A 144179-nucleotide genomic window follows, 5' to 3' on the forward strand; every position below is an offset into this window, starting at 1 on the left:
ATCATTCAATGATAGTGTGAAGCAGTTGTGCAACAAGTTGAGAACGTGTGATAGGAGCTCCAGCGACATCAAAGTTGATTGAAAATATCCTTGAATGACTCAATATGTGTGATCATGGAAGTAGAGGTTTTGTATTCTAATCCATGCATCATCTTATAAAGATGAAATACCTAAGCAGTAGACTTAGATATTGAGTGCATCCAAGCCTCTCAATCCTTTTTGTCTAACTTAATAAGGGTGCTTGCCAATCATCAAAGACTTGTACAATGCCATATAGATCATTCCCTTGGAGAATCAATATCATCTTTTATCTAGAAAGCCATGCCCTTGAAATACTTGCATAGAATGTAGACTAGAGGCATTCCCATTCATAACTATAACATTTACCATCAGAGCAAAGCCAAACTTGTATATTGAAGAACTTGTGCAAAGAAATAATATCCTCCTTTTTTAATAGAAACCGATTGAATTTACAAATCATCTTGAAAGTAGGAACCTTCCATGAAAATTTGTGTGACCTCCTTTCTTTGTTAAAGCGCATGGAAGCTTCCGCAATCACGTGAAGTCATGTTTGTTGGCTATAGAGAACACACATCTATGTGGAAACTCATAACTAAAGCTAATCTCTAGCGACTCCTTGGAATTGTATTTGTAGAACACGTGTGTGGAGAGAGAGAGAGAGAGAGAGAGAGAGAGAGAGAGAGAAATAGAAAGGGGGGGGGGGGGGGGGGGGACCGGTTTACAAGAGGGTGGCCAAAGTGGCTTCATGGGAGTGGGATAGAGCTTGCTTGCTTATGTGAAGGCATTTTGAAGAAATAATGCCAATTATTGGCTCTGCAAGGGTCTTAGGGATAGGTTGAATTTTTGGGGGGTTGGTTTAGGAAAACGGCTCTTGTTGTGTAGCTGATCAATTTTGATCGGGTTAGCATTGTGGTTAGGTCAGGTTAGGTTTCGAGTATTTAGGGTAGTGGGGGGTGTTGTGATTAGTAAAGGTTGATGTAGTTAGATGCTTGCTACTCCTACCTTTGCTGCATGCTCCTTGTGTGGTGGTTATATAGGGCAACGCTGGTCTATTGCTTGTGCTGCATGCTGCTGCTTTCGTGCCCTCCTGCCATGGCTTATAGGCATTATGCACGATGATTTCATTGATGGTCATCTTTGGGAGTTCTTCGTCATCTTGGGTAGTCGTCTGTGGGTGTTATGCGTGGCGCTAAGTTTGTGGAAATGAGTTTTGAGGTGTTTGGAGAAGGATGTGCTGTCGCTTATGTTCTCCGCATGTGTTTTTATGAAATAGTATGTCTCGATTGTGTTCTTATTCGGATGGAGATGCAGATTCCCTCGAAGCTAGAAGTGGGCTAAAGTGTTGCCTCGTTGCTACTTAGGGCTAGAAAAAACTGGGGATTTCTACTATGATTCATCGTGCATGTGGTATTGTAGATGCTCGTCCATACTAGCAGCGTCTCCAGAAGAGAGTGGTGACCCGTGTGATTATGCAGATCGAAGACCATGAAGCCTAAGGGCTTGCCCAGTGGGGCGTGGTGCAGTGGGATACTCGGCAGACGGCCCGTGCCAGGGGTCATGTTTGGCTAACGCTGCGCGTAAGGGGATTGTGGTATCAGAACCGAGACATGTAGGGAGGTTGGGACTCGGCAACGGGTCCGACGTAAGGTGCTCACGACTTGAAGACTAAGTCCAGAAGCTGTGGGCTCTTACACTTGGTATCAGAGCGGTGAAGTGCGGTGTTCAAGAGAAGAACGTGATGAGGGTAGTTCCAGAGTGGGTGAACGTCCTCCTAGGCAAGGACATGGGGTACTTGGAACGACTAGTGCAGCGGTATGACACCGAGGGTGAGACAGCCAGGTGTCGCCATGAGTTCATGGTTGTGTTCAAGCTGGTGATGGAGCTGTATGTGAAGAAGGAGTTGGAGGATGATGCAGAGGAGTCCGGGAGGCGCGTTGGTGAAGACAGGTGATGCGAAACCCCGAGACGCTATAGGCGTGGTGAAGACCCGAGGCGCGAGAAGCGCGATCACGGAGTCCAGAGGTGCGAAAGGCGCGGTGACGGAGACAAGAGGCGCGAGAGGTGCGGGAGGCGCGAAAGAAAAGGAGAGCAATGTCGTTGTACCAAAGTCAAATCAGATAAACTCTCAAAACTACCAATGGGAGGTGGTAGTTTTGAGAGAATGTCCAGTAATAGCAGATGCTATGGTGAGGGTTTGTGCTTGGTTTTCGGTCGGTTACCAGTCTATATAAGGATGAGTCTCGAAGCCTGCTTTCTATGCATCGCTTGGAGCTCATTTCTTGGTTTGCGTTGTGGGACTTAAGCTACCAATGAATGCTGCGGATGTCGATAAGGTGCTGTCCATGTCTTGCTTTGTCTTTTTTGGTCCGAAATTGTTGCTGTGTGTGTAGAAATCCCCAATAGTTCATAAATCGGTTACCAGATTTTACTTTCGTCGATGCTATATTGCAAGGTGATTTTAAATGCGAAATTGTTGATGTTTGTTGCATGGCATACCTCAGCTAAGCAATGACTACCGCGGAGTTTAAATTGTCATTGGTCTTTGTAGTTTCTGTGTGAAGATTAAAAGCTTGAAGCCTCCAATAGCCGTGAATCCTCTATGGCTATGGCGGGTTTTGTAATGAATCCTGGTATTCTTCTCTCAGACTATGGCTGGTTAGTATCTCCTTATGTTCTGCTCCCTTCATTGTGGTTGTCTAGCTTTTCATAGCTTGTTCTAACTGCCATGCATGCAGTAAGCTATAACCATGTGGGGGGGAGTCTCTGGGTGTGTGAGTATGTGAGAGATAGATATATTATCATCTCATGACAAAATCATCGATTTTTGAGCACAACAACACAACGTTAAAGGACACTGCAATTGGGATCCGTCTGAAGAAATAGAAGGTAGATCAGCTTTGCTCAAAGTCTGCACTCAATTGCTTTCTATGCCGCCCTTTTCAACCTCTCAACTTTTGTACGAGCATCAACATCACCATTTTGAAGAGTTATATCTATTACCGCCTTCTTTTTTATTCTGCTTGCTGCTTCTTTCACTGGATCTGCTCTTTTGCTCTGAACCTCGAGTTTTTTAAGCCTTCTTTTACAGTTCAACATCCTTCAATTTTGAAGCAATGCGGAAGAATTAGGGTAGCAGATCGTAAAATCAAGGAAGAACATCTCAACCGCCAACTTGCCTTCCTCACGAGCTGCTTCGATCTGCTTCCTTTTCGTCGTTTCTTCCGTAGTGCATCCTCTGAAATCAGCTGCATTTTTTGCTATAGACTCACCCCCACTGACTTGACTTGCCTTTATATTTTTTCTTGCATTTGAAATTCCTGCTGACTTCTCGATCGAGATGCTAGGCTCAACTTCTTAAACATTGACCTTTCTCAAACAGTGTCAGGATCTAGATATCTTCGGTTTTGATTCATCTATCGCTGTTTTTTCCATTGTGTTCGATGCTCTCTGATTTTCTAATCCTCCTAGCCAGTGCAGCACCATTTCAGTAGCAGACATTGTATCCATTGCAATAATCATGTGGAACGACTGGTTTTTTAGACAAGAGATTAGCATATCCTTTCAAAATATCTATACTCAGTTTTGTGCTGTCCCTACACTTCAAAGTACTGTGGGCAATTAGTTAGTTGGATACCACCTTTGATCTCTCTGTTGTGAAGCTTCAGTATTCACCTAGTAGATGTCAACAAGTATAATGTGATGTTTCTTAGCTGTCCGTGTAAGATAAAATTCAGGTCAGGTGTGGGATCTAAGGTATCTGGTGATATTGTCCATATGTGTTTATAGTTTAAGCTCAAAAATCCCAAATGTACTATTGAATGCCCATTTTGAGCTTCCTATGTCAAGTTTCTATATTCATTGTTAGTAAATGTCTAGTTCCATGTGATGATTCTCAGGTGTTTGTAAACGTGGGAATCGGGTTACATGCTTGCCTTCGGCCCTCCTACACAAGGTCCAACGGCTCCAATTTCTCAAGCTCCACCATCCACAAACTACCTGAGAGGAGTGCTAGTAGAGGGAAACCCACGGCCAAGACTCTACAACTCTCTCAATCCCTCTCTTTGTCCAAGGATGTCCTTCTTTGTGTATCCAAAGGACTCTATACCAAGTCGCCAACTCACTATTGTCTGTTGGAGTTGTTGCTATCTATCTACATTGAAGTGGTGAAGTTCAACATGTCCAACCATTGTAAAGAAGGTGGCAGTTGTAAGAGTGCCTTCTTTTTCTTGAACTTCAGTGGAGGAGTAGCTTCTCCTAAGAGTTGTGCAGTAGCTGCTATTTACATTTCATTTTCTTGATTATATTGCAACACTTTGTGTTATGCATCAGCTGTACATTATGTAATCTAAAACTTTCAATCTGTTAATATATATTTTTTGATCTTTACAATTATGTTGGAGTACCTATGATCTTAATTCCAAATCTGCAATTAAGTTAATGTAGAATTTCAAAATTTTTGTAATATTCAGTGAATTATTTGTTTAATAGCATTAATTGTTCAACTATTTATATAAGAGACTGATACTGGAATGAGATGGATCATATGACTATTTAAAGTAGGATATTTTTTTAATGATAATAAGAGATTGATTAATAAGTTAATCGTAATGAATTTTTTCATTTTATTAATGAAGAGTGTACTTGCAAGCAAATGCAAGCGTTCTACAATAGAGCGAAAAGACTGCTGCACTTGCAACGTCACATTTTCTTCCTCCCAAAAAGCAGGTTCTAGTGCTTTCAGAGTTTGATCTAGATCATTGAAATCTAAAAGCTTAGATGTCAGGTGCTGATTTCGGACAAAGATCGTATAGGTATTTGGTTACAATTTTGTTTGTGGAGATTGTTTTTCCAACTTCTATATCCCTGAAACTTTTGTAGCCTAGTTGTATGTCAAAACCTCTCCTAACTTCATTTCAGCTTGAGTAAAAAGTCCATAACTTGAGTATGGACTACAACTTTTGCTTTTTGGACATGTTCACCCAACTGTATGTCAAAACCTCTTAACTTCATTTCAGCTTGAGTAAAAAGTCCATAACTTGGGTATAGACTAAATACATTTTTGAATTTCTATACTATTTGATAGATTGCATTTTTTCAGGTCTAGTGCTTTTAGAGTTTGATCTATATCAGTGAAATCTAAAAGCTTAAATGTGAGGTGCTGATTTTGGACAATGATCGTATATGTATTTGGTAAAAGCTTAGATGTGAGGCACTAATTTTGGATAGCGCTCGATCGTATAGGTATTTGGTTACAATTCTGTTGTAGAGATTGTTTTTCCAACTTCCGCATCCTTGAAACTTTTGCAGCCCGCCTGTATGTCAAAACCTATCCTAACTTCATTTCAGCTTGAGTAAAAAGTCCATAACTTGGGTATAGACTAGTGCCTTTTCTTTCTGGACATGTCTACCCAGCTGTATGTCAAAACTTCTTAATTTCATTAGAGCTTGAGTAATCAGGGGTATAGACTCAATATATTTTGAATCACTATCTGGCTACTGAAAGCACTGCAACCTAATCATTGTTGAGGAGTGTTTAATCTCATTTCATGAACGTCCTGCCTCTGAGTCTGCATTTGTTCCTGCTTTCATATCACACCTTTGTGGAAGAAATGTTGATTTCCCATTGTGGCACTGTAATGACTTACAGGTGCCATAGCCAATGTTACACTATCTGGATACCGAAAGCACTGTAGCCTAATCATTGCTAAGGATTGTTTAATCTCATTTCATGAACTCCTGCATATTAAATAATCTTGGTTGAGCTGTAGAACAATATGAAGCCTATGTATTTCAATTAGCTTTTTTTGGCTTTTTTGGTAGCGTTGGCAACGAACATCCACTGGTGTACATGTTTGTACCCTCTTTTTTTACCTGAAGCAGTTGCTCGGCATAACAGATATAATTTACCATCAAGCTTTTTATTGGCAATCTATTTGCGGCAATAGGTCATAACTCGAATGTTTTGTATTTCAGATTCATCAATCATTGGTTCCTATGTTGCGCATGCATCCACACCTACTTTCATTCATGGAAATGTTGAATTGATTGCACATAGTTGCTCCGTACTTGTCCTACATGGTAAATCATGCCTAGCAGTCATGAAATTCATATTATAAATGAAATATGCATATAATGGCTTCTTCACTTACATTGTGTTAGATATTTAATGAGTGACTCGATGGTATTTTTTTTGTACTATCATGCAGTTATGTTTCTTCAATCTTTATGATGAGAAACCACTCAAGTGATTGTACATCACTAAGAACTTAGGAGTTGAATGCAAAGCATTAGAAGCAAATTATAGTTTGTAGCAGTTGCTTCTGACAATGTCTCCAGAAATGTCACCTTCCAATGGATCTTGTAACTTGAAATCCATTGAATCTAAAAAGAAGAAACTCAAGAAGAAGGTTGTGAAGTGTAAGAAAACAAAAAACAAGACTACGATGAAGCCTTGGTACTATGAAACCGTATGGGAATTAGGTTTTTCAAAGTTTATGAGTACACATATGCACTTGTACAGTTAACACTTTCAAGCAAATAGATTTGATTAAGTGTTATATTTTGTACATAATGTTTTACACATCACTAAAACTAATGGAGAGAAGATGAACTTTGTTATGACTAGGTGTTAATACAATAAGCTTAGAATCTCTTGCTTAATATTCAATATTTTTACTTTTATTATGATGTGTGGCAAGGATCTTTAAATGTAAAAGCTAAAATATTATTACATTTTCAGCTGTTATCTTTAAGAAGTGATGTTGTGAGAAGTATCTTGAAATCTAAATTACAAAATTGCATCGTAAAGTAGGAGTTCTATGATGAATGCTTCATAAGCCAAATTTAAAATAAGTGGTAGACTGTAAAATATTTAGAAGGATGCTTTTTTTTTAACAGAGACGCGTAACTCCTACATGTGAAGTGAAGATGCTACTCTCTACGATGCTGATGCAGAATCATCAAGTTGTGCTATGGTAACCATTGAAAAATCTTCTGCAAAGCGCTACTTCCCGAATGTCAATGAGAGAGATGACAAAAGGATCAAATTAGAGGCCCCAAAGAATGAGAGATCTCCAGATATCTTATCCATAGAATCATTGGACCAAGCAAGTACTGAGACTAAGTACTCTCCAATTGATAGGCCCCTATCAATTCATGAAATTGAATTATCCATAAGAAATGGAATAATTGAAGGGAGAGTTCTTAACAAGTATGGTACATGGCCCTTACAAAATGTTGGCTACCCGAGAAGCTTAAAGCTAGATCTAACTGATAGAGAGGGGAGTGGCTACATCACTCTCGCAATACGTGAGGTGTACTATGTGTTTTCATTGTTTTTTATTAGTAAAATACCTCAACACATTAAAACAAATTAAAATCACAGCCATGTAGAATTATTGCACATATTGTTACACTCAACAATGTAATTGCAGCATTATACTAGGATGATGACACGGAAAAAAAAGATCATGCATATGTTTTCCGAATAAAATTTGCTTATACTATTTTATTGGTGAATTAATTACTTCACTTTAATTACTTAATACTGAAACAAAAGAACTTTTTTCGTATGCTTGTATCAAATTGACAAATATGTTATTAATAATTTGATTCATATACATTATCGTAGAATTTAGGATTTAAGAACAGCAAATGTGTTTCATAACAAAACACATGCAGACGAAAATAACCACATATAAAAACACTTGCAACATGTGCTTATATAATTACATCAATTTCCTCTCCAGTTCTACTACATACCATTATATGCTCTACTGGTGAATTAATTACTGCACTTTGATAACTTAATACTGAAACAAAAAAACGTTTTCCATACGCTCATATCAAATTGACAAAAATGTTATTAATAATATGATTTGTATACATTATTATAGAATTCAAAATTTAAGAACAACAGATGTATTTCATAACAAAACATGTGTAGGCAAAAATAACCACATATAAAGACACTTGCAACATGTACTTATATAATTACATTAATTTCCTGTCTAGTTTTACTGTGTACCATTATATGGTTTTTCGACAGTATTTTGTTTTTACTTGAAGACCAATTCAATACACATTTTAAGTACAAAATACTCACTATGTCACAAATAACATATATATCGATAATAATCTTTAAATTCAATTTCGTTATCACGTTATCTTCAGATAGCATGCTACAATACAATTAATTATTTCACTTTACTGCTTCCAAGTAGTATTCAAAAGACACTGCACACATTCGTGAAGCAATCACAAAACGCATCTCACAACATCTACAATTTACTCCGAATCACCAACATAGTATAATTAAACTTTCCCTAAAGCTCGTGCTATGGAAAGTCAGTACTCACAAATAAGCAACTACAATGCTTCAAAATAAATTCACATTGACAACTCTTTCTAAGAGCTTTATCCACAAAACAATGTGTATTTACATGCATGTCTTATATGTTGCATTTTCATATCACGCTTGCAGCAATGAAAAAGATGGTTTACTCCGAAGGATACAAATTACTACAAACAACTACATTTGCACATGACAAATGGGGACAACAATTCTTCGAATCGTACCTCTTTAAGAAACCTTACTCGCACTAAAGAATACTTTGAAGGATTGCAAGATGATGGTTATTACTACTGTGCTGAAGATATTTTCTTGCAACACATTCTACTCGATAATTTTAGTTTGAAATTTAAAACATATCATGTTCATAACGAAACAAACTACGATACTTTAATATCTATGAAGCTCCCAAAGCAACCAAAACAAATACAACTTGTAATAAAACATCCTAAAATGTTTATCTATATAGGCACGGTACAACTAATCAAAAAGAACAACACTTGTTACCGAAGCCATGGTGCTTAAATTGGAGGACATTGTTAAAAGAGACATCTCCACTTTAACAAATGATATAGTGCATACCTTACGCGAACAATTTGCTTCAACAACAATACGTGTCAATGTAAAATCTTGGACATTAAAAAAAAAATCCATGATACAATTCAAGTATTGACATAAGAGCCCAAAACCTAAAACAATGACCACATTGAGAAAATTGAGGATCGTCCTTGTACTCCAGAAATAACACCAACAAAAAAAAAACTCTGAGTACAAAAACATCTTTAACAAAAAAAGAAAAAGAAAATGTGTAGAGTCTAACAAATGATTGTATAACACTAGCAAAGTACTCAGAAACATTCAGAACTCCTACGAAGTACATACATGCATATATCAACATGATTAAAGATACTCCAACATATGCATGTATATCTTGTGAGCGTTTGCTATCAAAAAACAAACAATACACATTAAAGTAGACACACATGCTTGGGTAATGGCCAAAAGATAGTGCAAAACACCATTTTATGCAAAAACAAAACGCATTTGCAAAGAGTGTAAAAAAGCCATACGTGCAAATGCATTGCCAAAATATTTCGCCCCCCTTCAAATTCAATGAAATGCTGCAACATTTGCTGTAACAATTTCAAATGACATCGAAGAGCGATTGGTTGTCCCTAGAATAGTATCTACTCAAATTAGAGAGCTATCACACGGTGGACAGTATGGCGTGCAAGGCAACATTGTTAATGTCGTATCCAACACAAGCAAAGTTTAGCATATCTTTCCATGATTCATTAACGACGATGAGTCATCCATAATTCTTGGAATCAAGAAAAAACTACAATATAAGAGTACATATCTCCTTGAAAAAGTTTGTCCAAATGTTTTGATGTGAGCACTATACACCCTCATTCAAACACGACTTTACAAAGCTAGCAACGTCAAAATAAACAACGAATGGGCTGAACATTTGAAACACATAATACATGATAACCAAACAATGGAGGAAGACAACAGCAACGACGAAGCTGATGATGAAGAAAATGATGATACCTACATAGACATGCTAATTAATAATCTTATTATAGTTGAACAAGTCATAGATTACGAAACAAACATCAGGTACATTGCTCCTTGTAAAGACAATACACCATTGGGTTTGTTCCAAGAAGCACAGTGAAGAACTAAACTTTCCAACACTCTTCTTTGGACATGAAAGACAAATTGGAAATGCAAGGCTGACATACCAAGACATAGCAAAATGGGAATTAACATAGACATCCCTATTTCTCACAAAATATATCAAATCTATTCTTCAAATCAATCAAAGTTTTGATCAACAAGGTCATGCAATCGATTTGGGTTCGCTTGCGTAAAGGGGCTCTACAAAATAAAACAATATATGCAAAGGATGTTATGAATGACACCGATATTAATACTATTCTGAAATACAGAGACTTTAAGAACATGCGGGCTTCTCCAAACTATAAAGAGAAACTTAGAAAAGATGCGTTCGCAATGATGAGACAATTGGGCTGCCCAACCTTTTTTATGACACTATCATGTGTAGAGAGACTATGGGAACCTTTGACAAAATGTCTACAACAAAAATACTCAAATAATAACAAAACACATCTAAAAGACAAAGACTCAATCATTACATTGAGAGAACTGATAAGAAACAATGCGACGATATGTGCAAGATATTATACACACAAACTTCAAAAAATCCTAAATTTAATAATGAAAGAGAAACACTTACTCAGAAATGTACTAGACTACTTTTTCATGACAGAATTCCAAAATAGAGGAAGCTAGCATGAACACAGATTTTTATGGGTGCAACATGGACCTATATATAATATTCATGCGAATGAAAAAATCTCCTACTTCATTGACAAATACATAACATGCGACAAGAACCTGCTACCAGCAAATATTAAAGGCATCTAAACACACAAACACACACTTACTTGCCAAAAAAAAAACAATAACACTTGTAGATTCCACTATCCAAAGCCTCCACTGCATGAAACGATGATACTAGAACCTCTACTACAAAACATGATGCATAGTTGCAAACAAACATACCAAACCATTTCTGCGAATATAGATGTATAGAACCTGACTCACAGATGATGTTTGTTGAATGAGTAGTCAATATTGGAATTGACGTATCAACATATATACTAGCACTACATTCATCAATATAAAAAACAACTCTATTCTTAAAAAGACAACCAAAAGACGTTTTCACGAATGCTTTCAATCATGAAATGAGTTTCTTATGGCAATCAAACATGGATATATAATACATTATCGATCCATACTTGGCTACAACATACTATACTTCGTACATGATAAAAATGGATAACACAATAACAATAAGCCTTCGACAAACAATGAAAACGTGCACAGAAAACAAAACCAACACACACGACAACACACACGGCAGATTATGAGGAATGGGCAATACGAGGGCAATACATTCTTGCATGCACAGCAAATGAGTGCACAATTAGCATCTTTCATTACTCTATCTTTACCATCATATAGAACAACAAGAGACTTTTACTTCATAAACACAAATAAGGAACAAAGTAGAACTCTCATTCTTAAAAGAAAACAACAATTGCAACAACTCCCCATTGAATCAATAGAAATTACATGTCAAACTATTATAGATAAATATAAAAAAAGAGAAAATATGTTCAAACAACATTTGCCTCGCAACATTTGTTTTGCAGAATACAACCAAAAAGACAACACAATCAAAAAAAGAAAAAAAGCAAGAATCATAAGATTCGTAAAGTTCAACAAAGCAAAAGATCTGGATAATTATTACCGTGCACAATTATTATTATACTATCCTTTCAAGAATGACGAAGAACATGAATTATTAATACATGGATCTTGGGACAAGCTTACAATTATCGATATCAAACAATTATACAAAACAAGGCTTTGTATATAAAAGACGATGAAGATGATCAAGCAACAAATACAAGCAACATTTTATTAATCGACAAAGACAATAGTACAACAATAAAAAATGAGCCCAGACAAGAGAACAACTTTCCCAAATACGACATTGTATTAGACATGAAAGCAAAACAACAAATAACATTAAACAACATATTCATCATTCCTATCAAAAAACAAATACTCATGTAGAATGACGAATACTTTAAAATGATTCAATCATTGAATTTTGAGCAAAGACAACTGTTTGATGATGTTATGATACAAAAATGAATAAAACCAAATGAAAAAATACACTGATTTTTAACAGATGGGGCTGGAATAGGGAAAAAATATCTTCTGATACTCAGAGTACAAGGTTTGTTGTGATTTTACAACCACACAATCCAAAACATAGATTACGAATTGCTACATGTCTTGATGTTAGGTTACACAGGAAAAGCTACATACAACATAAACAGGCTCACTATTCACTCTGCATTGCATTTACCATTACAAACAAAGAACCTAGCAAGCTTGGCCAGAGAAAAACTAGACACACTCATCTGCCTCTATGATTAAGTACAACTTATTATGTTCGATGAGATCTCATTAGCTGGTAGGCAAACTTTAGATTTTGCAGACCTTCGCATGTGTACATTCAAAAGAAATCACACGAAATACTTTGGTGGCATCGATGTTATTTTCTGTGCAGATTTGTAACAAGCCAAACCGGTATGAGATATTTGGGTATTCAAACCAAAAAAAGAGTCATTGGAAACATTAGCGAACACCTACTGGCTAACAAAACCACAATGTTACGAGCTCAAACAACCAATGCAACAAAACAACAACGAATTCATAGAAGCACTCAACAGTTTTAGAACATGTGCATAAAATACAGAACAGATTAACTACATCAATGTGCGCTTCTTCCGTCCACTACCGCAAGACCCCACTTTCCCCCATCTTTACTACACAAATTGGACATGAACAACCATAACAAAAAAGTATTCATGCAACAAAAGGAAAATAATATAACATCAAAGAAATTGATACATTCAATAACAATATCCACATTTCATGTAAACTTTAGAAAACCCTAAAGCAACAGACGGCCTAAGAACAATTATACAAATCAAAGAAGGAAAGTTGGTTGAATTATGCTCGAGAAACATAAATCAACAAGATGGACTAGTTAACCATCCGGACGGCCTTTATGTCCACACACCAAAATGACGACATCGTATGGATTCTATTTCAAAACCCACAAATAGGGAAAGAAACATGACAAAGCAATTTCCATGCGTACACAACTACTAATCGCAAATGGACACCAATATTAAGAGTTACAAAAGAAATACAAATTGGTCCATCTAAAAAAACAATCCTCACTCAATGACAGTTCCCAATCCAACCAGCTGTAGCGAGAACAATTCACAGAGCACAAGGGCTAACAATGGAAAGGGTCGACTTCTCTCCAACAGGCATTCGAGCACATGGTCTAACATACACAGCCCTATCATGTATCAAAAAAATAAAAAACCGCTACTTGCTACAACCGCTACAACAATAACACTTCCTTGTAGATAAAGATGTCCACGAAGAAATGCAGAGACTAGCCACTCAATCAAGATGGGAAAACCTCAACAATAGAATGCACGACCATAAAGAATCAATTATTCTCATCCAATCTTTAAACACAAGATCCTTTAAAAAACATAAGGAAGACATTATCACTACTCAGACACTTATGAATTCAGATATTATTTGCTTACAAGAAACCAAGACTGAACAATGTGAAACACATCTCCCTTCAACTTTTGAATGCATAAACAACCGCTCGACTTGCACATTGATACAAAATAACATCACCATTCAACAAACAAACATGATTGCACAATTAGGAATTGAAATTACAACTATACAAATCAAAACAAACAACAACCAATACACGATTGCAAATATATATAGATCACCATCCAATAAATACAAATTATTCGTCCAATTATTGCATGACACAGTATTAACCATCGACAAAGCAAACAACGTGATACTACTAGGAGATTTCAACATTGATATGTTACAAAAAACAAAACAATCACACACATTAAAAGAAATTATGGCTACCTTCAAATATGACCTACAGTGCCATCACATCATAACAATATATGGAACACAATTGGATCACATTTAGAGCAACATATCGAAGACATCCACTCAATGTGGAACAGAATACGCATGTTGGAGAGATCATTCTGTAACATACATACGTGCATAACAAAACAACGAACTTCACGTACTACTATACATTACTCAATTTTTAGGGACAGCGGGAAAAAAAACATTCACTTCTCACATAAAACTCAAAATAACCCAAAAAAAGAAAGAAAACTAAAACAAAAATATTAAAACAAGCACTTTCACGTCATCCTACACATTAAACTCCAAAACTAGGTTGCCGTAGCAAGCCTTTCCGTCATGGAGCACACTACTAGTAACTCCAAATTGAACTTGAATCCTAACATTTTAAAGGAAAAACACGAATTAGTAAAGATGTGATGAGACATGATGTAGGGTCCATTAGGACCCAATCCTCCTTGCAAATGTCAGGGGTGGTGATTTATTATTGACGTGGCCATATTGTTTGTGCAACTTGGGACTTTAAGCCCAACAAATACATGAATAAGGCAATTCTCACAAGAGCTCATAGCTGATCCTCATTGCAATCTTGTCACATGGAGTATAATCATATGAATAAAGATGTTGATATCTTTCGATCTTGCATCTAGCTGCTTGGATTTCTTTGCTCCCTCGCATCCAAAATATGCATCAAAAGAGAGGAATGTTGTAAGAATTCAAATTGAAACAAAGCAATTTTAAATGGACTAGTAATTCAAAATATTTGTATGATAATATATAATATGTAATTATTATAACCACACAGCAGGGAGGCGGCACACTTCCTTCCCCAAAGAGTTATAATCTGAGGGAACGAGCCCTTCCCCATGCGCCAAGAATATAAACGCCGAGATTAAGTCCCGCGAATGGATAATATACTAGCATATTACTTGAGTGTTAATAGTTGTAATCGTAGTCAAACGTGGTAAGTCCATTGCAAGTTCCCTTTCTCCCATCTCTTTGTTGAGCTTTGAGCTCCAGTTCCCTCCACTAGCCCATCAATGAAACTTGCAAGCTTTGAATCAGTTTGCAGTGTCTGGATTGATGGAACACTGAATATCTGTGTCCATCCAATGAAGGAATTAAAAGGCATAAAGTTCTTCCAAAAGCAAAGGATAATCTAGAAAAAAAGCAAATAAAATTTGTGTCGGCTTCTTTTCGAACATAATGGGATTTCAGAGCAGTGTACACCTTTTGTCCTTGAGGATCTTGCTCAGCCCATGATTTCGGATTCATTACCTTATAAGTATTGACTCTTAAGCACCACTCTTCCCTTTTCTAGCTTCTTCTCTTCATCACTCGTTGCTCCCTTCCCCGTCGAGGCATTTTGCTGCACCGTGGCTTTGTAAGCCTCTAGGACATCGCGTAGTGGTTAGCAGATTGTCAAGACTCTAAATAATCGTATGCAATATCAAGATTAGAATGGGCCCTCTACAACACCTCTGTAGCTGCCAATTTGTTCGACTCTCCTCCCTATCACAATTGCATCTAAGTGGAGTCTTGCCACCACAAGCTTAGCTTCAGGATCATCTAAGATGCACCCCTGCCACCACAAGCTCGGCTCTCCAAGTTTCCACCCTCATAGCTGCTTGCAGCTTCTCCTGCCTTCTTGCAATATTCACGTTCTTCATTTTGGATTTGGAACTCCTTGCTTAACGCATGTAGCTCATATTTGAGCCTAGCGTTCTCCTTTTCCATGATACCCAAGCTAACCTGAAGCACATTGTTTTCAGCCTCCACTCGGGTTTTAATGCTGTCAAGTTTAGTGATACTCTTGGCCTACTCCTAAAGATACTTAGACATTGCCCTGCTCTCTGCCAAGGCCTTGCACAGCTAATTATTTATATCCGTCAGCTTTGCCTCTAAGTCCGTGCGGTTCTTCTCCCATTCTCTCATTTTCTTCACAATGATATCATGAATCTTCTACTCTTGCTCTTCTCAAACATGTCGAAGCTCTTTCATGCACTCTTTCAAGGCTCCATCTAGGTGCGACACCCTGTCTTCAGTGGCGAGTTTATGCTGTAGTGCAAATTCTAGTTTATCCTTCATGCCAGCCGCTTTTGCTTCCGCTTCTCTACCAAGGTTGGCGATAGATTGATAGCAACAAGTTGAAATCCAAGAAATTTGAGTAGGAGAAAGTTGAGTAGAAATTCGAGTGCAGAGAAGGTAACGTATATAAACTTGATCGACAGCAGCAAGGCTCGATTGAGTCCTACTGATGCATATCACTCAAGAATAAGGTCGATGCCCAACTTGTGCATTGTAGCAAACTTATATACAGATTTTTGCTTGTGGCGCTCGAGCTGGTGGTCATTGACTCCTGTGCATGTTGTCCCGTCGGAGCCACCTCAAAAGAAAGGTTCTCTTCGTTGCATCTTCAGCATCGATGGCCGTCTCTGCCTTGTTGCATGATGATCATCGTGTATCTAAGGTAGCTCTTACGTTCTCTTCTTCCATGCATTGCCTTGCAGCCACTTCTTGCCAACAACAAATGATCACTCACCACCTATTTTGGAGTGTAAGCGGGGTGCACTTGCAAAAACATGCTTTTGTAAGGATATCTATCATCTGTTTATAATCATTGGATCATGCGGCATTTCCAAACCTTGCACTCCTCGGCACATTGGGGCACGTAAAAGCACCTCGACCAGTTTTTCTCATTGTCTTTCTCAACGTTTGAGAATTGGGAGCCCTCCCCCATTCAGCACGATGCCCGCAATTGCATCCTCTCCACAACCTCTCACATCAAATTTTGTCACCTCCAGGATGTTTCTATTTTTTAAGAGGTGATGAGCACTATCCCGTCAAAATTTAACGTCTACTAGTTCTACCCAATTCTCTTGTTAGCATGTACGCCATCATTTAAATCCAAGATTCTTGCGTCAATGGCATCTTGGTATGTGTGCCAGATTGGATTGCACGATTGATTTGCATTGCGCATTGGTTACACTTTTGCACACATGTTTTGTTGTCGTGTGAAAATGAACAATCATCCGGTCTCTCTTTTCAACGCGCTCCTCCATCCGAAGAATCTCCTAGTGTGCTAATAAGTTTCCCCGCCAAAAAGACAACCTAGCTTGCCAACCACGGGGGCAAAAAGCCATCCTGCACGGAAGCATGTTTAAGAAAAATTTTTACTTTAGAAAGGGGATCCCTTTGGTTAAGCTTTTAGTGATGTGGATCTGCAATTGTAGCAATTAATCCCCCAACCATCGATTTATAGAAAAGAAGCACTGATGCTTTCAACAAAAAGCTAAAGGCTACACTCAAGAATGTATATTTGGAGATGAGGAACCAAATTTGGAGGAAAATTACAAAGCGTTGGATCTTAACCCATAGCTTTTCAAATCAACATCTAGAATTGTGACACGGCTTCACAAGGGATCAAAAAAGGAAAACTTCCCTCTAGGCTACTTGTCGTTAAAAAAAAACAAAAATAGAAACACCTTCATTTGAGATATCTTTTAAAAAAAATCTTTTCTTAAAACTAAATTATTAAAAACCAAAAAAACATCCAAGCAGGGCCATAGTGGTTCCCTCACCTTGTTTTCCCTCTTTTTCCCAATGCCCCTTAGAGAAGAGAAGCAAAAGAACAAGCACAAGGGCTGAAAAGCGTACGTGGAAAATCAAGGCATGAGGGCTTTCTTTTATAAAAACCCCCTTAGCCACCCAAATGCTTGAGTGACTCGTGCATTTTACATTCCTTGAAGCACGCATTCTCTACCGTCTCCTTCTCTTTGTCTATCGGCTCCCCAACGAGCTTATCATCTCATCTCCATCATCTCGCTTCTCTACCTCACCTTCGAGGATGTCGCCCGCTCGCTCTCTCACTGTTTTTAACAAGGGTCGTCTCTTTCGCAAGGCTGCCAAAGAATACTGCGCTTACAAGCGTTTGAAGCGATCGTTTCAGAGCCAGGGTTCAAATCTTGGCATGGCAAAGTTTGTGCATGCCACTGTTGGTTATGGTTACTACATGTACCACACTATTGATTACAGAGTCACCCTTCAATTACGATTTCTGCTAGGAGATGGAAACACTCGTTGATCCACCTTGGAATTCTGTTTTTTTCCATTAGGATGACATGATTGGAAGTGTCAAGGCCAAACTTCAAAGAACTCTTACACAAGCCAAAAGAGATGTAATCAACAATGCATGATTAAAATGCTTGAAAGTTGATTTCATCACATTTGAACTTCAATGAAATGACAAAGGAGTTCCCTCTTGTTTCACACATATAGGTTGACTCTAAAAGCAGATGCCTTCGTATGTTTCACACAGTTTGTATATCTCACGTGGCAAGGTTACTTCATGGATACCAAAGTGCATCATTTGAACATTTGAAGCACTTGTTTTAAAAACTTTTGATTGAGAATGAATGATACTTGATTGTCTAACCATTTAAACTTTTCTTGGGATACATTTCTCCTAAGCAACAATGCACTTGTAGAGTGGTTGACAAAGCATGAAGGGCACTCGAGAGGTGCATTGGGTAGACAAACCTACATACAACTTGCATTTAAGGGGTTACCAATTTAAAATATCTTATGATTTTTGTGAAAAGAAAAGCCCCTTCTATATGTATATTTTCTTCCCTAAAGGAATCGGTCATCTTTACGGAATGCTTCTCATCCCAAGGCAAAGTTCAGATCTTTCTCCCATAGGCTTTGGAAGATCCTCTCCAAATTTTCTAATGAGTTGCGATGAGAAGGTTGATCTCACAAAATGAGATAATGCCCGAGAGTAACTTCTCCCATCGTCCACCGTGAACGCTTTCTTCTTTGCTTCAAACCTTCTCCTCTTCCTCACCTTGCCTTACAGCCTTGCTAATTTCATCTACACTACTACTCTCAATTCCATTTCACGCTTCCTTCTTGCCATTAGTGGGGGATCCTTCGCATAGGTAGTGGATTACTAGATTACAAACCACCGATTCAAGCCAGATGTGCGATTGCAAGTGTGCCCAATTGCTAACACCATGGGTTAGACCATGAGGTATAGAGAAATGGGGCAATAAACTCATTAAGGGCAAGCATGGAACCATATGATTGGAAACCTGAACTCGTCGGTGGCAAGAAAGGTACCTATATATAAGATCCGATCCATTTATGAAAATCCCTTCAGGATAGGTACACTTGGCTAATCATTGTTCTCAACATAGAACAGCAAGTGGTGATAATACTAAACAGAAACTGATAAGATTATACCAATGTAATTCCACCAATACCTACACGTTAAACTCCAAAACTTGGTTGTCGCAGGAAGCCTTTCCGTCATTGAGCACACTACTAGTAACTCCAAATTGAACTTGAATACTAACATTTTAAAGGAAAAACACAAATTAGTAAAGATGTGGTGACACATGATGCAAGGTCCATTAGGACCCAATCCTCCTTGCAAATGTTAGGGGTGGTGATTTATTATTGACGTGGCTATATTGTTTGTGCAACTTGGGACTTTAAGCCCAACAAATACATGAATAAGGCAATTCTCACAAGAGCTCATAGCTGATCCTCATTGCAATCTTGTCACATGGAGTATAATCATATGAATAAAGATGTTGATATCTTTCGATCTTGCATCTAGCTGCTTGGATTTCTTTGCTCCCTCGCATCCAAAATATGCATCAAAAGAGAGGAATGTTGTAAGAATTCAAATTGAAACAAAGCAATTTTAAATGGACTAGTAATTCAAAATATTTGTATGATAATATATAATATGTAATTATTATAACCACATAGCAGGGAGGCGGCACGCTTCCTTCCCAAAAGACTTATAATATGAGGGAACGGGCCCTTCCCCGTGTGCCAAGAATATAAAGCAGGAATAAGTCTCGCGAATGGATAAGATACTAGCATATTACTTGAGTGTTAATAGTTGTAATCGTAGTCAAATGTGGTAAGTCCATTGCAAGTTCCCTTCCTCCTGTCTCTTTGTTGAGCTTTGAGCTCCAGTTCCGTCCACCAGCCCATCAATGAAACTTGCAAGCTTTGAATCAGTTTGTAGTGTCTGGATTGATGGAACACTGAATATCTGTGTCCATCCAATGAAGGACTTAAAAGGCATAAAGTTCTTCCAAAAGCAAAGGATAATCTAGAAAAAAAGCAAGTAAAATTCGTGTTAGATTCTTTTCGAACATAATGGGATTTTAGAGGGATGTACACCTTTTGTCCTCGAGTAGCTTGCTCATCCCACGATTTTGGATTCATTACCTTATAAGTCTTGACTCTTAAGCACCACTCTTCCCTTTCCTAGCTTCTTCTCTTCATCACTCGTTGGTCCCTTCCCGCTGAGGCATTCTGTTGCACCGTGGCTTTGTAAGCCTCCAAGAAGGCATCGCCGCGCGGTGGTTGGTAGATCGTCAAGACTCTAAATAACCATATGCAATATCAAGATTAGAATAAGCCCTCTACAACACCTCTATGGCTGCCGATTTGTTTGACTCTCCTCCCTATCACAATTGCATCTAAGTGGAGTCTTGCCACCACAAGCTTAGCTTCAGGATCTACTGAGATGCACCCCTGCCACCACAAGCTCGGCTCTCCAAGTTTCCACCCTCACAGTTGCTTGCAGCTTCTCCTGCCTTCTTGCAATATTCATGTTCTTCATTTTGGATTTGGAACTCCTTGCTTAATGCAAGTAGCCTCCAAGTAGCTCATATTGAAGCCTAGCATTCTCCTTTTCCATGATACCCAAGCTAACCTAAAGCACATTGTTTTCAGCCTCCACTCGGGTTTTAATGCTGTCGAGTTCAGTGATACTCTTGGCCTACTCCTAAAGAGACTTAGACATTGCCTTGCTCTCTGCCAAGGCCTCGCAGAGCTGATTATTTATATCCATCAGCTTTGCCTCTAAGTCCGTGCAGTTCTTCTTCCATTCTCACATTTTCTTCACAATGATATCATGAATCTTCTACTCTTGCTCTTCTCAAACATGTTGAAGCTGTTTCATGCACTCTTTCAAGGCTCCATCTAGGTGCAACACCTTGTCTTCAGTGGCGAGTTTATGCTGCAGTGCGACATCTAGTTTATCCTTCATACCAGCCGCTTTCGCTTCTGCTTCTCTACCAAGGTTGGCGATAGATTGATAGTAGCAAGTTGAAATCCAAGAAATTTGAGTAGGAGAAAGTTGAGTAGAAATTCGAGTGCAAAGAAGGTAACGTATATAAACTTGATCGATAGCAGCAAGGCTCGATTGAGTCCTACTGATGCATATCACTCAAGAATAAGGCCGATGCCTAACTTGTGCATTGTAGCAAACTTATATACAAAATTTTACTTGTGGCGCTCGAGTTGGTTACTGACTCCTGTGCATGTTGTCCCATCGGAGCTAGCTCAAAAGAAAGGTTCTCTTTGTCGCATCTTCACCATCCATGGCTGTCTCTACCTTGTTGGATGATGATCATCGTGTATCTAAGGTAGCTCTTACGTTCTTGTCTTCCACGCATTGCCTTGTAGCCACTTCTCGCCAACAACAAATGCACTCACTGCCTATTTTGGAGTGTAAGGGGGGTGCACTTGCAAAAACACCCTTTTGTAAGGATATCTATCATCTGCTTATAATCATGGATCATGCGACATTTCCAAACCTTGCACTCCTCGGCACATTGGGGCACCTAAAAGCACCTCGACCAATTTTTCTCATCCTTTTTCTTAGCCTTTGAGAATTGGGGGCCCTCCCCCATTCAGCACGATGCCCACAACTGCATCGTCTCCACAACCTCTCACATCAAATTTTGTCACCTCCAGGATGTTTCTATTTTTTAAGAGGTGATGAGCACTATCCCATCAGAATCTAACGTCTACTAGTTCTACCCAATTCTCTTGTTAGCATGTATGCCATCATTTAAATCCAAGATTCTTGCATCAATGGCAGCTTGGTATGCGTGCCAGATTGGATTGCACGACTGATTTGCATTGTGCATTGGTTACAGTTTTGCACACATGTTTTCTTGTTGTGTGAAAATGAACAATCATCTGGTCTCTCTTTCTGACGCACTCCTCCATTCGAAGAATCTGCAATTCCCAGTGTGCTAGTAAGTTTCCCCACCAAAAAGACAAGCTAGCTTGCCAACCACGGGGGTGGAAAGCCATCGTGCATGGAAGCATGTTTAAGAAAAAATTTCACTTTAGAAAGGGGATCCCTTTGATTGAGCTTTTAGTGATGTGGATCTACAATTGTAGCAATTAATCCCCCAACCATCGATTTATAGAAAAGAAGCACCGATGCTTTTAACAAAAAGCTAAAAGCTACACTCAAGAATGTATATTTGGAGATGAGGAACCAAATTTGGAGGAAAATTACAAAGCGTTGGATCTTAACCCATAGCTTTTCAAATCAACCTCTAGAATTGTGACACTTGGCTTCACAAGGGATCAAAAAAGGAAAACTTCCCTCTAGGCTACCTGTCGTTTTAAAAAAACAAAAATAGAAACACCTTCATTTGAGATATCCAAAAATTTTTTTTTTCTTAAAACTAAATTATTAAAACCCAAAAGAACATCCAAGCAGGGCCATAGTGGTTCCCCCACCTTGTTTTCCCTCTTTTTCCCAAAGCCCCTTAGAGAAGAGAAGCAAAAGCACAAGCACAAGGCTTGAAAAGCATACGTGGAAAATCAAGGCATGAGGGATTTCTTTTATAAAAACCCCCTCAGCCACCCAAATGCAAAACCCCACCTAATTGACTCATGCATTTTGCATTCCTTGAAGCACGCATTCTCTACCGTCTCCTTCTCTTCATCTATCGGCTCCCCAGCGAGCTTATCATCTCATCTCCATCATCTCGCTTCTCTACCTCGCCTTCAAGGATGTCGCCCATGTAAGAAAACAATACGTCTATGCTCAATAGATAACAGGATCTTGTATGCAAGAGAGAAAAGTAGATAGTATGGAGAATCAAAATTTTGATTACTATAAAACTGATACAATAGATGGCACTGCCTCCTAGCTGTGCGCTCCTATGAGAGAAGCTTCGATGGTGTGTTGGAAATAGTAGAGGATGGAGGTTGGATGCTAAGGAATCAAGGTTGCTGTAGCCAGTGATGAAATGGGCTTCACTGGCTTGCTCTTATATAGCCACCACTAGTAGTCGGTTAGACCCAATTGGGTGACCACCCCAGTCCGCCAAAATGGTCGATTGGGGGTTGGTCCCAAAATAGGCCACCGACTACACGATAGAACCGTGGCGCAAAATAGGGCAACTATCCTATCTCCGTTCGGCCCAGAGCCATCCGGGATCATTTGAGGCTCCAAACGGGCCCCGCAACTCGAGACTGGGCTGCCTCGGGAAACGCTCCGTCTGCCCTCAGTGCGGTTAGTCATGGGATGCCTTCTTGCACTTGCATGTAGCCTAGTTGGCGGTGTACCAACTCTATCTGAAGCCGTCTAGCCATTAGGCCACACATGGCCCCCATCTAGTGTCCAAACCAGGACCAACCCGATAACTGAGCTACTCAAATGCCTTCTCCTCATATGGGGGGCTTACAAGTAGAGTTAGCTGGTTCCCGCATAGTTACACGAGAGTGGAGCATTGATATCTAACACCCCCCCTCAATGTCCAACTTACTTTTTTGGCCCAATGCCAAGTCGATGAAGATGCCTCTCCAGCAAGTCTCTTCCAAGAGCCTTCGTGAAGATGTCCGCAGCATTCTCTGTAGTCGGACAGTACACCAAGTCGACCTCTCCATCCATGATGAGCTCGCGTACAAATTGATATTGAATCTCAATGTGTTTTGTGTGAGCATGGAACACAGGGTTCCATGTTTTGTGCAAGCGTGGAACACAAGGTTCTTTGCAATCACCATGCAACTCTGATTGTCACATGATAACTGCATAGGCTTGTTCCGCACTGCACCCATGTCCCCTAAAATCCTCCTCAACCACACTGCCTTACAAGAACCAAAACATACTAATTTGTACTCAGCCTCAGTAGAAGAAAGAGCAATTGTAGGTTGCTTCTTGCTGACCCATGACATAGCTCCAGATCCAAGTGAGAAATAGTAACCTATCACTGATCTCCTGCTGTCCACATCTCCTGCCCAATCCGAGTCACAGAATCCGGTCAAGATGTTGCCCTTGGTATAGGTGATGCCATAATCAAGTGTGCCTTTGATGTATTTCAGCACCCATATCCCTACCCTCCAATGGTTCTCTCGGGGCTTATTGGAAAACCTACTTAGTACACTAGTCACAAAGCTGATGTCCAGTCGCGTATTGCACAAGTAAATCAAACTGCCCACAAGCCTTCTGTACTTCGCTTCATCCACCAATGGTGATGAATCCTTGTTTGAGAGCTTCACTTCAACCTCCATAAGGGTGCCAACTATCTTGCACTTAGCCATGCCAAATGCCTTCAGTATCTCTCTAGCATACTTCAACTGTGAGATGAAGATCTGTTTTGGCTCTTGCCAAACTTCAATCCCCAAACAGAAATGCATCAGTTCAAGGTCTGTCATTTCAAACTTTCTTCCTAGCAAATGCTTTGTCTCTGAGATCTTCTCTTCATGGTTCCCTGTTATGACAAGGTCGTCCACATAAAGGACCACAATCATACACCTGCCTCCTTCTCTGAAGATATACATATTTGCATCAGATGGGCTCCTCCTGAACCCGTTTTGCAGAAAGTAGGCATCAATCCACTGGTACCATGCTCGTGGTGCCTGTTTATGCCCATAAAGTGCCTTCTTCAGTTTACAGACTTTACCTTCTAAACTGGGGATCACAAAACCTGGTGGTTGTTCCACGTATACCTCCTCCTTGAGATCTCCATTCAAAAAGGCGGATTTTACATCCATCTGAAACACGGGCCTACTTCCCTGGGCTGCTAAACCCAAAATACTACGAATTGTGGTTAGTCGAGCCGTGGGAGCACAAGTATCCTAATAATCAAAACCATGTACCTATGCGAATCCTTTTGCCATGAGCCGAGCCTTGTACTTATCCAACGTGTCGTCGGACTTATACTTGGTCTTTCACACCCACTTGGTTTCGATGACCTTGCGTTTTGGTGGTCGATCCACAAGATCCCAAGTGTTGTTCTTATACTCTGACTGCATAGCCTCCATCCACCTATCATCACCCTGTGCCTCTTCAAGGCACTTGGGTTCATCAGCACGGATCACCTTTGTCATCAAAGCATAGTTGACCAAGTGTTCCTACGCCCTTCTTTGCTCCTCTAATCTCTTAGACCGGCGGTGTTCGGATGGTTCCTCCTCAATGGCTGGAGGTTCTCTACCATCCAAAAGTTGCTTTACCCACTTCGGGAATGGCCATTGCCGTTGTGGTTTTGCAGGCTCTTCTTCCTTTTCTTTATCTTGAATCCTCCCAAGCACCATTGGGGGAGTTCGGTCTGCTGTTGGTGGTTGTATTGGATGGATATCCTGGTCCTGGTTGTCTGGGAAGGAAGCATCCTCCTCCAATTGATGCGGTTGTTCTGAGAAGACCACATCGTGACTTACTATTACCTTCTTGGTAACAGGGTTATAGAGACGATAACCCTTTGCCTCTTCATTGTAGCCCAAGAAAATACACTTCCAGTTCTTCGGTTCCCATTTGGTCCTGTTAGCATCAGGGACATGCACAAAACAGTCACATCCAAAAACTTTGAAATGTGCAGCTGAAGGTTTCTTACCAGAAAAGGCTTGTAGTGGAGTCATCCCCCGTTCACAGCCTTTGTGTAGCTATGATTCAGAATGTAAACTGCCGTGTTACATGCTTCAGCCCAGAAAGTCTTTGGCAAATCTTTCCCTTTCATCATACTCTTGGCCATTTCACAGATGACGTGCATCTTGTGTTTTGCTACTCCATTTAGGTGTGATGTATGTGGTGGGGGTTTCTACCTCTTGATCCCGTGACTTTTGCAGTAACTTTCGAATTCACTTGATGTGAACTCTCCACCTCTATCTAATCTCAACTTCGTCACCTTCCTCCCCAATTCTTTCTCGACCATTACATGCCATTCTTTGAATTACGAAAAGCCTCATCTTTAGTCTTCAGGAAGTATATCCATATCCTTCTATTGTAGTCATCGATCAACGTCATGAAGTAGTAGGAACCACACAAAGCTTCCGTCTCCATCTTTCCGTAGAGGTCCGTGTGAACGAGCTCTAGAGGAGCCTTTGCCCTGCTAGCCTCTTTAGGAAAGGGCTACCGATGTTGCTTGCCCATCATGCAAGCTTCACATACATCAGGTAGATCTGTAATTTCTGGTAGGTCTACAATCATTCCACTTTTATGCATCTCCTTCAAAGAACTAAGGTTTAGATGACCAAACCTCTCATGCCACAGCTTACTGTTCTCTTCACATCCACTCGAGCACTGAAAGCTGAGAGTTCGTAGATGTTGTTGCACCATGTACCTTTACCAACGACCTTCCCTTGAAGATCCAAAATCGGTGCACCATTCTTATCGAAGTGAACTTTGAGGTCCCGATCTGTGATCGCAGAAACGGACAGCAAGTTCCTCTTGATATCTGGCACATAAAGAACATCGGACAATTGTTTTACAACTCCATCTGACTTGAGAGCAATCATACCTTTTCCTTTTGCTAAACATTTTGCATCATTGCCGACTGCTACCAAGATGTCATTCCCTACCGCCGGCTGTAGAGAGGTATACCAATCCTTCCGACTGGTGATGTGGCGCGATGCACCACTGTCAATAATCCAAGGTTCACCCATAGGTACATGAACTGCCTCCGTGCCAATCTCCTCAATTGCTACAAATAGCTCTACTGATACTGCCTGTGCACTGTTGCTGGACTCTTTCTTTACTCCGTTCTTCTCATCTGCAATCTTCTTTCAGCACTCATTCTGCTTGTGCCCTGCCTTGTTACAATAGAAGCACTTGATATTCTTCTTTCTCCTTTTATCATGAGAAGAAGATGGGTTGCCAGAGTCCTTACCCTTACCTTTCTTTGATCCAGCATAGAAAGCCGAATCTTCTCCAGTCCTCATCTTTTGATGCATCTCCTCCTCCAGAAGCATTGTGTTGAAATCCTCAAAGTTGAGGAAATTTCTGTTCTGCGTATTTAGCACCGTAACAAGACCATCGTACTTTGGTGGGAGAATCCGTATGCACCTTCGTGCTAGATTCTTGTTGGTGATGGTGATGCCAATCGCAGTCATCTAATCGCGCAGATTCTTCACCTTGGTAATGAACTTCTCTGCCGGTTCAGACTCAGGACAGTTTCTCATTTGTGAGTTGAGTCTCCAAATTCTGAATCCGCATCTGATTCGTGGTCTCGTACTAATTTTTCAAGACTGTCCATGCCTCCTTCGCTGTGGTGACATGTTGAATTAACGCCATGACAGAGTCATGTACAACGCATCTGCATTTCTTCTTGTCCACGCGAGAATCTCATCTGCAGTTGGTACTATCTATTGTCCTGCATTGGCTGGATCCGGTCTCGCAACCGGCTTCACGTCCACCCTAGTAGCAGTGTCCCAAAGCTCATATGCGCTTAGGATGGTCCTTATCTTGAACTTCAAGAGTGGATAGTTAGTGCCGTCCAACTTTCCGCTTTCGCCGAATGGTGGGATTCGCAGTCTTGCAGGTTGGGCCATCTCTCACAATCTGCTTGCAAACATAAACACACTACCAAATCTTCTTGCAAGAGCCCAAGCTCTGATACCATGTAAGAAAACAATACAACGTCTGTGCTCAACAGATAATAGGAGAATAAAAAATTTGATTACTGTAAAACTGATACAATAGATGGTGTTGCCTCCCAACCGTGCGCTCCTGTGAGAGAAGCTTCGATGGCATGCTGGAAAAAGTAGAGGACGGAGGCTAGATGTTAAGGAATCAGGGTTGCTGTAGCGAGTGATGAAATGGGCTTCACGGGCTTCCTCTTATATAGCCGCCACTAGTAGTCGGTTAGACCCAAATGGGTGACCGACCCAGTCTGCCCAAAACGGTCGACTGGGGGTCGAAACAGGCCACTGACCAAAACAGTCGACTGGGGGTCGGCGGTCCCAAAACAGGCCACCGACCACACGATAGAACCGTGGCGCAAAATAGGGCAACTAACCTATGGTTATCGTTCGGCCCAGAGCCATCCGGGATCATATGAGGCTCCAAACAGGCCCCGCAACCCGAGAGTGGGCTACCCCGAGAAATGCTCCATCTACCCTCAGTGCGGTCAGTCATGGGATGCCTTCCTGCACTTGCATGTAGCCTAGTTGGCGATGTGCCAACTCTATCTAAAGCCGTCCAGCCATCAGGCCACACATGGCCCCCATCTGGTGTCCAAACCAGGACCTACTGGATAACCGAGCTACTCAAATGCCTTCTCCTCATATGGGGGGCTTACAAGTAGAGTTAGCTAGTTCTCGCGTAGTTACACAAGAGTGGAGCATTGATATCTAACAGCCCGCTCGCTCTCTCACTGTTTTTAACAAGGGCCGTCTTTTTCGCAAGGCTACCAAAGAATACTGTGCTTACAAGCGTTTGAAGCGATTGTTTAGAGCCATGGTTCAAAGCTTGGTGTGGCAAAGTTTATGCGTCCCACTGTTGGTTCTGTTTACTACATGTACCGCACTATTGATTATAGAGTCACCCTTCAATTATGATTTCTGCTAGGAGATGGAAACACTCATTGATCCACCTTGGAATTCTAGTTTTTCCATTAGGATGACATGATTCGAAGTGTCAAGGCCAAACTTCAAAGAATCTTACACAGGCCAAAAGAGATGTGATCAACAATGCATGATTAAAATGTTTGAAAGTTGATTTCATCACATTTGAACTTCAATGAAATGACAAAGGAGTTGTCTCTTGTTTCACACGTATAGGTTGACTCTAAAAGCAGATGCCTTCATATGTTTCACACATAGTTTGTATATCTCACGTGGCAAGGTTACTTCATGGACACCAAAGTGCATCATCTAAAGACTTTTGCTTGAGAATTAATGTTTTGCTACTTGATTGTCTAACCATTTAAACTTTTCTTGGGATACATTTCTCCTAAACAACAATGCACTTGTAGAGTGGTTGACAAAGCATGAAGGGCACTCGAGAGGTGCATTGGGTAGACAAACCTACATACAACTTGCATTTAAGGGGTTACTAATTTAAAATATCTTATGATTTTTGTGAAAAGAAAAGCCCCTTTTGTATGTATATTTTCTTCCCTAAAGGAATCGATCATCTTTACGGAATGCTTCTCATCCCAAGGCAAAGTTCAGATCTCTCTCCCATAGGCTTCGGAAGATCCTCTCCAAATTTTCTAATGAGTTGTGATGAGAAGGTTGATCTCACAAAATGAGATAATGCCCGAGAGTAACTTCTCCCATCGTCCACCGTGCACGCTTTCTGCTTTGCTTCAAACCTTCTCCTCTTCCTTAGCTTGCCTTACAACCTTGCTAATTTCATCTGCACTACTACTCTCAATTTCATTTCGTGCTTCCTTCTTGCCATCAGTGGGGGATCCTTCGCACAGCTAGTGGATAACTAGATTACAAACCACCGATTCAAGCCAGATGTGTGATCGCAAGTGTGCCCAATTGCTAACACCATGGGTTAGAAATGGGGCAATAAACTCATCAAGGGCAAGCATGAAACCATATGATTGGAAACCTGAACTCATTGGTGGCAAGAAAGGTACCTATATATAAGATCCGATCCACTTATGGAAATCCCTTCAGGATAGGTACACCTAGCTAATCATTGATCTCAACAGAAAATAGCAAGTGGTGACAATACTCAACAGAACTGATAAGATTATACCAGCGTAATTCTACCAATACTTACTTTATGGTTAATTATACTGAACAAAACTAATAAGATTGTACCAACATACTTCTACCAATACTGAACAAAACTGATGAGATTGTACCAATGTAATTCTTCCAATACAACATACAATTGACAGAGTGCAATGAATATTTGATAGAGTAAATAGTTTAAGTTGATAGGTGAAAGGAGCGACATTTGACATGCAAAAGCATTAGTTTGATAGCATCTATTTATATACTTGATGTTGGAAATAGTTGGTTAAAAGATAGAAATCCTAATAAATAGCACGATTAATTGATCTATTGCAAGCTTTGGCCTCACATATGGTGAAAACTAGTAATGGGCTTCTCAAAAGTAATGACATGTAGATCAGGGACTCGAAATGTACCTTCTCCTAACATATCAATGATCTAAAATGGACCATCATATTTGATCTTCATCTTACTTGGTTGAATCTCCAATTTATAATTGTACATCATCATATAATCACCTTCTTTTAATATTTTGAATTTGATGTTCTTATTTATGCATGCTTGTTGGCATCTCTAAATAATATCAAACATCAAAGAACTCTGAATTTTGTCTTGCTCCATTTGTAGAAGTTTTTAAAAGTCTAGCATTCAATGTCTTTTTGAGTGGATAATTTATTTTGTACAACCACTTGGAGACTTGGAACAATAGTGCAAAATGAAGTTTGTACTTCCAATCTATTATCTTCTCTACTACTATCTACTTCACAAGTTTGAGTGATATTTAATTTCAGCTTTTTTGACTATCCAATTGTAAGTAGAAGAAAATAGGTTATTGACACCTTATGTACAATAATATAGAAAGTGGTTGTTTTAGAAATCACTTTACTCAAAAAGTGTACTCCTTGATTGGAAACTAATTCATTTCGACACCTAAGCCTAGTTATAATGTTTTTGATAAAGAAATTTTGCAACATTGCTAGCTTTGTTGTCTCGAAGTGCCATGGCTTCAACCCACTTGGTGCAATAATCTATAGCAACCAAAATATACCAAATTTTTACATATTTTTTTGGTGGTTTTATTGGTCCAACAAAATCTAGCCCCAATTTCGAAATGGTTCTAATGGAAGTACTAGTGATGAGGCATTCTTTTTTTTGAATTGATTGGCATATTTTTCACACTATGAACCCACCTTAGCTAAATTGGAAGAATATTTAAGTAATTTTGACCACCATAAACTTGCTTCCATGATATTTGTTCTAGTTACAGCTTTTGAAAAATTACCTACAAAAGTACCCTAATGGGATTCTAAACTATGAACACACCTTAGCCAAATTGGAAGAATATTTAAGTAATTTTGGCCACCATAAACTTGCTTCCATGATATTTGTTCTAGTTACAGCTTTTGAAAAATTACCTACAAAAGTACCCTAATGGGATTCTAACAAAACTACAAATCTACTAAATGTTGGAACACTGAAAGGAAAGAGTAGAGTGGACACAAACTCAGAATACTTGCTTATGGAATGAAGAAGAGTGAGGTCCTTAAGTAGGCACCTCATACAAGCTCACTGACATCACTGATGACCTCAGAGCTCCACAATCATCTCCTAAATCTGCTCCTAGATTCTCTCAATCATCCTATGTGGCTCTCCACCACCTAACTGTGCTTGTGGGCACCTAACTGTGCCTCTAGCACTCACACATAGAAACATAAGGTGTGCCTGAGGCATACACCTTGAGATATCCCAACAAACCCCCCCTCAAGGAAATGCCTCAGGCTATGTCAAGGATACATCTAGTCTCATAGTTTCTCATGCCATCTCATGGTGGTCAAGGATAAATCTATGGCTAGGTTCTCATGCTAGCAAGGGTTCCCTTGGGTGTAAGGTAAACAAAAAGGGATACAGAAGGACCTTCCAATGGTTATCTCCCCTGCATGTACATGCACACAATACCTGCAGGAGGTACCATGGAACAAAACATACACATGGCCTACATCATAAGGTGACCAGAGGTGTTTACAAAACACACAAAACACAATAGATTATTTTCATTCATTTTGGAGGACTATCTAGGCTGAGTACCTTGACATAAAAAGAGAGATCTGGAGCATACATAGAGATGTGTTTAAAATGCATAATCTTCAAAGGATGCCTCATCTTGTGGAGGCTCATTAACTATAAGTGCATTTCTGTCTTTGCTTTGTCTCTGCAAAACTTCTCATTATGGTTGTTCTTGCCACAGTGCTTGCATGGATTAATTTTGATGCAGTCCTTTGAAAGGTGATTTGTCTTTTCACAGTGATTGCAAGGGGTATACTTGCCCTTCTGGAATTTTACAGCATAAACAGTGTCATTGCCTGTCCTAGTGTCATTGCCTTTCCTGAGCTCCATATGCCTTTCTTCTTCTTGGAGAGTAGAGATAATACCTTCAAGATTAGGATTAGGAAGATTTTTCAAAGTGGTAACTATGTGATCAAGGGGGATCAAATGGCTCTGATACCATGTTGGAACACTAAAAGGAAAGAGTAGAGTGGACACAAACTCAGAATACTTGCTTATGGAAGTTGAGAAAAATGTTTTTTGTGAACACTCCCACACACTTGGTGCACCGTGCGCGGGGGCGGGCCATGTGTAACCGTCCGAGTTTCTCTCGAATGGTGCAACCTCCCCCCACGAAGTTTTGAAATCCTAGTGGAATTCTAATACAAAAATTTGATGTTTCCTTATCCTTCAGAAATCCATTGGGGAAGCTACTTTTCCGTGCTCTCTACTTTCTGCCCATCTTCACTCTCTGAGCTTCAGAGCCTTGGTTGAGTTCGTCCCGAGATGATGATCAATATTTGTACAGGAGGAGCCAGAGATACCTCCCATACTCCTGATGCAATCGCAACGAAACCATGCAGCCATACCGTCGCTCAGACGCATGGCTTGGAGTTTTTTCGTACCGCACACTGGTTGGCAGCTCATCTTCTCAGGGCTTCCGCCAATGACAATGGAGCTGTTGTCGAGGAATGTTCGCCTTCAGGTACTGCTATACTCTTTTGTAATTTTGTAAACTTGACCCATCCCTTATTTTTACGGATTGGATAACCCACTTGCTTTCTTTGGGGTCAGGCTTCGCAGATAGGTCCGGGACCGAACGCTTATGGAAAGAGTACTTCACGGATCCTTCCCAGTGGTGCGACAACAGAGAGGGCAAAGTAAGCGCGCGACGAGTCTGAACTGAATAATTTGCACAGGTAAATCTGTAGATTAGCTAGTCTGACGAGTCTCTTGTAAATTTTAACAACAGAAAAACCCAACATCTCCAGATTTCAAGCATAAGATTACCAAGGAGTCGCTATGGATAGACGGCTGTTACAATCCAGGTTGGGTTAAAGACATGCTTGAGGAAAAGCCTTATCAGGCCCAAGACTTTGGCTCGATGGAGGAGTGTGGCAAGGATGGCGTAAAGGTCAATGCACCTAAAGTACGAGAACTGCACGAGAAGAGTGACTGGGAAACGCTCAGCTTAGAGGAGGCACTCACGTCTATGGAACGGATGCCCCAGCCGCCGTCAGTTCAGAACCTTACATGTATCTTGCTGAAGTGCAGCACAAAGAAAAATCTAGCGTATACCAACCGCTTGTACGCCTATCTGTGCAAAAATGGGCTGGAAGATCAAAGTTTGCTTGGGAACTACCTTGTCCCAATGTTGGTGCAAGTTGGAAGCATGAGCGACGCCCAGCAGGTTTTTAACAAGTTGGTTGATCGGAATGAGTATTCTTGGAAATCTCTCATAAAAGGTTATACTGAGTCTGGGGATCCCAAGCATGCCCTCAACCTCTACCAGAAAATGCAAGAGGATATCGTATACCCTAGCAAGTATACATTTGTTGCTGTATTGAAGGCTTGTGCTAAGCTAAAAGACGGAGAAACAGGCCGAGAAATACATGCCCATATAGCCAGAAAGGGGCTAGAAAAAGATCTTGTTGTTGGCAACACCTTGGTGCATATGTATGCCAAATGTGGCTTGCTTGCAGAAGCACGGGAAGCATTTGACAAGCTGCCACTTCGAGACCAGGTCTCGTGGAATGTGCTGATCTCAGGATACGCCCAGCATGGGCTTGGTGAGGAAGCCCTCAATTGTCTCGAACAGATGCATGTGGAGGGTCTCTCGTCAAATGCAGTCACATTCCTTTGCAGCTTGAAAGCTTGTGGCAGTATACAAGCCAGGGACAAGGGCCGAGAAATGCACTCCGAGATAGTCAGAAAGGGGCTGGAAAGAGATCTTGCTGTTGGCAGCACCTTGCTTGATATGTATGCGAAATGTGGCTCCCTTGTGGAGGCACAGGAAGTGTTTGACAAGCTGCCAGTTTGGAATGAGGTCTCGTGGACTGCATTGATTGCAGGATATACCCAACATGGGCTTGGTTTGGAAGCACTCAACTGTCTCAAACGGATGCAATTGGAGGGTCTCTCTCCAAACGCTGTCACAATTGTTTGCAGCTTGAAAGCTTGTGGCAGCATAGGAGCGATAGGCAAGGGCCAAGAAATACACACTGAGATAGCCAGAAAGGGGCTGGAGAAAGATCTTGTTGTCTGCAGCACCCTAGTGGATATGTATGCCAAATGTGGCTCGCTTGCAAAAGCACAGGAAATATTTGACACGCTGCCTGTTCGAAACGTAGTGTCATGGACTGCACTTATGGCAGGATATGCCCAGCATGGGCTCAGTGAGGAAGCGCTCAACTGTCTTGAACAGATGCAAGTGGAGGGTCTCTGTCCAAATTCTGTCACATTTGTTTGCAGCTTGAAAGCATGTGGAAGCATTGGAGCTATAAACAAAGGTCGAGAAATACACACCGAGATAGCCAGAAAGGGGCTGGAAAGAGATCTTGTTGTTGGCAATGCCTTGGTGGATATGTATGCCAAATGTGGCTCTCTTGTAGAAGCATGGGACGTGTTTGATAAGCTGCCAGTTCGAAGAGAGGTCTCGTGGACTGCACTGATCGCAGGGTATGCTGAGCAGGGGCTTGGTGAGGAAGCTTTAAACTGTGTCGAACTGATGCAAATGGAGGGTCTCTCTCTAGATACTGTCACATTTATTTGCATCTTGAAGGCTTGTGGCAGCATAGGAGCAATAGGCAAGGGCAGAGAAATACACACAGAGATAGCCAGAAAGGGGCTTGAACGAGATTTTGTTGTTGGCAGAACGTTGGTGGATATGTATGCCAAATGTGGTTTACTTGCGGAAGCATGGGAAGGGTTTGACAAGCTGCCAGTTTGCGATGAGGTCTCCTGGACTGTACTGATTGCAGGATATGCTGAGCATGGGCTTGGTGAGGAAGCACTCAACTGTCTTGAACAGATGCAACTGGAGGGTTTCAGTCCAGATGCTGTCACATTTGTTTGCAGCTTGAAAGCTTGTGGCAGCATAGGAGCGATCGACAAGGGCCGAGAAATACACTCTGAGATAGCCAGAAAGGGGGTGGAAAAAGATCTTGTTGTTGGCAACACCCTTGTGGACTTTTATGCCAAATGTGGTTTGCTTGGGGAAGCACGGGAAACACTTGACAAGCTGCCTCTTCAAGATGAGGTCTCGTGGAATGCACTGATCGTAGGGTATGCAGAGCTTGGCCTTGGTGAGGAAGTGATAAACTGTGTCGAGCAGATGCAACTGGAGGGGCTCCTTCCAGATGCTGTCACATTTGTTTGCATCTTGAAAGCTTGTGGCAGCCTAGCAGCGATAGATAAGGGCCGAGAAATGCATGATGAGATAGCCAGAAAGGGGCTGGAAAGAGATCTTGTTGTTGGCAACACCTTGGTGGACATGTATGCCAAATGTGGCTCGCTTGGAGAAGCAGGGGAAGCATTTGACAAGGTGCCAGTTCGAAATGAGGTCACGTGGACTGCACTGATTGCAGGATATGCTGAGCATGGACTTGGTGAAGAAGCGCTCAAGTGTCTTGAACAGATGCAACTGGAGGGTCTCTCCCCAAATGCTATCACATTTGTTTACAGCCTGAAAGCTTGTGGCAGCATAGGCGCGATAGACAAGGGCCGAGAAATGCACACTGAGATAGCCAGAAAGGGGCTGGAAAGAGATCTTGTTGTTGGCAACACTTTGGTAGATATGTATGCCAAATGTGGATCACTAGCAGAACAACTGGAAGCATTTGACATGCTGCCAGCTCGAGACGTGGTCTCGTGGAATGCACTGATTGCAGGATATGCCCAGCGTGGTCTTGGTGAAGAAGTGCTCAACTATTTTGAACAGATGCAACTGGAGGGTCTCTCTCCAGATGCTGTCACATTTGTTTGCAGCTTGAAAGCTTGTGGCAGCGTAGGAACAATAGACAAGGGCCGAGAAATGCACGCTGAGATAGTCAGAAAGGGACTGGAAAGAGATCTTGTTGTTGGCAACACCTTGGTGGATATGTATGCCAAATGTGGCCCACTTGTAGAAGCATGGGGAGCATTCGACAAACTGCCAGTTCGAGATGAGTTCTCGTGGAATGCATTGATCGCAGGATATGCCCAGCATGGAGAAAGTGAAATGGTTTTTTATATGGTTGACAGAATGAGAGAGGAAAGGATAAAGCCAAATGGGGTCACATTTTCTATTGTTCTTAGTGTATGCAGTCATGTGGGTCTAGTGGATAAGGGCCAAAATTACTTTGAGGCCATGAGCAGAGACTATGGCATCGCTCCAACTATTCAGCACCACATTGGCATGGTTGATCTCTTGGGCCGTGCAGGCCAATTAGAGGAGGCTATAGCGATGGTGAAAAGGATGCCTTTCCGTCCTGCTCTTGTGGCGTGGCATGCAGTGTTGGGTGCTTGTCAAAAGTGGGGCAAAGTGGAGCTTGCAAGATTGGCCTTTAAACATGCAGTACAATTGGATGAAAAGGATGCTGCGTCATATGTCTTGATGTCCAACGTTTCTGTAGATGCTTATTTGCAAGATGATTGAGGCAATGAATGCGAAAAAACAAGGATTAAATGAGCCAAATACAAAGTGGTTGGATTGCCGGTAGAGGGATTATGCATTCATTTTTGGTAGGGGTTACAAGTCACTACCAAAGAAAAATTATATATGCAAAGATAGAAGATCTTTGCCTCAAAATAAGGGAAGAGGAATATGGCCCAGATTTGTATGGGGTGTCGCAAGACATTCATTATTGCAAAGCAATGGAGAGAGAGGGAGATGAGCAAACTACACCACGAGTTCCTGTACAACATGTACACTATGCTCTACTATCCTCCATTTAGTGGAGTGCGCCCAAATTGGGTGTATACAAGGATAAGGGAATAAGGTCCCATATATTCCATATGCACACTGAGGGTGCAATTTTTCAACACCCCTCTTAAATTGCACTTACAGATGAGGATGGAGTGCAAAATAAAAATTGCTAGGAAAACTAAAAAATTCCTGTAACTGACGAAAATTGTACAAGCATGTAAAATGTAAGTTCCAAATCATCATTCAGCTGTGCGAACAAAACTAAAAAAAGGTGAAAGGGAAGATGGAACTAAAGTCTTGAATCCAATCAATAACTTTCTTTTTTCTACTGAAAAGAACCCTTTATTACATGAGAATGTGTTGGCCCTGAACCTATAGGATGTGGCAGTTGGGTTGATGGAGAAGGCATGTCTCCTCGGCCATGTAACCATGTCCAAATCGAATTTTCGCTCATCCTTTGTGTGCTGGCCACAATTTGGAGGGCTCTCAAGTAAATCTTATGCTCTGCCGGATAGTCCCAAAGACAATGCGGGATCGTCTTCAGCACTCTATTTGCACAAGGAAGGCATATACCATCTATTCGCATCTGCTCCACCATGGGCCAATTGGCAGGCCTCCGTGTACCACCATCCAAAGGAAATATGATACTTTTGGGGCTTGAGGTTGGTCCACACGCATGACCAAAACCAATAAATCACCTCCAAGGGAATCTACTGCTCTAACCAATGGGAGGGGGACCAGGCTGATGCCTCCAGTTGCAATTGTTGCCCAATCTGAGTTAAGATAAAAGCGCATCCTCTACTCTATCAGAGTGCCAAAACCACTCCCTCGGATAAATTTCTTTGAGAGGCCGACCGTCCCATAATCAAAGGCACCATCTCGACCCCTCTGATCCAGCTGAAATCGAAACGGGGTCATGTCAACATTGCACATTGTGGAAGCATAAAAGAGAGAGAGAGAGAGAGCCAAAAACCTTCGTTTATAGCATTGAAAATAGTGCCAACCAGAGGGGTCTATGAGGATGAAATGGAACAATCCACATGTGGTAAGGAGGTCCTATTTATAGTGTGAGGGTAGGAGTTGTAGACAATCAACCTAGTCGGTGGTGGGTTTGCTCGACTTGAACCAGGTTAGGTTGGCTTACATGAACTTGGTCAACATAATGCAGGCTTGGTTAGCTTCAACCAGTTGGCACAAGAACAACTTGAACAGTTTCAAAATCAGCCCTCTTACCCTTGGCTAAATGCCCTGGTAAACGGTCCCCCCAGACTAACTGAGTAAACTACTACTTTCCAAGGTGAGCATACCCACATAGAAGCCCTCACTACCCACATATAAGATGCTATGGTTCAGTCCTTGCCCAATTGGGCTACCACTTTGGCCCTCTACCACTCTAGCAAGTCCAAAATCCCATTTGCTTCCAGGCATCTTGCAGTCTCTGGCTAGAAGGACCTTTGCCCTACTTTGTGGAATCTACACCAATAGGAACCAAGAGACTGTTGCAAAAACTAAATTTGGAGAGGTACCCCTGTCCTCGATAATTATCCGTACCAATGGTGGGGGACCAAGGCTTTCGTAGTCTGTCCCACCATGCCTTGGGGATCGTGGCATCAACCTCCGTCTTCCGATTGCCTGTCCCTCTCAAATGAGAAAGTGCAAGGTGGTAGCGGTGTCTAATATCAGATACTAAAAATAGATGCTCTTAAATCAACGAAAAATTAACTACCCGGCCTACCACAACCCTCTGCAACTCTTGGCCAAGTATCATTTGCAATGGCTATTGATGTACATTATCGTGGAGCCCATGCCGTTCCAACTCATTATGGTCCACAACTCATGGGGAGGTGATTTCTTTGTTCTTTCACTCTACATTGCTTGGTGTTTTTTTCCAAACTATGTTTAAAACAAAACAACAAATTATTTCCCTATTTGCCTTTTCTATACACATGCCGAATTGCATTCCAATTAGCCATGTCCTCATCTGCCATGAAGCCACGAAACTGAACATCCACCACAATATTTCTTTGCATCGCCAGGTTAATGTTTCCTATAATTTAATTGGGCCATTGTGTCCTCAACTTTCATCTTACAAAGGACTATTGTTTGTAGACTTTGAATACTATAATCCAATAAGATATATTAACCTCCTTACCAAATCAGCACTCAATGCTAGTCCAACATTTGACATCTTAAATATTCAACACCTTTCATTGACAATATCCAATTCCCTAGGAAGTAGTAACAAAGCATAGAAGTGTTCATACTTGTGTTTAGCTTTTAATTTTAGGATGGAATCAATTGAGTCCTCTGTAGGCTTTAACTCTACTATGAACACCTCCATCCATCTCCTTAGTCTACACAAATAGAAGTCCACTAGTCCTACTTAAAATGACATTTAAAAGAATAGCAGGGATGGACTTTAAAAAAAAAACTGACCCACTTACCTCCTTTGATTTGTCAAGAACTCTAAATGTGATAGCAATGCAACAATGGTCCCATTCTCCATAATCTTTGTGGCATTCTCCCTTCTAGAAATTATACTATTCATTATAATTTCCCTAGCAACCTCTATCTCAACTTTTTTCATCCTGCTCCAAGGATCTTTTCAACATAATCCTCTACCAATTTCCTCATGACATTAAGATGTTCTCCATATCCATTCCTTTCCAACATCATGATTGTGCCTTCCCAAATGAGCCACAAGCCTTGAATACCTTATATCTTAAGGTATAATATAATAAAAATTTGATTCACATTTAGATTTATGAAGCGGCCTCTAATTGCAATGAAAGCAATGAAATCCACCACGTCTTGTTTTAACCCTAGTCTCAAGCAGGGAATATTCAATTTTACTTTCCAATGAGTTGTATTTTGTATTTGCATCAAGATGAAAATCCACAATCTATATTGTCGCAAAGAAAGGAGCCCCCACAAACTAACAATCTGACATTGCCATTAATACCATGAATGTCCATCTTTGCTCTGTGCCATTCCATTCATATATCCAAACCTTGCAACCATATGTGGCAACTCAAAAATACCATCACCATCTAACACAGATGGAAGGTCTTGCGCTGGCACTATGTTTCCTATCTGCTCCACAAACTTTTATAACTTGTTGTTTATGTTCAATCCTTTCATCAAGGTCTCCAAATGTAGCACTAGATTAACTAAACTATTGAGTTTGTTATTTTTTTGGTGAATGAAAAGTGGGGCACACAAATTGCTCAACATTGTCCTTAATATTTAGGTGGTCATCGTTCAAGTAAAAAACCTTTTTGTAAACCACACAACCACCTTACATTTTGGATCAAGATCGACAAAAATCCCACCTACTTGCACATTGTAGCTTGGAACAATGCTACGAGCAGCATTCATACCACTAATTTTCAAAGAAAATGCTAAACTTATACACTCTATAATACCTTGGTATGTTTCTCATCTATGACCCCGATGAACAAGTCCTTATTGCCAAAAAAAATCCATAAATGCTCCATAATGTCAAAGTTTGGCTCTTTGCTAGTGACAAGATTGAGGGGACTGTGATAAGAGAGGACGCATGCAATTGCATGTCGAAAATAACCCTAATCTAAGCTCATAGAAATGACCTAGATTTAGAAAAAGAAACTAAGAGTCCTCTTTCTCAATTCTTTCCCTTCTTGCCTATAGAGTGAAGAGGGTATGGGCCACACGTTGCCTTGTCCCCTCCAAGCAGGTGACCATTGCACATATCGTAGCGCTATCCAATCACCTGTGCCACATCAAGAGGTGGATAGAGCCATGGGGAGGCCTTTACCTCAGGTAGGAGTGGTGAGTGGCAAAGCAATGAGTCAGTTTTTTTAAAGGTAAAGGCTGACTCATGGCCTCTACTATCCATCAAAGCTGATGGGGAAAGGAGGGCAAATTTTTGAGAAATTACTATGTTGTGATGTGCGAGTTTGGAAGTTTTTGACACATCAAACCTATGAAATTTTTTAACTATGATGTGAGGGGCCACTCTAGAAGTTTTAAAGAGTATAGTGATGTTGAGGCACCCACAATTTCTTGAATACAGAGGGGGTTGATCCAATGGTAAGGATCAATCCTCTAAACCTGCTGAATTGGAGGCATTGGGGGTCAAGAGATGAACTAGAGAATTGACAGAGCAATAAATTTGTTTAAAAAGGGTGGGTTCAGAACAAGCGGTAGCCATAGCTTCCAAGCTACGAGAGCAAGATAAATGGCTATCAAGTCTGTTGTTCACATAGGGCGGAGGCAATCCTATGTATCACATATTGATTAGATGGCCGATTGGTCTACAATGTGTGGGATGGTAGTCACAATACTTCATGGTTTTAAAAGTGTGGACATCCATCTCTTGTCTGACCTCTACATGATGCCCAAGGTTTTTTTGCCTAAGCTGTCTACAATGTGTAAAGTCCATGCTATTCATTTAGGATGACAACCCTTTACATATCATATTTGGAGGATGGTTGTTGCCTAGTTTGAACCCAGTTTATGAGAAGGTAGGTGGTGTAAAGGTCATCGTGTTCCATTTTTCTCTAGCCTCTTTCGAGAAGTAGACCATTCCCTTCACCTCCTAGGTGCTATTCCTCACCATTCCTTAGAGAAGTAGACCATTCCCTCCTAGGTGCTATGCCTCATCATTCCTGCTTCAAATTTCCCCTCTCCCTCCACTCTTTAGATGCTTTCTTTGAGAATCTCACTTCTTGAGCTCTCTTTCCCTTTGGACTTCCCCTCTCAGCGGGTATTCCCAACCAAGGAAGAGGATGCCCAATTGATAGTAGCCGAGGAAGAAGAGGCTACAGTTGCAGTGTCTTTAAGTACATTAATAATCTTCCTTTTATACTTTTTCTTAGGCTTACCCTCCATAACTTCCCATCTCCATAGATTTGACACTAAAGTATATACATTGAATCCTTTTCCAAGTTCTAAGTGTGGATTCTATTTTACAAATGATTCCTTGGGAAACAATTAGAGCTGCTCCCCATGTATTGGAGAACCTTGGGACAACACAATTGGAAATTTTAAGTCAACCAAAATCGCGAAATGGTGACAAATGTACCTACTAATCCCCAATGAAGGTCCCATGATAGGGCGGCTTAATTACACTGGCTACTTGCAATGCAAACTGGTTGTTGTAAGGGGTCATAGGAGGATGTGGCAGGCAAGGTTCACCATGAAAGGCAAGGTGCATCGACTTTATGCATTAATGCATGCCAGGGGGTGCCTCTGAGTGCCCCTTGGACACTGGCTATTCATTTGTGGTCCAACAGCTCCATAAAAATCATGTTCGGTTGGCACTGAGTGGGTCAATGCATGGGGAATCCTTAATGAGCCAAAATATTTAGACAAATATTGAAGACCGGTCCATGGGTGGATTCTATTTTGATTGCTAAAATGATTGTGCCAAGAAATTTGGTTGTCATTGCTAAATTCTAACTACTATCTAAGAGAACCTCCCCGTGCCAACCAATGGTACTGGACTAGGCACATTGGTAGGGGAAATTCCCATGCCCATGAAGAAAAAATGCATAGCTAGCATTTTGGCCTAGTAGTTGACTACTGGCCTAGCATATAGGATTTTGAGAATTCCATCCTAGCAGTCAGGTGCTAGACTAGTTGAACCGGCACAATGGTGTTAGAGCTCCATTTTGTGGCTAATTTGGAGTGTGGTTTTCATAAATATTCAATGCTCTATCTCTCTTGTGAGCCTAGTGGCAGAGTTGATGCAACTGTGAGCTTGCAGTGTGTAAAGCACAGACTTCTCTAACAATCTACAAGCCTTGATGCCAAATGGACTTTCTTACAACTAAAGTGCAAGCTCAAGTAGCTTCTCAACACACGCTTCTATGCATGGTTTGTCTACCTGCATGACGAAGTCTCCTTCCACAACCTTCAACAACTCCTTGAGCTTCCAAGTAGCTCTTGTCTCCACCTTTCCCCATCAACTAGCCAATGAGCCTCTATAGGAGCATCATGGTTGCAACAGCGCCTGCATGCCCACTCTGCAACATCAACAAGGCCCATGCGGCTCACGTGCCCTCATGCACAAGTAACCTCTAGCATGACTTCGAGCCTCTAAATGAGCAAACTAAAGTGCAAAGCATATGTAGCTCCTCTCTATCAACCAACAATGCCCTACGACTGCTCATGCAACCAGATGCCATCAACGCATGCAGCTCCATCTCCATGACCTTGCAATTTACCATGATGGACAAAGGCCAACAAACTTTACCCTATGCCCATACAAGCTTCACACACGGCAGACCAACCGACCCTCCATGAGCCCACAACGGCTCCCCAAGCGATACTCAATGAGCAGCGGTCCCCACGGGCTCCTACTACGACCTTGTCCTCTCCACGACACTCTAGAATTTTATGTCTTCCAACGAGCCCACAAGCAGCTTTCAGCTTCAATGACCTCTCACGGAAACAACTCTAGTGACTCGAGCACACACTAGGACTTCTACACGGTACCACATGAGCGACCACGTCGATGGCTCGTGATGGAAATCTGACACCTTACAGCATCTTCAAGATTCCATCAACATCTTACCTTGGCTCACTGATTGCCATGTGGCACTTTCAAAATAGCCGCTTCTTCACTCACGTGGGTTCTCTCAAGCTGATAAGGTTTTCCAAACCTTAGGTTTGAAAGTGGGCACGTGGTAGGTAAACTCTAACTATGGCTAAGTCTAATTAACTAGGGTCTAGTCAAAGCTGGATAAAATGACTAGCACATGGCAAGTAACCTTATCTTGACACATCAGCAGACACATGTCATCTACCATGTCATCATAGGCACAATCAAAGCCAACACACAGTGCCATGTCAGTTGCCTAGTCAACTTCCTGCCATGTCATCATGATATGTGACAGAGTGCCAGCCAAGCATTGTTACCTCTTCATAGGAACACAGTGCACATAGTGCCACCCCACCACTGGGACCACGTCACCATTTTGCCCTCTCTAGTGATCAAATCCTTCCGGGGGCCGTATCTTTTGATCCAGAGGGAATTTCGCAGAGCTGTAAAAAGCAAAAATGATTGCCAGCCTGTGCTCTACATGTTGAGAACCTTAGATTTGCCATTAGAGATTTCCAAATGCTAACATCATTGATTTCTCATCATCAAAACTACCTCCTTATCCACTGTAGCGTACCCAGCACTTAAAATGAATTAAGATAAAATTCTTTTGCTGCATTTTGCGATTTGATGTGTAGTCTAGCTGTAGACTAGCACCACCACAGAGGAGATCCAACTCCACCAAGCCAAGTCAGCCATTGCCACATTACCCGATTAGTTCCCAGTGGCGTTAGTCCCATTGGATCTATCATCGGTATACATATACACACATGAACACCAATTTAGTTCTCTTGGCGTTTGGCACTTCATCATTTAGTGTGACACTTGGCAGAGTGATCTTCCTCCTCGAATTCAGGATTCTTGTACCTTTGCCTGCACATATACCACCCATGTACAGTCACATTTGTTGACTATTTTTGGCATTGGTATTTTCACACATACATCAACCTTGTACAACCTCTTGGCTACTCTCGACACATGGTTGTCATCACTTTACTACAGGCTTGATCCTTGGCACATACTCAATTCCCACATGACTTGGTTTTGACCGTTTAGCGTAAGTCCCCAGTGGTAGCTCTTTTACAATGTTCTCATAAGTAGACACTCTCGTCGGTACACGGGTAAGCCTTTTGCACAGAGCACCAGACCGCCGCCTCCATCATGGAGCTATTCACATCATGCAGTTGATGATATACTAGTCATGACTCCGAACAAGATCCATGAGTGGAAAGAGAAACCTCTTCGACCATTTATTGCCACATGGTATGTACCAATCTATGATGCAGACTCAAGCCTCATTGGCCTTAACAGATCAGATGCAGATGCAGATGCTTCAAATATTAGGATGGATCAACCTACAGTTTTTTATCATGCACATTCCTCGGTAAGCCCTCAACATGAGGCACACTTCTCGGTGATTCCTCAGCATGAGACACATTCAGTAGTAATCCCTTAGCACGATGCATATTTGATGGTAAGTCCTCAGTACAAGGTAGTCTCATCTACATGAGTGCAGTATGATTCTAGTGATGTCAAGACATCACATTCATGCATGTATCCGACTCCATCTATTGTCACATGCGATTTAGATACTCAGCAGGAGTTCACCAGTAATCATGCAGTTATTCAGCAAGTAAGTCCTCAGTACGAGGCACTCACATCCATCTCCAGCCGCATGCAGAGATTTATGCCCCAACGCATTCCGCTCCTCAGGTGATTCCATTCTAGCATCCATCACTGATGCTTTCACCTTTGATGCATGGCACATCATCTCCTTGGACATAGTTTCCACAAGCAGTACAAATCAATAGATCAGTCTTTAGGACATTCCAGCATCGGCTCACTCATACCTCGCACATTGCTATTAGTTCTTTTGGGTTGTTCACACCCTCGTATGTCAAAACCTGTTAGATCACATCGCCATTGCTACATCAACTAGCCGCACATCTCGATGCCTCTTTCTTAGAGCAGCTACAAAGTCCACGGTGACTCATGACATGTTTAGTACACAGCCCTACACAATGTTATTCACATAGTCATCTTTGATCGACCAGTTTTTTATCCAGGTGGACTTCACTTTTTGCATGCCTATTTTTTGGGTTTCATTCCCAAAGGCCAAGGATGACCCACAACTTAAGAGGGGGAAATCCACATTATGTATAGGATCGTAAGTTGTACTCCTTGTACATGCTTCCGCTACATAGTCATTGTGCTCACATATGCACATACTACTCTGATTTCTTTTCAGTTTTGGATGCTATCATAGGCACCAAACAAAATCTACAAACAGGCCTTGTACATGCACCCTATACTTACCCAGTGCAATTTAAGAGGGGGTGTTAAAGATAGAGTAAATTGCACTATCCACATAGGGCATAGGGGCAAACCCTAGCCCTAGCCCTAGCCCTAACCCTAACCCTAATCATAACCCTAACCCTAACCCACACAATGTTATTCACATAGTCATCTTTGATCGACCAGTTTTTTATCTAGGTGGACTTCACTTTTTGCATGCCTATTTTCTGGGTTTCATTCCCAAAGGCGAAGGATGACCCACAACTTAAGAGGGGGAAATCCACATTATGTACATGATCGTAAGTTGTACATGCTTCCGCTACATAGTCACTGTGCTCACATATGCACATACTACTCTGATTTCTTTTCAGTTTTGGATGCTATCATAGGCACCAAACGCAATCCACAAACAAGCCTTGTACATGCACCCTATACTTACCCAGTGCAATTTAAGAGGGGGTGTTAAAGATAGTGTAAATTGCACTATCCACATAGGGCATAAGGGCAAACCCTAACCCTAACCCTAACCCTAATCATAACCCTAACCCTAACCCTAAGGGGTTCACATGTATATCTTCATGTTCATTGTCAATACACTTAGTGTACAGGTAGCTATATCATGTGCACTCCTCTCTCTTTCCCTCTCTCACTTCCGTTAACAAAGAGTTCATTCATGACATCAAAGGTGCATAATACTATACTAAAAGATATTTTTTTTTCCCCTCACATTCTCTTCCCTACCCACTATATCTCTACTCTTGTTTTGTAGGCCATAGTTGTGTGCAAGTGAATATCTGTAGTGCTCCAAAATAACCCATTTTTAAGGGTACTAGGTGAATATGATGTGGAGGTGATCGGTTTGAAAAAAAAGTCCAAAAAAGAGAAAAAATCCAAAATTTCTAAATATTGTGTTGAGCCCTATTCGGGAGCTTGCTGAAGCAAAATGAAGGTGGAGAAGAGCTCTATGATGAGAGCTAGATGATGAGAGCTAGAGATAGAATGGAAATGCCTCAAGGAGAGGGATTCTGCCTTGACTCAGCAAGAGCTTGTGTGCCTTGATGGAACAAGGGCTTTCATTCTCTCTGACGGAAATCTCTCTTAATGGAAGATGCCTCATGGAAGGAGGGCTTGACACTCATGAAGGGAGTGGAGCAGCATCGGCTCTGATACCATGATAGAGGAAGTGAGAGAGGAGTGCACATGATATAGCTACTTGTACACTAAGTGTATTGACAATGAACATGAAGATACACATGTGAACCCCTTAGGGTTAGGGTTAGGATTCTCCCCTATGCCCTATGTGGATAGTGTAATTTATACTATCTTTAACAATCATTGTCACTTTTCCAATCCTTTTGACCACAAACATGACTACATTCTCAAAATCTTCTTATGAAAGTTATGATGAAAATAAGGGAAAGGTAAAAATTTGAGGGTTATTATTAACGTATAACCAAAAATCACAAAGTACGTAAGCTCAAAGAGACAAGCATGATTTTTAATTAATTTTCCTTCTCATTAATTACTTAATTAATTTTATAATTAACAGTATTTACTAATTAACTTCTTTAGAAAAATATACGAATTGTCAATTAATCGTAAAACTAGTTGTTATATAAATATAATTGCCAATACCTCCTTAATTATTTATTAAATATTTTCTAATTAATTTCTTATTTTTAATTAATTGAAATCCAATTGTTGTTGCTATCAACATAAAGGTGGTGTAAAGATACAACATTTTTCAAAAATGATGCATAAGATATCTTCTCTTATACCGACTTTGTTGCAACCCATTGATCCACAAATGGAAACCTAATTGCCCTTTGATACATACCTAAACCCTCATGTAGAGTGAAATCCTATATTCAAAGAACCAAAGATTAGCAATGAAAAAGGACGTAGAATTTAATTGCTTCTAAAATAATTTACTTGACAAGCAACCATCCCTCAAAAGAGGAAACAAAACAAAATATGCATGACTATGCTTCCAACTTATGTGTGTGTCTCTAATGCATATGACACTTTGCACAAGCATTAATATAAGTGAGATTAAGGGCTGTACAAAGTATCAGATATTATTTGCATGGTTGGACATGCATATTTCTGAGAGTGCTCTCAACGAAAGCAAGAATGGAAGAAGGAGAGAGAGAGAGAGAGAGAGACAGAGAGCCACACAAGTTTTGGTGGGTGCAGAACCACCCTAATCTTCTTTTTCATTCATTTATATGTGTGTTTGAGTATTGTACATAACCGGGGTTAAGGCACAGTGACCTTTAACCCCCACAACCTCCCACTTAAAGGACAATGTGCCTTTAAGGGAGAACAACCAGTGAGCATACTATCCAATGCCCATCAATACATGACAATACTCAAACCGCTGACTAGGTAGACTCTTCGTCAGCATATCTGCAGGGTTATCATCTGTATGAACCTTGACAAGCTCTATGCGCTTGTCCTCAAGTACCTCCCTAATGAAATGGTACCTGACCTCAATGTGTTTGGTCTTTGCATGAAAGACCGGATTCCGTGCTAGCTGAATAGCACTCATGGAATCACTATGCAATGTCGGTACACCTGTATGAATCCCCAAATCTCCCACTAGCCGATCAAGCCATATAGCCTCCTTGCAACCCTCTGTGGCTGCAACATACTCAGCCTCTGTGGTAGACAAAGCAACGCACTTCTGTGCACGAGACATCCACGACACTGCACCACCTGCAAAGGTGAACACATAACCAGAAGTGGATCTCCTACTATCCACATGCCCTGCATAGTCTGAATATGTGTACCCAAGTACATGCATGTCTTCTTTACCAAAGCAGATGCACATCTCCTTGGTACCCTTCATGTACCTCATGATGCACTTAACTGCCTCCCAATGCCTCTTTCCTGGATTAGCCATATATCGGCTAACAACTCCCACTGCAAATGCAATGTCTGGTCTAGTAGCTATCATAGCATACATAAGACTCCCAACTGCTGATGCATAAGGAACCTTGGCCATCATGGCCCTTTCCTCATCTGATTTGGGACTATCTGTATGACTCAGTTTCACATATGGAGGCAATGGAGTACTCACTGCCTTCCCCCCCTCCATATTGAAACGCTGCAATACTTTTGTAACATACTCTTTTTGTGAAAGCCAAAGGAGTTTCCTACTCCGATCACGCATGATGCGCATACCAAGAATATGACCTGCAAATCCCAAATCCTTCATATCAAAGGCCTCATGCAACTTGGCCTTTAATGCATCTAGCTCATAAGTATTCTTGCTAGCCAATAGCATATCATCCACATATAGTGCCAAGATTATCAGGCTATTATCCTTAGCCCTTTCAGTATAGAGGCAGTGATCAATTTCACTCCTTCTAAAACCCTGCGACCGAATGAAAGCGTCAAACTTTTGATACCATTCTCTAGGTGCTTGCTTAAGACCATAGAGACTCTTCTTCAACTTGCAAACTAAATGCTCTTTGCCCTTTTCTTCAAAGCCTTCCGGCTGCACCATGTAAATTTCCTCATGCAAATCCCCATGCAAGAAAGCTGTCTTGACATCCATTTGCATAAGCTCCATATCCTCTACTGCCACTAGTCCAAGCATGCATCTAAGTGTGGTCATCTTCACAACCGGAGAGAATATCTCATCAAAGTCCACACCCTTCTCTTGCTTGAACCCTTTAGCAACCAAACAGGCCTTGTACCTAGGCACATCATCACCTGTGACCTTCATTTTGTAGACCCATTTACATGGCAATGCTTTCTTTCCATGTGGCAAAGAAACCAAGTCCCAAGTCTTATTCTTCATAAGTGAACTCATCTCTGATTGCATAGCATACTCCCACTTGTGTTGATCCTCACGCATCATAGCCTCTCTATAGCAAGAAGGCTCCCCGCAATCAGTAAGCATCACATAGTCTACCCCTGGAACAAACCTATCAGGCGGTCTAGACACTCTAGATGATCTTCTCAAGGGCATTTCAGCTTGCTGTCCCACTTGCATATCAGCCACATTTGGCTCATCATTTCCACCAATAGATGATCCATCATCTACCCTTGATTGTATACCTATGGGAGTACTTGGTGGTACCATTTCTTGCACATTTGGTGCATGGACAGCTTGCTATCTATCAACATATGCAGGTGGATTCACATCCTGGAAAGTGATTCTCCTCATTTCCACATCCCACATGGGTGCCTTATGCATCTTCTTCTCATTGAAGACCACATCATGGCTGCGTATGATCTTCTTTGCTTCTGGATCCCAGAGACGATAGCCCATCTCTCCACTTTCACCATAACCCAGAAAGATGCATTTCCTAGACTTAGGATCTAGCTTCTTTCGAAGCTCCTTTGGCACATGTGCATATGCCTCACACCCAAATATACGCAAATGAGAGTAAGAGGGCTTCTTGCCACTCCATGCCTCTTCAGGAATACCACCATCCAAACTCTTACTAGGTGATCTATTGATCACATGCACTGCAGTCTTCATTGCCTCAGCCCAAAAACCACCAGAAAGACTTGCATTGGAAAGCATGCATTGCAACCTTTCTTGAATGGTACAGTTCATCTTTTCTGCAACTGGATTTCGCTCTGGAGTACGAGGGGATGTAAGCTCCCTCTTAATCCCACGAGTATCACAGAAATGCTGAAAGTCATGAGAGAGATACTCTCCACCATTGTCAGTCCGTAGGCATTTAAGCGTTCTACCTGACTGATTCTCAACCAAGGCCAGCCATTTCTGAAATACCTGGAACACATCACTCTTCCGAGCTATAGCATAAGCCCACACTTTCCTAGTTGCATCATCAATGAATGTCACATAGTATTCAGCCCCGCCTAATGACCGTGTAGGCATGGGACCACATACGTCTGAATGCACCAAATCAAGCATTTCAAACTCTTTCTTTCCCCTTCTTTTATGGGCTGATTTAGTCTGCTTCCCATAGAGACAGTGCTCACAAAATTCAAAATCAGAGAAACTCAAATGTGGTACGTAACCCAAATGGCATAAGAGTTTCATTCCATTCTGGCTCATGTGCCCCAACCTGCAATGCTACAAAGAAGTGCTTGGCTGCTCGGTTATTGCAACAACATGATCAAATACCCCTGATACATGTAAGGGATACAAAGTCCCACACTTGGCACCCCTGGCCAAAAGCATAGAGCCCTTCTGAATTTTCCAACTCTGAAAACCAAAAGTGGTGTGAAAACCAGCATCATCTAGCTGACCCACTGAAATAAGACTCTTGGTCAGCTTAGGCACATGTCTCACATGTTTCAAAACAAATGCAGACCCATTTGCAAAAGAAAACTTTATGTCACCTACTCCCACTATGTCACATGCATAGTCATTTCCAAGATGCACACAACCTGTCTTTCCACTGTCATAAGTGGAGAACCATTCCCTATGGGGAGTAACATGGAATGAAGCACCAGAATCCAAAATCCAATCCTGGGAATATGCATCATCTGAAGTGGTAAGCAACTCTGCAGATAAACTAGACATGAAGAGAACATCATTGTCACTATCACGTGTGACTGCATTGATCTCCTCGATCTTCACTTTTCCTTTGTCCTCCCTTGGACTCTCTTCCTTTTGATTTGCACCCCAATTTGCATTCTTTTTCTTATCCCTTTGCTCTCTTTTTAGCTTGTAGCAATCCTTTTTCATATGGCCCTTCTTGCCACAGTGGTAACACTCAATGTTCCGTGCCCTAGATTTGCTACGTGACTTCCCTCTTTCTTGGGACTTCCCCCTAAACTGTGATCTACCCCTTGGCACATTTAAGGCTGCATCCTGCTTGTTGCCATCCATAGACTTCCGTCTAATCTCCTCGGCCAACAAGCTACCCACAACATCATCAAATTTCAGTACTCCACCAGGTGCAGAGTTACTGACAGCTGTATGGAAGGTATCCCATGAGGATGGCAATGAACATAAGAGAAATATTGCCTTAGTCTCCGCATCAAAATTCATTTTCTGAGCCTGAAGCTGGCTGAAAATAATATTGAATTCATTCAAATGAGAAGCAATGGAGACCCCTTCCTTCATCTGCAGCTCAAACAACCTCTTCATGAGGTAAACTTTATTAAAGGTAGTTTCCTTCTCATAGGTGGCACACAGTTTCTTCCACAAATCTTCTGTAGTCTGCTCATTTACTACTGTGAAATAAACTGACTCTGCAAGATGAAGTCTAATAGTAGACTTTGCTAATGCATCCAACTCATTCCAATCATCCTCAGACATATCCGCAGGCTTAGCTTCAATACCTGCCAAGGGTTTAATCTGCTTCTTTTGAATAAGCACATCTCTTATTTGTTCTTTCCACAAAGAAAAGTTTGTCCCATCAAACTTTTTAATGCTGAAAAACTCCTTTTCAGACATGGAAGAGGATGCCATAATGCAAATAAAGCAAAATCCCAAATGCTAGTACCTGCAAGAGAGAATCACACCAAATACCAAGTGCACCCAAATGTGTATGCCACAATAGAGTGAAATATCACCAAAACTCAAAGCTCAAAGCATCAAAAGATGCATCTGACTCATGTGCATATACTATGCATCCATATGAGCAAATCTGGCCCAAAAGAGAATGCCAATAAGTGCCAAATGACTCAAGCATAAACACTGTCCACTGGCATATGCATCAATTATATCTCATCCAAGAGAGCATAGCACTATCAGTGCATCACCAACAATAGGGTCAAAGCTGTCCCTCAGCATAAAATAGCATCCATGTGTAAAGCGTCCATAAAAAATAGCATCCCACAAGGTAATTTGGGCCTATCAGCGCATCCAACAAGGACCGCAATGCATCCAAATGGCCTATAAATCATCCATTGCAACCCATGCATACCACGAATGAGTGCACACTGCTCAAACTACAACCAGAGTGATCTGCATAAGGTATGCTCAAGAAATCATAGTCCCACGGTAATGAGCGCTACTGAAAATAGAACCTAAGATGCTTCAAAACATGGGCGCCATTGCATAATCGGACTCAGCTAGAAAATCTGCAAATATCTCTCTTCTGCCAGAACTCCAAAATCCTAACCGATGAGTGAGAAATGGGAGTCAATACTTATCCACTGCCATGTGGCATAAATCTAAGGTTTCAAAACCTTAGTATGAAAAATGCATAAGAGAGACGAAATCGAATACACAGAGATTTATAACTCTGAAAATCCTCCACCGAATCACGCAAGAACTGATAGGTAAGGGTTTTTGGGTGTCCGGAACGCAATGGGACAGACGGTTTTGGAAACCGTGGTCTCAATCACTGGGTCCAACACACGGACTGAAAAACGTTTTTGGAAACAGAGCTATTTGTAAACTCCACCGGAGTGCGAATGATGAGCAACATAGAAGTTTTAGGACCTCCTGAGTCTACTGGAACTGACAGATCTGCAAATGGTTGCTCCAAACTTGAGTTCCAACACCCGGGCAAAAAACGCAGGAACTGACACAGAGAGCCAGAAATCCAATGAAATGATCCCGGATTCAAGAATGAAGGTGTTTCCAAGCTCCTGAAGTAATGTGGACACCAAAAGCAAGCAATAGTTGCCTCTACAAGTCAATATGGAGTCTCTGTCATCGAACGGAACAGGGAAAAGCTCAAAAAACGACTTTTTCTTTGAAAACACTTGACAGGCTCTCAAAACCACTTCGTAAAGCCAAAATGACTTTTCCAAAGGTTCCTCCAAGGTCTCTGCACACTCGGATGCAAGTAAAGTCACCCATAAAGCTTCCCACAGAGCTTCTCCTTCCTCCCACAGAGCTGCTGAGCTTCAAGCATTTACGCACGCTCAGCTAGATCACCCGGGCTCTGATACCAGTTGAGAGTGCTCTCAACGGAAGCAAGAATGGAAGAAGGAGAGAGAGAGAGAGAGAGAGACAGAGAGCCACACAAGTTTTGGTGGGTGCAGAACCACCCTAATCTTCTTTTTCATTCATTTATATGTGTGTTTGAGTATTGTACATAACCGGGGTTAAGGCACAGTGACCTTTAACCCCCACATTTTTCTTGGTTTCTTACCATGAATCATACATGAGTGTTAAAAAATATGCATCAGTGTACTTCTAGCCTATGTGTCCATCTGTAATGGGCATAATACTTTACACAAGCCTTAATCTAAGTAAGATTAAGGCTTGTGCAAAGCATCATATCCATTGGATATCATTTTCATGGTTGGGCATGCATATTTTTTTATTTTCTTACTTAAACTTTAAACCCTAATCCCTATATCCTAAATCCTAAAACTTAAACCCTAAACCCTAAACCTAAAATCCTAAATGCTAAACCATAAATCCTAAAAGCTAAACCTTAAACCCTAAAATATAAAATAAGCTACTTTGTTTAAGATGTAAACCTGAAACCCCAATTCAATGGCATAAAATTAGAGAAAAAACAAATTCTACAAGAATTTTTTTGACAAACCCACATTTTTTTGTGTTAACTTTTTAAAAAAACCAAAATGTGAACAATTGTTCTAAAAAACCCCCATTTTGAGGTACAAAATGGAAAAAAAACAAATGTGAGTATGTTTTTTGGGGGAAAAAAGCAAAAATTTGGAAAATCTAGTTGAGAAATCCTAATTTCTTGCTATTAATTTGCAAAAAAAACAAAATGGGACATGGTTTGAAAACTCTCACTTTTGGTAGGTATAGATTTTATTGGAAATTAGAAAGATTTAAAAATTAGAGAGGAGGGGAGGGCAGACGACACGTGGGTATAATAAGGGGAAGAGGGAGGGAGTGAGGGGGGAGTAGGAAGAGGGAGAGGGCAAGCACTAGGGAGCAGGAGAGGGAGAGGGGGGAGAGGGAAGGTGAGGGAGAGGAAGTAGGGAGAGGGTAGGAGTGAGGGGGGAGTATGGAGAGGGTGGGAGTGAGGGGGGAGTATGGACAGGGAGAGGGTGGGAGTGAGGGGGGAGTATGGAGAGGGAGAGGGGAAGTAGGGAGGGGAGAGGGAGAGGGAGAGGGAAGGTAAGGAAGGGGGAAGTATGGAGAGGGTGAGGAAGGGGAAAGTAAGGACGGGGATGGGGTCTCTCTCTCTCTCTCTCTCTCTCTCTCTCTCTCTCTCTCTCTCTCTCTGTGCCCAATTCAAGCCCCCCCCTCCTGCTCCCCCTGCCCTCTCTCTCTCTCTCTCTCTCTCTCTCTCTCTCTCTCTCTCTCTCTCTCTCTCTCTCTCTCTCTCTCTCCCCCCACTTCAAGCCTCCCCCCTTCCCCCTCCCACCCAACATGTGGTACACACCACACTTTTTTCCTTATGATGTGAGTAGAAATAAGTCACATATACTATTCTGTGATCAACAGAAGGGTATATGTACGTCATTGTCTAATCACACATGAAAGTTTTTTATTTAACATGGTAGCTAGTTATGATCCAATAGATATTTTCTTCAGTTGCTAGAAAATACATAGAAGATATTACTTGACATACCAATTGCTTTTCATTATCTATAAAGACAATTTCATAAAGAAACTACTAGAGCAAAAAGCTTGCCATGAGCAAACAACCATGCCTTCCCTCTTGCTTAGCAAAAATGTCATATGTTTTTTATTCTCTTTAAATTTCTCCAATTTAGTTCACTTTAGCAGAACACTTTATCGAAGCATACCATATGTATCACACAATAATAATTTTGTTATCTATAACTAAGCTAGGATTGGCATCTACTCAAGCAAGCTACGAGGATACAAGCCCTCTAAGTAATTATATTTCTTATTTCATACATATCAGATGATATACGTCATCTAATCCTTATCAATGCACACAATTGTGCTTATTTAATCATAACAACCTCTTAGCTCACCTAAATTATCATCGATCCTATCTAGGCTATCATATTTTATTCTCCTTTTCATGATATTTTAATATGATCTATCACTCTTCTTCAAATTCAATTATTCCCTTCCATTGCCCTACCATTATTTCTTGTCTCTATATGAGTACCTCTATGAGAATAAGAAAAATGAAAGTATGGGAAAATAAAAATATGAAAATAACTACGTATGTCCTTTGTCCTTCGAAATCTATGCTTGCTTGGTTGAGCCCCAATCAACTTTCTTTTGCTTCCCATTCAATCATCGTCAGTCTGATAACTTTGTGGTTCAAAAGAGATTCCTTGCAGAACCTCTCTTTCATATTAACCTCATCATATGCAACTTAAGAAAAGCAATTAAGTAAAAAGAAAGAAGAAGGATAAAGCATGTATCTAGAGATGCCTTGGTCGTCTCGTCACAACGCTTGTATGTTTGATTGTGTCCACTAAGCTGACAAGAGAAATTACGATTTTTGTCGAAGCAATAACATGCATATAGTGCATCTATTTGTCATTGTTTCATATGCAGCTCTCAATTCTTGATTTAGTCCTATTGCTTTCTTCCAAATTAAATAGCCATGGTCTTTTGCTTAGGAGAGTGACATCCCTATTGCGATTTTCATACGACTTCCATTCTTGAAATCACATGTTGCTACTATTACTTAAAATATAATTCATTCTTTAAGAATATGAATCTTTTCTATCCTCATGCCCTATGATTAAGTCATCCCTGATTGTGGTTGTTCATCTTCCTATCCAAAGGCTGCTTCTACCCATTCGTTGACAGCGGGTAGTGAAAGAAACAACCATAAATTTTTTACCTCAAGTTGGAATATAGTGATCCAACCACTCAGAAGAACCAAGGCATACCCTGTGAACAAGCCAATGATGGCGATTTTCATTAATTGCAATTGTAGCATTGATTTTTGAAGCGTCTTTGATAACTTTTACATATAAACTCAAAACCTAGCAATCAAGTAGTCAAAACATTTAGAAATAACATTTTGAGAACGATTGTGTCATCAGATTGTAGAAAATCATGTTGCTTGCCTCCCACTGTCAAGCTAGAGCATAGCCAAGCTCTCATACAAATGTTACAAAAATTGAAAATAAAAAATGCTCACAAATTCATGATTTACCAAAACTATAGAAGCCAAGAGCAAGGAAACATGTGGGATAGAGAAGAGAAAGAGAGAGTGACACTGCATGGGATCCAATCTACCCCCCCCACCCAATGGTGGCTCTTGATTTCCATCTAGAGTTTTTATAACTGTAATTCCAAAAAGCAAAGAGCCAATAATAGTACATCCAAAAGCATCCCTTGTCCACAATTAGAGGGATTTCTCAACATGGCTCCATGAGCTCAAAATTTCATAAGTATTAATATGCCCTCATCCACAATTAATAAAGTAAATGAGCCCACGGCTTAGTATTCATTTCTTTACAATATGGCCCATGGCTTTGGCAACCATTCGATAGTTCAATCAATCCAAATCACCTTCACCATCTCCGTTCCTCATTATTTAACTCATCATTTGTACTCAAGCCACCAATTGTGCTAGTTGTTAGAATCAATTGATGAATCATCACACCAACTAATCCCAACACAATTGTACGCTTGATATATACAGACATTAAAATACTCACCTTGCAACAAATTGCATTACACCAGTAACACTAGTGACATTATTATTAACATGAAATCACCCACAATACTAACCATCTAGCCTGGAAAAACTCAGGTAGTTAGGCATCCCCAACTAAACCCCACAAAGCATCCACTAGGACCCCCGCTATGTCTGGTGTGCTCCTATGGAATACTTTGCCATAGTCACACTTAACTAAAATAAAATAATTTCCATAGCACAATAATATTAGAAATATAATTCCATAACAAGCAGCCTTAATTTTTTACATGCACATAAATTAATTCAATCTACTCGTCAAAACTTAGCTTAACCTCATTGATTCGTTCAGAGGCAATAGAAGCACTCAATGCTCCTATGCACATAGCGATTCAGTTGAGCTGTTTGTGATCCAACCTGTTGCTCTAGAAGACTCCCGCGTCTCCTGCAATGCCATAGCCAAACACCTACACCAGAAACAAATCTTCAATGGCGACATGCAGTGCCATAGCCAGCCTTGTACTTATCCAACATGCCGTCGGACTTGTACTTGGTCTTGTACACCCACTTGGTTCCGATTACCTTGTGTTTTTTGGTCGATCCAGAAGGTCCCAAGTGTTGTTCTTCATTATGGAGCCATACCCCGACTGCATAGCCTCCATCCACCTATCATCACCATGTGCCTCTTTAAGACACTTGGGTTCATCAGCACGGATCACTTCTGTCATCAAAGCATAGTTGATCAAGTGTTCCTGTGCCCTTCTTTGCTCCTCTAATCTCTTGGACCGCCGGCGGTGTTCGGATGGTTCCTCCTCAATGGCTGGAGGTTCTCTGCCCTCCAAAAGTTGCTTTATCCACTTCGGGAATGGCCGTTGCCGTTGTGGTTCTGCAGGCTCTTCTTCATCTTCTTTATCTTGAATCCTCCCAAGCATCGTTGGGGGAGTTCGGTCTGCTATTGGTGACGGTACTGGATGGATATCCTAGTCCTCATTGTCTAGGAAGGAAGCATCCTCCTCCAATTGATGCGGCCATTCTGAGAAGACCACGTCGCGACTTACAATTACCTTCTTCGTAACAGGGTTATAGAGACGGTAACCTTTTGCCTCTTCACTGTAGCCCAAGAAAATACAATTCCAGCTCTTCGGTTCCCATTTGTCCTGGTAGCATCAGGGACATGCACAAAACAGTCATATCCAAAAACTCTGAAATGTGCAGCTGAAGATTTCTTACCAAAAAAGGCTTGCAGTGGAGTCATTCCGTTCACAGCCTTTGTGTAGCTACGATTCAAGATGTAAACTGCAGTGTTACATGCTTCAGCCCAGAAAGTCTTTGGCAAATCTTTCCCTTTCATCATACTTTGGCCCATTTCACAGATGATGCGCATCTTGCGTTCTGCTACTCCATTTTGCTGTGATGTATGTGGCGGGGGTTTCTGCCTCTTGATTCCGTGACTTTTGCAGTAACTTTCGAATTCAGTTGATGTGAACTCTCCAACTCTGTCTGATCTCAACTTCTTCACCTTCCTCCCCGTTTCTTTCTCGATCATTACATGCCATTCCTTGAATTACTAAAAGCCTCATCTTTAGTCTTTAGGAAGTATATCCATATCCTTCTACTGTAGTTGTCGATCAGCGTCATGAAGTAGTAGGAACCACCCAAAGCTTCTGTCTCCATCTTTCCGCAGAGGTTCGTGTGAATGAGCTCTAGAGGAGCCTTTGCCCTGCTGGCCTCTTTAGGAAAGGGCTGCCGATGCTGCTTGCCCATCATGCAAGCCTCACATATATCGAGCAGATCTAAAATTTCTGGTAGGTCTGCAATCATTCCACTTTTATGCATCTCCTTCAAAGAACTAAGGTCTAGATGACCAAACCTCTCATGCCACAGCTTAGTGTTCTTCACATCCGCTTGAGCACTGAAAGCTGAGAGTTGGTAAATGTTGTTGCGCCGTGTACCTTTACCAACGACCTTCCCTTGAAGATCCAGAATTTGTGCACCATTTTTATCGAATTGAACTTTGAGGTCCCGATCCGTGATCGCAGAACAAACAACAAGTTCCTCTTGATATCTGGCACATAAAGAACATCGGACAACTGTTTTTACAACTCCATCTGACTTGAGAGCAATCGTACCTTTTTCTTTTGCTGGACATTTTACATCATTGCCGACTACTACCATGATGTCATTCCCTACCGGCTGTAGAGAGGTATACCAATCCTTCCGACTGATCATGTGGCATAATGCACCACTGTCAATGATCCACGGTTCATCCGCAGGTACATGAACTGCCTCCGTGCAAATCTCCTCAATTGCGACAAACAGCTCTACTGGTACTGCCTGCGCGCTATTGTTGGACTCTTTCTTTACTCCATTCTTCTCATCTGCAATCTTCTTTCGACACTCATTCTGCTTGTGCCCTGCCTTGTTGCAATGGAAGCACTTGATCTTCTTCTTTCTCTTTTTATCATCAGAAGAAGATGGGTTACCAGAGTCCTTACCCTTACCTTTCTTTGATTCGGTCCAGAAAGCCGAATCTTCTCCAGTCCTCGTCTTTTGACGCATCTCCTCCTCTAGAAGCATCGCGCTGAAATCCTCAAAGTTGAGGGGTGGATTTCTGTTCTACGTATTTAGCGCCGTAACAAGACCGTCGTACTTTGGTGGGAGAATCCGTATGCACCTTTGTGCTAGATTCTCGCTGGTGATGGTGATGCCAATCGCAGTCATTTGATCGCGCAGATTCTTCACCATGGTGATGAACTTATCTGCCGCTTCAGACTCAGACAACTTCTTGTTCGTGAGTTGAGTCTCCAGATTCTGAATCCGCGTCTGATTCGTGATCTCGTACTGATTTTTGAGACCGTCCATGCCTCCTCCACTGTGGTGACATGTTGAATTAACGCCATGACGGAATCACTAACACTGCAGACAATAGAACACAGCGCATCTGCATTTCTTCTTGTCCACGCGAGAATCTCATTTGCATTTAGTACTATCTGTTATCTTGCATTGGTTGGATCCGGTCTCGCAACCGGCCTCACGTCCACCCCAGTAGCAATGTCCCAAAGCTCGTATGCGCTTAGGATGGTCTTCATCTTGAACTTCCAAAGTGGATAGTTAGAGCCGTCCAACTTTTCGCTTTTGCCGAACGGTGGGATTTGTAGTCTTGCAGGCTGGGCCATCTCTCACAATCTGCTCGCAAACAGAAAACACACTACCAAATCTTCTTACTAGAGTCCAGGCTCTGATACCATGTAAGAAAATAATACAACGTCTATGCTCAACAGATAACAGGATCTCGTTCGCAAGAGAGAAAACAAGATAGTATGGAGAATCAAGAATTTAATTACTGTGTAGAACTGCCTCCCAACCGTGCGCTCCTGTGAAAGAAGCTTCGATGGCGTGTTGGAAACAGTAGAAGATGGAGGCTGGATGCTAAGGAATCAGGGTTGCTGTAGCCAGTGATGAAATGGGCTTCACGGGCTTACTCTTATATAGCCACCAGTCGTAGTCAGTTAGGCTCAATTGGATGACCGCCCAAAACGGTTGACTGGGGATCGGTCCCGAAATAGGCCACTGACCATACGATAGAACCGGTGCACAAAATAGAGCAACTACCCTACGGTCTCTGTTTAGCCCGAAGCCATCCGGGATCATCTGAGGCTCCAAACGGGCCCTACAACTCGAGAGTGGGCTGCCTCGAGAAATGCTCTGTCTACCCTCAGTGCAATCAGTCAAGGGATGCCTTCCTGCACTTGCATGTAGCCTAGTTGGTGGTGTGCCAACTCTATCTGAAGCCGTCCAACCATCAAGCCACACATGGCCCTCATCTGGTGTCCAAACCAGGACCTATCGGATAACCGAGCTACTCAAATGCCTTCTCCTCATATGGGGGGCTTACAAGTAGAGTTAGCTGGTTCCCGCATAGTTACACAAGAATGGAGCATTGATATCTAACATCTTGCACCATGTCTACAACTAGAAACCTCAATTTGGAGGCATCTGCTAAGCTTGACAACTCCAATTATGGCACATGAAAATACTGAAACGTGAATAGCAATTCAAACACATATAATAGCACCTAAATCAAATATGCACAGAAAATCATGAAAAGACAAGAGGCAATCACTAGGTACAATCTCCCCCCTCGAGGTGTGTGGCTCATGATCCCACACCAAGAGTATTTATAATATTTCAATAAGAGCATGAGCCATTGATACAAAGTCATGTATTCATCTCTTGATCATCATTTTCTATACTTTTCTGGTGAGCATCCTTTTACCTTACTTTTCTCTATGTCACTCCTTTTCTCATGTACTCATCCAAAATTGCATATCAAAAGTGAAAGGCTTTTAAGCACTCTCCCTTATCCAAAAATGCAATGGCCCTTGGCCATTTATTACATTACATAGCACTAGCACAAAACCATGGCATTTAGCATTTATTCCCTCGAGCATATTTACTCCCATCCGTCCATGTCATTTCCTATACTCATTGAACCAATCCACCACCATTAGTCAAATACTTAGCGCAATGATATACATCATATGATTAGTCAATCATGCTAAGTAATAGTCTTTACAAACGACAATCCATTAATATGAGTATTTCTAAATAGCATCACCCATGATACTTATTAATGGCACACGTTTAGTTAGGTGTCCCTGACACCTAAGTATTAAATAGAACCCCCGCCATGTGTGGTGTGATCCTATAAATACTTTACGTCATTTCAAACAAGAGCTTTGAGAAATATTTTCTCGTAACATTCCCTCTTGCTTAAGGTGCAACTGACCTCAGTTGTGATTTTATTTATATGAGTTAAGGATATCAGGATGGTCTCACAAGAACCACTTTGCATTCTCTTTTAGATGATTTTTAAACTTCAATAAATAGGAGTTATAAGTCTTTCCTTTGCGTGTTGTTCTTTGCTGATCATCTAGAATATACAATCAGGCTCAAGAACTTCAACTTCATCCACAATTAAAAGTGGCTCTTCATAAATAGGATGCGTTGGTAATTCTCATTTAAAAGATTTCAAGAGATGAATGTGAAAGGTGTTATAAATCTTCCAATGATTGGGCAGGTCCAAATGATAAGTCAAATCATTTACCTTAGCGATAACCTTGAAAGGTCCATAAAACCTTGGTGCTAATTTCACTCTAGGGTATTTATCAACACTCTGATAAGTCAAATCATTTACCTTAGCGATAACCTTGAAAGGTCCATAAAACCTTGGTGCTAATTTCACTCCAGGGTATTTATCAACACTCTTTAAACGCCTCTTTTCAATTCGTAGAAGGACAAAATCTCCTTCCTTATATATCATATGTTGTCTTTTCTTGTTTGGTTGATTAGTATAATTCTCTTGAGCTCTCTTGATGGCTTTAGTCACTTCTCTCATGATCCGATCTTAGTTTCTTGTAAAATCATCAGCAGCTTCTATCTTCTGACTAATCCTTGTGATTGGGATCGGTAATAACTTTCCATAAATTATTTTGAATGAAGCTCTTGCTGTAGCAGAATAGATTGTGTTGTTATAAGAAAATTGTAATAAATGCAAATACTTATCCCAATTCCTACTTTAAGAATCAACATATATTTGCTACATATCCAAGATAGTATTGTTGGTTACCTCCGTTTGTCCATTTGCCTCAGGATGAAAAGCTAAAGTAAAATCCACTTTAGTGCCAAGATTTTCAAATAAAGTCCTCCAAAAGGCACTACAAAACTTAGAATCTCGATCTGATACTATAATCTTTTGTAATCTATGATGCAAAAAAACATACTTCAAATACATGTGTGCCGCTTGTGGTGCAGATAATGTCCTTTTGCAAGGCAAGAAACAAGCTTGCTTGCTTGCTAAAGTGATCCACGATAGTCCAGATCATGTTATTCTGACTAAAAGTCAAAGGAAATCCAGTAACAAAATCCACAGATATTTGTTCCTAAGATTGTGAAGGAATAGGCAAAGGCATTAATAGTCTTTGTGTCTTTCCCTTGAAACTTTTAATCTTCTCACAAATCAAACACTCAGCAACATACTTAGAGATATCTTTCTTCATCAAAGGCCAATGAAATTCTTTAACAATACTTTGATAAGTTACAGTCACACCTCGATGTCCCACATAAGGAGGTTGATGCATTTCCTCCATTACTTGTAATCTAAATGGATTGGTGGCGCAAAGCCTTTTCTCATAAAAGAGATATCCATCATTAAATGAATAGCTAGATATAGGACTCCAATTGTGTTATTCAAGCTTAGTCCATATATCAAAGAAGTCAGAGTTATCGTGATAAGAATTTTTCATTGTCTCGAATGGTTGTATTTCAATTATTGAGATGTTGATTTCTAGTCTTCGACTTAATGCATCTGCAACCGTATTTTCTTTTCCAAGCTGATATTGAATCATTGGTTGAAAACTTTGAATAAAAGAAGCCCATTTGATATGTCTCAGAAATTAATGGTCGCGTCAAGAGATGCTTAATGCTTTCTCTAAGCCCATTAAATAATGCTTTCAAATCCTTAGAATATGTACAACTGCTATCAATTCTTTGTCATAAGTACTATAATTGAACTTTATCGGCTTAAGCTTTCTACTTTCAAATGCTATCGGATGATTGTCTTGCATAAGCACGGCTCCAATCCCAGTTACACTTGCATCAGTTACAACAACAAAGGTCGTGAAAAGTCTGATAACTGAAGTACTGGGGATTTGACTAAAGCTCCTTTTAAAGGTTGAAATGATTTATCATGGCTGGAAGTCCAAATGAACTTTGTAGTTTTCTTTATGAGATAGGTCAGTGGATTTGCTAAGAAAGCAAAGTTCCTAACGAATTTCATGTAGTAACTACATAAGCCTAAAAATAATCTTAGCTCATGTATATCTTTAGGTTTCGGCCATATTTCAATACATTCCACTAACTTAATACTCTTCACCAGACAAATAAGCTGAAAGGGACAAAAGTATGGGTAGCCAAGAAGCTAGCTCGAACACAACTGAGCCAGAAGGCATGCGAGTAGGTTCGAGCAGCCAGACAGGATGGCAAAATGGGCAGTATATCATGAGGGTATCGAGTTTAAATCAATACCAAAAGACCATCAGTCTTAAACTGATATATAGTCATCTTTTATCTTACTTTTTCAAACTACTATGCAGGTGTTCTAGAATAACTCGGAATCGGTTTGGGAGCTGCCTTGGGGACTCCTTAAATGGATGCATTAGCTAGTTTTTTGCTATCCCATAGACCTGTTGGCCTCCAGTTCACATTAATAGACTCTCTCTCTCTCTCTCTCTCTCTCTCTCTCTCTCTAGCAATGTGAAATAGAAGCTTCGTATCTTTAAGATTCGGGTCTCCTATCCCAAATTTCAAATAGAGCCTCCATACACCTAGCACTATAAACAAGAGCTCTCAGTAGCCAAATCTGCAACAGGTAAAGCAAAAGCTGTGTATAGATTCAATCCTCTTACAAAAAACACTAAGATTCAATGATATCAAGCACTCATGTACTCACTTATTGATGTGACCTCTATCTTATCCTACTATCCTCCTCCATCCTATGTTCCTCCACACTCTCCCTCTACTCCCATCTCTCTCTCTCTCTCTCTCTCTCTCCATCCATGAGGTAGTCGCGCACCGCGAGAGGATACTGTGATCACAAAGACAAAAGCAGATTTCTTCCTTGGCAGATCCTTCTCAGAGCTGTATCACGGATTTCTTCCTGCCAGATCACATGGACTCCCACAAGACGAGGCCTCGACATGATCATGACCTAGAGCCAGTGACCCGACAGCTCAGACAGAGGGTTGACGCGCAGATTACACTTAGGGACATCCTCTCTCTATTCAGAGTTGGAGCACCGACAGGGGTTATTGTGTCCCTTGTTAGACGCAGAGCTATGACCAAGAGACGTCACAAAGCCACACACTTGAGCAACCGAGAGAACTCTATCGCCGATTTCATGCCTCCATTGCCTCATCCACCCTGATGTCCTACTGACGATGATGATGATGCTGATGATGATGATGATGAGATTGATATGTAGTCAACCACTGACATGATTGTGTTGTACTTAGTACTATCATTTTGCATTTCTACATTCTGCATTGGTGTGGATGCTCGTTTAGTAGCTTCACCCTCACAGCTTGTTTTTTTGTACCAGGTTTTTCACCTTGATGTCCTGCTGACGATGATGATGATGATGAGATTGATATGTAGTCGACCACTGGCATGACTGTGTTGTACTTAGTAATATCATTTTGCATTTCTACATTCTGCATTGGTGTGGATGCTCGTTTAGTAGCTTCACCCTCACAGCTTGTTTTTTTTGTACCAGGTTTTTCAGTCTAATTGACCCATCGGTCTTCCAAAGACTTTAATAAACTCTCTCTCTCTCTCTCTCTCTCTCTCTCTCTCTCCCCCCTTCCCTTGCCTTGCATCAAAAGAATGTCTAGTGACACCCAATGAAAGTTTAGGACATACCCTTCCGTCCTCATTTCCAAGGAAAGATGTTCTTGCTTTAGGGATGTCTTGTATTCCCTACCAAAAATGAATACACTATCTCCCTGTTGTCAGGCCAACAACTCTGTTCTGGACTTTTCCATGCTTGTTTTGTCACTCTCATTGCCTCGACTTTCTTCTCTTCCTCCTGCATGTGAGCATCTGCATAGATGTTGGACATCAAGGTATAAGATGCACCATCCTTTTCATCCACTTGCACTGCATGTTCAAATGCCAGTCTTCCAAGCTCCACATTACCCCACTTTCGACAAGCACCCAACACTGTATGCCATGCCACAAGATGAGGATGGAAAGGCATCTTCTTTACCATTGCTACTGCCTCCTCTAATTGGCCTGCACGCCCAAAGAGATCAACCATGCCAATATGGTGCTCAATGGTTGGAGTGATGCCATAGTCTCTGCTCATGGACTCAAAGTAATTATGGCCCTTATCCACTAGACCCGTATGACTGCACACAGTAAGAATGACAGAGAATGTGACCCTGTTTGGCTTTATCCCTTCTCTCATTCTCTCATACATATGAAAAGCCATTTCACTTTCTCCATGCTGAGCATATCCTGCTATCAGCACATTCCACAAGGCCACGTCTTGAACTTGCAGCATGTCAAACACTTCCCGTGCTTCCACAAGCAAGCCACATTTGGCATACATATCCACCAAGGTGTTGCCAACAACAAGATCTCTTTCCAGCCCCTTTTTGGCTATCTCAGCATGCATTTCTCTGCCCTTGTCGATTGCTGCCATGCTGCCACAAGCTTTCAAGATGCAAACAAACGTGACAGCATTTGGAGAGAGAGCCTCTAACTGCATCTGCTCAAGACAATTGAGTGCTTCCTCACCTAGCCCATGCTCGGCATATCCTGCAATCAGCGCAGTCCATGAGACCTCATTTCGAACTGTCAGCTTGTCAAATGCTTCCCGTGCTTCTAAAACCGAACCACATTTGGCATACATATCCACCAAGGTGCTGCCAACAACGAGATCACTTTCCAGCCCCTTTCTGGCTATCTCAGCATGCATTTCTTGGCCCTTGTCTATTGCTCCTATGCTGCCGCAAGCTTTCAAGCTGCAAACAAACAATACAGCATCTGGAGAGTGACCCTCCAATTGCATTTGTTCAAGACAGTTGAGAGCTTCCTCACCAAGGCCATGCTTAGCATATCCTGCCACGAGTGCAGTCCATGAGATGACATTTCGAACTGGCATCTTGTCAAATGCTTCCCCTGCTTCTGCAAGCGAGCCACATTTGGCATACATATCCACCAAGGTGCTGCCAACAAGTAGATCTGTTTCCAGCCCCTTTCTGGCTATCTCCACGTGTAATTCTCGGCCCTTGTCCATGGCTATTATGGTGCCACAAGCTTTCAAGCTGCAAACAAATGTGACAGCATCTGGAGAGAGACTCTCCACTTGCATCTGTTCAAGACAGGTAAGAGTTTCCTCACCAAGCCCATGCTCGGCATATCCTGCGATCAGTGCATTCCATGAGACCTCGTCTCGAACTGGCAGCTTGTCAAAGGCTTCCCGCGCCTCTGCAAGGAAGCCACATTTGGCATACATATGCACCAAGGTGTTGCCAGCAACACGATCTTTTTCCAGCCCCTTTCTGGCTATCTCAGCGTGTATTTCTCGGCCTCTTTCTGCATCTTTCAGCCTAGCACAAGCCTTCAGTACGACATCGAAGGTATACTTGCTAGGGTGTACAGAATCCTCTTGCATTTTCTGGTAGAGGTTGAGGGCATGCTTTGAATCCCCAAATTCAATATAGCCCCAGATGAGAGAAGTCCAAGAATACTCATTCCGATCAATCATCTTGGTAAAAACATGTTGAGCCTCGCACATGCTTCCAACTTGCACCAATGTTGGGACGAGGTAGTTCCCAAGAGACCTATGATCTTCCAGCCCATACTTGCACAGATAGGCATACAACCGCTTGGTATACACGAGATTTTTCCTTCTTCTGCACTTATGCAAGATTTGTGTAAGGTTGTGAACTGAAGGGGGCTGGGACGTCTGTTCCATAGACATGAGTGCCTCCTCTAAGCTGAGCGTTTTCCAGCCACTCTTCTCGTGCAGTTCTTGTGCTCTAGATGGCTTGACCTTTACTGCAGCCTTGACAAACTCGTCTGTCCATAGCAACTCCTTGGTAATCTTAGAAGTTGGAAGATCTTCGGTTTGCCTGCCGTGAGATTCACAAGATCGTCAGAGGAGCCAATCTACAGACTTACAAATGCAAATCATTCCGTTCAGACTCCTTGCACGCTTACTTTGCTTTCTCTGCTGTCCCACCACTGGGCGGAATCCGTAAAGAACTCTTTGGATAAGCGCTCGGTCCCTGGCCTACCTGACCACAACGAAAAGTAATTGCCAGAACCCAATGGGTGAAATCTAAGGACAGACATCTTTCTCCGGTTTGCTGACTAAATTGCCCACGAACAAATTGTATAGGCCGTACCTGAACGCAAACATTCCTGGTTGATTGCCTGCCCAGATGAGCTGCCAGCCAGTCGGAGCGTGGATCTACACTCGGGCCATTCATCATCACGACAGAAACTCGAGTATCGTTTACCCAGTGAGAAGGAGTACGGGTGCCAATTCCCTGGAGGAAGGGCCATCAGGTCGGCAGCCTGTTTTGCGACCATCAATATGGGCCGGGCGGACTTTCACGGAACGAAAGTGCCCAGCCTATGGCGAGCGGCCGAGCTGCCCATTACTGTCCATCGATATGGACCGAGGGAGGACTTTCCTGGAACGAAAATGCCCAGCCAATTGCGAGCGGCCGACATTCGCAGGCCATTGACTAGGCATTTTCCTTCCCATTCCTCCACTTGAAAGGCCTCTTGGGATGGTAACTCAAGGTAAAATTGTTCTCTAAAGGAACTAAGACTCTAATTGTGGGCTGCTCAAATTAATTATGGGTTGGTTAGTCATAAGAAGGGGAGATTCGCATTCCTAGTTTGCCATGATCTAACGGCTGCTATCAAATCTTGGCCGACCGGAGACTTTTACAACGATGGGAGCAGGAATTACGATGTGGCATAGCAATCGCATTAAGGTTTTGCTTTGGTGGCGGTGCGAGGGTGTGAGTTGTCAGTCGGGAGTTCTTGGGAAAGTCCTCGGTATAACTCGTTTGTGTGGAATTGATTGCATGTGTAAAGTAGCCAGTCAAAGGGGTGGTGGGAAAATTATGATTATGCATGATCCTCGATCGGATGACCAAGGTTGTGATTCTCGCATCGCCGCGATTGACGGAGCAACTAGCTGGCCGTAAGACACACAGAAAAATACCATATGTGAAAGGCGGACTTCAACAAATTTTCGACATGACTCATCACATAAGGAAAGGCGGATGCCTCGAGCCATTTTACTAGAGGTCAAAGGCGGACTTCAACAGATTTCCAACGTGACGAATTAGATCACAGGCTTCATGGTGTGTGACATTTATCATGGCACTTAATTGGCCCTCGATTATGAGAAGGGCTTCCCACCTGAGCATTTGACGAGGGAGGGGTCGTAAAAGTCCAAGTTGCAAAGAATATTTCTTGATGATGTGATGGATGGAGGTGTTGCTAGTGAGATTGCTTTTTCTCAACTAGTTTTTGCATCTTCCCAACGTATAAGTTTGCTTGCTTTTACACTAATTTACCCAAAAGTGTCTGTAAAGAGAAGTTTGACCAGTTTTTCTGCATCAGCTAGTGAAAATTACACTAAAAGGCGGTGTCTTTCTAGCTCTGATGGTGGGAAGGCATCACGGAATGGTCACTTGCCATTTTTCAACAACTTTCCTTCTTGAAAAGTCCTCCCATGGCATATTCCCCCACAAGGAGGGCCAAAAGGAGGGTGCATTTAGCTTTGTAAATTGAATGTTTTACATTGAGTACATTAGTAGTTTCTCTTTTTATGGCACTGGAAAGTGGAGTAAATTTTGTTCATTCTCTGTACATGGCCTAATCAAGAGCTCAAATTTGATCAGAGCAAAGCGTGGATCTTAAACCAAATAGAGCAAAGTAAAAAAGAGTCCAAATCATTTCTGTGAGCACTAAAGGGTCTTAGCACATGGCAAGGAAATAGGATGGGAATGGGAAAAGGTGGTCCCAAACCAACCCTTCACAGTATGTGATGAACAATTAAAGACATTGTTATCTCCTAGGCCACCAAGGGAAATACAGATGCCAACAGAGGAAATACCGATGCCACTAGAGAAAATACAAATGCCATGAAAGGAAAATCGAGGCCACCTGAGGAAGATATAAAAGAGATTAATCTAGTGCGACCTACCTTAGAAAGTGTTGTTTATGATATAGATCTATGGTAGCTCTAGAATAGACTGATTGTTGAGCCTTTATATAGACTTGAATGGTGTGATGTTGTGTTCTTTAAGAACAAGCTCCCTGATTCCAAGGTACACTACCTAGATGATAGAGGTTATATGGATCCTGCATGCCTCCCTTGGGGAAAATCATGTTGATTCTTCTCTTTATCATCTATCTTTATTTCTCCGAGAGAGAGAGAGAGAGAGAGAGAGAGAGAGAGAGAGAGAGAGAGAGAGAGACAGACAGACAGACAGACAGAGACAGAGACAGAGACAGACATTACAATTATTAAACTTAGATTTCAAAGGGCATCTTGCCTCATTGTTTCCTACAATGATCTCATAGTGATACAATAAATATTTCTTTTGTGCTAATACACTATATTGGTATCTTAATACAACATTAAAGATGTGATAGTATGTAAACTCAGGGCATATTGGAAAGGAGCTAAAGGAATAGGCATCTATTTCTTGTACTACAAACCTTTAAGAACATACGATCGTTGAGCAATTTCATTTTCCCATGCATCGACATAGTCTTCTTCAGCCTCCTCCTTTTGTAAAGTACACTTAATGAGGTAAGAGTTCTCTAGCTTTGCATTGGTTGTAGAATTTGCTTTGATGGTGAGAGATATTGTGTTGTATGAGTGTTTGAAGAGCCAAATGACCTTTGCAAGTGGATAATGTCATGGTAGGTGTTCAACAACACATCATCAGTCCTGTCATTGGTGTGATAACAACAGATAAGGTTTGTTGCGTATAAAGCATATAGTTTGTTGGTTCTTTAACATACTAGAGTCCTTTGAGTTGTGTAGAAGTGAAATTTCTATCTCTTATTGGTTACTGTATTGTTTCTTCAACCTTCACCACTATTATGCACATAGCATGATGATGGATATCTTCCATCCTCATAAGCAGGTTAGATTTTCCTAGATAGCACATCCATGGACATGGCTAGTTAGCATAAAGGATAGATACAAATATTTATTTGTATCTGGCCTTTGTTTTTTATGCTCTTTGTTTCTCGGATACAAATTTAAAAAATTCACTCATTTACTCGCACGTCTCCCATGATAGTCATCTTGTCCCAAGGCATGGGGAAACAAATAAAGTGTGAAATCTTCGATCAAATTCTACAACACCCTGTAGTGATAGGATTAATCAATTAGCTAGAGAGGAGACAAAAGTGCAAGTAACACTGATAGCCAATTTGTGCAACAATTGGCTATTGTTAAGTAGCTTACAAATAAAGAAGACTTGTTCTTAAATATTGTACATTGATCGTGCTAATGAAATCCACTAAAGGCATGCCCATCGGTAAGGTGATAAGGATTCTCAAATTTTTATCGTTCCTTGTACAAGGCAAGATTTTGTGTGGAAGCCCAAATGGATGATGATAATTATTCTCATTGGTAACATGTTGGAAGCATCAATGTAGCAATAGAATAGCTGATGAGATGAAAGAAATTATCTACTGATTTTGGAAATTTGAGTCATATCGTTCCCCTAACAAGAAGGATGTTTGTAGAAAGAGATTGTTTTAAAAAAATCACATTAAGCATTGAGTCCATACGCTTAATGAGCCTCGAGTATATTATGTATGAGCACTAGGTGTTCTCTAACATACAGAGTCACGTGATTGGTGCACTCATTTTACCTACTAAACATAAATCTCGCCTAATGTTATATTCTAAGAGGCCAATCCATTGATCTAGATTGTGCTATTCAAGTATGAGATACTAGAGAGTCGATCTTGGAGGGGGACTCGAGAGAAGGTGCACTACAACATTAGGAACTACTAGAAGAAAGTTGTTAATAAGGATTGTTCAACCTCATAAATTGCAAATTCTACCTTAACCAAAGAAGAAGAAATTAGATATAGCTCTCAGGTGCCTGGCTCAGAGACAAAGTATACCTCTAAGGAGTGTAGTTTAGATGGTAAGGTAGAAGGAGTAGCCTCTAGTCTTGTGTTGGTAAGTGTAGTTTACATGGTACTTGGGGGTTTTCGCTTGCTCCAGACACAATGGTGATGACAAAACCACCAAATTCTGCACCAAAATAGAAGAAAACCATTTGGGTCCTTGGACATAGCATTTATGGCCTAGAATAGATAAGGAAGTCTAAGATTATGTATTGAAGTTCCAAAAATGCTAGGTCAATAAGGCTTAACACATTAAGGTAGGAGCTCTCCTACACCCATTGGAGATTCCATCTGGCAAATGGGAAAGTATCTCCATGGATTTTATTGTTGGTTTACCTAGGACACAGAGGGGGCACGACTCTCTATGGGTAATTGTGGATTGGTTGACGAAGATGGCTCACTTTATTCCAACCAATGAAGAGGATGAAACTCCAAAATTAGCTGGGCTATTTATGGAGCATGCTTATAAATTGTATGGGCTACTAGCTGGTATTGTTAGTGATCAGGATAGTAAATTTAACTACCATTTTTGGAGGGTTGTGTGTATGACGTTGGAAACTTCTTTGAATATGAGCACCACGGATCATCCACCAAGAGATGGTCAAATTGAAAGGGTCAATCACTTCATTGAGGATATGCTTCAATCATATGTAAGTAAACGGCAAACTAATTGGGAATAGTATTAGCCCATATTAGAATTTGCATATAACAGTGCCAAATATTCAGCTACAAGTTTTAGTCCATTCATGATGATGTATGGATTTCAACTTAGAGCCCCAGTTCGGTGGGACTCAAAAAAGAGAAGGTTCAAGCGGCGAAATACTTTCTTAAGGATATGAATCAAATGCTTAAGCTAGCTAAATATAACATTAGAGGGGCTCAAGATAGAGCAAGAAGTTATGCAAACTCCCACCATAGAAGGTTGGAGTTTGAAGAAAATGAGAAGGTCTACCTCAGGGTATCTGAATCTTCAGAATTCCTAGAGATAGGTAAATGTCCAAAGTTGTCTCCAAAGGTATTGTGGACCATTCATAATACTTCAGAGAACTAGAGAACTTGCTTACAAATTAGCCTTGCCAGAGGGATGTAAAGTACATCCATCTTTTCATGTAAGTAGAGTAAAAAGAAAGCTAGGAGATGATGATAATCTCATTGGAAATGAAGTTCTAGTTAAACTCATTGAACCTGCTATTTTCCCACATGAACCAACAAAAATTTTAGATCGACAAGAAAAAATAACACAACGTTCAATATGGCAAGAATATTTGGTTAAGTGGAAAGATAGGCTTGAAGGGAGTTCAAGGGTAAGCAATCTCCATAGGAGGTTTCTCAATTTTGTCTTTGTGGACATAAACCATTTCTTAAGGGGAAGGGAATGTTACATCAGCCATAGTCATGAGAGCTACAATTGGTTATGGTGATGTGGGAAACCAGAGGGCTTGATAATGCTTGGCAAATCATGGGGCTAGAAGGCTGGGGTCTAACGTCACACCTAGGCCTAGGCATTTAGCAGGAGAAGTAAAGGGTAGCACGAGAGAGTTATTAAAGGAAGGGTCCCCTGTGGGACACATGGCACCAAGTAAAAAGGCCAGATGTCAAGCATTGGGCTAAGGGGGGAGTTCTAGAGAGAACTCCAAGGTGAAGGAGAGAGAAAGAGGATCTCTCTGGTACACACAATTACTTCTCAGATGATCTCATGGTTGGGAGGAAAATTCAAGCATAGAACATCTTTGTTGGAGTGTTGCTTAACTCATAGCCATCACAAAGTATTTTCTTCCTCAAGGTGGTGAAGGACCAATATTATAAAACACATCGTGTCTTCAAACTTGAAGCAACATAGATATATGAGCTTCGTTGTGTGTGTGGCAAACCTCAAGTACCTCGATGGATAGCCAACATTTGCCGATGCTACATGACACAAGAGAGGGAGTTCCAAGCTCTATGAGGACATGGCTTGAGCATCAATTTGGGTAACGTTGAACCCCCAAGGCAAAGTGATGGGGATTTAGTAGTCAATGACAAATGGACAAAGGTTGGCAACGAACAACAAGCAAAGGAGCAAAGGGCCGACTCGAGCAAAGTGCAAGGTGAAGGACAAGATGAATCACGAGGTGCTCCCTTTGCACAAATCAACCTCGTTTATGGGCCAAATCCAAGATTGTCATTTTTGCAAAACGACAAGGCATGATGGTAGGGGCCTCACTGTCAAAATAATCAGTGGCCATGCCAAGAGTGTAAGAATAGTTTTGGCACTCAAATAATGGCACCTACCCTTCTGACAGGTAGGTGCAAATGGTTATAAATGTGGGTGGTGGTACCCATCATGCGTAGTTAGAAGTCTTTGCATATAAGGTTGTAGAGGCTAGGGAGTTAGGGTCATCTTGTTGCAAAGAGCAACTTGTGTGCATAGAGTATGGCCCAAGAGCAACTCATGTGCATAGAGTATGACCACAGAGGTGATTTTATATGTCGACTTGTCCATAGGGGCTACGTAATGAAAGACTAATTTCATTCCAATTCGTTGCTTTCCATTTAATTTCTAAGTAAAGCCATCCCCCCTTGCCCCAACATTTTGTTCTCTCAAGGCATACGGCTAGCACTTGTTCACTTGCAAATTGCACCATCACCTAGACATCCAAAAATGGCTATCCACCTTTTATGCATAGAGAAAATGTGAAGGCACAACCCCTGCACAACCACAATTTAGGCATAACAAAAAACATCATGATGTTATAGCTCATCTCGAATCCATAAGGCATGTTGAATCCCTAAAGGAGTGGGAGATAAGTGTGTAAGATGCTACGCTTTCTGCATTTGATGTAGTACCAAAGTGGCGAGTTTTGATAGGGGTTCTTCCTTTTGGATAGTTCCTAGCTCGTCATCACATTGCACCTGCTATGTGTAGACGATGTCTGTCCTTAAGTAAGTCTATGCCTCATCTCGTCTGTAATTCCCCTACCTCAAACGATTTCTTGCTTCTGTTAAAATGACGCCTTCAAGCTCGCTTCCCTAGTGCTTCTTTTGGAAAGCATTTTTTGTTGTTTGGCTTTCATCCAGACAAGCCAGTTTTATCTTCTTTTTTAGTGGTTTTGTTATTGGGCTTTATGGACCCTATGAAAGGACCACAACAATCAGGTCTTTGGTGATCCCACTCTTGCCAAATATCAGTTCTTCCAAGAATCTCTACGGCAATTTATTTATGATTGTCTACATGTGCGGGATTTATATTATCGTCATATAATGATATCTTCTAATCCTTGCAACAGAGGTCCTACCTTTTGGGAGTGATTCTTGTAATATAATCTTCAATGGGATTTCACCCCCCAAAAAAAGCGTGTTTGTGTGTAAATGTGTGCGTGTGTGTGTGTCCCCTATTACTTTGGAAGTCATAATCAAATGTCTTTAACAATCCAAAAGTCTAAAACCCCAGTGGCCAACAATAATGATCATAGTATTATAGTATGATCATCAGAGTTTTAGAATGTAATTTATAAATTCAGAGAAAACTTGACCCATATATATCATGCAAGCAATCAGGCTTGTCTCGATTTCCTTTAGTGAAAATTCAACATCAATTATGAATGGTTCTGTAAAAAAATCAAAAGTTGTATTCCAATCCATGATGTCGACTCCCTTCCTCCGAGATCAAACCCATAGAATACCATTTGTTTCACCGTTTGGAAGCACTTCAGTAGTGGGTTGAAGGTTGCTAGTCCTTTTGTAGTGTGCCTTAATTCAATTCTTGTCCCATAGCCACTCCAAGTCATTCTCACGGGGCACAACTCCCACGCTCTTGAATTTCCTTAAGAATTTAGTAGTGGGTTGAAGGTTGCTAGTGCTTTTGCAATCTGCAGTAATTCAATTCGAGTCCGATAGTCACTCTAAGTCGCTCATGATAGCAACTCCCAAGCTCTTGAATTTTCAATCCTTTCTATTTCCTTAAGAACTAAAGGCTAGAGCTAGCATGTTCTCCTCTAGCCTCATGCTTATTAGGAACTCACCTTTTGTGTATGTGCATTCGTAGCTGTCATCCATCGCTCAACATGACATGTCTTGTATATGCTCAACCAAATAAATGTTACTTATTAAAAATCGGGATTGATACCTATGGCCATGGTAGCTATAACCTAATTAGTTAGAAACAAATCACAATTTATAACTATCAGAACTCTTAAGGATTATGCATCAACCATGTTGCGCATCCTATTCCAGTTTTGGACTATGATGTCATTATTTGCCCCAAAACCTGATCTTAACCTTAATGCCACTACCCTTGCACTAACCTAGAACCCTTACAACTCTTGTACTCTCCTACCCTTCTTTCCTCTCCCTTACCCTCTCCCATGCCTTCTCCATCACCTTACTCAAGCCTTCCTTCTTTCCTTACCCTCTATTTTTTAGATCCGTTCTTTACTTGTTTCCTTAGATCTACTCTTTCCTTCCACTCCTACTCCCACTCAACTTTCAAAATTGTTCTCTCCCATCCCAATCTACCGTTTTGTTAACCCTCTGGGAACAAGGGCCAGAAGTACAATCTAGGACAACAACTATGAGAGCATTGTGTGTGTAGAGTAGTGGCAAAGCTCCGCTTGTAATATCTTGATCCTCAAAGATGGTATGATAAATATGAAAGGATGAGGATCGCCAAAATCCTCTCTAGAAAAGATCCAATCATACTTGCAAAATCCAGATCTAGAGAGAGAAATACTAAATCTAGAGAGAAATATTGAAAGTGCATGTCCCTCCACTTTGTGTAGAGACCCAAAAGATACCTCCACTTTGTGTAGAGACCCAAAAGGTCCCCCCCAAATTGGAGGGACTCCTGTCCAAAAGGTCTCCTACAAAAGAGGTCCCACCACGGAGGTACCTACAGATTATGTAGAGACCAACATGTATAAATATCTCTCAATGGAATGAAGCTCCCACTCTTTGAGGTTCAGTGTTCAAGCTCACTATTGTGTTCATGCGATTGATCTCCATTGTGTCCATGCTCTCTTACACTATCCTATTCTAGCATGCCCTTACCCTTACACTCTCTACCCTTGTACTCCCTCCTCCTCCTCCTTCCTCCCCCCTCCTCCCTCCTCCTCCCACATCCGCCTCATCCCTCCTCCTCCTCCTCCTTCCTCCTCCTTCCTCCCTCCTCCTTCTCCTCCTCCTCCTCCTCCCTCCTCCTCCTCCTCGCGCCTCCTCCTCCCTCCTCCTCCTCCCTCCTCCTCCTCCTCCCTCTCCCTCCCTCCTCCTCCACTCTCCTCCCTCTTCCTCCTCTTTCCTTGTCCCTCCTCCTCAACCCTTACCCCTCAAATCTGCGAAGGAGACTAGCTCTCCACTCCTCAACCTTGGACTCCTACTAAACCCTGCAACCCCTTCTGAACCCTAGAACTCCTAGTTAGCTCTCTCAACCCTGTCCCCCTTCAAACCCTGAAACCCCCTTCTAAACCCGTGAACTCTTGTGGAGACGAGAGCCTCCACCAATCGTTATGATCAAGATCTCTTTCTCATTCACATGCGCATGACATCTGCTTTTTATGCTTTAGCCTACACCTCTCACCGAAACACGGCTACAATTGTGAACACCTATGCTACAATGAGCAACGACATGGCTGTAGGTGACTAACACCCTCCCCTGTGGCAACAAGGGCCAGAAGTACAGTCTAGGACAACAACTATGAGAGCGTGCAGAGTAGCGGCAAACCTCCGCTTGTAATATCTTGATCCTGAAAGATGATATGATAAATTTGAAAGGATGAGGATAGCAAAAATCCTCTCCAAAAAATATCCAATCATACTTGCAAAATTAGGATCTAGAGAGAGAAATACTAAATCTAGAGAGAGAATAACTAAAAGCCTACACTTTCTGAGGTCCCTCCACTTTGTGTAGAGACCCAAAAGATCCCTCCACTTTGTGTAGAGACCCAAAACGTCCCCCCACTTTGTGTAGAGAACCAAAATGTCCCCCCCAAAAGTGGAGGGACTCCTATTCAAAAGGTCTCCTACAAAAGAGGTCCCACCACGGAGGTACCTACGGATTGTGTAGAGACCAACATGTATCAATATCTCTCAATGGAATGAAGCTCCCACTCTTTGGGGTTCACTGTTCAAGCTCACCATTGTGTTCATGCGATTGATCTCCATTGCGTCCATGCTCTCATACACTATCGTGTTCTAGCATGCCCTTACCCTTGCACTCTCTACCCTTGTACTCCCTCCTCCTCCTTCCTCCCTCCTCCTCCTCCCATCTCCTTCTCCTTCCTCCTCCTTCCTCCCTCCTCCTCGTCCTCCTTCCTCCTCCCTCCTCCTCCTCCTCCCTCATCCTTCTCCTCCCTCCTCCTCCTCCCTCCTCCTCCTCCCATCTCCTTCTCCTTCCTCCTCCTTCCTCCCTCCTCCTCCTCCTCCTCCTCCTCCTCCTCCTCCCCCTCCTCCTCCTTCTTCCACCTCTTCCTCCCTCCCCCTCCTCCTCCTCGTCTTCCCTCCCTCCTGAACCCTTACCATTCGAATCCGCGAAGGAGACTAGCTCTCCACTCCTCAACCTTGGACTCCTCTGAAACCCTGCAACCCCCTCTAAACCCTGGAACTCCTAGTTAGCTCTCTCAACCCTATCCCCCTTTCGAGCCCTGAAATCCCCTTTTCAACCCTTGAACTCCCTTGGAGGCGAGAGCCTCCATCAATTGTTATAATCAAGCCCTCTTTCTCATTCACGCATGCATGAGATCTGCTATCCACGCTTAGCCTACACCTCTCACCGAAACACGACCCGAGGACCTATGCTACACTTATGAACACCTATGCTACAATGAGCCACGACACAACTGTAGGTGACCAACACCCTTGGAACCTACACTTGGTAAAAAAGAGACAACACCTTTCAACCCTTAAACTCCTAGTATGGTCTTCTCAACCCTTACCATCTTTAATTCGTAAAGGAGATTATCTCTTGCGGTTCTCGACGCTCTAGCGTTCTCTAAACCCTACAACCCCTTCTAAACCTCTGTGTGTGTGTGTGTGTGTGTGTGTGTGTGTGTGTGTGTGTGTGTATGCGTACATACATACATACATAATACATACACATGTCGCCTTTGAGGTACTCCCAATTATACAACTTGAGTGTGTGAAGTCCTTTTATTTTTAAGTTGAACATAGAAAGTGGAGTTGAATTGCACATTTATTCCAAATCAAGTCATCATATATGTGAGTTTAATTAATTCTATTTTAATGAATAGTCTCTTTTTAATTGAGTTTAATGAATGGTCTCTTTTAAGGACTTACAACCATTCTTTTTTCTTTAAAACAAAGAGGAGGACTTAGGATCATTGTTGAACTTAAACCTTGTGATCCTCCTTGGGCTCTCATATGAGTCAACAAGCATGGAAGAGAGAGAGAGAGAGAGAGAGAGAGAGAGAGAGAGAGAGTAGCCACACAAATGACCATTTTGAATTTGAATCACATCATAGATATACTTTTATTTTGCAAGGACATCAAAATGTTGTAAGATTTTATTAAGATTGAATCCTCATGTGAAGTCGTCATGGTTCGTACACATCATGCTCTTGGTCTAATAGATAGTGATCTTGTATGAGCATGCACACATCTTGAATTAAGTTTCAATGGGGGAGGCCATGAGTATAGGATAGGTTTCACTAACTTTAGTTTGAGCCCTCATATCTTGGGGTTTGAATATGAAGAAAAGCAATTTCAAAATTTTTGAACTATTGTGCTGCAAAAATGCAAAACGTGATTGTTGCATGGACGATAGTACGCATATAATTATGAGTTTATCCACTATGAGATACAAGTGACAATAGTTGAATTAATTTGTGCATTAACGATTGTAAAGAAAGTCGAAACACACGCACAAAGTAGAGATTCATAGAGTCAACCAATTGTGTCGAAATGAACTAGGGATTCTTTAAGGACAATTTATCCTCTGATCTTATTGGGGTTAATCTAAGAAAATGAAACAACGTAAGCAAAACCTTGATGTTGAGTATAATAACAAAGGTTAAAGAAACTAGAATGGGTGAGGTTTATACTACTAGTCACTAATTTCTAATTCATAATGTGTGATAATATTATATTTGTTTTGTTAGAATAGCTAATATAAAGGTCTTATCTTGTACATAGGTTAGTGCTTAGTTTGAGTTAGCATACCTAGGAGACATGGAGTTGACCCTAACCCAAAATGTATATATACTTTGATTTTAATTAGTACATATACACTATAGGTCAATCCCATGTGTATGTTCTATATCTTGTGTTGGTGCTCTATAGTGCCCTCTCTCTCTCTCTCTCTATCTATCTATCCATATATATATATATATATACATATATGTATGTATGTATATCTGCATGTACACATATACGTTGGTTGTTAATGATTTGTCTTAATAGCAAGTTGCCTTTTCAATGTGGGAATGTCCCCCCCCAAAGAATAAAATTTCAAAATTCAATTAGTTGGGGGACTATAAGCTGTGGAGAAAAGAAGAGGAGTGAAAAGAAAGAGGACTGAAACCAAAAGGTATTTCTTTTCACACACAAATTCACCACTTAATCAATTGGAGAAGAAGAACACAATCACACCACAAAAGCGACAGTAGACTGGGTACAATCTCCCCCCCCTAGATGAGTGACTCACGCTTCCTCATCTAGAGTATTTATGATATTTCATAAAAGCACCAAGGAGCCAAAATTATCCCTCTCTTCCAAAATGAGGGATTTGCTTTACATAGCCATCTTAGTACCCAAAAATGAATTATGTCCATTACAAAATATATTGCTCAAACTTGCAATAATAAAGCAAGTACAAAATTGGCCCATGGCCATATATAATGCGCTGTGCGACACCTCGATCGGTACCCTCGCACTAACTCCAATCCTCGCTATGAGTTCCATCACCTGTACTCAAGTCGCCAATTACATTAGTTATTAACAATCGATTGAACGAATCACCAAATCAATCGATCCCAACATAACCGTGCTCAAAGCACAATAATCAAGCACAACACCAATAACACTAGCAACATTAGTATTAACATGGAATCACCCACAATACTGACCATCTAGCATGGCAAAACACAAGCTAGTCAGGCGTCCCCAACTAACCACATAAAGTATCCACTAGGACCCCCGCCGCGTCGGGTGCACTCCTATGGAGTACTTGTTGAGATATCGAGCTCCACTCGCGATTCAATGATTGTGCATATTCAGGATGCAAGTACGCCAAAGGTGGCATGGGATACTTTGGCTAAAATGTACAGCACAAATACGTAGGCCAGGAAAATGCAGCTCAAGCAGGAGCTGCACAATGTGCAGAGAGAAAATATGAGCATCAATGACTACCACATGAAGGTGAAGAAAATTGCTGATGCACTTGCTTCCATTGGGTCGCCAGTGGATGATGACGATTTAGTTTCTGTGACCTTGAATGGTCTAGGAAAGGATTATGCACAGTTTCGGACATCCATTGCCGTCCGTGAAAAATTTCCTGATTTTGAGGAGTTGATTGCTCTTCTAATTTCTGAAGAGCAGAGAAATGGTGGTGCATCTTCTTCAGGAGGAACTTCAAAAGAAACTGTCTTCTACTCAAATGCTGGAAGAGGTAGAGGCAAAGGTAGAGGAGGTCGATTTGGAGGCCGTGGTAGAAATCAGAATATGCAGCAAACTCAAGAAAACCAGTCCTATGCAGGAGGACGTGGTAACGCTAGAGGCAGGGGGAGCCAAAGAGGTCGTGGTGGATGGCAGAGAGGCCAAAATGCAAACAGCAATGTTGAATGCTACTACTGTGGTAAAATGGGGCATATGGCTAAAGACTGCTACAAAAAGCAGAATGACATTATGAATGGAAAATTGCAGCAAGGCAATTATGCATCCTCTAGTAGACAGGGTGATGACAGAAATGAGCATTTGTTTATGGTGCAGCATATGACAAATTCTGTGACAAGTGCATAAGAAAGCAATGATGTGTGGTATGTTGATTCAGGTGCATCAAACCACATGATAGGTCATGCTGAATGGATGCAGGATGCAAGGAAAATGGAAAAACCAGGATTTGTGGAGACTGGTGATGATACTGCACATCCTATTGTGCAGATTGGAAAAATTCCTTTGTCTATGCAGGATGGGAAAAAGAAATACTTGTTTGATGTATTTCATGTCCCGAACATCACCAAGAACCTGGTTTCTGTTGGTCAAATGGTTGAGCAGGGCTTGCAGGTCAGATTCAATCCTCATGGATGCTTTGTTGAGGATATGAAAAATAATGGTCGCTTGATAGCAAAAGGAAAGAAGAAGGCAGGGTGTTTACGTTGGATGCGGACATGCCTGAATTGAGTGCAGCAATGTTTGCACATGGGACCGGTGTAGTTGCAGATATTGATATTTGGCATAAACGCATTGGTCATGTTAATGTACAGCGACTTAAATCAATGCAGGCCCAAAATATTGTTGCAGGATTGCCTAAATTCAAGGTTGCAGAAATGCATAAGGTGTGTGAAGCCTGTCAATTTGGAAAACAGGCAAGGAAACCATTTCCTAAGCATGTTCAAGAGAGTAAAAAGCCATTGGAATTAATCCACTCTGATGTGTGGACTACTAAAGCTGCATCTATTGGAGGCTGTCACTATTTTGCCACATTTATTGATGACTTCAAAAGAAAACTTTGGGTGTATTTTATGAAAAAGAAAAGTGAAGTGTTTGAGCACTTCAAAGCTTTTAAAGCTATGGTTGAAAAAGAAACAGGCCTGCAAATAAAATGCCTAAGGTCAGATGGAGGGGGAGAGTACCTCTCAAATAAGTTTGCAAGGTTCCTGCAGGAGCATGGCATAAAGCAGCAATATTCATGCAGTCATACCCCACAGCAAAATGGAATTGCAGAAAGGAAAAACAGGCATATTGGAGAGGTATCTCGGGCCATGCTAAATGAAAAAGATCTACCAGATTATTATTGGGCTGAAGCAGTTGCTACAGCAGTTTATATAATGAACAGGACTCCCACTGCAGCAATACATGGCATGACGCCAGAGGAGATGTATACTGGTAGGAAACCAGACATTTCTCATTTGAAAATTTTTGGTTGCATTGCCTATGTTCATGTGCTAGATGAGTTGAGGTCCAAGTTGGATCCAAAGGCTGAGAAGTGCATCTTTATTGGTTATTCTCTGCAGCAAAAAGGGTATAGATGCTATAACCCTTCTACACGTAAGTTCACAGTGAGCAGAGATGTTGTTTTTGATGAGATGAGCAGCTGGTATAAACCAGTAAATGTGATGATTGATGTAGATGCACAAAATGGTAATGCTGCACAAAATTCACAGCAGCAATCACAAAATATCAATGGACCTGCAGTGTCCTCTAGCAGTGGTTCACATACTTCACCATGGACAGGCAGATTGAGATCAGGAGAATCTCCTCAAAGCAATGCAGATAGTGGTACGCAGGTATCACGAAAAGGAAAAGAGAAGGTAGATCAACCCATGTTTGATGTGAATGTAGGTCACTCTTATGTGGATGGTGAATCCAGTGGCTCAGAGCAGAGCATTGATGATGAGTTGGGTATTCCCTCTGTTGTTACACCTGGAGTAAGGAAGACCAGGGATGTTTTGAGAGCACCTGGAAGTGAGCCTATTTTGCGCAGGTCTACCAAGGTTAGGTATCCTGTGGATAGGCTGAAATATGATGGATTTACAACCATTCACTATGCCTATATGGTCAAAGTGATACAGGAACCAGAACCCACTTCTTTTGAGCAAGCCCTGGGAAATGAAAAATGGGAGAAAGCCATGGATGAAGAAATGGATGCCTTGGATGCAAATGCTACTTGGGAATTGGTGCCTTTGCCTAAAGAAAAGAATGCAATTGGCTGTAAGTGGGTTTATAAGATCAAGCACAATGCAGATGGTTCTGTGAATAGATACAAGGCAAGATTAGTTGTCAAGGGGTATGCACAGACATATGGCATTGATTATGAAAAAACTTTCAGTCCGGTTGCAAGGATGGCAACCGTAAGAGCAGCCATTGCTATGGCTGCATCAAAGGGATGGTCTTTACATCAGATGGATGTAAAGAATGCCTTCTTGCATGGTGATTTGCAAGAAGAGGTCTTTATGGAGCAGCCAGCAGATTATGTTCATGCTATTCATCCTGAGTTTATTTGCAGGTTGAAGAAAGCCTTGTATGGCTTGAAGCAAGCACCTAGAGCATGGTCTGACAAGATAGGACAGTATCTTGTCACTATTGGCTTTCAGATTTCCAAGGCAGATTTCTCACTCTATGTGAGAAAAACAGAGAAAGGGATTATGCTACTTGTCATTTATGTTGATGATTTGATCATCACAGGTGATAGTGATGAAGATATCCTTCATGTGAAAATGCTATTGAGGCAGAAGTTTGAGATGAAGGATTTGGGAGACCTGCGTTATTTCTTGGGCATTGAGGTGATTAGATCACCAAGTGGGATACAGCTCTTGCAGAGGCAGTATGGACTGGACATGCTGTCCAAATATGGGATGACAGGCTGTAAGCCTATTTCAGTTCCTTTGGAGCAGAATGTGAAGCTGAGCGCAGATGCAGGTGAGCTTCTGGAAGACCCTACTATGTACAGACGCATAGTAGGAAGTTTGATTTACATGACTATTACCAGGCCAGATTTGAGCTATGCTGTTGGGTTGGTAAGTCAGTTTATGCAGGCTCCAAGGAAACCGCATTTGGATGCGGCTAGACGCATACTCAGGTATGTGAAGTCCACATTGCAGTATGGACTATTTTATGAGGCTGGGGTTCAGATACAGTTGCATGGATACACTGATGCTGATTGGGCTGGTAGTATTTCTGATAGACGATCTACCAGTGGATATGTGTTCTCTTTTGGGAGTGCTGCAGTCACTTGGAGCAGCAAGAAACAGCCTACAGTTGCCTTGTCGAGCACAGAGGCTGAGTACAGGGGTGCAGCAATGGCTGCATGTGAGGTAGCTTGGTTGCATAAGCTACTTTATGATATGCATCAGTCTACAGATGGGCCAGTTGTCATTTATTGTGACAATATGAGCAGTATACACTTGGCAAAGAACCCAGTCTTTCATGCTAGAACAAAGCACATTGAGGTGCATTATCACTATGTGTGGGAGAAAGTGTTACTAGGTCTTATTGATCTAGTTTATGTCAGCACAGAGGATCAGGTAGCTGACATATTCACGAAAGCATTCATTAGGAAAAAAGGGAGCTCATTTTGGGGCCCTGTAAGAAATTCACTATTTTCTCTTTTCTCTCTCTACAAAAGCAAGAAAATATGGATACTTGCGTGAGAAATGTCAGTGTGAAAAGGAATAAATATATTCTTTCACATGCTTTACATTCAATGTTCATATAAGAGCAACACTTTTCTGTGCAGAATTTGGTGATTCTAACACCGCAGACGCGTCCGGAACGGCCCAAGACCCCAAGAACGGCATTGGAAATGCTGGAATCGGACATCCGGAGGCCCGGAAACGACCAAAAAAGGGAAATTTCAAAAGGTGCCAGATCGCATTTTGCTGCAAATCCCACTTTTCGGCCTTTTTTGGCCGTTTTCGGGCCTCCGGATGTCCGATTCCAGCGTTTCCAGTGCCGTTCAATTTCAAAAGGTGCCAGATCGCATTTTGTTGCAAATCCCACTTTTCGGCCTTTTTTGGCCGTTTCCGGGCCTCCGGATGTCCGATTCCAGCGTTTCCAGTGCCGTTCTTGGGGTTTTGGGCCGTTCCGGACGCGTCTGCGGTGTCAGAATCATCAAATTCTGCACAGAAAATAAATTTTTTAAAGATTCAAATCAGATCACCTCATTAATGTGACATGCTTCTACGAACATATAGTACTATTTCCTTTTCTTATTTTCATCTTCTTTTGTTGAATTTTCAACGTTACGTTGGCCCACTCCTAATTGGTTGAGAGCCTATTTTCTCTCTCTTCTAAAAGGCCCCAAAATGAGCTCCCTTTTTTCCTAATGGGGCGCAGAGAAGCTGCGCAAGTTCAGAGACCTGCTTGGTGTGCAGGAATTGGGATTGAGCTCGAGGGGGAGTGTTGAGATATCGAGCTCCACTCGCGATATGCCAGGGTGACTGTTGTGTGCATTTATGTCACCGACTTGTTAGCTGGAGATGCGGTTGGTACACCGCCCATGAATAATAGCTAGATGACAGCTATCCTTATCTACTCTAGTTTGTGGCTCAGTTAGTATGCCACCTTAGTTAGTTGAGTTTGGTTTGAGACCCACATATAGGGTTCTTCTATTTTCTTTGTACTAGAGTTCTTTTGGCTTTCACAACTAAGAAGAGGAAAACTGTTTTCAGCCTCCACCTTTGTGTGTATTCCCCCATTTTGTATGTGAGAAAGCCGCAAGTGAGACTCCTTCCCTCTCTCCCACTATCTTCACAGTACTTTGCCATAGTCACACTTGACTAAAATAATAATATCCAAAGCAAGATATATCAAAAATATAATTTTCGTATTAAGGGCAAGTGCAAGATTGAAGTAAGGGGAACATGGAATAAAATGGGAAGGGGAGGAGTGCTAATTAAGGGGAAAAAGGGGCATTAGAGAGGGAGGGGGCATGGGATTGGGGAGGGGGGGGAAGGGTCATTTATATTATTGTATGGTTCCCAATAGGGATATTATAGTGCTTTATAACTTAGTGATAGGATCATGTGTGTGGAGTAGGAAATCAAGGGTTTGATTCTTTTCTTCACCATTTGGGGGAAGAGATGTGTAACCTTTTCCCCACCCCTCAACATGTAATGTGAATTTCAAAACAAAAAATAAAATCTTCTTAGACAACTTAAAGTATTAATCTATGCTTAGAATAAATTAACCCATGCACAAGCATAGGTTAATTAGCCTCCATGGGCCAAAACAAATATGAGGAGCAAAAATGAGCCAATATGGTGAATCACTGATGCTGAAAAAACAAGGTAGTCTTAACAAGAACTATATTCACACCATTATCCATGGTAGGCCTCTATACTAGTTCAAGCAAGTCAATATAGTAAATCTTTGCTGCTCTAAATAGAAGGTAGGTCTAACAAATAGATGGATATTTAGAATTACAAATTCAAAATTCACACCCCTATCTACTACGAAATCAAAATTCATACCACTACCCATTGTAGTGCCTCTATAATAGTTCAAAGAAAGTGAGTATGTCCACACTATTTTCATGTGTGATATCCTCCTCTCAATATTTTTTATGTACTTGAAAGAGGAAGCACATGAATTGTAAGGGCATGTGGTCGCTTCTTCTTTTTTAAAGACTTAAAAACATTTTGGCTCGTTGACCTCAACTCAACTTTGTTTGGATTTCTTTCTAAACAGACCTCACTTATCTTTCCATCATTCTTCTTTTGTAAGGAAAAAATGATCTATATATTATATCATATCAACAAGTTAAAGTACAGATGTGAAAACCCCGAAAATGAGAATCTGGAAAATTGAACCCGGGCCAGGTGAACCCAAATACACTTGTTCAGGGTTCAAACTTCCACTTTCACTTATTCTGGGTTCTAGATTCCGACTTCCCAATTCACTTGTCCCGCGATCTATCCATCACTCTAGCAAGAGCATTTAGAGGGACACTGGCTCTTGTAGATCCGCTAGCATCACTAACAATCCCCCTATGTGACCAATCTTGGATTTCTTTCTAAACAGACCTCACTTATCTTTCCATCATTCTTCTTTTTGTGAGGAAAAAATGATCTATATATTATATCATATCAACAAGTTAAAGTACAGATGTGAAAACCCCAAAAACGAGAATCTAGAAAATTGAACCCGGCCAGATGAACCCAAATACACTTGTTCAGGGTTCAAACTTCCAGCTTCACTTGTTCTGGGTTCTAGATTCCGGCTTCCCAATTCACTTGTCCCGTGATCTTTCCATCACTCTAGCAAGAGCATTTAGAGGGACACTGGCTCTTGTAGATCCGCTAGCATCACCAACAATCCCCCCATGTGACCAATCTTACTCTATGTCAATGGATGTGTCTCCTGACAGCCAATGCAACCTCGGACATACCCTTCCTCACTTTGAGAGAGATCTAACTTCGCTACATATTTTTCGTTTTGGGAATATGTATACATATATATATATATAATAAACCTAAATATAAGTGTGTGTGTGTGATACTGATAGACCAACCCCTCCTATTGTTGTGGAGATAGGGTGTTAATCTAGGAAAGAAATATTTCACTTTGAAATTGGGGAATTTTGCTGGAGCTTGTTTTTCATGTCACAAGTTTGGACACTTAGCTTCTGAGTGCCCCTCTATCCTTCATCCTCCTCCTCCAGTTGCCATTCCCGAGCCATCTAATAAAGGAGGTCAGAAGACATATGTGGAAAACACAGAAGCCAAAGGGGCAAAGCCTTCAGTTCATACAAGGAGTCAAGCCATTTCAGCTCAAAGTAAGGATAAAGAAAAGAGCCCTTTCAGTGGAAAATAATTCATCTTCTTATGAGGGATGGCAGCATGCCAAGAAGACATGCCTCTCAAACAAAGACCTCTACAATCCTGTAATTGGGATGCTTCTGCTCCTTCTCCTAGTCAACCATCTACCTCTTCTGATAGCCCAATCTTAAAGGCACGAGTAAATGCAGTCAAGAAGGGTATTCCACTTTGTGAAGAAAATGATATTGTCAAGGAATTGGATTTCGAGGGTCAACAAGAACCTGAGGCAATGGCAAAGTCTTGATGCCTCCTTTTCTTTCTGAGATTTATTTATTCCTTGTACATATTTTCATGCATGCTTCTCTTAAATGTGTTTCTTACAATATACAGGGCCTCTACAACCCAAATAAATGGAGGCTCCTTTGGCACTATGTAAATACAACTCATCCAGATGTTGTGTTTGCAAGAGCATAATCAACATTCTTTTGCTGGCCAGCATGGGTTTTTTTCAGGATATGATATATTCTATGCAGGCTCTGATCAATTCTCTGGGGTGTGCATTAGCCAGACCTGATTTACAGCCCTATGTAGCATATAATGATCTTTGTGACACATGGATGATTATCCAATGCATGATCAATGGAGAAATTTTTAAATTTGGTTCCTTGTATGCCTCTCAAACTTCAGCTTGTAGAGCTCGAATGTGGGATTCCATAAAACAATATCCTTGGTCCACTAATGCTATACTTTGTGGTGATTTCAATAATTCTCCTCACTGGAAGGACAATACTACTCATAAATCTCATATGCTTCCCTCTTAAATTCAGCAATGGGAAGATTTGATTTCATCACTTCATGCTACAGATTTATGGACAGCAACTCACCCTTCAGTTTTGGGCTTTACATATCATCATAATGCTTTTACAGAGTATTGGGCCAAGCTTGACAGATTGTATCTTATTCATGCTCAGCAATATGATGATTATACATGTCAAATGTGGACTGACTATTCTCAACAATTGTTTGATCACACTTCTCTTTGGCTAAACTTTTCATTTGGTATGCTATGGATGATATGCAACTCTCTCCAATCAGACACTTGCATGTCAATCAATTATATCTTTCTCATGACTTCTTGTACTCCTCAGGTTGAATTGGCTTGGAGCAAATTTATTGATCTTGTCTCTCCTATTGTTTCTTTGCAAAAAGCTTCATTGTTGGAAATGTCTTTTTTAGATATTGAATTGGATGATGCTCTCAAGCATTTGGGTAAACATAATCCCCTGGTTGGGATGGTCTAACAGTTGAAATTTGTGTTGCCTTTTGGGCTGAATTGAAGGGTCCAATCTTGCAGCTCATTAATGTAGCTTGACAGCATCAAGGTCAAGCTTGTGCCCAAAAAACTCTGTGAGACTATGGCTAACTGGAGACCCATCACTTTGACGCCTGTTATATATAAACTTATTGCCAAAATGTTGGTTCACCGGATAAAGGATGTTCTTCATGATGGTCTTCATCCCAGGCAATATGGTTTTGTTCCAAGAAGGCATATACATGATAATATCTCCAATACTCTCACTGCAATGGAATATGTTAAATATTCAGATCAAGATGTTTTGGTCATGCAGGTGGATGTGGCAAAGGCATTTGATACCGTACAGTGGAATTATGTCTCTCAAACCATGTCCAAACTTGGTTTTGGGCCAAAGCTATTCAATGTCATTTATTGGCTTTATTCTGATTCCATTGCTCAATGCTTTATAGGGAATCATTTGTCTGAATCTTGGACTCTGGGACAGTCAGTCCGATAGGGATGCCCTTTCAGAGCTTTGCTCTATGCTATTGCTTCTCATCCTTTGCTTCTTTATATGGATCACCTGGTTGATACTGGACAGCTTGTGGGTTCCTAGTTCACAGCCTTTTATTGCACAGGCTTATGCAGAGGATTCTTTCTTCATGCCAAAGAATTGTCCTCTAGAGCTTCGCTTATTGATGGATACCCTTTCTGATTTTAATTTGGCAACTGGTCTAAATATTAATTTTCAAAAATCAAAACACTTGCCTCTCAAGCTTTGTGACTGGAATGCTCTTCTTTGGCTAGGTCAAATTGTTCCTCTTGAGCACATAGTAAGGCATTTGGGTTATCCAATTGGCTAGAAAATCAGCAATAAGTAGCAAATGTCTTGGGTATTCAACAAAATTCAAGACAAATTAGAATATTGGAAGATCTCCACTTGGCCTTTGCATGTTCGGCTTCGAATTGACCAGTCCATTGTTTTGGCTTATGTCCAGTTTTACTTGCCTTTACTGCATTGGTCATCTCGAGATCTCTCTTCTTTTACGTCTCAAGCCATGGAGATTTTTTGGAAAACTAAGCTCCATAAAAAAGCTTTGAGGTTGCTCAAAATGGACGTGCTTTGCTCTCAAAAGATGCATGGAGGTTTGAATATTCTAAACATCAAATTTTATGTGTTGGCAAGAAAGGTCACTATGCTTGGGACTTTTTTTCAACAAGTGCAGCCATGGTCTATTATGGTGGCAGTTATGTATGGCCAGATGCGCACAAATGCTTATGGACATTGGCTCATTGATCCATGGAAAGTAGTACTTGGCAAGTTTCAAGACAAAAGACCTGGTTGTCCATTTTCTACTGCCTTGATTCAGACTTAGAAGCAGGTGCTCTCTCACATCAAATGATTTGCCCATCCTTCTTCTATAGCTTCATCTCTTCGATTGGAAAGCCTTGACTGAAGTGTTATTTTTTACTCTCCTCTTGTTGTACAACAACCAATCAAGGCTTACAATCTCATGAAGTTGGGCATTCGGTTCATTGATGATGTGGTGGATATTCATGAGCATAATGTCTCTTTTTTTATAGCTTGTCAACAATACAATCTTTGGATGCATCAGACCCATATGGAAAGTTATTGCAGATCTCTTACTCCCTTTTGTTCCGATTCCACCATTGGCAATAAGAGACAGGCTTCAAAATTGGCATCTTCAAAGTACAGGCTTATCCTCTCAACCTTTGCATTTACTGACTTTTATAGATTGATTTTACCTCCTCCATGGATTGCTCATCATGCCAATTCTCTTGGCATCTAAATAAGTCTTTATCTTAGTGAAAAGCAAACTTGAAATTAATATGAAAGCTGAAAATGCCATTAAAACAGAGACTCTTTTTTTGGAGATGCATTGTTGGTATTTTTCCAGTGGGAGTGAAATTGGCTCGAAGAAGGATTGCCTCTCCTCTTTGTCCAAGATGTCATCATGCTCCTAAGAGTATTCAACACTTATTATTATTTTGTTCATATTCAGGAGACCTTCTAGACAGGATCACCTATTTTTTACCTCTTAGATTTCCGAGACACAAGTTCTCAAGGTTTTTCTGGATGTTTGGTAGATTACCAGCTCCTTTGTCCTGGTACTCTCTTTTCTTCCATTGGATCACATACTGGGCATTGTGGACACTCTGGCTTCAACGAAATCATGCATTTGTGAATTCATCTCTTCAGCACCCTTATGAGTTCTTCCGAGCCTCATTGCGGCAATCCTTATATGATGCCTTGCATGAGGAGGATTTGGATGTCTCTTGCATTGAACTTTTCTTTTACTGTTTCTAAAGAATAAAGGCATTGGCTCTTTTTTGGAGCCCTGCCCTGTTGTAAAATGGTTCTTTCATAATATAATGTTCTTAGTTTCATGGAAAAAAAATGTGTGTGTGTGTGTGTGCATCCTACAAATTTTTGTTTTGGGAATATATATACATATATATAAAATAAACCTAAATATAAGTGTGTGTGTGTGTGTGTGTGTACACACACACACACACACACTTATATTTACGCTTATTATATACAATGGGTTCATAGCATGGCATAACAGATTGTCCGTGTGCAATCTCATGGACCACACGTCGGAACAAGGCACATGGGGTGAGGTTCTTCACAGCAGTGTGGAAATTTAAATGTCTTTCCTACTGTCAGTCCCCCAACTCTTTCCTAGCTTCTTCCATGTTTTTTATTCACTCCCATGATCTCGACCTTCTTCTCTTCCTCCTGCATGTGAGCATCTGCATAGATGTTACACATCAAGACATAAGATGCCGCATCCTTTTCATCCACTTGAACTGCATGTTCAAAGGCCAGCCTTCCAAGCTCCACATTACCCCACTTTTGACAAGCACCCAACACTGTATGCCACGCCACAAGATTAGGATGGAAAGGCATCTTTTTCACCATTGCTACTGCCTCATCTAATTGCCCTGCACGGCCAAAGAGATCAACCATGCCAATGTGATGCTCAATAGTTGGAGTGATGCCATAGTCTCTACTCATGGCCTCGAAGTAATTCTTGCCCTCATCCACTAGACCCGTGTGACTGCATACATTGAGAATGACACAGAATGTGACCCCATTTGGTTGTATTCCTTCTCCTCTCATTCTCTCAAGCATATGGAAAACCATTTCACATTCTCCATGCTGGGCATATCCTGCGATCAGTGCAGTCCATGAAACCTCGTTTCGAACTAGCAGCTTGTCAACCACTTCCCATGCTTCTGCAAGCAAGCCACATTTGGCATACATATCCACCAAGGTGTTGCCAACAATAAGCTCTCTCTCCAGCCCTTTTCTGGCTATCTCAGCATGCATTTCATGGCCCTTTTCTATTGCTCCTGTGCTGCCACAAGCTTTGAAGCTGCCAACAAATGTGAAGGCATCTGGAGAGAGACCCTCCAAATGCATCTGTTCGAGGCAGTTGAGTGCTTCATAACCAAGCCCATGCTCGGCATATCCTGTGATCAGTGCATTCCATGAGACCTCATCTCGAACTAGCAACTTGTCAAACACTTCCCGTGCTTCGGCCAGTGAGCCACATTTGGCATACATATCAACCAACGTGTTACCAACACCGAGATCTCTTTCCAACCCCTTTCTGACTATATCGGTGTGCACCTCTCGGCCCTTATCTATCATCCCTGTGCTGCCACAACCTTTCAAGCTGCAAATGAATGTGACAACATCTGGAGAGACGCCCTCCAATTGCATCTGTTTCAGACACATGAGCACTTCCTCACCAAGCCCATGCTCAGCATATCCTGCCATGAGTGTCGTCCACGAGACTACATTTTGAACTGGCAGCACTCCGAATGTTTCCTGTGCTTCTGCAAGCAAGCCACATTTGGCATACATATCCACGAGAGCGCTGCCAACAACAAGATCTCTTTCCAGCCCCTTTCTGGCTATCTCATCATGTATTTCTTGGCCCTTGTCCATGGCTCTTATACTTCCACAAGCTTTCAAGCTGCAAACAAATGTGACTGTATCTGGAGAGAGACCCTTGACTTGCATCTGTTCGAAACAGTTGAGAGCTGCCTCACCAAGCCCATGCTCAGCATATCCTCCAATCAGTGCATTCCACGTGACCACAGCCTGACCTGGCAGCTTGCCAAATGCTTCTCGTGCTTCTGCAAGCAAGCCACATTTGGCATACATACTCACCATGCTGTTGCCAGTAACAAGATCACTTTCCAGCCCCTTTCTGGCTATCTCAGCATGTATTTCCCGGCCCTTGTCCATGGCTCTTATGCTGCCACAAGCTTTCAAGCTGCAAACAAATGTGACAGCATCTGGAGAGAGACCCTCCAGTTGCATGTGTTTGAGACAGTTGAGTGCTTCCTCACCAAGCCCATGCTCAGCATATCCTGCAATCAGTGCATTCCACGAGACCTCATCCCGAACTGACAGCTTGTCAAACGCTTCCCGTGCTTCTGCAAGCGAGCCACATTTGGCATACATATCCACCAAGGTGTTGCCAAGAACAAGATCTCCTTCCAGTCCCTTTCTGGCTATTGCAGCGTGCATTTCTCGGCCTTTGTCTATCCCTCCTATGCTGCCACAAGCTTTCAAGCTGCAAACAAATGTGACAACATTTGGAGAGAGATCCTCTAATTGCATCTGCTCAAGACAGGTGAGCGCTTCCTCACCAAGCCCATGCTCAGCATATCCTGCAATCAGTGCGTTCCACAAGACTGTGTTTCGAACTGGCAGCTTCTCAAACACTTCCCCTGCTTCTGCAAGCAAGCCACATTTGGCATACATATCCAGCAAGGTGCTGCCAACAACAGGATCTCTTTCCAGCCCCTTTCTGGCTAACTCAGCATGCATATCTCGGCCCTTGTCTATCGCTCCAATGCTGCCACAAGCTTTCAAGCTGCAGACAAATGTGACAGCATTTGGAGAGAGACCCTCCAGTTGCATCTGTTCAAGACAGCTGAGTGCTTCCTCACCAAGCCCATGCTCGGCATATCCTCCAATCAGCGTTGTCCACGAGACCTCATCTCGAACTGGCAACTTGTCAAACACTTCCCATGCTTCTGCAAGTGAGCCACATTTGGCATACATGTCCAGCAAGGCGCTGTCAACAAAGACATCTGTTTCCAGTACCTTTCTGGATATCTCTGCGTGCATGTCTCGGCCTTTGTGTATCGCTCCTATGCTGCCACAAGCTTTCAAGCTGCAAACAAAAGTGACAGCGTTTGGAGAGAGACCGACCAGTTGCATCTGTTCAAGACAGTTGAGCGCTTCCTCACCAAGCCCATGCTTGGCATACCCTGCAATCAGTGCAGTCCACGTTACCTCATCTTGAACTGGCAGTTTGTCAAACGCATCCTGTGCTTCTGCAAGCGAACCACATTTGGCATACATATCCACCAAGGTGCTGCCAACAACATGATCTCTTTCCAGCCCCTTCCTGGCTATCTCAGTGTGCATTTCTCGCCCCTTCTCCATGGCACCTATGCTGCCACAAGCTTGCAAGCTGCAAACAAATGTGACCGCATCTGGAGAGAGACCCTCCAGTTGCATCTGTTCGAGACAGTTGAGCGCTTCCTCACCAAGCCCATGCTGGGTGTATCCTGCCACGAGTGCAGTCCAAGAGACTATGTTTCGAACTGGCAGCATGTCAAACGCTTGTCGTGCTTCCACAAGCGAGCCACATTTGGCATACATATCCACCAAGGAGCTGCCAATAACAAGATCTCTTTCTAGCCCCATCCTAACTATTTCCACGTGCATTTCTCGGCCCTTGTCCACAGCTCTTATGCTGCTACAAGCTTTCAAGCTGCAAACAAATGTCACAGCGTTTGGAGACAGACCCTCCACTTGCATCTGTTCAAAACAATCAAGCGCTTCTTCACCAAGCCCATGCTGGGCATAACCTGCGATCAGTGCATTCCATGAGACCCCATTTCGAACTGGCAGCTTGTCAAATGCTTCCCGTGCTTCTGCAAGCGAGCCACATTTGGTATACATACCCACCAAGGTGTTGCCAGCAACTATATCTTTTTCCAGCCCCTTTCTGGCTATCTCAGCGTGTATTTCTCGGCCTCTACATGCATCTTTCAGCCTAGCACAAGCCTTCAGTACGATGAGGAAGGTATACTTGCTAGGGTGTACAGAATCCTCTTGCATTTTGTGGTAGAGGTTGAGGGCATGTTTTGAATCTCCAAATTCAATATAACCCCCAATGAGAGAAGTCCAAGAATACTCATTCCGATCAACTAGCTTGTTAAAAGCCTCTTGAGCATCGCATATGCTTCCAGCTTGCACGAACATTGGGACAATATAGTTCCCAAAAGAGCTATGATCTTCCAACCCATTTTTGCACAGATAGGCATAGAAGCGCTTGGTACAAGCTAGATTTTTCTTTGTCCTGCACTTATGCAAGGTGCATGTAAGGGTCTGAGCTGAAGGCGGCTGGGGCATTCGTTCCATAGACGTGAGTGCCTCCTCTAAGCTGCGAGTATGACTCTCCTCACTCAATTCGTGCACTTTAGATATATTGAGCTTTACTCCAGCCGTGCTACACTCATCTACCAAGGCACGCTCTTGGGCCTGACCAATGGATGCTTTGGAGTTTTTCTCTAGCATGTCGTTAACCCAACCTGGATTATACCAGCCGTCTATCCATAGAGACTCCTTGGCAATCTTATGCTTGCAATATGGGGATGTGTGGTTTTTCTGTTGTTAAGATTGACAAAAGATTCGTGAGACTATTCCCCTTTTAACAGATTTACATATTCAAATCATGCAGTCCAAACGCTTACTTTGCATTCTCGGTTGCCCCACCATGGAGGGGTCTCCGTGAAGTACGCCTTCCACAAGCGATCGGTCCCTGAGTTACCTGCTACCACGAAAGCCAATCGCCAGAAACGGGTGTCGCCATCAAAAATACATTTTCCCAAATCGATAAAAGTAAGGGCAGGAAGGGCGGGTGTGAGGGAGAAAAAGACGGTTGAGAAAGTCAGTACCTAAACGGTATTGCTGTAAAACTGCTGCACTATCCTCGGGAGAAGCCATGGGAGAGTGAGGGCTTGATTGAGCTACCAATCTGTACGAGAGTGGATCGCCGGTACGAAAAAAGTCCTGGCCGTGGCGCTGAGTCCCCATATATATATTCATCATCATAACTGGTGGAACACTCGGAGGCTAGGGGAGGCATGACTCGAAATTCTATTTTGGCTATTGCCCACTCGAGAATTATTGGGCTCGGTTCACACTACGGCTTCTTGTCTACACATGCTTACACATGTAAACTAGAGTGCTTGTCCAGCTGGGCTCTTGATGAATACTTCTCTCTTGTTGAGGTTCACATGAGTCACGTTGTCAGAAATGATGCAGAAGATTGATGTTCAATTGCATGCAACCTTTTTTAGAGATGTTGTTCATGTCGACAGTAAAACGTAGTTTTTCTTTTCGGAGAAAGACAAATTCCTATTCTTTGCATTGTAAGCAAATCTATTGTCATTCCACTTCGAGCGAACGACGAGGAGATGTATTTCAGAAATGTATAAATAATAAATCAAAACGAAATTGAGCCAGAAGCATGCAAGTGTGACAGGAAAAATCCAAACCCAAAGCTGCATTGCATGTACGACAAAAGTTCCAAGACCATTTGCAACTTCATTGGTTCCCTTTTTTCGAAGGCACAAATGTTTATTTTTTGGGTCAAATTATGTTCCTACGCTTTAGGAAATAGTACTTCCGCGCTCTGGCCGGATGGCCCTCGAGCGTGTTGTAACCTAATGGACCTACTGTGTTGTGGCTCCTTATGTAGTACTGCTCTAAAGTTCGTGCTTTGTCTACGGTGTCTGTTGTTTCCAAAACTTTGATTTCGAAATTTTCTTCAAAGGGCTTGTAACGTTGCAAGTCCTCTTTCATTTTCGCCGGTGGTTTTTTATTGTGCTGTTTGATCCTCCGCGGCAGGTCCGTCGTGCTCCCTATGTACTTTCTGTTGTTGGGCTTGCACGTGATGCAGTAGACGACGAGGCTCGCGCGATTCCCTTGCGCGGGCGCTTCAGTGGAGGCTCCTCCTTCATCTCGAGGCTCGCGTCTTTCAATGTCGTACCTGCGTAAACATTGACAATTACGTTAGTCATCGAGGTTTTCGGTCTTTTTTTTTCATTTGACGTCCATGAAAGAATGCATTTATTTACTTGCCCTGGTTTTTCTCTGTTGCCGTGAAAGGATCGTTTCCAATACCGAAACGCTCCTCGTATAAGTCCCTGTCGAAAATATACGTTAGCTTCTCCATTGTCGTCACCGGGTGCGTCGCGTCGTGCGTCCCTCCAAATTGTTCCATGAATTGTTCGAGTATAGCCGTTGCTTGATCGCGCGTCGTGTCCCTCAGCAACTCCAAGGATACGTTGTACCCGTAATGCAGCAGCTCGCATGTATACGCTGTGATCCCTTTCGTCTTCGTGTCTAGTAGCTTCTGCCCCTCCAAACTTTCCATCATCCTATCGGTCTCATCGAACTCAATGTCAAGCTCGACAAGGATCTCTTTGAGGAGTCCTGCAGGAGAAGTGCAATCGATGATGAGTTTTGTTGTTCTTGCAACTCGTTAATTCTTTTTCTCAATTGTTGTGTTTTTTTTAAATTTTCGGAAGCATTACGCACCATTTGCGAATCTCAAGCCTCCCGGCTCTCTTTTAGCTGGCAAACGCCTATTGCAATTGTCAATGAAGTCGCGTAGTTCTGCATACGTGTTGAAGCTGTTGATGTAAGCTCCCGGACGTTCTCCTGCATTGTTTGCTAGCCGGAATTGCTTTGTGGTTAGGAAGAACCTCCTCTTTGCTGGTGGAGGTTTTGTTGCCTTCGCGTTGCTTTTGTATAGCGCAAATAGCTGCTTGCAGGCACGACTTATTACACCGTCTTTTCAAACGAGCTGTCTTTTTAAATCTTCAAGAAAAAAAGATTCTTTCACGCTGGTGGAATTTACCTTGTCTGCGTCCATGTCTTATGCTGCAATGTCCCGAGCTTTATGATTCTCTGCACCTGTTCTTGACAACAGACAAGATATTAAAACCATTTTCCTTGCACGCATGTTTGACGCAACATATTCATGACTTGCCTCTGCCTTTTTCAATCTCTGGTAGTGAATACCTTTATGCGCGTGGTTGTGTTGTCGGCTGTGAGAACTCTCGTGGAATTGGTCTAAATATGTCTGGATGTGGGCAATGTAGTATGCGCAGCCTCGTTCTCTCAGTCACTCTGGACAACATCACGTATGCCAGGCCAGGGGCAAACACTCCTCGGAATATGAGCAGCGCTTTGTTGGATATGGTTGCGCCTTGGGATTTGTGTCCCGTGATAGCGTATGCTAGGGTCAGTGGAAATGTGGACTTGTGGAACCATTTTCCATTTATTGCCTTTCGCTGATGCTTCGAGCGTCGTAATGTGAGCACGGCCGCTGTTGTGTCCACGACGACAGTGATACCGTTGATTTCCCCCCTGCTAGTTGCATTGATGCTCTTGATTTTGCACATTGCTCCATTTGCGGCACCTATTGCGAGGTCGATGTTTTCCGTTATCATTGCCTTCGCCCCCACGCAAATTTTTCCTATCTCGTTGAAGCTTTTGTCCTCCAACCATTCTTTGAGAGCTGGTTCGCTCGCGGCGTTACTGTGTATTTGAACATGCACAATCGTCTCGGGAGTGTTGAATTTCTCCACAAGCTCATCGTTGAAGGTAGCGACATCGACTCTGTGTGTGCAAATGATGGTTGTTTCGGCATCGATGAAGTGGCATGCACCTTCCTTGTCGACAATGCACTGTCCCAAACAGTCGAAAATCTCGTCAGTTGTGGGCATCCTGAGTCTTATGGTATGCAAGAATGCCAAGAACGGCATGTCTCGTGCATGTCGCACCGAGAATTGCATGTGGTACATTTTCGCTGCAGGCCAGTGCGCGGAGGACGTGATGTGGCACGGCTCGCAGAGATCCTCGCGGTGTTTGCAGACTGGCGGTAATTGTGCCAGGTCTCCAAAAATTATCAGCATTTTGTGTCTGAATGGCTCATGCAATGTGCCATTCGTGACATTGACGATTTGTCTTACCACGAGATCGAAAGTCATCCTTGTTAGCATGGACATCTCGTCAATGATGATCGCGTTGGCTTCCTTGATTGCGAGGTGTCGTTCATCCGTCTCATGGATGTTCAGTGTGGGTATTGACTGCTGCGCACAGGGATCTTGAATTGGTAGTGTACAGTGGTTGCAATCCCGCTCAGCCGCGTCGCAGCCGCCCCTGTTGATGCACAGAGTATTGCCGTTTTGTTTTGCGCTACCAGATGCGAAACATAGTATCGTATCAAGAAGCTTTTGCCGCTACCTGGTGTTCCACAGACAACGTGTAGCCCCGAGCTTGTTGAAGCCAAGCTTTCGAAGACTCTTTGTTGTTCTACTGTCAATGCGGCATTGGCGACGGTGCGAAACTCGGCCATTTTTTGCAACATCCTCGCGCGTGTTGGCCCTTCGACGGTTTGCTGGTCGATGTTAGGCGCTTCTCGGATGATCGCAACCTTTTGCAATATCATATTGATCAACTGGTCCGTGTGGTCAGTCGCTAGCAAGTTCCTTTGCGTGTATTCGGTCACATACATCTCGAGGTCCTCGTTGCTCAATATGAGGCCGTGCATTTGGCATTCGACAAAGTAGGATCCAGCTGTGTTGGCAGGTGATATGAGCTCCGTTTCATTCCTGAAGCTGAGTTTTCGCAAGAGCACGTTGTAAAAGTATCCCTCTGGTTGATGTCCAGGGTGGTAGTCAGTGAATCTGACTACTCGCTCACATTTTGCGATCCTGTTGCCGAAGAGGTCAAGACCGACCGTTCCACGTTGCGTTTCCTTGGGCTTTCGTATCACATATTGCCTATGGTACTCGTAGAACGTGCTCTCCTCGATGACGCTCGGTCTCCCGCAGTATATGTCGACCGGGTGCAGGGTGACGTTGTTGTTTCGCGAGACGATGCGTTGTCTTAGAGATGGTGGCGAGGAGTCGACATAGTGAACGGTCTCGCTCCTTGTGATTATTGGTATCTGCATGCAGTTTAGCGTGGCCTCTGTTGGAGAGGTTGGTTTTGATAGGAGGCTCGCGGCGATGAGTTTCAGCTTTACTTCGTCGAGATGTTGCAATCCCAAACGTGAGGCGTCTTCTGAACGGATGTTCAGTTTGCCCATTGGTTCAGATTTCATCGCGTACTTGAGGAGGTAGTGAGAGATTGAAGAGTTTGTCACCCGCTGTATGTTCATGTGCGCACCCCACAACAGTAACACGGAAGGGTGGTAGGGGACGACGTTTCGGTGCGCATGTCCCGGCCGGTAATACAACCAACGTTGCGTCAGAGGGTCGAGGATGGGTTCATATTCTGGCTGTGTTGCGAAAGGGAAGCCGTGCTTGCAACTGTGGTGTGACGGTCCGACATAGCACGCTTTCCTGCATACGTGCGATTGCTTTCTGAGAACTAGTTCTCGCAGCCTTGTGTTTCGAGGATCCAGGGCCTCGTCCCTGGGGACGTAAGCTGCAATCTCATTTGCAATTCGCCGACGATCATCATGGTGGACCCACAATATGACATGGGCGTGTAGGGAGCCCCTGTTTTGTATCTCATAACGAACGACATGGTGTTGTATTCGGCCAAGCAGACCGTCGGATGAAAGCAAATGCTTGCGCATGAACATGTGGAAGCGTGCGTGGAAAAGTGCCACGCATTCAACAGGACAGTCCTTCCAAGTGAATTGCGCATTATAATGCGTTGCGATGCTCTCGATCACATTAATTTCTTGCCACCGTGTATCGGTGACCTCGTCTGCAGTGAATGTCAGAAAGAAATCTGGGAGGCCCCAAGCATCGACCATCGTTATGAGGTCCTTCAGTTGCCGTCGATGCCACGATGGGGACCCCGGCATTGTTGATGGCATGCTGTAGCGAAGCACGTGTCTCATTGCGTCTTCATCGGTCGTGGCAGGGTTGGCTTTCCTATATTGGTCGATGTCTCGTTGCAAGCATGTAGAGTTGCTTGAATTGGCAATCATCACTGCCTGTTTTAACTGGAACATGATCAACAGGTACGGCTTGTAGAGCGTGTAGATAGAGAATAAGGTGCATATTCTCATTTTCACATAGTTGCTGAACTGTATGCAGCCATCATAGTAGCCCCGTCCGAAAGGGAACAGGAATGGGAACACTGCTGACTCCATGGTTATGTCAACGCACGCACTGCCAGCTGCTGCTACTCCGTCGACGTGGAATAAAGCGACCCTCTCTGAAAGCATTTCTGTACCCCGTAGCTGTATGGAGGCAAACTCATGCTTGTCCCTTGCATCAAAGGCGCGACGGTTCGCGGGGTCCACCATGTTTTGCAAAAGCAGGAGCTCAGGCTGAGATTCCGCTATTGACATTAACTCGAAGGGAGCTGTCTCATCGTGTAGTTCCAAGATACCTGCAATGGTTTGAGGACTCAAGATGCACATACCCATCTTGATGTCCGCACGCTCTGCTAAAGAATTGTACTTGCGCAATATTGGATTGTTCTCGATGTTGTATGCGAGCACACCTGACAGCTCGTTCGTCACGATTTCTTGAGCCGAGCTTAGTGGGACGTTTCGCCAAGATATCAGAGGATTGTCTAGAAGTGACCTTCGATCGAGTGTGCCACGAGCAATCGCATTTGCAGTCGTGGTAACTGAAATGGATACATCTATGATGCTTAGCAGTTGCGTGTGGAGGTGGTTTGTTTTAAGCAACTGCCGAGAGTACTGTGGCATCAACCGCACAATGTATCTGCTCCGCTGGGCATCTCGTGTGCAGCTTTGGCATTTCCAGTAAGTCACTTGCATGCCCATATTCTCGCAGGCATCCAAAAGTATCATGTTTCCGAGTGCGGCTGTGTGGCTTGAGATCCCTATGCCTTGCGAAGAAACGATCCTTTGGTTTGCAGACACTAGCGTGGTTATGCCACAGACACCGCAGATTTGAAGGCTAGAGAAAATAGCCGCGCAATTACTAACCCATTGCTTGTATCTATCTGCGATGGTCAACCACGATGACGTAGCTGGCCTCAAGGACATCTTTCTTGATGTTATATCAACTTGAATAGCTCGATCTCTGGCTGCTCTGAGCGTTGACGAATGGTCATGTTCGAAGGAGTTTCCGGTGGTCATTTCTACATCGTGACATGAATCGATGTCTTATGTTCGGGTTTAAACACCTACATGGATTAATAATAAAAACCATCCGAAACTTTGCTACAATTTCACTCACGTGGTTTTGTCTAAACGCAACAGGAAAAACAAAATGGACTGAACCTCTATCTTTAGAATGTGAAAGAATTGATAAAATAAATTGAATCAAGCATGCTACAATTTCACTCACGTGGTTTTGTCTAAACGCAACAGGAAAAACAAAATGGACTGAACCTCTATCTTTAGAAGGTGAAAGAATTGATAAAATAAATTGAATCAAGCAAATACATTTTGTTGTGCGTACCTTTAGGAGAAGACACTCGTTTGGAGGCTGCAAACATCTCGAAAACAGAAGTGTTGCAGACATGATTAGTATGTTGGTCGAACCAAGCAAATGTAATGTTCCCTTGCGGAAACAGAATGTGCGAAGAAGTGTGCGTGCTCAAGATGAGGAGTTAAAAAAAAAAAAACCATACGTAATGTATGGTGGAGAGCCGGCACATGTCTCTCCAAAAATTATATATCATAGGGGAACGTGCCATCCCCCCGTTTCGAATAGTCACCTCCAGTGTTGGAGGTGTAGCGCATTAATGCGGACCAGAGCAGCAGACGGTGCAGAAACATTTCAGAATTGAAATGACCGTACATTGTACTTACGTGGAGTATCCTTTCTGACGTCCACAGCTCGACGACAAGTGGCCTATTTCTTTGCTGGAGTGTTGGAATCTGAAAAACAATCATGATTAGTCAATATGCATTCCTCGTGTTCAGCATGTCTGGATATGTTTGTTAGCATATGTGCAATTGGTCATTCAAATCCTACCACGAAAAACATTCTAGGTGAGCTTTTGCAGATTCCTATCTCGCCTAGAAAGCCAGGCGACTGTCTGGTTGTGGAGTCCCTAACATGCAATCCGTCGTCTTGCAGGTATATACGGGTTGGATACAAAAGGATTGGATTTAACACGATACATGAACGACATTTCATTGCAAGCTTTGACGTGTGGAGGTTTCAAGGAGGCTCCTTGCAAAGAGCTTTCGTACAAACTCCCGTATAGTTTCCACATTTGCTTCATACAATTGCAAGCCTCGCCTTACGTCCCACAGCCACTACTCTCAACCCTGTCTCTTCTCTTCTCTTCTTAGTTCGCAACACTCCCTTATCTCGTAAGAGCAGCAACAATCTTCGCTTAGCCCCTAGCATTCATTCAGATTCAAACACCGTCACCACAGGGATATTGAACCTCTGCTGCATTCACATTCAAACTCGATCACTCAGGAATATTGAGATTGTCTATCTAACAATTCTATGCTTTTCGTGATGACTCTGGCTTTGAATTTGAGCTGTAATTCATGATATTGAAGCTTTTCGTAATGACTCTGGCTTTGAATTTGAGCTGTAATTCATCCAATCAAATACTCCATCAGCTTGGATGAGCTTGTTAAGGAAAGGCCAGATTACGCAACTGTTATGAAGAAGAACTACGTACAAATACCCATCATCTTGCTCAACACTCGGGCAAGTCTTCGTGTTCACAATTCGGCACAAGGAAAATCTAGTCGCCTATCTTCCTGGAGGGATTTTGATTGGATCTTACTGCCCAAGAGATGCTTTTTAGCCCATGCTTCTTGCTACAGTAGGAGCAACACTCGGGCAAGTCTTCGTGTTCACAATTCGGCACAAGGAAAATCTAGTCACCTATCTTCCTGGAGGGATTTTGATTGGATCTTGCTGCCCAGGAGATGCTTTTCAGCCCATGCTTCTTGCTACAGCAGGAGCGCTCATGGCCGCTCAGCCTTGGTGCTTGCCTGCTTTGGAGCTGTAGGCGCAAGTTGCCCAGTCTTTGGAGGAATCGCCTTGCTGTCTACAATACTTTCCTCTCAACCGCTTAGCTGCCTATTGCCTACAGGAATACGTTTATGCTATATATCCTCTGCTCGGGTCTGCCATAGCAGCTGCCTACCTTGTGGGTGCCTCAATTAAGCAAAATGCCTCTTGCTTCTTGCTACAGTAGGAGCGCTCAATTTTTATGCATCGTTCGCTGCCCAGAAGGTCCAAGAAGTGGCTGCTCAGCCTTGGTGCCTGCTTTGGAGCTGTAGGCGCAAGTTGCCCAGCCTTTGGAGGAATCGCCTTGCTGTCTACAATACTTTCCTCTCAACCGCTTAGCTACCTATTGCCTACAGGAGTATGTTTATGCTATATATCCTCTGCTCGAGTCTGCCATACAGCTGCCTACCTTGTGGGTGCCTCAATTAAGCAAAATGCCTCTTACTCCTTCGAATCCAAGTGCACAAGTAAGGGTAGAGAGCTGAAGGCAGTCGGCCGAAATGCACAGAGGCAAGTTATATACTGAAATTCAAACGTGCTCCAGATGAAGGGGATACGCGTAGGTTCAGACAAACAATGACTTAGGGGAGGATGCATGATGTTCATCGTAAAAGATTGAGACAGTACCCAGTAACAGTTACTTGTAACCATCGTAACAATCCGATGGATGACGCTATCATTCAAGTAGCAGCAAGAATCCGAGAGCTGGCTATCAGTCCAGGGAGAGCAAGGGTGGAGGTTGGCAACAGTGAGCGACAATAAGCAAAAAAGCCAAGAGTGTTGCCAGAGATAAGTGGACGCTATTCGCTATTTCCATGCTTGACGGGAGGGAGATGAGCATTAGAGTACTGCAGCACAAAATCATGCTTAAGTCTCGCATAAGCTGCCAGAGTACGCCGAAGAAAGGCATGCACAGTCGAGATGATCGTATCAAGTGGGGGGAGAGGGTGTAGAGAGCTATGCCTTTGTGTGGTTGGCTTCCATGAGACCGAGATGGAGAAAGATAGTGAGTGCCGACGTGAGAGCTCCCTAGAGGAAGAAGCAGGGAGAGACAGAGCGGCTAAGGCGCAGAATCAATCATGCAGTGCCCGAAATCCATGGCTGCCCAAAATCGGAACAGATTTGAGGTCGTCACCTTGCTCGAGATTGAATCGAGACTGGCCATGCTCTAAGGTTCATTCTCAACGTCTCTACTTTGTTCGCACAAAAGCGACTTAGAGACTAATCGTGCCTCTGCTGCAGCGAGACGAACGCTGAGTCCCAAGAATGCATGGGGGATGTGAACGACCCGAACTGGCAGTGGCCTTGCTACAAGAAATGGTATTCGAGCAAAGAGGGAAGGTGGAAAAAAACTGCAAAATCAGAAATTTCTATAGCAAGATTCCCAATTCGCTGCGGAATGGTTGTCTACCAAACAGCAAGTAAGGAAGTAGAAGCAAACCTGATGGTGATGATGAATGATGAAGAAACAGCAACACACTTGAAATTACAATGTTTTGCCTATATTTAAAGGTTTGGCCATGGCTTTTTATGCAGCTTTTCAAAAGCTTTCAAAGCAAAGCTTTTGGGCTTTCAGCAAAAAAGCTTTTGGGCTTTTGGGCTTTCAGAATTAGAAAAATCTAAGGGTGTATATTGTGCCATGTGGAAGCACAGGATTTCAGAATTTGAAAAACCGTCCTAGTGCTGGCCAAGTAATAATAGGCCAATTGATCTAACGACTTAGAATATGCCACATGGCTTCATAGGATTTTAGAGTTCCGTAAAACGCTCTAGTGCTGGCCAAGTAAAGAAGCGCGTGAGCTAAAATTTTAATGGGATTTTCATTATCAGAAGCAAACCCTAGAAATTAGGATATGCAATTGATCTAACTCTCAAAATCTACCACAGCATTATGCAAGACACTATAGAAAGCCCATCATGGTAGTTGCAACTATGGCATGAGGCATGAAATAGATGTGGAAGGGTGTAGTATTGGATGCATGATGCTAAACTGTTACAAAAAGTGAAGACCAAGTGGCTAACTTTAGTCTCGATTGAGCCAAAAGCAACTTTATTAGCTCAATTTTATTAGCTAACTATGGTGTGCAAGACATTTCCTCTCTGATAGTTGTCTTTTCGCAGACTCTGAGTTATCCACGTGGGGATAGATTCTGGGACAACTTTCTTAAGATAAAAATTCCTAATAAATGGGGGAATGGGTCCCGGGACAACTTTCTTGGGAAGAAAATTCCTAATAAATGGCGAGCCATGAGAATTTGAGACATCGCAAGCCATTTTTTTTATTAGGTGGATCTCCTGTGAATCTATTAATCTAGAGGGTAGCTCAAATTTTTAACCAATGCGAAGCTCTAGAAAAAAACCATCCTTTACTATATTTTCCATCAATTGAAATTGGAAGGTATTCATAGAAGATGGGTAATTTTGAAGGTTAATTTTTTGCTCAATGCTATCATTAAAATAAGAGTGAGTTTAAAGATATAACTTTAAAATAAGGGCAGCATTGCATTGTGCCTTTATAGATTAATGATTTAGAAATATAAAGGTACAAAATATATAGATCTATTGCAATCTATTGTTATTTTCTATGTTGCTATGTAGAATGTAAATGTGTGGGGGTTAAAGGCCACTGTACCTTAACCCCGGTTATGTACAATACTCAAACACATATATATATGGATGACATAGAAGATTAGGGTGTTCTGCACCCACCAAAACTTGTGTGACTCTCTCTTCTGGCTCTCCCTCTCTCTCTTACCTTCTTCCATTCCGCTTCCGTTGTTGAGATCTCTCAACTGGTATCAGAGCGCGGGTGTTCTAGCTGAGCTCGAGTGTGAGCCTAGAGCCCAAAGTCTGTTGCTACAGCTCTATGGGAGGAAGGAGAAGCTCCATTAGGTGACTTTACTTACATCCTAGTATGTAGAGACCTTGCAAAAACCTTTGGAAAGTTCTCTGGGTGGGTTTTTGCAAGCCAGCAGATTTTTTGTGTTGGATCTCCATATCCAGGCCACCATTTGCAGTTCAGACACTCTCAGTGGATTCAGAGTAGTCCAAAACTTCTACCTATGAAGCTACTTTTGATTCCATGAAGTTTTGAAGCTATAGTGAAGCTCTGTCTACTCAAACATCTTCATTCCGTCATTTTCTATGTGAGTGGAAACTCAACATCCGAGCCTCCATTTGCAGAGCTATCTGTGACCCTTGTTGGATGTGTTGATTATAGGCCCAGATTGCCTTGTGGGATGCTTTATTGATGGATGTTTAGCACGCAAATGCTACTTTATGCTGAGGGACAGCTTTGACATATTGCAGTGGATGCACAGGTTGTGCTATGATCTCTTAGATGAGACATTATTGATGCTTATGCCCATGGACGGTGTTTATGCTTGAGGCATTTGGCTCTTATTGGCATTATATTTGCCATTGTTTTGTCATTATGGGCTGACATTTTCTTTTGGGCCAGATTTGCTCATATGGATGCATAGTATATGCACATGAGTCAGATGCATTTTTTGATGCTTTGAGCCTTGAGTTTTGGTGACACTATCCTTCATTAAGGCATACATATTGGGTGCACCTAGTATTTGGTGTGATTTCTCTCTTGCAGCAGGTACTAGCATTTGGGATTTTGTTTCATTTGCATCATGGCATCCTCTTCCATGTCTGAAAATGAGTTTTTCAGCATTAAAAAGTTTGATGGGACAAACTTTTCTTTGTGGAAAAAACAGATAAAGGATGTGCTTATTCAAAAGAAGCAGATTAAACCCTTGGCAAGGATTGAAGCTAAGCTTGCAAATATGTATGAGGATGATTGGAATGAGCTGGATGCATTAGCAAAGTCTACTATAAGACTTCATCTTGCACAGTCAGTTTATTTCACAGTAGTAAATGATCAGACTACGGAAGATTTGTGGAAGAAATTATGTGCCACTTATGAGAAGGAAACGCCTCTGATAAAGTTTACCTCATGAAGAGGTTGTTTGAGCTGCAGATGAAGGAAGGGGTCTCCATTGCTTCTCACTTGAATGAATTCAATATTATTTTCAGCCAGCTTCAGGCCCAGAAGATCAATTTTGATGTGGAGACTAAGGCAATATTTCTCTTATGTTCATTGCCATCCTCATGGGATACCTTCCGTACAGTTGTCGGTAACTCTGCACTTGGTGGAGTACTGAAGTTTGATGATGTTGTGGGTAGCGTGTTGGCCGAGGAGATTAGACGAAAATCTATGGATGGCAACAAGCAGGATGTAGCCTTAAATGTTCAAAGGAACAGTTCAGGCGGAAGTCCCAAGAAAGAGGGAAGTCTTGTAGCAAATCCAAGGCATGGAACATTCAGTGTTACCACTATGGCAAGAAGGGCCACATGAAAAAGGATTGCTACAAGCTAAAAAGAGAGCAAAAGGATAAGAAAAAGAATGCAAATTGGGGTGCAAATAAGAAGGAAGAGAGTCCACGGGAGGACAAAGGAAAGATGAAGATCGAGGAGATTAATGCAGTCACTTATAATAGTGACAATGACATTCTCTTCATGTCTAGTCTACCTGCAGACTTGCTTACCACGTCAGATGATGCATATTCCCAGTATTGGATTTTGGATTCTGGTGCTTCATTCCATGTTACTCCCCATAGGGAATGGTTCTCCACTTATGACAGTGGAAAGAGAGGTTGTATGCATCTTGGAAATAACTATGCATGTGACATAGTGGGAGCAGGTGACATAAAGTTTTCTTTTGCAAATGGGTCTGCATTTGTTTTGAAAAATGCGAGACATGTGCCTAAGCTGACCAAGAGTCTTATTTCAGCGGGTCAGCTAGATGATGTTGGTTTTCTGACCACGTTTGGCTTTCAGAGTTGGAAAATTCAAAAGAGCTCTATGGTTTTGGCCAGGGGTGCCAATTGTGGGACTTTGTATCCCTTACATGTATCAAGGGTGTCTGATCATGTTGTTCCAATAACCGAGCAGCCAAGTACTTCTTTGTGGCATTGCAGGTTGGGGCACATGAACCAGAATGGAATGAAACTCTTATGCTGTTTGGGTATGTACCGCATTTGAGTTTTTTTTATTTTGAATTTTGTGAACACTGTCTCTATGGGAAGCATACTAAATCAACCCATACAAGAAGGGGAAAGAAAGAGCTTGAAAGGCTTGATTTGGTGCATTCAGATGTATGTGGTCCCATGCCTACACGGTCATTAGGTGGGGCTGAATACTATGTGACATTCATTGATGATGCAACTAGGAAAGTGTGGGCTTATGCTATAGCTCGGAAAAGTGATGTGTTCCAGATATTTCAAAAATGGTTGGCTTTGGCTGAAAATCAGTCAAATAGAACGCTTAAAATGCCTACGAACTGATAATGGTGGAGAGTATATCTCTCATGACTTTCTACATTTCTGTGATACACGTGGGATCAAGAGGGAGCTCACATCCCCTCGTACTCCAAGCAGAATCTAATTGTTGCAAAAGAGATGAACCACGCCATTCAAGAAAGGTTGCAATGTATGCTTTCCAATGCAAGTCTTTTTGGGGGTTTTTGGGCTAAGGCAATGAAGACTGCAGTGATGTGATCAATAGATCACCTAGCAAGAGTTTGGATGGTGGTATTCTTGAAGAGGCATGGAGTGGCAAGTAGCCCTCTTACTCTCATTTACGTATATTTAGGTGTGAGGCATATGCACATGTGCCAAAAGAGCTTTGGAAGAAGCTAGATCCTAAGTCTAGGAAATGCATCTTTCTAGGTTATAATGAAAGTGAAGAGATGGGCTATCATCTCTGGGATCCAAGAGCAAAGAAAATCATACAAAGCCATGATGTGGTCTTCAATGAGAAGATGCATAAGACACGCATGAGGGATGTGGAAATGAGGAGAATCACTTTCCAGGATGTGAATCCAACTGCATATGTTGATAGATAGCAAGCTGTCCATGCACCGAATGTGCAAGAAATGGTGCCACCAAGTACTCCCACAAGTACACAATCAAGGGCAGATGATGGATCATCTATTGGTGGCAATGATGAGCCAAATGTGGCTGATATGCAGGTAGGACAGCAAGCTGAAATGCCCTTGACAAGAACATCTAGAGTGTCTAGAATGCTTGAGAGATTTGTTCCAAGGGTAGACTATGTGATGCTTACTGATTGCGAGTAGCCTTCTTGCTATAGAGAGGCTATGATGCGCGAGGATCGGTGCAATTGGGAGTATGCTATGCAATCAGAGATGAGTTAACTCATAAAGAATAAGACTTGGGACTTGGTTTCTTTGCCACATGGAAAGAATGCATTGCCATGCAAATGGGTCTACAAGATGAAGGTCACAGGTGATGATAAGCCTAAGTATAAGGCCCATTTTATTGTTGGTAAAGGGTGTGGACTTTGATGAAATATTCTCTCCAATTGTGAAGATGACCACACTTAGATGTGTACTTGGACTTGTGGCAATAGAGGATATGGAGCTTATGCAGATGGATGTCAAGACAGCTTTCTTGCATGGGGATTTGCATGAGGAAATTTACATGGTACAGCTAGAAGGCTTTGAAGAAAAGGCAAAGAGCATTTGGTTTGCAAGTTGAAAAAGAGTCTCTATGGCCTTAATCAAGCGTCTAGAGAATGGTATCACAAGTTTGATGCTTTCATTCACTCCCAAGGTTTTAGAAGAAGTGAGATTGATCACTGCCTCTACACTAAAAGGGCTAAGGATAATAGCATGATACTCTTGGCACTTTATGTGGATGATATGTTATTGGCTAGCAAGAACACTTATGAGCTTGATGCATTGAAGGCCAAGTTGTATGAGGCCTTTGACATGAAGGATTTGGGACCTGCAGGTCATATTCTTGGTATGTGCATCACGTGTGACTGGAGTAGGAAACTCCTTTGGCTTTCATAGAAGGAGTATGTTTAAAAACATCCACATAGTACAACCGCCAAATGCAAGGTAATCAATGAGTAAAGGTGATCAAGCCGAATGATCTACTCCAACAGGACAAGCTCAAGGGAGTTTGATACCCAAATACACTAAGGTCAATGATTACAAGCAATGTGCACACAGAAGGAGTATAGCTCAAACTCAGGGAGTTTGATCCCCAAATACCCAAAGCCCGCTCCAAAGTCTAAAGATTCCAGGCAACATGCACACATTGTATGTTCCAGTTGCCCCCGCCCAGAACAAGGAGGTGCAAGAACAAGAAGATGCACACTTCTGGGCCACGAAGAGTGCATGCGCCTTGCACTATTCAGCTCCACATCCACAAGAAATAGCGACACCAATTAATATAGCCCCGGAAGAAATACAGCTCAAACTCAGCGAGTTATTCCCCAAATATTTTGAAGAAAAGGCTTCCCAGCAACATTCAAGATTACCTTTGAGTGTCTCATGGAATCCTAGCCTCATCACTCCAAGTTTTGAGCTGGATTCATGAGGTTCGAACCCCAAACAGGTGAAGGTCTGAGGGCGCTCAATGAGTTTAAGCCCCAAATCACCCAAGCCTAGGAGTGGTGAGGCTAACACGAGCGTTATTTGGGAACCGGTTAGGACCACCTCCTAATACCAGGTTTGTCCCAAGCGCTTTAATATGGTTAACACAAGTGCTATTTCCGCTAGTAGGGAGAGTCGGTAAGAATAGCAATATGACTTGGCGCGCTACGAGCCCAAGAGCCCATGGTTGTAAAGTGAGGGAGTGCTAAAAAGGAAAAGGGTTGGCCCTCCCTTCAAAAGCTGACATGTATAAAAGGCCAAAGGGTTGAATTTGGTCTTCATTGTTGTTTGCACAAGTTTGAATACAAGCTCCCTCTTCTCTTCAAAGAGAGTGTTTTGGGTGTTCTCTTGTTTCCATTGTAGTGCCTTTGTGGTTGTCACTCTATCCCCCTTCACTCCCTTCTCCTTCTTCCCTTCCTCCCCTAGTAGGGAGAGTCGGTAAGAATAGCAATATGCCTTAGCGCCCTATGAGCCCAAGAGCCCATGCTTGTAAAGTGAGGGACTACTAAAAAGGAAAAGTGTTGGCCCTCCCTTCAAAAGGTGACATGTATAAAAGGCCAAAGGGTTGACTTTGGTCTTCATTGTTGTTTACAGAAGTTTGATTACAAGCTCCCTCTTCTCTTCAAAGAGAGTGTTTTGGGTGTTCTCTTGTTTCCATTGTAGTGCCTTTGTGGTTGTCATTCTATCCCCCTTCACTCCCTCCTCCTTCTTCCCTTCCTCTGCCCTCCTTCTCCCCTCCTTCTCCCTCTCCCCTCCCCTCTTTCTCTTCCCTCTTCCTCATATGAAACCACATTGCAACGATTCGGAGGCTGCTTGAGTGACACTTGTGGATGGCTCATGCTATGCATTGCTCCCACAAGCAATAGCCGAGAGTGGAAGCTCTATCGGCATATCTTTAACTACCCCACGACATGTGAGTCACCGCTGAGACCCACCACATTTTTGGCACCGCTGCCAAGGAGAAAAGGTATGATTTTGCATTTACACTTGTCTCCTTTTGATATATTCCCATTGCACAAGTTTTTAAGCTTACCTTGGAGCTTGTTATTGTAGTTATAGGAGATAAGAGAGGTGGAAAGAGAGAGAGAGAGAGAGAGAGAGAGAGAGAGAGAGAGAGAGAGAGAGAGAGAGAGGACGAAAATCTATTTTTTCATGTAGGAATGCCATTTTTGAACTTGGGAAGCTCGTTTTGGATGCTTTTTGGTGTTTCAAGTTGATAGGAACTTAGTAGGCTTGATTGCTAAGGGATGTGTGTGGTCTAATCACCTCAAAAAACAATAAAACTAAGGATTTTTGTCAAGTTTTGAAGTAGTTTCATGTTCTAGAATTGCCATTTTCTGAGTTTTTGCATTTTGACTTTCAAAAAGTGTATGTTTTCTAGTTTTTTTTCATGGAGTAGGTAGAATAGGTAGTGTAGCACCCCCCCATCACAAAAAATCAGGAACAAAAATTGTAAAATCCTCAAAAATCACCAAATCACAGTCGGCAAAATTGTGTTTGACTTTCCCGTCGAGTCGGTGCTGTAGCCATATCACATTGACCAGTTTCCCTGTCGATTGACTCGTTAGCCGGATCCTATTAGTCAAACTTCGTTGACCCAGTGTGGTAACACTTCCCTGCCAACCTAACCTCTAACTACGATCTACCCCGCCGCTCGGAGTTAATGCTTGTCAGAGTTACTTCCGCACGGATATGGCAAGTCATTGACTGCTGGTGTAGTGTTTCCCCGTTGACCGTTGCTATCTTACTATCCCGCCGCTGGCGCGGTGAACCATCCCCTCCGTTTGTGGTCATAATCGTTCCCCTCCGCCATCGCGCTACTCCATCGCACCGCCTGTTGCTGTGCTATACCATAGTCTGGTGTCCGCTTACCCTGTCGTCATTGCTATACTATCCCGTCGAGTCATTATCCTGCCAACCAATATCATTCCATATCCCTACGCCCTCTTAGAGGAAAGGGGACTAACTAAGGAGAGGGGACTAACTAAAGCGAGAGGGAAGGAAGGGGTACTTAGAGAAACTTACAGGGACTAATAAAGAGAGGGGGGAACTAAGGGAAGCAGACTAACTAAGGAGAGGGGAGGGGGGTTTGAAATGAAGGGAGTGTAGTAGGTAGAGGGAGAGGATGATTATGGCATGTCAGTGGCGGTGGCCAGACTGCAGATGGCAGAGGCAACAGTGCGGCGACAGAGGAGGCAAGGGTGGTTGCACTCGTGGCAACATCGCTTTGTGGCGATCAAAGGTGGTGGGCAGGATTCCAAGTGGGTCTATGGGGTGTGAAGGCTGCAGATGGTGGATTCAAGGCTCACCTGGGTCTCCACCCTCACCCTATCCCAGAGGCCACTGGCCCATCAGATTCTCAGAGCACTCCTTCGGCCACAATTCGAATGGTGACCAAAATACCCATGGAGGACTTACAAGATGAAGACACCTCCACCAGACAAGTTACCCATGAAGAGCCAGCTACAACAGGCATGCCTCCCATGAAAACACGAAAGTGCACCCCGGCACCAACTGCTGGCGAGTACAAGATCGTGCATTCACAAGCACACTCACCATTGGGAGAAGCATGGCTCTATGAGCTCGATGCTTGCGTGATCCACTCACACTTCGCTTTCGAGGGTCAGGACTACACCTTCCACTACCACACCACAACAGCATATGCCACTCTCCGGGACCCAGTAGTCAGGGAAGCCTTCAACTTCGCAGGCTTGGGAAGAGTAGCATCCCGTTTCCCATGCCACCTAGACATGATGCTGCTGGCGGAATTCCTCAAGACATACGACAGCAACCCCCACATAGGTGTCCAACATGATGCGACCAACAATCCCCACAACTACCAGATCAATTAAGACACGAACATGGCTACCACAAGTGTAGAGGCCGGATCCAGTTCACCACCATCCACAAGCCCGAGGTAGAGCACCTAGCAAGAGCCCTACAATGCCTCATGCAAGTGAAGCACACGGACCATCATCAATTCATTGTGCACAATATCTTGCTGAGAATGGTGAACTTTCAGGAGACGAACTGAGCTGACTATTACTGTAGCCAGATGAGAGAGAGTGCTCTCAACAAAAGCAAGAATAGAAGAAGGAGAGAGAGAAACAGAGAGCCACACAAGTTTTGGTGGGTGCAAAACCACCCTAATCTTCTTTTTCATTCATTTATATATGTGTTTGAGTATTGTACACATAACCAGGGTAAAGGCACAGTGACCTTTAGCCCCCACAACCTTCCACTTAAAGGACAATGTGCCTTTAAGGGAGAACAACCAATGAACATACTATCCAATGCCCATCAATACACGACAATACTTAAACCGCTGACTAGGTAGACTCTTCGTCATCATATTTGTAGGGTTATCATCTATATGAACCTTGACAAGCTCTATGTGCATGTCCTCAAGTACCTCCCTGATGAAATGGTACCTGACCTCAATGTGTTTGGTCTTTGCATGAAAGACCGGATTCCGTGCTAGCTGAATAGCACTCATGGGATCACTATGCAATGTCGGTACACCTGTATGAATCCCCAAATCTCCCACTAGCCGTTCAAGCCATATAGCCTCCTTGCAACCCTCTGTGTTTGCAACATACTCAGCCTCTGTGGTAGACAAAGCAATGCACTTTTGTGCGCGAGACATCCACGACACTGCACCACCTGCAAAGGTGAACACATAACCAGAAGTGGATCTCCTACTATCCACATGCCCTACATAGTCTGAATCTATGTACCCAAGTACACGCATGTCTCCTCTACCAAAGTAGATGCACATCTCCTTGGTACCCTTCATGTACCTCATGATGCACTTAACTGCCTCCCAATGCCTCTTTCTTGGATTAGCCATATACCGGCTAACAACTCCCACTGCAAATGCAATGTATGGTCTAGTAGCTATCATAGCATACATAAGACTCCCAACTGCTGATGCATAAGGAACCTTGGCCATCAAGGCCCTTTCCTCATCTGATTTGGGACTATCTGTATGACTCAGTTTCACATATGGAGGCAATGGAGTACTCACTGCCTTCCCCCCCTCCATATTGAAACGCTGCAATACTTTTGTAACATACTCCTTCTGTGAAAGCCAAAGGAGTTTCCTACTCCGATCACGCGTGATGCACATACCAAGAATATGACCTGCAAGTCCCAAATCCTTCATATCAAAGGCCTCATGCAACTTGGCCTTTAATGCATCTAGCTCATAAGTATTCTTGCTAACCAATAGCATATCATCCACATAGTGTGCCAGGATTATCAGGCTATTATCCTTAGCCCTTTTAGTGTAGAGGCAGTGATCAATTTCACTCCTTCTAAAGCCCTGGGACCGAATGAAAGCATCAAACTTCTTATACCATTCTCTAGGCGCTTGCTTAAGACCATAGAGACTCTTCTTCAGCTTGCAAACTAAATGCTCTTTGCCCTTTTCTTCAAAGCCTTCCGGCTGCACCATGTAAATTTCCTCATGCAAATCCCCATGCAAGAAAGATGTCTTGACATCCATCTGCATAAGCTCCATATCCTCTGATGCCACTAGTCCAAGCATGCATCTAAGTGTGGTCATCTTCACAACCGAAGAGAATATCTCATCAAAGTCCACACCCTTCTCTTGCTTGAACCCTTTAGCGACCAAACGGGCCTTGTACCTAGGCACATCATCACCTGTGACCTTCATTTTGTAGACCCATTTACATGGCAATGCTTTCTTTCCATGTGGCAAAGAAACCAAGTCCCAAGTCTTATTCTTCATAAGTGAACTCATCTCTGATTGCATAGCATACTCCCACTTGCATTGATCCTCGCGCATCATAGCCTCTCTGTGGCAAGAAGGCTCCCCGCAATCAGTAAGCATCACATAGTCTACCCCTGGAACAAACCTATTAGGCGGTCTAGACACTCTAGATGATCTTCTCAAGGGCATTTCAGCTTGTTGTCCCACCTGCATATCAGCCACATTTGGCTCATCATTTCCACTAATAGATAATCCATCATCTATCCTTGATTGTATACCTGTGGGAGTACTTGGTGGTACCATTTCTTGCACATTTGGTGCATGGACAGCTTGCTGTCTATCAACATATGCAGGTGGATTCACATCCTGGAAAGTGATTCTCCTCATTTCCACATCCCTCATGGGTACCTTATGCATCTTCTTCTCATTGAAGACTACATTATGGCTGCTATGATCTTACTTCTGGATCCCAGAGATGATAGCCCATCTCTCCACTTTCACCATAACCCAGAAAGATGCATTTCCTAGACTTAGGATCTAGCTTCTTTCGAAGCTCTTTTGGCACATGTGCATATGCCTCACACCCAAATATATGCAAATGAGAGTAAAAGGGCTTCTTGGCACTCCATGCCTCTTTAGGATTACCACCATCCAAACTCTTACTAGGTGATCTATTGATCACATGCATTACAGTCTTCATTGCCTTAGCCCAAAAACCACCAGAAAGACTTGCATTGGAAAGCATGCATTGCAACCTTTCTTGAATGGTACGGTTCATCTTTTTTGTAACTGGATTTTGCTCTGGAGTACGAGGGGATGTGAGCTCCCTCTTAATCCCACGTGTATCACAGAAATGCTGAAAGTCATGAGAGAGATACTCTCCACCATTGTCAGTCCGTAGGCATTTAAGCGTTCTACCTGACTGATTCTCAACCAAGGCCAGCCATTTCTGAAATACCTAGAACACATCACTCTTCTGAGCTATAGCATAAGCCCACACTTTCCTAGTTGCATCATCAATGAATGTCACATAGCATTTAGCCCCACCTAATGACCGTGTAGGCATGGGACCACATACGTCTGAATGCACCAAATCAAGCTTTTCAAACTCTTTCTTTCCCCTTCTTTTATGGGCTGATTTAGTCTGCTTCCCATAGAGACAATGCTTACAAAATTCAAAATCAGAGAAACTCAAATGTGGTACATAACCCAAATGGCATAAGAGTTTCATTCCATTCTGGCTCATGTGCCCCAACCTGCAATGCCACAAAGAAGTGCTTGGCTGCTCGGTTATTGCAACAACATGATCAAATACCCCTGATACATGTAAGGGATACAAAGTCCTACACTTGGCACCCCTGACCAAAAGCATAGAGCCCTTTTGAATTTTCCAACTCTGAAAGCCAAAAGTGGTGTGAAAACCAGCATCATCTAGCTGGCCCACTGAAATAAGACTCTTGGTCAACTTAGGCACATGTCTCACATGTTTCAAAGTAAATGCAGACCCATTTGCAAAAGAAAACTTTATGTCACCTACTCTCACTATGTCACATGCATAGTCATTTCCAAGATGCACACAACCTGTCTTTCCACTGTCATAAGTGGAGAACCATTCCCTATGGGGAGTAACATGGAATGAAGCACTAGAATCCAAAATCCAATCCTGGGAATATGCATCATCTGAAGTGGTAAGCAACTCTGCAGATAAACTAGACATGAAGAGAACGTCATTGTCACTATGATGTGTGACTGCATTGATCTCCTCGATCTTCACTTTTCCTTTGTCCTCCCTTGGACTCTCTTCCTTTTGATTTGCACCCCAATTTGCATTCTTTTTCTTATCCTTTTGCTCAGCTTGTAGCAATCCTTTTTCATATGGCCCTTCTTGCTAGAGTGGTAACACTCAATGTTCCGTGCCCTGGATTTGCTACGAGACCTCCCTCTTTCTTGGGACTTCCCCCTAAACTGTGATCTGCCCCTTTGCACATTTAAGGCTACATCCTGCTTGTTGCCATCCATAGACTTCTGCCTAATCTCCTCGGCCAACAAGCTACCCACAACATCATCAAATTTCAGTACTCCACCAGGTAGAGTGTTACTGATAGCTGTACGGAAGGTATCCCATGAGGATGGCAATGAACATAAGAGAAATATTGCCTTAGTCTCCGCATCAAAATTTATCTTCTGAGCCTGAAGCTGGCTGAAAATAATATTGAATTCATTCAAGTGAGAAGCAATGGAGACCCCTTCCTTCATCTGCAGCTTAAACAACCTCTTCATGAGGTAAACTTTATTAGAGGCAGTTTCCTTCTCATAAGTGGCACATAGTTTCTTCCACAAATCTTCCGTAGTCTACTCATTTACTACTATGAGATAAACTGACTCTGCAAGATGAAGTCTAATAGTAGACTTTGCTAATGCATCCAACTCATTCCAATCATTCTTAGACATATTTGCAGGCTTAGCTTCAATCCCTGCCAAGGGTTTAATCTGCTTCTTTTGAATAAGCACATCCCTTATTTGTTCTTTCCATAAAGAAAAGTTTGTCCCATCAAACTTTTTAATGTTGAAAGACTCCTTTTCAGACATGGAAGAGGATGCCATGATGCAAATAAAGCAAAATCCCAAATTCTAATGCCTGCAAGAGAGAATCACACCAAATACCAAGTGCACCCAAATGTATATGCCACAATAGACCGAAATATCACCAAAACTCAAAGCTCAAAACATCAAAAGATGCAGCTGACTCATGTGCATGTACTATGCATTCATATGAGCAAATCTGGCCCAAAAGAAAATGCCAACTGCAATGGCAATCCAAAATGCCAATAAGTGCCAAATGACTCAACCATAAACACCGTCCACTGGCATATGCATTAATAATATCTCATCCAAGAGAGCATAGCACTATCAGTGCATCACTTACAATGTGTCAAAGCTGTCCCTCAGCATAAAATAGCATCCATGTGCAAAGCGTCCATAAAAATAGCATCCCACAAGGCAATTTGGGCCTATCAGCGCATCCAATAAGGATCGCAATGCATCCAAATGGCCTATAAATCATCCATTACAACCCAATGCACACCACGAATGAGCACACACTGCTCAAACTGCAACCAGAGTGATCTGCATAAGGTATGCTCAAGAAATCATAGTCCCACGGTAATGACCGCTTTTGAAAATAGAACTTGAGATGCCTCAAAACATGGGCGCCATTGCATAATCGGACTCAGCAAGAAAATATGCAAATATCTCTCTTTTGCCGAAACTCCAAAATCCCAACCGATGAGTGAGAAATGGGAGTCAACACTTATCCACTGCCATGTGGCATAAATCTAAGGTTTCAAAACCTTAGAATGAAAAATGCATAACAGAGAGACGAAATCGAATACACAGAGATCTATAACTCTGAAAATCCTCCACTAAATTGCGTAAGAACTGACAAGTAGGGGTTTTTAGGTGTTCAGAACGCAATGGGACAAACGGTTTTGGAAACCGTGGTCTCAATCACTGGGTCCAACACACGGATTGAAAAACGTTTTTGGAAACAGAGCTATTTGTAAACTCCACCGGAGTACGAATGATGAGCAACATAGAAGTTTTAGGACCTCTTGAGTCCACCGGAACTGACAGATCTGCAAATGGTTGCTCCAAACTTGAGTTCTAACACCCGGGTAGAAAAACGCAGAAACTGACACAGTGAGTCAGAAATCCAATGAAATGATCCCAGATTCAAGAGTGAACGTGTTTCCAAGCTCTTGAAGTGAAGCGGACACCAAAAGCAAGCAATAGTTGCCTCTACAAGTCAATATGAAGTCTCTGTCATCGAACGAAACAGGGAAAAGCTCAAAAAACGACTTTTTCTTTGAAAACACTTAACAGGCTCTCAAAACCCTTCGCAAAACCAAAGTGACTTTTCCAAAGGTTCCTCCAAGGTCTCTACACACTCGGATGCAAGTAAAGTCACCCACAAAGCTTCCCACAGAGCTTCTCCTTCCTCCCACAGAGCTGCTGAGCTTCAAGCATTCACGCACGCTCAGCTAGGTCACCCCAGCTCTGATACCAGTTGAGAGTGCTCTCAATGAAAGCAAGAACAGAAGAAGGAGAGAGAGAAACAGAGAGCCACACAAGTTTTGGTGGGTGCAGAACCACCCTAATCTTCTTTTTCATTCATTTATATATGTGTTTGAGTATTGTACATAACTGGGGTAAAGGCACAGTGACCTTTAACCCCCACAGAGAGACGATCTCAGCACCCATGTGGATGTCATCGACAATCCCATGTTGTACATGCCGGTTGAGAAACTTCACCATCTACCAATCGGCTTCAGACTCGCTGATAAATCCACCACCAATCCTGTATAGACCGAGCAAGAAGAGACAGAAACAAGGCCCAAGAGAGCGAGGACAACACCAAGTGCCACTCCGATCACTCATGTGCAGCCAGAACCAAGTCAGCCGCTCAACCAATATGAGGAAAGCTAGTTGCATGAATTTGTGCAACGACAAGTATGCATGCACCGGTCAGGTCCTCAGGATAAGGGAAAACGGGTGCAAGGAGGGCCTATTCTCATTGAAGACCTCCAAGGCAATGACACCATCAAAATTGGTCTCCATATAGCAGCCAAAACTACACTAACAACCCTCGCTGCACCCTTCATCTCAATTTCCACCACCCCTCAGGAGACAGCATACTTTGCCACTGACACCTCTTCCATGCCATGGGCAGGCCTAGCAGAGGCCATACAATTTTGTAGCATGCCCCAATCTAGGGCAATGAAAGGCTATAGCCACATGATGACAAAACAATTGTCACACACCGACGTCATGGAGATGAATCTCCTTGAAGCCATGGCATAACTGCTACAAGTTGACTGCATGATCTGACAGAGGAGGCCAAGAGCAAGCCTTGCAACTCTCCTCCAATCTCATCCAAGCCTAGCTCTCGGCACATGAAAGCTAAGCGACAATGGTCGTAGCTCAAGCAATGGGCCATACCACACTACATCGATCAATGAATACCCAACTAAGGTGAAAGAGCTCGAGCTCACTCTAACAAAAGTCAAAGATGACCTCGCCACCAATGAATCCCTTGTCTAGACACTTATGGAACAGGTGCACAAGGCAGAATCAGCCTTGCACATGACGTTGGAGCAACAAGCACAGGCAGAGCAATGATACGCCCGCTTATAGGAGACCCATGACCAACAGATCCACTCCCTATAGGATCTCCTGGCATAAGAGAGGACCCTCATGGTCTCTCTCCAAGAAGAAATTGAAAGACAACGCGCCACTAGCCACTCGGAGGAGTCAAGGTTGGAAGACCACGAGCAGTAGGAGTTCAGAATGTACTAGGAGGTGTCTGCAAAGTTAGCCACGCATACACTTGCACCACACACCATCACCCAAACCCTACAAATGCACTTCGATGCACTCCGTGCACAAAACCCTACCTTCCACCTAGACCTCACTACTCCACTAGCACCTAATGCCCTTCAAAATATTCTCTGTCGTAATCCCGACCACTTCCACCTCATCTTATTTTTCTCTTAACCTTCAACCCACCTCCCTATCTCTTCTCTGCCCCTCCTATCTCCAAACCCTATCTACCCATCCCATTCTTCTTAATTTTCAAGGCTAGTGCCACATCATCACTGAGTCCCTTAATTATCCGACGGACGATGAAGTGATGCAACTCGTAAAGCTCGAGGATGTCATGCCATGGATCTGCACTTCTAAAAGTCTTCATGTAGACATCACTTGGATGCAGACCTACGGTCGAGAGCCTTAGCAATCCAAGCTCAAGGACACCTTGCGGCCTACCAGTCCACCACCTACCAACCCCTCAGAATAATAATACTCTTTAATTGGGTGCTACAAGCTCTCCAAGAATCACTTGAGTCCTTGGTGAGCAATTTTGAAACAACTCACATAACATACCCTGAGGAAATAACTGAGGACGAGGAACAAAATGCAATCAACCTCTTCCATACCACCACCCCCCCTCAAGATATTCCATTATCGTTTTTGGTAGATCTCGCTCAACCCACCCAACAAGCTGCCCAACCTCCTCTCCCTCGGACAACACTGCCTGAGTACTCGTCCAATGCCTTCAACACCACCACTGCACAGCACGGACCCTCCCAGTCCATTACCTCTAATGCTCCGATCGACCTCCCTAACGAGGCATTCAACACGTTGCTCAAAGCAACACATTTTGTACAAAGCATTGATGCCATGACTCCTGCAGGCCCCCCAGCGATATAGAGCCCATGCCGCTTGCCGATGATGAAGCTCCACCATCCCCACCAAGGTCTCCTCTTGAAGATGTTCATTGGCATCCCGACTTACAGTCCTTCCAAGAGTTACCGGATAGTGTGCTCATGCACCATTGGAGGCACTAGCTCAAGGGCTCCAACCTCCATCTCTACGAAATTCTGGAGGTGCGCTCTCTTACACAATTCATAGCATAGTCATTCGACGACTGGTACCGCATGCATCCCAAGCGCACCAAAGGAGGATACAAACTCGCCCCTATCCCCATGATCGATGTAGATGCCGGGGTCTACAACCAAATTGGTAGTGCACCCATCGATCGTCGAGTCCACCCACTCTACATGCCCATGGAATGACATTGGACTTGGGCCACCTTTCGAGCTCTCCAGCAGCAGGACCCCAATGTGTTGTACAATCTTCCTAAGTACAACTTTCCAAAAGAAATGATGTAGGAGGGTTTATTCTTTTGCCTCTAATCATTCAACGATACCTACAGCTCAGTCCCAGATCCAACTGCCGTCATCACCGTCCACTTCAATCGCCTCATCCTCTTACTCCTCCGCGATCTTCCCACCACTCATAGCCACCCTATCGACGACCGCATTCACAATCTGACCAACCAGATTGTCTTCAACCCCGACGTTGGTCCAACTCAGTTCCAAGACCTCCGCCTCCACCTCCGCATCCGCAATCTCCACGAGCATCACCTCCGTACTTATGAGGATATGCAAGCCACCCATTTTTGGAAGTACTGCTCATACCTTACTCACCTCACATCCACATAGCTGTACTGCTACACCATCTTGTAGTCCAGTCCTCTCCACCACCCTCCTCCAATGTGACTGACCCAAGGATGGGTCAGCAACAGGAAAGGGGGCATGTTAACATGCACAAAGTAAAACTGCCAAATGCAAGGTAATCAATGAGTAAAGGTGACCAAGCCGAATGATCTACTCCAACAAGACAAGGGAGTTTGATACCCAAATATACCAAGGTCAATGATTATAAGCAATGTGCACACTGAAGGAGTATAGCTCAAACTCAGGGAGTTTGATTCCCAAATACCCAAAGCCCACTCAAAAAACCAAAGATTCTAGGCAACGTGCACAGGCTGTATGTTCTAGCTGCCCCCACCCAGAACAAGGAGGTGCAAGAACAAGGAGATGCACACTTCTAGGCCACAAAGAGTGCATGCATCTTGCACTATTCAGCTCCACATCCATAGGAAATAGCAGCACCAATGAAAATAGCCCTCAAGAAAATACCGCTCAAACTCAGGAGTTTGTTCTCCAAATATTCTGAAGAAAAGGCTTCCCAGCAAGATTCAAGATTACCTTTTAGTGTCTCACAGAAGCCTAGCCTCGTCACTCTAGGTTTTGAGCCGTGTTCATGAGGTTCAAACCCCAAACAGGTAAAGGTGTGAGAGCACTCAGAGAGTTTGAGCCCTAAATCACCCGAGCCTAGGAGTGGTGAGGCTAACACAAGCGCTATTTGGGAACCACCGCTTAGGACCACCTCCTAATACCAGTTTGTCCCAAGCGCATTAATATGGTTGACACAAGCACTATTTCCACTAGTAGGGAGAGTCGGTAAGAATGGCAATATGCCTTGGCACCCTACGAGCCCAAGAGCCCATGGTTGTAAAGTGAGGGAGAGTGCTAAAAAGGAAAAGGGTTGGCCCTCCCTTCAAAAGGTGACATGTATAAAAGGCCAAAGGGTTGACTTTGGTCTTCATTGTTGTTTGCACAAGTTTGGATACGAGCTCCCTCTTCTCTTCCAAGAGAGTGTTTTGGGTGTTCTCTTGTTTCCATTGTAGTGCCTTTGTGGTTGTCACTCTATCCCCCTTCACTCCCTCCTCCTTCCCTTCCTCCTCCCTCCTTCTGCCTCTCCCCTCCCCTCTTCCTTTTCCCTCTTCCTCGCGTGGAATCACATTGCAACAATCTGAAGGCCCCTTGAGTGACACTTGTGGATGTCTAGTGCTATGCATTGCTCCAAGTGTCACTCAAGCTGAGACCTAGCACAATGTTACAAAAGTGTTGCAACATTTCAATATGGAGGGAGGGAAGGCAGTAAGTACTCCATTTCCTCCATATGTGAAACTGAGCTAGGTAGATAGTCCCAAATTAGATGAGGAGAGGGCCATGATGGCCAAGGTTCCTTATGGATCAACGGTTGGGAGTATTATGTATGCTATGATAGCTACTAGACCGGACATTGTTGTAGTGGGAGTTGTTAGCCGGTATATGGCTAATCCAAGAAAGAGGCATTGGGAGGCAGTTAAGTGCATCATGAGATACATGAAGGGTACCAAAAAGGTGTGTATCTTCTTTGGTAGAGGAGAGATGCGTGTATTTGGGTACATAGATTCACACTATGCAGGGCATGTGGTTAGCAAGAGATCCACTTCTGGTTATCTGTTTACCTTTGCAGGTGGTGTAGTATCATGGATGTCTCGCACATAGAAATGCATTGCTTTGTCTACCACAGAGGCCGATATGTTGCAGCCACAGAGGGTTGCAAGGAGGCTATATGGCTTGATCGGCTAGTGAGAGATTTAGGGATTCATAAAGGTGTACCGACATTGCATAGTGATTCCATGAGTGCTATTCAACTAGCATGGAATCTGGTCTTTCATGCAAAGACCAAACACATTGAGGTTAGCTACCATTTTATCAGGGAGGTACTTGAGGACAAGTGCATAGAGCTTGTCAAGCTTCATATAGATGATAACCTTGCAGATATGCTGACAAAGAGTCTACCTAGTCAGCGGTTTGAGTATTGTCATGTTTTGATGGGCATTGGATAGTATGCTCATTGGTTGTTCTCCCTTAAAGGCACATTGGCCTTTAAGTGGGAGGTTGTGGGAATTAAAGGCCACTGTACCTTAACCTCAGTTATGTACAATACTCAAACACATATATATATGGATGACATAGAAGATTAGGGTGTTCTGCACCCACCATCTCTCTCTCTCTCTCTCTCTCTCTCTCTCTCTCTCTCTCTCTCACCTTCTTCCATTCCACTTCCATTGTTAAGATCTCTCAAAATGTGCATTAAGATTAAGCCCAAGAGCTTGGGGAAAATAATGATGACATTTTCCAAATCTAGAATAGGATGTGGAAGATGGTTGATGAATAGTTCTTAAGAGTTCTAATAGTTATGAATCGTGATTTGTTTCTAAGTAAATAGGTTAGGCTATTCGTTAAGGGAATTTTGGACTCAAAAAGGGCCTCTTGCATTAGGCTCTTATGATTTCTCTAACGTCAAGAATAGCAAACTAGACAATGGGAAGGCTTGGGCATTAAAGAATCAAGGAGTCCATATTGGCCTCTCATTGGTGGAGAGACCTCTCTTGGTCCCCACTACCCATCACTTGCTTCCCTCTTGCCCACCACCTCCTACACCCCCTTGACTTTTGGATGGTCCCCCTACCTCCTCGATTACCAGCGAATTTGTGGAATTTTTTCCCAAAAAAAAAACTAGAATTTCAAAAAAGTGTCCTTACCCCCAAACACATCCCAGGAGTCTACTATCCCCATTCACTCATTACCTTTCTCTTAGCCTCTAGGCTACTCTCATCCTCTTCTCAGCCCCCCCCTCCTCTCAGCCTCTTTCTCTTTGCTCCCATTGTTTCTACATTGGCGGAGCACTCCCCTTCCTCTAGACCAAATCTATCTCTTCAATTTTGTGTAGGTCACATTTTGAAGGACTACAATGATGTTTGGACTGCTCAAGACTTTAGGTGAATGTCCTAGGCTACAATGCAACCTTCTATAATAGGTCCATTCAAGGTTTCAAGAAAGGACAAAGCAAAGAAGGAGAAGCATTGGAAGGGTCCCATTGTTGGGTTTTGTGATACCAAAAAGGGACCTAAGGTGAAGGTTCATCACATGTGCATGGCTCGAGATATGAACTTGGATCCTACAAACCGAGCTTGCTTTCCTTTAAATTGTATGTACCATTTACATTTTCATTTTTTGCATTATGGCAACTTCATTTGTCCATTCTACTTGTGTATGTTTATGTGTGTTGAGAGGGGCAGCCATATTAAGATTGAGAGGGAGAGAGAGAGAGGGTAGAAGAGAGAGAGAGAGAGAGAGAGAGAGAGAGAGAGAGAGAGAGAGAGAGAGATAGAGAGAGATAGAGAGAGAGAGAGAGAGAGAGAGAGAGAGAGAGAGAGAGAGAGAGAGAGAGAGAGAGAGAGTAGGGGTGGGTGGGTGGGTCTGTATGTGCATATGACAGGGAGAGGGAGAGGGGGGGGAGGATGAGGGGTGTGTGTGTGTGTGTGAGAGAGAGAGAGAGAGGGAGGGGGGGGAGAGGGAGGGAGGGAGAGATATTGGCATGTTGACATCTTATATATCATTGCTTGGTTACTATGCAGATATAGTTCCTTCCACCAAAGTCAAAACCTAACTCTTGGAGAGTCTCACAGAAACATTTGAAGCCTTCCATTAAAACATTGGGGAGTTAATCTTCTCAAGACTTAGGCTTGCCTCCTCTGGTCTTTTTTTCCTATAATATGTGCCGAATATGTGCTACTAAATACCTCAAAGAGAGGGTGCATATGGAAGCCTCCATCCACTTTCCTTCGTAACTTTGATAGTCCCTAATGGCCTTTTCCTGATCCATTCTTTGTAGATGCATTTAAGATGATGATGAGGTATGATATTCACTCATCAATGAAGTTTACTTTCAGTTCAAAATCTATGGGTGTGAGTTGGGGTTCATGCCCTTCATTGCATTTATTTACATCTACAACTGAGCCTTCATCCATAGAATAAAAACCATGTGGGTATGCAAAGACCTAGCAAAGGAATTTCTTAACAATCTCTTATACCTGACGTGCAATGCCAGAGAGAGTTTCCAAAAGGGAGACCATTTTAGATGTGTAGTTAGCAAGGAAAGATTAGTAATCAAGTATCAAGTAGTGTGTGGTTGTTGTTTTCTGAGATATTTAGAGGCGTTGCAAAATTAATCATGGCATGTGGAATCCTATGGATTGTGATGTAGTGGACACAACAGAGATAGAGAGACATATGTCAAATGGTGAAATACGTTTATTTACATCTTCAAATTAGTCTTCATCCATAGAAAAAAGACCATGTGGGTATGCAAGACCTGGCAAAGGAATATCTTGACAATCTCTCGTGGGATGTCAGAGAAGGTTTCTAGAAAGGAGACCATTTTAGATGTGTAGTTAGTTAGTAAGGAAAGGTTAGTAATCAAGTATCAAGTAGTGTGTAGTATTTGTTACCTGAGATATTTAGAGGCATTGCAAAAATAATTATGGCACATGGAATCCTATGGATTGTGATGTAGTGGACACAACAAAGGTAGAGCATATGTCAAATGGTGAAATACAATGCCTTGAGGTTACATATGAATGGAGCTTGAACCACATTCGAGAATACATTGCTATCACCTTTGATTTTTTTTACATTGGATGAAAAGAAGGTAAGAAGGAAACTTGAAGCAACGTCAATGCTTGATTAATGGAAGCCTCCTTGTACCTTGGCCATTCATAGTCTGATTGTATAAAAAATTAACAGATTTTGAAGGTGATGTCACTTGTGAATGTAAAACTTTTGGATTCCGTGTATTGACCATTTATTGTTTTGTTGAAATGTTGAATACTTTAGGAAAAGTGTCATTGGTTATTGCATTTTATTGCTTAATTTTTTTAATGATTAGATTTAGAGCGATTTTATGTCCTACAATAGACTTGGAGAATTACCAAGAAAGTGAAACAAAATTGATCGTAAAGTCAACTTTGACTTGTTATAGTTTGTTAAGTAGTCCATGGAATATATAAAAGCCTTGGGACTTAGTGTAGCCTTTAATGCACTTGTCACTTGTCCTACACTCTCCTTTGTCTAGCACATACCATTCCTCCAATGGCCACCCATCGTGAGGCATTCCACAATTTTGTGTCATCTACTCCTTCTGCGAGTCGAGAGGATGAGCTTTATAAAATTCTTGACTGCGATCTTGATGTGATCAAGATTGCAAGAGAACATAGGGGCACTTTCAAGGATATCCTAGAGTACTTGGACATTGTAACCTCTCCATACACTACCCAAATAGGCCTTGAGATATGACTATGGGTCCCTTGGACTCTCCTCCTAGAATCTTGTAGTAGTGACCACACATTTAGGAATAGATTGTATAGAGTTTGTAAGTCCATAGGTCCTAGACAGTATATGCAAATAATGAGAGAATAGGAGAGGCATCTTCAAATGGGTGTAGTAGGAACCCGATTTTTCTCTAAAGAGATGGCCTTCTACAAAGCAATGCTAGAGATGGAGGATCTCCCTATGCCTAGGTTCATTGAAGAGGTGTCAGCTCTACCTTGAGGCTACTAAAGCAATCTTGGCCCTGGAATGGTCCAGTAAGACACTGGAGAAAGGGAAACACATCGCAAAGATAGAAGAAGCAATAGGGTCAAAGCCATACCTCCACCAAGAGGATGCCAGACCATCTAGCATGGGAGAAGTGCAGCCAGGAGGCCAACCCCATGTATTGGACATGACGAAAGAAAAGGACATGTCAGAAGAGGTTTTGTTAGAGACTCTTCAGCCTGTTGTAACAAAGATAGAAAATATATATTTTTAATTGACATTTAATCCATTTTCAAGATGAGGGAAGAGGAAGTTTTGGGCATACTCTCTACTTGGGAGAGTCATGCTTTGAAGAGGAGGGGATGCAGCAACCCACAGATCTAGTGCATATCGGCTCTATGGTGGAACTGCTCTTCTGGACTTGGAAAGAAATTCTTCTTTTGGAGCAAGAAATAGTTACAGAGGCCAAGTTTTTGCAAGTGCAAGGATCTATGTAGTGCTGCGAGCAAAGGCAAAATGACTAACAATTGAAGGCTGTGGAGATCCCTCGTCATCTTCTCCAGCAACTCACATCGATGAGAGCAAGAGCTCCATTGACTTGAACAAACATGGATTTGACAAAAAATATGCACAAGAGATTGTAAGTTAAGGTTATTTTACAAAGTTTTTTAAATTTAATGTTTATATTAATGATCTTTAATTAAGAATGATGTTGCAATTTTCAAGCTACCTTCAAAGTGGAAAATTTTGGGTTGTGACATAGGGGTCAAGGGGAGAGCATGGGTGTCGACTCCTTACTTGCACATTACATGGTATTGTTCAAGAGGGACACTCTAGTGTACATCCACCACTCAAACTTCTCATCGAAAAGAAAGGGGGATTTGGTGAAGTATGGGGCACTATTAAAGTTGATGTCCCTTGTGCCTTTAGTTCACATTGCACACAAATGCATTTTAGTGAGGAAAGATGTGGCACTATCGGCTTTTGGGCTAAAAAAAATTGGCAGCTAGCTACTATGGGTGCCACCATTGATGCTAACAATGCCACACAAATAGTATAGATACATTCTCACAGCCGACTATGTTGGCACCCTGGAGGAGAGCAACTACCTTGAAAATATTTATGGAGGCCAAAAGAAAAGAAATTCATGTAAATAGAATCATGCTAAATTACAGTGTTGTACAATCCAATTTTGCATACGTAAAACATGATCATATATATACTTTTCATTATCATATCAATTCGCTATGTACTTTGTATCATAGTTTTTCATTACTTCTCAATTTGCTATATAGTTTTGAGTATCGTCTCATTGATGGCCTACCAGATCCCAACCTTTCGGCAAAATTTTGTAAGATATTGGGCACGTTAAAGCTCAAATGACATTGGACAAGTTAAAGCTCAAATGACATTGGACAAGTTAAACCTCAATCACATTACATTTGGAAATATAAAATGCAATGAATGCACATAGGTACCCGTCACAATAATTATAGCTAAGAGAATGAATATGCTATTGTTGTTGGCAAGTGTCGTTGTCCTTGCCCTTGTCAATGGCAACTTTAATCAAAGAGCTCTTTTTTAAAAATTTGTTGCAACTATTTTGCATGCAATCACCCAAAGGGAATGCCTACTTGTGAAGGAAGAGTTATTTTAAAAAATGGTTCTAGGAATAGACCTATTTACAATACAAGTGGTTTGCCATGCATCCAGGTGGTTTTCCAAGCTTAAGGTTGCTTTTGCCTACTCTTAGACGCTATGCCATGCCTTAGTGTGCTATTTGAACTGGAGCCCTTTATTTTTATTATTATTTGTTTATATGTAGGCCAATAGTGCACTCAGTCTTGGCAAAGCTTCTAAGCATAGGCAAACACATCCCATTTAGCCAAAGAAATATAGAAAAGAGCTCTAGGAGCCCTTTATTTCTAAACTTTTTTGTCTATATGCAAGCTAATGGCTCACTAAGCCATGGCATAGCCTCCAAGCAGAGGCAAACACATCCCATTAAACCAAAGAAATAACAAAAAGAGCTCGAGGAGCCCTTTTTTTATTTTTTTGGTTTGTATTTAGGCCAATAGCTCCTAGAGCCTCTAAGCATAGTCTAAAGCACCCCATGAAGAAAAAATAAGGCTCTAGGCACCCATGCTCATCCCGGCTCGATGTTGTTTTGGCATTTGGCATGCTGACACAAGCATGGGCTCTTGGAGCCCTTGTTTTTAATTTTTTATTTTGTATGGAGGTCAATAGCACCTAGGCATGCATAGCCTCTAAGCATAGCCAATAGCACCCTAAAGTCTCTCTCTCTCTCTCTCTCTCTCTCTCTCTCTCTCTCTCTCTCTCTCTCTCTCTCTCTCTCTCTCTCTCTCTTCCCCCCCTCTCTCTCTGTGTCTCCCTCCCTCCCTCCCTCCCTCCCTCCTCTCTCTCTCTCTCTCTCTCTCTCTCTCTCTCTCTCTCTCTCTCTCTGTCTCTCTCTCTCTGCCCTCCATTCACCAATAAAAATAATCTTACAAATGTTTTTAATATAAAAATCTCAATTATTCAATACTAATCGATAACATGCATAGCATAAGTTTATATTAATTATGATATTTGTCAAAAAAATTACAACTAGCTTACAAAAAAAATTTACAATCACCACAAATGGTTATCATGCTTCGTGATTTCTTGAGTGCTTCATCACCTCCTCTCCTCCTTGCAAGTTGCATGTCCTTGCTCATGATGGTAACCCTCTTAGCATGGATAGCACATAGATTTGTATTTTCAAAAGAGTAATAAGAGCCATTTTTGCTCCCTCTTGCAAGGTAGACAGGGTGATGGCTTGGATTTGTAAGCCATCTTTGTATAGCTCCATGATTTTTATAGCAAACGAAGCTCTTTGGATGATCAGAAGTTCTACGCTCTTCTAGTATTTGCATACCTCACAAAGAGTATTCATGCCTAGCATTCCTAAGGTGTCTCCTTCCTCCAGCTCTAGCTGCATCTCTAGTTCCACCTCCACCTCCACCTTTGCCACCTCTATGAGGTTTATTTTTTTCATTCCTTAATGGAAAAGTATTTTTTTCACCCCTTAATGGAAAAGTATTTTTGCCATTAAATCATCACGATGCAGGAATGTCTGAAACTTTGTTATGCCATGTTGGTGGTTGCAAATGCTACCTTGTCTAATGAGATATAAGAATCCTATCTTGTCTTTGGTCCTCTACGTGCGTCCTTTATTTCTCATGCTCTAATGAGATATAAGAAGCCTATCCTATCTTTTGCTTGATGATACTTCTTCATGTCTAGGTAGTGGTGGCCTTGGTACATCTTGTTGTCTTTCATCTTTGTCCTAAAATCTTTCTTTTTCATCTTCATCTTCATCTTGTTGCCTCTTTTTCTACTCTTGTTGTTTATCTTAAGCTCCGTGTTCTTCTTATTGTTGTTCCTCTTCATTAGCATCTCTATGTTACTATCTTCCATCTTTCCTTCATCAGCTATTGATATTTCCAATATGGTCCAAACTAATGACATCAATGTACATTTATTTCGGTGACCTAGAACTTTCCCAATTGGCTTTTGGCTGCTACTCACCCTTTGTGCTTTTGGGACACTTCCAAAGTTTTCCATGAATGCCTTATTTTACTCGTTTGAGTTCGATGAGCTACTTGGGCTAACTTTTTTTGCAAAGCTTTCTCTGTCACATTCGAGGACCCCATTATTCCACGATGAAACCACTCAAGAATTTCATGAAAGTCACTACTTCCATTAACTCCACCTCCATGTTGCATACTTTTGAAGTGTGTGCTTCAATTGAGCATTCCAAATGCTCAATGAACCATATTGTTGAAGATACCATGGATCGTGAGCATAAATAATGTGTTCCATCCATAGGAAAGGTTGGTGAGGTAAACACCAAACATATCAATTGAATTGTAATTAAAATTAAAAATTGTGGAGGACAAACATACCATGTAATGTGTGTGATTCACCCCATCCATCCACCATAGATTCTGTGAAATCTTTCACTGCGACTTCATATAGTTGCACAGCCACATCATCTATGCAAGGGTTTTTGAATATCTTTACTAGGTTATCCAATGCTTTCCAAACATTGCTCTCAAATGTCTCAAATAAGGGTTAGATTCCTAATTAGTGGTACACTCACACAAGTCTTTCCAATAAATTCATTGCTTGTTTAATCGATTCTTGTCATGATTGGATGAAAATCTCTGTGCCTTTGAGCCCCTCATGGATACTTTACTCATACAATTTCTTGATTTTCTCGAGAGTTGTGTCTTTGCATATCTTCATGTTTCCTACATGTAGTCTCATGCTCGAGAGAAGAGCTTCTAGCTTTGTAATACATGATGATGCTCTCTCTTCTGGTTACATAATGAAGTGATGAGAAGAAATTGGATTTAGGGGTTGAAAAGGATAATAATAATATTATTATCCTTTCCTGTTAGGCATGAGGATGACCTCATCCTTAAAATATAAGATATTATTTTCTTAAATACTTTTAGATTAGCCACGTTGCCTCTTCTACTAGATACTTCTTCCATTTAAGTAAATATTCCCATATGATGAGATTTCTTAGTGGTATTTCTTTTACTTCCTATATTTCCTCAGGTTCAATGTTGAAAGTACAATCAACATTTACAATTTCATCGGCTTTTAATACATGCTTTTATTTGTACTATATTTCTTTGATAGACTCACATGAAATTCATTATGAATTTTATATCGATGGTAAGTAAAGTTGATAAGCTTGGTCTTGTTCAATAGCTAGTCCTCAACAGCTTGAATCTATGCTTTCCCTAGACCTCACTCCAAGTGAGAAAGACGAGTTCCTAGAAATGTTCAAAGATTTCCCTAACCTCTTCGCAACTAGTTACTGCCACCTTCGCCATGTGACTGCCATAGAGCACAAGGCCCCTACAGACTGATGCTTTGCGCTCAAAGTTCCAAAAACTTGTAGAAGCTGGGTTTATTGTTCCGGTTCACAATACTGAATGGGTTTCACTAGTGGTAGTCACCCCAAAGAAAAACAAGTGGCGGGTTTGCGTCTATAAGAAACTCAAATCGGCCACCAAGAGGGATCATCATCCTCTACCCTTTCAAGACCTCATTCTTGAGAAGGTAAGTGGTCATGAGATGTATACTTTCTGTGATGGTTACTATGGGTTTTATCAAATGAGAATTGCCGAAGAAGATGTGCTTAAAACCACATTTGCCACACCTTGGGGGACATTTGCATTCAAAGTAATGCCATTTGGCCTCACCAATGCTCCTGCTACCTTTCAAAGATTTATGCAGATGGTGTTTGCTTCTTATTTGGGGGATTTCTTGGAGGTGTTTTTAGATGATTTTTGTATATTCTCGTCATGTAAGGAGCACGTCATGAAGGCTAGGTTGGCCTTCCAAAGGGTCAATGATGGAATGGCAGTCTCAACCCTGAGAAATGCACCATTGGAGCCACTCAAGGGAGGTTACTGGGACATATTGTCTCATCTGAGCGCGTCAAGCCTGCTGACCCCGAGAAGGTAGAAGCCATCCTCAAGCTCTCCCCACCAACAAACAAACGTCAGGTATGCTCATTTGTCAATCTATCAAGATACCATCGCCACTTCATTGATCAATATGCTGCTTTGACACGAGCCATGACTAGGCTATTAAAAGATGGGGTTGATTTCTCTTAGGATGAGGATTGTGATCATGGGTTTGCACAAATCCAGAATGCTCTAGCTTCAGAACCCATTCTATGCAATCCAGATTGGTCAAAGACTTTCTATATATCATGGGTTTGGTGAGCACACTTTGGCAGGTATTCTTCTCCAGCAAGGGGAGGATCGGTTCATGTATCCTGTTCAATTTTGCTTCTCGATAATTTCTCGACACTGAGCGATGCTATTCAAAGGCTGACAAGCATGCCTTGTCTTTGGTGTTCTGCATGGAGAAATTTAAGCATTATGTGGCTGGAAAGTCCTTCATAATACTCACTAGAACTAGTCTTGCAAAGCAGGTTCTTCAATCACCAAATCCCATGGGCCGGTTGGCCAAATGGTTGGCAGTTTTACAAGAATATGATTTTTCTTTAAAAATTGTAAAAGGGGGTTGTTCCAACTTGAAGAATGCTTTCATTGATTTAGAGGAGTACCTTGATGTAACCCTTGTAGCGGCCATAGAAGTTGGGGATCCATGGTATGGTGGTATCTATAGGTTTCTGACTGCTTTCTCCTTTCCTCCAAAAAGTACTAGCTATGAGAGAAAGAAGATCCACAGAGATAGTAGGTGCTACACCCTCTTTGATGGGGTGTTGTACCGTCAAGGCATGGATGGGGTACTAAGATGGGCCATTGATGCAGATGAAGTGCCTAAGGTATTGAAGCATTATCATGATGGATTTTGTGGAGGCCACTATGCCAGTGACTATATAGCTAAGAAGATTTTACATGCTGGATACTATTGGATGACCTTGTTCAAGGATGTCACTTTGTATTGCAAAACCTGTGAACCATGCCAATTCTTTGGTAGGAAGGATTTGCATCCTGGGCAACATCACCCAGTGATGTCCATCCATCCATTTTAGAAGTGGGGAATAGATTTTGTCGGGCCCTTGCCCATGACTGCCCACAAAAAAAAGTATCTTTTGGTAGCCACTCAGTATGTCACTAAGTGGGCAGAAGCTATCGCCCTCCCCGCTGCAAATGGTAAGGCAGTTTCAAATTTCATATTTGAACATATCTGCACAAGGTTTGGGACACCCATGGAAATAGTCTCTGACTATGGAGTCCATTCTTAAATGAAGCAGTGGAGTTACTTATGGATCGCATGAGTATTGATCATCGCACTTCTAGCATCTATTATCCAGCATCCATGGGTCAAATAGAGCGGACCAATGGCCTCCTTTGTAAAACCATGGGAAAAATGGCCACAAGGAACAGGATCCAGTGGGATCAAAAGGTCACTGAAGCTGTGTGGGCTTACAACATCACTCATAAAATGTCTATAGGTCACACTCCTTTTGAGTTGGTGTATGGAACTGAGGCAGTTTTACCACTAGAGATAGAGATTCCGGCCTTGAGATTGGCACAAGAATAGAGGATGACAGAAGATGAACATGTAGAGGCCAGATTGGTACAACTTGAGAAGTTAGATGAAACCCGATGCCTTGCACTACACCAAACAGAGATCTAAAAGAATCGACAAAAGTCCCACTTGGATGCTAAGATTTGCAAGGGATGGGAAAGACACTTTGTTGAGGGGGATGTTGTGCTATGCTTTGATAACAGATTGGACCACCAAATGGATAAGAAATTTCTGCCACTGTGGACTGGTCCATACAAAGTCATCAAGGAACGTAGCAATGGGTTTGTACAAGTTTAGGAGCTGCATGAGCCATATGGCAAGAAGGTGATCAACAAGAGTTACCTCAAGCCCTTCTTTGTGCATGATGGACCCAGGCATGGAAATGCTGTGCATTCCCTGCCTGGGGGGGGAAATGTTATGGATAAATTTGTCTAAGGGAAAAAGGCATAAATATGAGTGTGTGTTTGTATGTGTGGCAATAGTATAATAAAATATGGTGTGCATAGGGCCCAGGGTTGAGGTGGCAGGGCATGACCATGTGCCACCCTTCCACATAAGAGGACCCATAACGTGTGATGTACATAATCCATGGTAGTAATATTATAAAATGTAAGGTGGCATGGCTCCTCCATGTGCCACCCCTCCACCTAGGTTGCATTTAGTGAGATATGGCTCAAAGTCCATGGGAGAAGTAATATAAAATAGGTGGAGATGGATATTATATTGGGTTATTCCCTCCATATAGGAAAGGACCATGTGGGGGAGGTATAGAAGGTCCAAGAATGCAAGTTAAATAATGGAGAAAGTAGGATGAGGTGGCAAGATTCCTTGTGCCAACCCTACACTTGTCCTCCTAGAGGTTTGAACGTATTATAAAATTGGGAAGAGACCAAGGGAGTATCATAGACTTGAGATATGGGGCTTGATTTATGTGGAAAAATGAGGCAAAGGGTTGTCGCACACAATTGAGAGTGCATAACTGCCTAGCCCACATGGGAGACTTTTCCACACACACCATGCATGTGGGAGGATGCATTTATTGGGAGAAACCCCCTCTCTTGGCTATAAAAGGAGGGGACTATTCCTTGATGGGACACGCTCATTCTTGTAAAGCCACCTAGCTAGTACTTTGATTTCCCTCTTCCCTTTCTTTCAAATAAAGCATGGCCCTCTTCCCTTGATGTCTCCATCTTTACATTCCTCCACCACCCATGTACATGCTCCTCTTTGCCCTCTCCCTCTCGCCTTGTGCCATAGTCTCCCTCTTCTTTCCCTCCCCTCTTAATCTCGTTTCCCCACCCATGTTAACGCTCCTCCCCTCATGTTCCCTATTCCTCTATGGCCCTCGAGCGTCGCCATACCTATCCTCTAGCCTCTTGTCTTGATTTGTTTTTTGGCTAATAGTAGGTTATTTGATCTCTTATATCGGTGACTATCATAAGGCTAGATGTCTATTATGCACTAAGTTCACTAGCAAATAGATGGAATGAAAACAAGAGATCCTTAAGGTACATTAGAGGTATAAGATAGTTTGGAATAGAAAACAGAGGTAGTGATCTAAGGTTGCATAGGATATTGTGACACTGAGATCATGGAGAAACGAAGAGGTTCACATAATCATATGCATTTCTCCTTGGTGATAAAATATTATGGTTGTCAAACAAATAGCCAACTATTCCTTTGTCTTCAACAAAAGAAAAATATAAAGCACTCACAAAAATTGTGTGTGAGGCTATATGGCTTAGAATACTAGTGTTGTATGTTTGATAATCAATCAACTCGACCCTTAGATAAGAATCTAGTCATTAAAAAAGAAAGTGCATTAATGTCAAAGAGTGCTTCATCAAAGAAAGAGTGTTACTTGGTGACCTCAGACTACAACATCCTGACGTAAAAAATAATGTTGTAGACATCTTTACCAAACCACTTGGGAAATAGATGCACACATAGTTCATGGCCTCTTGCAAAGCCCGGGGGATTCACTCTTCATTAAAGGGGGACATCACCTGCGTGCATGAACTTCAAGAAAACCCCCTATTTAAGATGCACATAGGATGATAAAACACCCCTATTTAAGCTTATAAGATACCACCAAAATTCGATTATGTCCCCCCCTTTCCTTAAATCTACATTCTTTCTCAAGCATTTAGATTACACAATAAGCAAATTTAGGTTACTTTCCCTATGACTATTTAAAACCATACACAAAATCAAACTTGTTTGGACTAGTTACCCAAGGTAACCTATATTATGTCCCCCCTTCTTAAATATGACATGGTCCCCCTAGCTTAAATTCAATATTGGGGAAAAAAAAGGGCCCCCACCCCTAATGTATAAGCTTATGCCTCATTTCAAAAACCCCCCTATTGTACACTCACGTGATATCATAAGTTTCCCCCTGTGAATCCCCCGGGTTGCAAAGTGGTACACTTGTTCTTGATTTAAAGCTCATATGAATCAGACAAATCATCCACAAAGAAGCCCAATAAAGTGAAGGGTCCATCTTTGTAGCTTTCATTTGCAAATCACGAAACTTTAGAAGATAAACTTAAAAATTAAAATTCTATTTGGACATATCAAGGGCCTTAAGCTTGCCATATTATCATCATAGATGCGCACATAGCTCATGGCCTCTTGCAAAGTGGTACACTTGTTCTTGATCTGAAGCTTATATGAATCAAGCAAACCATCCATAAAGAAGCCCAATAAAGTGACAGGGCCCATCTTTGTAGCTCTGGTTTGCAAATCACAAAACTTCTGAAGTTCAAAAGTCAAATTGTGTTTGGACATATCAAGGGCCTCAAGTTGCTTATGATGTCATAATCCTCCTCTTTCTTCAGAAATTTTTTCCTGAAGGCTTCTTCAAATTTGATCTAGGTGGAGGGCTTTGGCCGCAGTTCCTTCAGCCAAAGTAATGCTTTCCTTGATAAATACCTTGCTGCAAGTTGCATCTTCTTCTCATCAGGATAAGGGTGAAACTAGAAGTGTACTTGCCACTTGTGTAACCAAGTGTCGACCACTTCCTTGGTCTTGGATTTTTTATCTTCGGGATAGGAATCTGGTGTAATATTTGAATCGGGATAGGAATCTGGTGTAATATTTGAACTCAACACTGAAGGTAAAGCATCAACATGCATAAGTGCTTAGACAGTGTTGGTCAAGAGCGTGATATAAGTCTAAATCCCTTGGAGTTGCGGTTCAACCCCGAATGATTTGAATTAACCAGTTCAAACTTTCCGTCAAGTGTTGAGGTGAACTCATAGAAGGAAATCTTTGCAATCGGGTCATCATAAAGACCCTGGTCATCCCCTCCTTGGTAATCCATGTCTTGATATCCAGTTGGGGAGGAAGGATTCAGTTCGGCCATGAGGCCACAGGATGGATTGTAAAGCTCAGGAAACCAATGGTAAGAAGGAAATTGAGAGGGAAACTAGCCAGATAGAAGCGAATTCTGTGAGGAGAAGAGGTGAGATCTAAAGAAGAGGCAAAGTCTAATGATAAAGTGTGATTACAACAGCACGAGGTAGCCGAAAACTTGTAGGAGGATAGCAACCAATAGCCAAACATTCTGAGGCTAGAGAAGAGCTCATGAAATAGTAGAATCTTTAATTGAATGAAGGGGGGCTTGAGCGCTCTTTATGGCTGGGTATCCATGCTTTTTTATTTCAATCCTAGCTTTTGGATTTTAGGAAAAAAGCAAAGCTTTTCCCCTTGTGCTTTCCCTTAGCCATAATTGGTTAAAGCTGGTAACCAGCTTTCTTGAAAGCTAGCCCACCAAAAGCCAAAGCCCATAAAAAGCAAGATGGAAAGCGGAGTAGCCATCAGCGCCACCCACCTGCTTGGTGTTAGTTTAGTCTATAGCACCATCTACCTATTTCAACCAACAACCAGCTTGTAGGCATCGCCCTCCTCAATGAATTCTGCTCCCTGCCCTGATCTCTGCTCTACCCATGCAAAATCTCTGTCCCGCATGCATAGCCTAGCCGGTGCTAGGCTCTTGGATCGTAACTACTAGTCAGAGAAGGGAGCAAAATTCGCTAAGGAGAAGAGGCGAGATCTGAAGAAGTGGCAAAATATGATTATAAAGTGTAATTATAGCATCAGGATGTAGTCAAAAACTTACAGGAGGACATCAACCAGTATTCGTATGATTTTCTTTGCTTCTAGATCCCAGAGATGATAGCCCATCTCTCCACTTTCACCATAACCTAGAAAGATGCATTTCCTAGACTTAGGATCTAGCTTCTTTCGAAACTCTTTTGGCACATGTGCATATGCCTCACACCCAAATATACACAAATGAGAGTAAGAGGGCTTCTTGCCACTCCATGCATCTTCAAGAATACCACCATCCAAACTCCTACTAGGTGATCTATTGATCACATGCACTACAGTCTTCATTGCCTCAGCCCAAAAACCACTAGAAAGACTTGCATTGGAAAGCATACATTGCAACCTTTCTTGAATGGTGCGGTTCATGTGTTCTGCAACTAGATTCTACTCTAGAGTATGAGGGGACATGAGCTCCCTCTTAATCCCACTTTGCTAATGCATCCAACTCATTCCAATCATCCTCATACATATCTGAAGGCTTAGCTTCAATCCGTGCCAAGGGTTTAATCTACTTCTTTTGAATAAGCACATCGCTTATCTATTCTTTCCACAAATAAAAGTTTTGTGAAGATAGTGGGAGAGAAGTCCGCACGGCTGATCAACATCAAGTTTGACCACTCAGAATCTTGCAAGTCATTGTTTTAGAGGTGGCGGGCATATCATTCGTAGTGTCTTTTGTGGTGCTCAACATGGAAGCTGCAACACCAGAGTATAGTGTCCTTTTGGGTAGGCCTTGGTTGTGGCAAGTGAAAGTCAAGAAAAATTGGGAGCAGAATGTCATTTTAGTGCGGAGAGGAAAGAAGAAAGTGCGGGTCACAATGGGAGTGGCAGCATCATTGGTGGATGTGGTCTGACCTGTGTTGGCAGAGATAGTGAACATGGCAGATAGATTGGAGGATGATGAGGAGGAAGACTTTTTCAAGGTGAATCCGAAGTTGGTTCCTATCTTCACGATTCATGTGGAAGGCATTACAAACAGCTACATGCACCATAGTTGTCTGGCGGATACAGTCAGCCCTATCCCGAAGGGGGAGTCTGCTGAGCCCCATCAAGTCGCAGTAGATTTGAATGTACGAGACCTCTTGTAGCAAGAGAGAGAATTCGAAGAACGAATGAGCAGAGTCACACGTGTTCAGGAGGATGCTCTTGATACGGTTTTTCTTAGAGCATATGGTGCATCTAAACTAGTCAAAGTCAACACTTTGTTGACAACTGAATTTCGTAGCAAATTGATTGCCCTGTTGTGGGAATTTTCCGATGTGTTCGCATGGGACTATGTGGATATGAAGGGTCTAGATCCAAAGTTTTACCAACACCAGGTTAACCTCAAACCAGATGCCATTCCGAGGAACATACAAAGGTATCCTATGAACCCGCACGTGGCCAAGCAAGTGCATGAAGAACTGGAGCACTTGTTGCAGGTGGGATTCATCGCACTGATTGATAATCCGAAGTGGATTTCCTCGATTGTCATTGTGCCAAAGAAAAATAAGAAATTGCTGATTTGTGTCGACTACCACAAGCTGAATGCGGCCACAGTTCCTAATCCATTTCCCTTGCCCTATATGGATTCGTTGCTCGATGAAGTGGCAGGGCACGAGGTGTACTCCTTCTTGGATGGATATAGTGGGTACAACCAAATCTGAATGGCTCTAGAAGACCAGCCCAAAACAACATTTATCACATGCTGGGGGGTCTATGTTTGCACTGTTATGTGGTTCGGATTGCGGAATGCTCCCTCGACCTTTTAGAGGGCAATGCAGGAGATCTTCGGGTCCTATTTAACAGATTTCATGAGGATTTTCCCAGATGACTTTAGTGTGTTCGGCACTTTCGATGAGCACCTGGAGCACTTGCAAAAATGTTTCCAATGATGTAGGGAAGTCTCCTTCAGTCTGAACTCTATATAATGTGCATTCATAGTCCGTAGCAGCCAGCTCCTAGGGCATGTGATCTTGGGGGAAGGAATTGCGGTGGATCCAAATAAAGTGGTAGTAATTATGCAAGCCCCGACATTGACGACGCCTAAGGAATGTTTGCAGTTCTTGGGCCAAATTCAATGCGATGGTCATGCAACCAACGTGTATACTGGCGACTACTACAACATCAGTGGCAATCGCTGATGTGGCGAGGGTGTCGGTGGCAGAAGTGTTAACGACGATCTCGGAGTCTGTGGGTGTATCACCAATGTCTTCTACCGAGTTTAATTTTTGACTGTAGCCTCTGCATGTCCAAGCTGTAGTTTTGTTCTCATGTGCTCGCATGGATAGCTTCACAAATTGGTACGGGGGGAGAATCTACTAGGGTGACTAGTTTGAAGGCGAAAGTCACACAGTTTTGCATGGAAAATGAGTCTCTATGAGGTTAGTAGGAGCGGGTGCAGCAAGTGGAGGATCGGATGTCAATCCTTGAAGCCAGAGTGCAAGTGGCAGAGGCACATTTGGAGGCCATGCAGTAGCTGCATGTAGAGTATGTGTTGATCGTTGAGCAGGAGTTGCTACGTCAATGTACTACTAATGCGCTGGCAGAATATTTGCGAGCTTATTCGAGGAATGTGAGTGTTAACATGGAGCAAATGGGCTCACTCCTGGAAGCTCTTCAGGGTGATGTGAGGGCAGAATGGGATAGGTAGGTGGCTAGATGGAGTGTGGTTGTTGTTCCGCAGACCTGTCAGGAGCTGGCTCCACACGAATGACAAACCAGACCAGATGGAGATGCAGGAGGCTAGTGCGGGTTCTGGTTAGCAAGTTCTGGTTAGCAACAAGGTCCGCAACTGCCGACTAGTGCTGGACCAAAAGGGTCTAACACTTCTTCGGGTGGTGGTAGTACGGATAAGGGAAAAGGAGTGGTTGCGGAGACAGTGCAGATTGAAGAGGATTGGCAAGCCAAATATGACGAGCTAGCAGAAGGCATTGTGGAAGCTGTTCTCCGCAATAGCAAAAGAATCGATGCACTGAAGCGACAAAGGCATTTACTTTGTTTGTGGTTGGAATTGTGTGCCCATTCTTTCAGTCTATTTTTACCTCCTCGTCCTCCTTGGTGGAAAGAGGCAGATAAGTTTCTAGGGAAGTATTTTAGTAAGCACACACCTTTTTCGGGGTTATGAGATCCCCCTTCCTATGAGCCAATAGTGATTCAAAGACCTGCAACGGCACAAGAACGATGGCAACAGTAACTACCACAGTGTGCATGGATAGATGAAGTATTACCCACAGAGTAGTGGCTTGAATAGCAGGTAGTGAATAGATCAAGCTTCATCCGTTACAATGGCTGATGGATCTGGAGAAGGATCGAAGACTGAAGATGTTTATGCGAAAGTGGTAGTTAGAGACGGCTACCGATGCTAGCTTGAGTGGAGCGGCGACAAAGTTGCAAACAGAGTTTCCCGA

At 42.3% G+C, this 144179-nt stretch overlaps 2 protein-coding genes across 2 annotated transcripts; one reads left to right on the forward strand and one right to left on the reverse strand.

Annotated features, from left to right (window-relative positions):
• Window positions 1–32494: 32494 nt before the first annotated feature.
• On the forward strand, window positions 32495–37141 carry LOC147897372 (pentatricopeptide repeat-containing protein At2g39620-like). Its single transcript, XM_087380421.1, has 3 exons — window positions 32495–32747; window positions 32837–32922; window positions 33015–37141. Exons 1-3 carry the CDS (start codon window positions 32549–32551, stop codon window positions 36675–36677), a joined length of 3948 nt encoding a protein of 1315 aa, XP_087236547.1. The 5' UTR covers window positions 32495–32548; the 3' UTR covers window positions 36678–37141.
• Window positions 37142–64796: 27655 nt separating this feature from the next.
• LOC147897373 (pentatricopeptide repeat-containing protein At3g09040, mitochondrial-like) lies at window positions 64797–96998 on the reverse strand. The gene is made up of 4 exons (XM_087380499.1): window positions 96747–96998; window positions 96543–96619; window positions 92992–96456; window positions 64797–67329 (listed from the first exon to the last, which is right to left on the reverse strand). Exons 1-4 carry the CDS (start codon window positions 96901–96903, stop codon window positions 65797–65799), a joined length of 5232 nt encoding a protein of 1743 aa, XP_087236625.1. The 5' UTR covers window positions 96904–96998; the 3' UTR covers window positions 64797–65796.
• Between the last annotated feature and the right edge of the window lie 47181 nt (window positions 96999–144179).

The sequence above is a fragment of the Dipteris shenzhenensis genome, chromosome 10 (assembly GCF_047967505.1).
Source record: "Dipteris shenzhenensis isolate YYH24624 ecotype China chromosome 10, Dip_SZ_1.0, whole genome shotgun sequence".
Lineage (NCBI taxonomy): Eukaryota > Viridiplantae > Streptophyta > Polypodiopsida > Gleicheniales > Dipteridaceae > Dipteris > Dipteris shenzhenensis.

Excerpts from the sequence above, each read along its gene's own strand:
- LOC147897372 (XM_087380421.1), top strand. The coding sequence starts at position 32,549 with ATGATGATCAATATTTGTACAGGAGGAGCCAGAGATACCTCCCATACT. Across the intron at positions 32,748-32,836 it reads CGAGGAATGTTCGCCTTCAG|GCTTCGCAGATAGGTCCGGG; the intron begins GTACTGCTATAC and ends CTTTGGGGTCAG. Across the intron at positions 32,923-33,014 it reads GCGACAACAGAGAGGGCAAA|AAAAACCCAACATCTCCAGA; the intron begins GTAAGCGCGCGA and ends TTTTAACAACAG.
- LOC147897373 (XM_087380499.1), bottom strand. The coding sequence starts at position 96,903 with ATGATGATGAATATATATATGGGGACTCAGCGCCACGGCCAGGACTTT. Across the intron at positions 96,457-96,542 it reads GGGGCAACCGAGAATGCAAA|AAAAACCACACATCCCCATA; the intron begins GTAAGCGTTTGG and ends TCTTAACAACAG. Across the intron at positions 67,330-92,991 it reads AATGTGGCTTGCTTGCAGAA|GCGCGGGAAGCCTTTGACAA; the intron begins GCATGGGAAGTG and ends TTCCTTGCAGAG.